Genomic DNA, 144179 nt, shown 5'->3' on the forward strand with positions numbered 1-144179 from the left:
GCTAAGTAGCCCCTAGAGAACAATCTTTCTTTCCTCACATACAGTAATGCAGAGGTAATGTGGATTTATTGTTGCCAGATGGTCAGAAAGATGCATCCATGATCTATACTGTTCCAGTTCACAAAACAATGTACAAATTATCTTTCTCTATGAGCTCACAGTTAGGACGGTGCTTTGAGATTTTTCATATAAACATTAAGCCAATACTCCCTCTGAAGATGCTGTGGTTTCTTAGAACTATAAATGTGAATCCAGGTGGTCTGGTTTCAAATTAAGTAGCTTTTTGAAGAATTAAATACAATTATTTATCTTTTGAAAGCCAAGTTCACTTTGCACTAATATATTTGAGGAAAAATGTATGACATTGAAATGATTGTTTGGAAGGCTGGTCAATGTTTTAAAGTTTTTGGAGTTGTTGAGACTACTGAGCACAAACAATATATTTTCTTTTATACCTGTTACAAAACCCTTATGCATGTCTTTGTAAGTTCTATATTTATTGTAATGCATTCCTGTTGGTCATCTATCCTCCAACCTCCTCAAGAATTTCAGTTTAAAACACTATTGAGCACAGCACATCATATCCCCAATCTTACCTACAGTAATTCCATCAAATAATATCTCGAATTTATCCACCCTGACAGTTAATTCCCTTCACAGCTCAACAGTGTTTCAAGGGCTTTTGTTCCTCTCACAAGCCTTCCATACACCCCCCTCTCTTCCCCTCCGCTGGCTTCCATAACTTCAACTTTCTAGCCCCTGCCCTCTAAAATTCAATCCCTTCACCACTCTAACACTTCCTCTCTTGCTATATGACCCTGCTAAAATTCCACTCCTTTCATCACAATTTTGCTGTGTAGATACCTCCATCTTTGGTTCCATGGCAGCACCAGAGACTGCCTTCCTGACGCAGGGTTTTGACCCGAAACTCCGGCAATTCCTTTCCCCCTTCTGATACTGTTTGACCTGTTGAGTTCCTCCAGCAGATTGTCTGTTGCTCCACCTTTGGTTCTCTGTAGATTTGCTTTTGATATTAGCTCCATGAAGCATTTTAAAATGTAGATATTATCATAGAGTCATAGAGTACCACAGCACAGAAACAGGCCCTTCGGCCCACCTAGTCCATACCGACCTGATCTTCTGCCTAGTCCCATCTGCCTGCACCCAGACCATATCCCTCCAAACCCCTCCCATCCATGCATCTATCCAAACCTCTCTTAAATGTTACATTTCAACCTGCATCTACCACTTCCACTGGCAGCTCATTCCACACTCGCACCACCCTCTGAGTGAAGAAGTTTCTGCTGAGGTTACCCTTAAATATTTCACCTTTCATCATAAACCTATGCCCTCTAGTTTTAGTGTCACTCAACCTGAGGGGAAAAAGCCTGCATGCATTCACCCTATCTACACCCCTCATAATTTTGTATACTTCTATAAGATCTCGCCTCTTTCTCCTGCGCTCCAGGGAATAAAGTCCTAACCTATTCAACCTTTCCCTATAACTCAGGCCCTCAAGTCCCGGCAACATCCTTGTAAATTTTCTCTGCACTCTTTCAAGCTTATTGATATCTTTTCTGTAGGTAGGTGACCAGAACTGCACATGATACTCCAAATTCGGCCTCACCAACGTCTTGTACAAATTGAACATAACATCCCAACTCCTGTACTCAATGCCATGATTTATGAAGGCCAATGTACCAACAGCTCTCTTCACAACCTGATCTACCTGTGATGCCACTTTCAAGGAATTATGGATCTGTATTCCCAGGTCCCTTTGTTCTACCGCACACCTCAGAGCCCTACCATTCACTGTGTAAGTCTTACCCTGGTTTGTCCACCCAAAATGCAACACCTTACACTTGTCTGCATTAAGTTCCATCTGACATTTTTCAGTTCATTTTCCTAGCTGGTCAAAATCACACTGCAAGCTTTGATAGCCTTCCTCGCTGTCCACTACAATCCCAATCTTGGTGTCATTCGCAATTTGCTGATCCAGTTTACCACATTATCATCTAAATCATTAATATAGATGATAAACAACAACAGACTCAGCGCTGATCCCTGTGGCACACCACTAGTCACAGGCCTCCAGTCAGAGAGACAACTGCTCTCTGGTTTCTCCCGCTAAGCCAATGATGAATCCAATTGACTGCTTCATTCCTGAATGCCAAGTGACTTAACCTTCTGGACCAGCCTCCCATGTGGGACTTTGTCAAAGGCCTAAAGAGAGTGCAGAAAAGATTCATGAGAATAATTCAAGAGGTAAGGGATTTTAATTATATGTTTAGACTGTGGTTATCTATACTTTATTTATGTTGATGCAGCACGGTAACAGGGCCTTCCGGCCCAACAAGCCCGTGCTGCCCAATTACACCCATGTTAACCTACTAACTTGTACATCTTTGGAATGTGGGAGGAAACCGGAGCACCCAGAGGAAACCCACGTAGTCACAGGGAGAACGTACAAACTCCTTACAGACAGTGGCATGAATTGATACCCGATCGCTGGCACTGTAATAGTGTTACACTAACTGCTACACTACCGCGCCGTCCATTGTCCTCCATTTTGGAAAGATTGAATGGAGAGTTGATAGGGGTGTACAAGGTCATGACTGTTTTACTAAATAGAAGAAAGCTGTTCCTGTTAGCAGATGTTCAAGGACACAGAGCTAACATGATGGACAAAGATGCCTTTTTAACCCCAAGATTAATTCTGATCTGGAAATCATTTCCTGTAAGGATGTTGGAAACAGAATCAAACAGTGCTTTCAGAGGGGAATTGAATAGGCACGGGGGTAATTTAAATAATAGTGGAGAAAGGGTGAGAGAATGGGACAGCTCTTCAAAGAGTTGGCATAGATTCAATGGGCTAAGTGGCCTTGTGTGCTGTAATAATGCAACTTCCTCACTTTTATACTCTGTTCCTCTCTTTCAAAAGCCAATGATTCTATTAGCTGTTTTAACAACTTCAGCAACATGGCATGATCAAATGGAGATAACAATCATTCACAGAAGGGTTACCTGCAAGAAAGATAGCTGTCTATTTAAACCTTTCTACCAAATGGACTGGAAATGATTTTAAAGGATTTTTTTTAATGTATTTTGTTTAATGAACATGAAAATTAATGGGCATAGATTTATTGAACCGAGTTATGTTTGCATAATACCAGAAGATGACCAGGAAATGTGCCTGATGGCTGTAAAATCCTAACTGTTCATTAATGACCCACCATCTTTAATTACGTTGTCTATCCCTCATACAATTCCCAGTTTCACACTACACAATTGATTTTTAATGCCTCAATGCAACTGGGGACCTATAAAGCCTCATTTATTTGAAGTAATGGTTAATGAGAGCTTTTGAGTCTCTGGAATTACAAAATACATTTGGCAAAATACCACATAATATATTTGTTAGCAAAACTAAAGTACAGGTGACAGTGATGGTGCAGATACAAAATTGGCTAAGTTGTAGAAAGCAGTTCTTGAAACTGGATGGAATTATATGGTAGTGTACCCAGGGATTGTCATTTGGACTACTGCTTACCATTCTAGCTTACCTTTCATTATAAATAAATGATAATGTCTTAACAATTGCAATAAGGCACAAGATGTATACATTCAGAAAAGTGCTAATTTATTTGCAAGGTAGAACACTTAATATATACACACGTTAAGTCTTCAATCTTTTGCATATTCCTGTCAATGTCACTGTTAAATTGTTACAAAGCAGTCATCCACTCCTGCCCAACAGGATCATGGTATATCCCTGCATATAGATACATTATGCTGCTCCCTCTTCCTTCTTTTAAGAAAGGTATTCTTGTTTATACCCCTTTTATACTTTTGAAGGTGTGATGCAAATAGCTATCAACATGTATACTTAATGAACAACTATAAATCTTGTCCAATAACTGCTTTTCAGAGACTTCTTGATCTTCTTACAGCATATAATTTTAATCAACTCTTGAATTGATTGATTCTCGATTTGAACCCAAAGGAAGCTTTACTTTTTTGCCAGACCTGCTTGGATTTGATCTATCACCATGAAATTTCCACCTGGACACAACCTTGTGAGTGCATGGTTCAACGTCAATAATGACCTTTATCAGAGATCACTCAGGCTATGTGAACACTCTGAATTTTGTCACCACATGTCTCATGATTTTGCAAACCTCTACAATGGGCTCTACCTCCTCTTTGTGTGACCTCAGCTGGCTACGTGGGCTCTGAACTCAAACATGCTTGTCTTGCCTGAAACTGTGTTCCATCTGATCAGTGTTATAATAACTTTTTTGACTCAACTACTTTTTTCAACTCTAGGAACAATATTTGGATTAAACTTCTCTTCATCAAGATTTCTGCAGGTGCATGTCCTGTCGAAAAAACAACAAGATGCTGGAGGAACTCAGCAGGGCAGGCAGCATCTGTGGAGAAAAGCAGATGGTTAGTAGTTTGGGTCAGGACCCTTCAGGTCTGAAGATAGGAAAAGTGGAAGCCCAATATATAGGAGGGGAAAACAGCCCAGTGATAGGTGGACAAAAGAGGGGAGGCGGGGTGGGCACAAGGTGGTGATAGGTAGATGCCGGTAAGAGGCAGTGATAGGCAGGTGTGGGGGAGGAGGGGAGAGCAGATCCTACGAGGGATGGGTCAAAGGTATGGAGGCAGGTGTCCCATGGGGCAGGGGAGGAAAAAAATGGCGAGGATAAAAAAAAGAGATAGGCTAGGGAAGGGAAGGAAAGAAGAGGCAAGGTTGGGTAGGGGGGGTGTTGGTTTCCTTAAAGTGGGAGAATTCGATGTCCACAATGTTAGGCTGTAATGTCCCAAGATGGAAAATGAGGTGCTGTTCCTTCAGTTTGCATTTGGACTTCTGGCAGTGGAGGAGGCCGAGGACTGACATATCAGTGATGGAGCGGGAGGCGGAGTTGAAGTGACTGGCGACAGGGAGATGCAGATTGCGGTTATGGACGGAGCGTAGTTCCTCGACGAAATGGTCACCTAGTCTGCATTTGATCTCGCCAAGATAGAGGAGGCCACCGAGTGTAGCAGATGATATTAGGGGAGGTGCAGGTAAATCTCTATCTCACCTGAAAGGACTGTTTGGGTCCCTGGATGGAGGTGGTGTAGGGGCAGGTGTTACACCTATGGCAGGGGCAGTGGAAAGTCCCTGGGGTGGGAGCAGGATGGGTCGGGAGGGAGGAGTGAACTAGATAGTGGTGGAGAGAGCGGTCCCTGTGAAAGGCAGAAAGGGGTGGGGAGGGGAGGATGTACTTGGTGGTGGGGTCCCGTTGGAGATGGCAGAATTGGCGAAGAATGATGTGTTGGATAAGTAAGCTGGTGGGATGAAATGTGAGGACAAGGGGGACCCTATCCCTGTTGGGTCTGGGAGGGGTGGGGGTGAGAGCAGAGGTGCGGGAAATGGCAGAGATATGGGTGCGAGCTCTCTTGACCACAGTAGGGGGGAAGCCATGGTTGATAAAGAAGTTGGACATCTCAGATGTCCTGGAGTGGAAAGCCTCATCATGGGAGTGGGAGAAATTGAGAGAAAGGGATAGCGTCCTTGCAAGAGACAGGGTGAGAGGAGCTGTAATCGAGGTAGCTGTGGGTGTCAGTGGGTTTGTGGAAGATGTCGGTGGATAAAGCATCTCCTGAGATGGAGATGGAGAGATCGAGAAAGGAGAGAGATGTATCAGACATAGTCCACGTGAATTGGAGAGTTGGGTGAAATTTATGAAACTGTTGAGTTCCGCACAAGTACAAGAGGTGGCACCAAATGCAGTTGTCCATATAGCGGAGAAAGAATTGAGGAATGGGGCCAGGGTAGGCTTGGGTTGATGTTTTGGGTTGAGTCCCTTCACCTGGACATCTGACCTAATCCAGATGCAGGATCTCAACCTGAAATGCCAACTGTTCATTTCCCTCCATAGACGTTGCCTGACCCACTGAGTTCCTCCAGCTTTTTGAGTGTTGCTCCAGATTCGAGCATCTGCAGTCTCTTATGTCTCCATTACCTCTCCACGATCCCATTTGACGCAGCTCACATGACAACACATCGTCCCTCATCAGTACATTGTTCAAGTTTTGTTCATCCTTTTGCTGACTGTCCACGGACCCTTTGCAAAACTGGTTTTTTTTCTGTGATTTCAGATACAGTCTCTGGAAGTCTTCATCAGGCACATTTAATATTTTCACTTCTTTTTCTCAACTTCAAGTTTATTGTCACAGGCATAATACCCAGGGTATAAGGGCCATGAAAATTAGCTTTATGCAGCAACAGCACAGTACATTACAAATGTGACAAACATTAATTATATAAACCTAAATTGACATAAATTATCCATAACTTACATGACAAAACATAACATAAGTAAACATAACGTTTGTGCAAGTTGAGTGAAATATAGTCTGAGGTAGAATTAAGGTTTTTCAGGTGGGTTCAAGAAGCTGATGGCAGTGGAGATGAAGCTGTTGTTGAATCTTGAGGTATGGGTCTTCAGGCTCCTATACCTCTTGCCTGAGGGCAGCAATGAGAAGAGGGCATGGTCCAGATGGTGGGGGTCCTTAATGATGGATATCACCTTCCTGAGACATGGGCTCTTGTAGACGTCCTTGATGGTGGGGAGAGCTGTACCCATGATAGAATTGGCTGAGTCCACCACTCTCTGTAGCCTCTTGCGTTACTGTGCATTGGAGTTTCCAGACCAGGCCATAACCAGTCAGAATGCTTTCCACTGTTCTTCTGTAGAGGTTTGTCAGAGAGGGGGCAGGCACAGTAGTGTAGTGGTTAGCATAACACTATTACAGCGCCAGCGACCCAGGCTCAATTCCCGCCGCTTTCTGTAAGGAGTTTGTACGTTCTCCCCGTGTCTGTGTGGGTTTCCTCTGGGTGCTCCGGTTTCCTCCCACATTCCAAAGCCGTATGGGTTAGGAAGTTGTGGGCATGCTATGTTGGCGCCAGAAGCATGATGACACTTGCGGGCTGCCCCCAGAATACTCTATGCAAAAGATGCAATTCACTGTGTATTTCAATGTACATGTGACTAATAAAGAAATCTTATCTTATCTTCGCACCTTCTTCATGGCCCACTTCCAGCAATCGATGCGACAGAAAATCTGTAACAGTGTTCTACTTGGAACTACTGTACTCAATTGTCTTGTCAGTTTTATTGTGATTTAAGGATTGCCCATCTTTGCATCTTAGATGCAGCCATGGTAGGAATCAATGATTTGGGACTTAATATCACTATTAGTGGTTTATGATCTGTTACCAGGGTGAAGGATCTACCAAGTTAAAATTAATGAAATTCTTGATTACACACACTATCCCAATTGCTTGTTCTTCAATTTTCTCAAATCTCTTTGCTAAAGTGTGAATAGTAAAGTCAATCATTTAGCATCTACACCATAATTTGATGCATATGTGCCAAATTCAACTCGTATGTATTCTTGTTATGAACAAGGTGAACTCCTCCTGCTAAGCCTTGCCTGTTTATCCATATGCACTTTGTTACTCTTTGCTCCATATCCAATTCACATTCTTTTTTCAACAGATGATGCATGGTCAAGGTACCATCACAAAATTTGAAAGGAATTGTGCATAATACTGCCCCATTACTAGGAAAAACTTCTGCTCTCTGCTATAATGTCAGACTTTCCCAAAGACGTACGGGTCAGGAAGTTGTGGGCATGCTATGTTGGCACCAGAAGAGTGGCGACACTTGCGGGCTGCCCCCAGAACACTCTATGCAAAGATGCATTTCATTGTGTGTTTTGATGTACATGTGACTAATAAAGATATCTTATCTCATCTCCACTCTTTCCTTCCCTGATTGCCGTGGGTGTCAATCTTCAAATCAAGGCATGCTGCTTCTCATTGTAGTAATAGACATTTGCATCACTTCAACCTTGAAAGTTTTTTCCCATTGAGGCCATTAAAATCTTAGGCGAAAATCCAACTTCTTGGTTAGCCTTGTCTATGAGTAGAGTCCTTTGTACGTGTTCTGACCAGGTACTGTGACTGCCTTTGTTGACACTGAATTCTACATAGGAATGGGAATGGTCCATTTTTGTGAAAACATTTTATTCTGCCAACTCTGCATACAGCTCTTGCAGGGTAGGTATATTTTAAGATCTACAGCTTGATTAATTGTGAGTTCATCGTTTTCACACAGTTGCATTGCTCTGTCAGCCTCAGGTACAACCACTCTTGATGTGCTCCACTCACTGAATCATTTCTCACAAGTGCACTGTTTTGCTCTGGTATATCCAGTTCGTTCACAAATTGCCTCTTTGGAGCTATGGGACTGGACTTGACTTGCAATAGACTAGTTTTGTCAGAGAGTCACAGTCATACAGCATAGTAGCAGTCCCTTCAGCCTTCCATGTCTCTGCTGACCATCAAGTACCAATCTAAACCAATCCCATTTACCAGTGTTTGGTCTGTAGACCACGTTGATGTTGGTGATTCAAATGCTTAGACACCTCCTGCCATGAGGAAAATTTTCTATCTACCCTGTCTATGCTTCTCGTAATTTTGTATGTGTTTGTCAGGTTTCCCTCTCACCCTCCTCTGCTCCAAAGAAAACAAACTCACCCAACCCAGTCTCTCCTCTTAACTGAAACTTTCCAAACCAGACAACTCTGATAACTTAAGCAATGTTAATCACTGTAGGCTCTTCTGTGTTGATGCTTGCAAAAAGCAAATAAAAAGAGGTAGAGCTATCAAGAGAACATCCTTTATTAACTGCAGTAACTCTTAATTGAAGCAGTGTCTAGAGCAAAGATGTATCAAAGTCATGACATGTGGTTTTTAAAAGTAGCATTCAAATGAGCTAGTTGTTTAGTACTGAACCCATGTGTAGTGTTAATGTCACTCATCTATGCTGGACTCAATTGATATTAGCATCCTTTTGAGAAGCAAAAAGAAGTCTTGTTTGTGGACTCTTGTGGTGACTCAACTGCTGTCATGAACGTTCGATAACTGGATCTCTCATACCATTCAAACAGATTACAGACTCTTCTGCTGAACTGCTTGCTGTTAGTGCTTGTGTTCTGAGATTGCTATATCATCATTTTGTTCTACTCAAAACAGATTTCAACCCAGGGTCACTATTGCCTTTCCCTGTAGGAATCCTTGTCCTGGTTGAATTCTCTGACCAGCTGCCACCTTCCAGTGCTGATATGTATCTTAACCACATGGTTACCTCTACAGGCTCTCCTGTAATCAGCAACTACTGCCCTAGTATTTTACTGTCATCATGATGGAATACCTGCTTCACTTATTGACTTGTGGTGAAGTAGACAAATGGCCTGCCCTTACTGGCAAACATTTAAGCAGCCAGCACTGGAATTTCCATAACTCTTGAAGCATGCCCTCATTATGTGTTCTGTACCTCTGAATGCATGTTTTATATCCACTGCAAACCCACTTCCAGAGATAACATATTACCATTCACTGCCTTGCTACTTCACCTCAGCTTTTTGACTCAATATCTGATGGATTTCCTTGGGTTTCATGCATACACAACATTTGCATGCTTCCACCAAACCACTGTCTTCTATCTTCCCAGGAATGTATTCACTTAACTGTTCAGTTCTCTTTCCAGGCCAAGTTTGACATTTTTGTCGGATGGACTGTCACCAACTTCCATCTGTAAAGGTACAGTTGAATTACTTTATCCATTAATAGGGAACTAGAGCTGGGTTTAAACCATCATGAGACAGGATCATTTTACCCTACTGACAACACGTTGTTGCAATAGTCATCTTGCTCAATGCGAGAGGAACCACAGGTTTAGATATTTGGTCCATGTGCTTGGCTAAGGAACCAATGGTGCAAAGTTACCATTTATGGGATTATGACTGAACACCTCTGTCACAATCCCACCTAAATATTATACCTTAAAAACTACCCCACCCCTGTATAAGTTGGTGCCAGTATTCACTGCACTCTCATCCTGGGTTGAACTCTCCTGAGTATCCCAGGGTAGTTGTTTTATGGCCATCAATCTACTGATTTCCACATCTGCAGTCTGTCCCCTTTGTCTACTAGCTGAAGACTTCTTGGTGCCTCCCAAGTCCACTTGAATAAATGGGGCAAGCACACCCTGAAGAGTGACCATGGATCTCCTCGCTGCCCAATGCACCATCCTTCCAGACAAATGATCCCTCATCCCGAGTGACTCGATCCAATCTATTCCCATGATTATTGTGCCCTCTCACATCCCACATCTATGAAAGGCGACTGCCCCAGGCTTCTCTTCTGGCACCACAGCAGTTCACCAGACACATAAATCAGAAGATTCTCCCTGCATATGTGCCCAAAACCATTTTGCTGGCATACAGTGGAAAATAGTTATTTCCATTACATATCTTGGCTGACTTCCCATAATATTGATGCTCATATTTATAATTTATTCCCCAATTGACAATGTTCTGTCCTTATCACTCTCTGTGGGTCTGCAATAATTACTATTTAGAATTGGTTTATTATTATTGTCACATGTACTGAGGTACAGTGAAAAACTTGTCTTGCATACCGTTCATACAGATCAATTCATTACACACTGCATTGAGGTACTACAAGGTAAAACAATAACAGAATGCAGAATAAAGTGTAACAGCTACAGAGAAAGTGCAGTGTAGGTAGACACTAAGCTGTAAGGTCATAACAAAGTAGATTGTAAGGTCAAGAGTTCATCTTATTGTACTAGGGAACTGTTCAATAGTCTTATAACAGTGGGATAGAAACTGTCCTTGAGCCTGGCAGTATGTGCTTTCAGGCTTTTGTATCTTCTGCCCTATTGGAGAGGGGAGAAGAGAGAATGTCTGGGGTGGGAGGGGTCTTTGATTATGCTGGCTGCTTTACCGAGGCAGCGAGATGTATAGAGAAAGTCCATGGAGGGGAGTCTGGTTTCCGTGATGCGCTGAGCTGTGTCCACAACTCTGTGCAGTTTCTTGCGGTCATGGGCAGAGCAGTTGCCATACCAAGCCCTGATGCATCCAGATAGGATGCTTTCTATGGTCCATCGATAAAAGTTGGTGAGGGTTGATGGGGACATGTCAAATTTCTTTAGCCTCCTGAGGAAGTAGAGGCGCTGATGAGCTTCCTTGGCCGTGGCATCTACGAGGTTGGACAAAGGACAGGCTATTGGTGATGTTTACTCCTAGGAACTTGAAGCTCTCAAACCTCTTGACCTCAGCACCATTGATATCGACAGGAGCATATGCACTTCCCCCCTTCCTCAAGTCAATGACCAGCTCTTTTGCTTTGACATTGAGGGAAAGGTTGTTGTCATGACACCATGTTACTAAGCTCTCTATCTCCTTCCTGTACGCTGACTCATCGTTATTTGAGATATGGCCCACTACAGTGGTATCATCTGCAAACTTGTGGATGGAGTTATTTAGCTTTCTCATTCACATCTCTTCACTGACAGATTCTACCACTTCTTTGGTAGCCCAATGGGACTATTCCATAACTTTGCCCCCTTCTTTCTGAGCCATGTGGAGACTACTATTTGTACTGGCATTTACCCTTTTCAGGACTTGGACCCCCATATGCCATACCTTAATAATTCTAGAGTTGGGCCACCCTGAACAGGCATTTTGAGAACGATGGCTGCCATAACATTCTGGTCAAGTCTCCCATCTGTTGCCTTTTGCACTTGTGTGATCTACTGGTTTTCAGCCGAACCCACTTATAGTATCCAGGTGAGTCACCGTGAAAGAATTCATGGTGCCATTACCATTTCTGTGGACTTGTTCCCTGCTCACACCTCAGGATCCTGCCCTGAGCAAAACTGCTTTACGTTTCAAGCATCACCTCCACACCAATTCTGCATGCTCCTTTGAAAATTAAATCCAGTTTATCAAATAGTTTCACCTGAATTGTGTCATTCATCAGTCCACACACCAAGCAATCATGTAACAATCAATATAAAATGGTCAGGAAATTAAATCCTTTTGCCAATGTCTTTAGCTTCACCATATATTTGATAACCATTTCCACTGGTCCCTGATTACACATGGCAAATGTGTTGCTCTTGAAAATCTTTGGCATCTCGGGATTAAAATGTCCCTCCAAGGTTTTCACTTCGTTCTCATCTGAGACCTGGTATGACGTTTGTGGAGCCTTTAAACTTCCTGGCATCTTATATGTCTCCATCCTATCACCAGTGACAATATCGCCATCCTCCTCACACGTAACTGTGCTTCTCTCTTCGTTGTCCTTCTCTGAGACCCCATTAATGTTGTTCACACTCAGGATCATTTCCACTCATACCACATAAGGAACAAATGGCTAGTCCCGAGCTCATTGACATATCTAAAGCACCCACTGCCTTCCATCCTCCCTAGAGAATACTATCCACCATTTTCTTCACACAAGGTCACTTTCCTTCTACTCCCTCAAGCAGCAATATCCCAAACTCAGCACTAATACACTGACTGCAAGTTCTTTCATGTTGCTACATATATCATCAATAAACACAGGCACCAATACCAACAGAGCATTTCTTTACTGAAGGCAGTAACTGTCAACCAATCCGCTGTTTGGTACAAAAATGTATCAATGTCATATCACATGATACACTCAGTTCTTAAAGGTATACTTACACTTGGATGCATTAACCACTCAAAGAGTAAATGGAATGAGACAGGCTGGAATTTGCTGTAATAAGTAATATGTTGGGGGAGTTGTATGAGATTGTAGAACTCAGATTAAACACAGCAATATTGTTTACATCAACTTTCATAATATTTTAACCAAAGGCTTCATGTGAATCTCATGAACAAGCTAAAGCTATCCTAGTGTGTGGGTGAAACTTTCCTTTTAACTCAAGTGTGACTTCCAGCTTTAGGATTCCTAAAAAGATAAATGTGTGATCCCATTAACTTATTGCTATTGATAAAATCATAAGGCAGACTGACACCCATTTTGTTTTATGTTTTTTCATTTTAAAATACTTTGAAAGGAATTGTGTCACTGTGCTTGTTCTGGGCTTTTCCAAATGATTTGTGATACTTTGAGTGCTTTGTGTGGTTGTACTCCACTCTCTTATTTTGAATTATTGGCTAACCAGTAGTACATGGTCTTTGCCCATTGATCTGCTGAAACCAAGCAGAAGATCAGTGGAAAATTATGAGAGGCATAGATAAGGTAGACTGCCAGAGTATTTTTCCCAGGGTAGAAATGTAAAATACTGGAGGACATGCATTTAAGGTGAGAGGGGAAAAGTTTAAAGGATGTGCGGGGGAACTTTTTTACACAGAGAGTGTTGGGTGCATGGAACATGTAGCTGGGGGTGGTGGTGGAAGCAGATATGATAGAGGTACTTAAGAGTCGTTTAGCTAGGCACATGAATACGCAGGGAATGGAGGGATATGGATCATGTCCAGGCAGAAGAGATTAGTTTAATTTGGCATCATGGTCAGCACAGACGTCGTGGGCTAAAGGGCCTGTTCTTGTGCTGTACTGTTCTATGTTGTACGTTGTATCTTCTATGTTCTGCAGAAAATATTGATATGACTTACCACACCAGGTGGAAGATTCCATTGGATAGAGGCCACTAAATTAGCCTGAAACTGGTAATGTGAGACTCATGGATTGAGAACTGGTGGTCACTTCCACTTTCATTAAATGCAGTATAAAAGCAGTTGAACACACCGATTAGAGGTCAGTCCAGAAATACTGTTGAATTTCGACAGACCATCTGTTAGCAAGTGTACAATGAATGATTGAATAGAATAAAGTACTGTGAACTTATTAAATTGTGAGACAATAGCTGATAGTTTAAGTCAGATAACTGCTATACATGTAAACATGACGTCAGATTCAGCTGTGGCTTGTTCCCCACCAATTACATTCCTCCTGATCCAGTCAGTTGCAACATTGAAAATATGAAATCTTTTACCACTGCTATCAACGCTGTCCTTACCCACATCTCTTCTATATCCCACACGTCTGCCCTCACCCCATTCCCCACCCAGATATCACAGGGATAAAGTCCCCCTTGTCCTCACCTACCACCCCACGACCCCACACATCCAACATATCATTCTCCGCAACATACACCATCTCCAATGGGATCCCATCACCAGGCACATCTTCCCCTCCTCTCCCCTCTCCACTTTCTGCAGGGATCGCTCTCTCTGTGACTCCCTTGTCCGCTTGTCCCTCCCCACTGATCCCCCTCCAGGCACTTATCTCTGCAACAGCACTAAGTTTTACACCTGCCCCTACACCTCCTCCCTTACCACCATTCAGGGCCCTAAGCAGTCTTTCCGGGTGAGGCAGCGCTTCACTTGTGAATCCATCGGTGTCACTTATTGCATCCGGTGCTCCCGTGCAGGCTCCTCTACATCGGTGAGACCCGACACAGATTGGGGGACCACTTTGCGGGGCACCTTCGCTCCGTCCGCCACAACAGTCAGGATCTCCTGGTGGCCATCCATTTTAATTCCTCTTCCCATTCCCACACTGATATGTCTGTCCACAGCCTCCACTGCTGCCACATGGAGGCTAGATGCAGATTAGAGGAACAGAACCTCATACTCTGCCTTTTACCAACCTGATGGCATCAACATCGATTTCTCTAACTTCCTGTAACCACTCCTCTCTTTCCCCTTTTTCCCCTTTACCTCACCGGCCCCCATCACCCCTTCTCTTTCCCCTCCCCTGCCCTCTCCATCCATCCATCACCCACACACTCCTCCCTCTGGTTTCCCTCCGCACCTCCTTCCCTTTATTCCATGGTCACTCTCTTCTCCTATCAGATTCTATCTTCTTCAGCCCTCGTCACTTCCACCTACTATCCCTCAGCTTCTTATATCATTCCGACTCTACCCCTCCCTCACCTGCCTATCAACCCCCTTCTCACCTGGATCCACCTATCACCCGCCAGCTCTTGCTCCACCCATTCCTCCCACCTTTTATACTGAGTCTCTCCCCTCTTTCTTTCCAGTCCTGATGAAGGGTCTCGACCCGAAACGTTGACTGTCCATTTCCCTCCATTGATACTGCCTGGCCCGCTGATTTCGTCCAGCATTTTGTGTGTTGCTGCAAAAGATCACATGAAATGTCCTATCTTTTCTACGTAAGGTGCACAATGAAATGTGTCTATCTCAGAAAAGCAAATCTATAACATGTTAAAAAACTCTTTCTTCTACATGCACTTCGTATCTGCATGCATTATCACTTGTGTCAACTTTTCACATTATAAGTTGCTATGTCAATATTTATATAGGAAACTTTCTAGGTACATCTGTTGACTGTAATTGCACACTCCTTTCAGCTCTGGCGCTATAACACATTCATCTGTTCCTCCATTTAAAAGTCCTGCATTTCAAGTGACTGATTCCCTATTCCTGGACCACAAGCTATGAATACTAAAATGAAATCAAGGTATATGAAGCAGGACTGAATACATGACTTTGAAAATCAGAAGTAAACTAGTCTACATACGTGCTCCAATTATCCCCTGCTGATTGATTTTGGTTGACCTGATGACCTCTTTTGAAATTGACATTTCTTGTTTAATACAGTAGAAGTTTAATTGACATATGAAACTTTAAATACTCTATGATGGTGTTTGGGATGTATGTGTGTGTTAGGGTGGTGGTGGTGGGGAGGGGAAGAGTGGTAGGGGCACTCCAGAGGGCTGTCAGTGGTTGGAGAATAGTGCGAACACTCTCCCATGGATGTTCCTTCAAAGAGATAAAGAGTTTTTCAACTTGAAAGTGAAAAATAATAGCATCGAATTGATGCATCCTGTTATTAATGTAGAAGTTGGATAGCATATAATACTGAGGAAGAGGTAGCCAGCTCATAAATTGTGAATTGTCAGAAAATGCTCTGCTGATACCATCATGAAAACTGCATTTTACCATGAGTCTCCATGAGCTTTACATGGTATGGCACATCAATTACCCATTAAGCACTATATGAAGTAAAATAATTAGATTTTAATCACAAGATAATTAACTGCCAATCAAATTATTTCCCAATAAGATAATCACATGATGTGGACATTACATATTGTCCCTGTACTAAGAAGACAGTTAAGAGTCAACCATGTTGGTGGGACTGGACATACTTAGCCAGATTGGTTAGGATGGTAGATTTTCACCCAAACTGTTCAGTATACTTTTTTATAAAATTCCAAGCATTAACATTATTACTTTATGACTTGACAGATGTCCCATAGATTGCAAAACAGGACTAAGGCATGATGTAAAATAGATACCGGGTTTACTATTGCCTTGCATGAAATATTGCTTAAGGGTTGGAACAGTGGTGCAGCTAGTAGAGTCACTGCCTTACACCGCCAGCAACCTTGGTTCAATTCTGACCTCCGGTGCTGTCAGTGTGGAGTTTGTACATTCTCTCTGTGAATGCTTGGGTTTCCTCAGGCACTCTGATTCCAAAAATGTGAGGGTTGGTAGGGTAATTTGCCACTGTAAATAGTCCCTAGTGTGTAAGTGAGAGGTAGAATCCATGAGGGAATGTGACAATCAAATGGGTTCAGGTCGGATTCATGTAAAGTGGGTGCTTGATGGCCAATGTGGACTCGATGGGCCGAAGGGCCTGTTTCCATTGCTGTATCTCTTTATAACTCATGGACTGATAGCCAATGTGTTAAATATAATTTAACACATGTTTTTTTCTTTAATTAATTTTTCAGGATGTGAATGTCATTGACAATGCTAGTATTTACTCCCATTCCTAACTGGTGATGAATCACTTACTTGAATTTCTTTAATTCCTTAGGTGAAAGTACTCCCAGAGCAGTGTTGGGGGCAGGGAGATCCAGGGTTTACACCCAGCAGATGAAGGAACAGTGATATATTTCCCACAACAGAATGCTGTACAAGTTGGAGGGAATGTGCAGGTGGTGGTGTCCCTGTGCCAGATACCCTTGCCCTTCTTGGTATCAGAGGTTGTGTATTTACGAGATACTATTAGAATGACTGTCCGCATTTTGTAGATGGAACACACGCTAAAGCTGGAGGTGAAGTAAATGGACCTTTGGGGTAATAGCAGGGGTACCAGTCAAGCAGGCTGCTTTTCCTGGATGGTGTCAGGCTTCTTGAGACTTGTTGGAACTGTAATCAGCCAGGCAATGGGGCAATATTCCATTATTTCTCATGTTGTTCTTTGTAAATGCTGGGAAGACCACTGCCCCATCCTTGATGTCTTCAAATCCCTCTCCTCCCAGCTGTTTGACTGGCCTTACAATGTAATGATGGAGAAACCTCTGAAGTCATTTTTCTAAAATTGCTTCAGGTTCATCATTTGTGCCAAGTGTCTGTCGGTTGAGCCATTTGGCCTTCAAAGTCTTAATCACGCCCTGGTCCGTAGGTTGGAAAATTGACATCATGTTGGGTGGCAGAAACACAACACAAATGTTGGCTTAATAAAGTATGGTGACTCATTGTTTAACACAAGACCAACCCTGAATGGGAGACACTTTCTCACAAGGAAGTTCACTTCTGGCACAAACAAATTCTGTAGCCAGTCCTCAAAAGCAACCTGTGGCCCAAGCTTTCTTATTGGAATGCCACACTACCACCAAACATTCTGTATCCCTTTGCGCCTGTGGGCTTTTGGCTCAACAGACTGGAAGAGGTTTGCACTTAAAGTCCCCTAGCCAATGCATATAGCAAAAAGGTTAATCTATATTTAAATACCTTGAATCCACAGGGTACATTTTGTTCTTTTGCTTAAATAAGTTCTGTTGCCCATTTCCTTGAAAAAACAAAGCCCATTTCACCAGTTAATAATTTGAGTGTGTTCATTGCTTTCATCTTTAGTAAAGTTGAGAAACTCTGGCATAACGTTATTGCCCCTTCCCACAGCAGCAGATCCACTTTGCAGAATGTAGCACTGACTAAATCTATACAGCCAACTATTTTCCAGGCTGAGGTTAATAGACTTGCACGTTCTTTACAGCTCAATGTCACAAACTTTCTTTGATGCCACTTTCATAAGTATGAAAGCTGAAAGCCAATTGACTGGGCTTCAGGTGCCAAATGAACAACTGCTATACTGTGTGCTGTGTAAATTTGAAGCAGAGTATCCAACAAGTTGAAATATTAATCTCATTATATAAAGCACCAACACGCGAGTAGCACAGTGGTAAAGCTTGTAGTGCTGCTGCCTCACAGCTCCAACAACTTGGGTTCGATCCTGACCTCCGCTGCTGTCTATGTGGAGTTTGCATGCTTTCTCCGTGTCGCTGGGGGTTTCCTCGGGATGCTCGTTTCCTCCCACATCCCAAAAACATATGGATTAGTAGGTTAATTGGCAAGTGTAAATTGCCCCCAATGTGCAGGTGAGTGGTAGAATTGTTGGGGGGTGGGACGAGGTAGAGGAGTCGATGAGAGTGAGGCGAGAATATAAGAAGGATTAGTGTTAATGGTGCTTTGTGGTCACTGTAGACAATAGAATGAAGGGCCTGCTTCCATGCTGTATAACTCTATGACTCTGTGAAATGAATTGGTGCAACTCAAAATGGTGTAATTTGGGGTCTGATTGCATTCCCACTTCTGGTCATGTGAGGTGAAAAGGGTCACTGCTGAGCAACAGAATATGGCTGCATCTGGGACACTGCCCTCAGGAACCCCAGAAGTGATGTTGGAATCGATGACCTGCAACAACCATGACCATCTTTCTTTGGGATAGGTATGACGACAACCACAGGGTTGTTTGCTCTCGCTACCCATTGACTTCAGTTTTACCAAGGTTCCTTGATGCACACTTGGTAAAATGCTGCCCTGATGCCAAGGGAGGTCATTTCATGGACCATTGATCCATGTTTCAGCCAAGGCTATGATGAGGTCTGCAGCTAGGTGTTCCTGGCAAGCCCAAGGACATTGGTGAGCATGTTATTGGAAAATACTTGATAGTGCTTGATAGATAGCAACATGCTTCATCACTTTGTTGATGATCTAGTGTGGATGTAATATTCATTGGACAGTAATTGGCCTGATTGCATCAATCTTTTTTTTCCAGTGATCTTGTTCTGAATATTATAGTTCAGATGAAAGGAATTGAAAGAAGTGGTGGAGGTAACCTTATACGCCAGTGTGTGTGTGTGTGTGTGTGTGTGTGTGTGTGTGTGTGTGTGTGTGTGTGTGTGTGTGTGTGTGTGTGTGTGTGTTGCTGTTATGAGGGGCAATATTAGCCTTAATATCCACTTGTTTAATATCCATTTGTTTGGACTTTAGAATAGCACAGGCACAACCAGAGGTTAGACATATGGGGTTGTGCTCCTTACAGTTAAGGGGAAATCAGATAGAGATGTTTAAAATCATGAAGTGCTCCTATATAGGAAATAAAGAGAAACCTTTCATTGCTTAACACCAGCGGACACCAGGGTAAGGTATTTGTAAAAAAAAACAGAAGCAGCATAAGGATTTTTTTTCATTCAGCAAGCTGCTATGACCTGGAGTGCAAGAAGGTTCAAAGATAATGCTCAAAAGGGAATTGGTTAACCACTTGAAGGGACAACATATGCAGGGCTACTGTGAAAGATGAAAGACACGATGATGCTGGAGGAACTCAGCAGGCCAGGCAACATTCATGGAGAAAAGCAGGCAGTCAATGTTTTGGGTCAGGACCCTTCAGGACTTCAGAAAAGCACTTTTCCTATCTTCAGTCCTGAAGAAGAGCCCTGACCCAAAAGGTTGACCATCTGCTTTTCTCCACAGATGCTGCCTGGCCTGCTGAGTTCCTCCAGCATCATAGTGTTCTTCATCTGGATTCCAGCATCTGCAGTCCTTTGTTTCTCTATCATGAAAGATTGTGCAGCAAGACTCATTGGATAACCCATTTGAAGAGCTATCACCAGACTGATGGGACGAATGGTATCCTTCTTAATTCTGTTATGATTCAATCCACGTCAGTGTAATTACACCACTGTTTGCTTCACATTCAATGTGATCACAGCCTAGGAATTAAATATTAGGTGTCTAATTTATTTTTGTTCAATTTTGATCAAGTCATAACATAAAAAAGCTGCTAGAGTGACGGGAGTTGTAAACTGCTTTGCGTTGCAAACAAATTGCAGGCTGGCTGTAGGTTAATCCACAGCATCACTTTCATGAAGGATTTTTTTTGTAACCGGGGGTAATATCTTAGAAAGAAGTTTTGCATATTTTGATCTTTCCTTAGATGCCAGACAGGATTCATGTGACTATTGTTCAGTTTACATTGACTATGTCCTCCGCCCATTTTCTTGCTAAATTACTGGTGGACCACAGTTTCACAGCGAAAGATCATTTTATGGAGACTGTTGCTCTGAAAAGGAAAGATTCAGAACAGTGAATTTGACGTCTTTTTGCAGTTTATACGATCTTATGCTTGTTAATCGATTCCGTCTGAAACACTTACAGTTGCGAGGTTGCAAGTGTGGTACCGGCTTCCAATGTATTGAAGTGTGAACCATGTAACCTATTCCTGTCAGACTCCCCGTGACTAAGGACCTGAAATGTTGCATCCAACTCGGACAGACAGAGATGGCGAGAGTGGATTTGAACAAACAATGGTGTGTAATTGAGCCGTAAGTTTTGATAATAATAGTTCCAACAAAAGGTAATGGATCCAAGCGTTCACTGTATTTCCCTCTCCACAGATATCGTGTAACCAGTACACTGCTTCCGGCACTTTATCATTTTCTTCAATTTTCCAGCATCCTGCTTTGTCTGGCGGCCCCAGTCACTGGTTTGCCGCGATCTGTGCAGCAGTGTCGGGGCAGAGCTCGTTGGAGCTCAGCACTTCCGAGTCCGATTAATGTTATTTTGGAAGTTGCATCCGGGTTTGCACCTGTTGAACTGAAGCCAACCCTCATTCTATATTCAGAACAATGTTAGGACTGTGCACGGCCCAGCGCCGGAGCGTGGTTTACACCCGCCTCAAACGAGTCCTTTAAACATTCACACGGTGTTGCTCTCTCTGCCGTCATGGCAACTCACTTGACCCAGTCTGAAAATTACTCCAAGTGTCTTTTTAAGGAACAGTGACTGCAGCCTCTGATTGAACGGTTCCCCGTGTGTGTGTGTGTCTACCATCCCCATTCCCTGTTTGTAGAGACGGGTGTGGCGCTGAGATGTACCGACTCTGCAAAAGGCAGCTGAGAACGACTGACACCACAGTGTTGTATGATCTCGGAGGCTTGAGAGAAGCAATCGCCCCACCCCTCAAGGAGCAACCACTTTGTTAGGCGCTGACTGACCCCCGACACAGACCGTGTGGCACATTTCAATGTCTGGTTGTCTGCCCTCGTTCCCCCTCCCTGACCTTGACCGCCATCTGCCTGGAGCTCAGCCGCGGGCAAACTGCAGGCAGCGTTATTGTTAACTGCAGGCAGTGACATTATTGAAACTCGCAGGTAAATGGAGCGAGCTCTCGGATGAAAAGCCGAGTTGGATTGCACTTGTGAATACTTACTGAATTCATATGCTTGGAGGAACCCGCCCCGGGTACCAGGCGGGGTCGGGACGCCAGCACAATAGGATTAATATTGTCCGAGAAGGGTACTTAATGACTTTATTTTGAAAACCTGCTGGCGGCTCCTTTGTAACACGAGCAGGGGAGGGGCAGGGGGCAGGCACGCTCCAGTCCGAGCTGCGGGCGAGTGCTGCCCGGTGTGTGGGGGCCGGCGGTGCTCACCGGATGCCGCGGCTGGGTCAGCCCTGGACTCCACGCCCCGGCTCGGACGCGGTGGGCGGAGTTTGGGCTTCAGGAAAGTGACTAGGGCGCTGGAATCCGGGGCCGAGCCAAGGATTTCACTCAGGATCCCCCGGCTGGACAGAGCGAACCTCTGGCCCTTCCCCACCCACCCCCTCCGGCTACCTGGACGGACAGGATCTGGGAAGTCGCTTTGGGGGACGGGGAGAAGACACCCGCACCCGGGCGCTCACCGAGCCCCCTCCAACCCCCCTGAGCATGTCCGATTCCGATGACATAAGTGAGTTTGGATTCATCGTTGACAGGATCTCCCGGGGCGAGGTAGGTGATTCCATATTGTAAGGGACAGACCCCCCAACACCCCCCCCCACCCGGAAAGCCCGGGGAGGGGGGTGGGGGGACAATGTCGGCCTTCTCTCTTTCATCTGAGGGGGGGGGGGCTGTGCGAGACGGCTGCCAGCAATTCTGCCGTCTGTCGATGGATCTGCCGGCTCGCCCCGTTTCCTTCAGACCGGCGCCGGGAGCCGTCCGCCGGGGCACCGAGTGGGTAACAGGTGCATGTGGGGGAGGCAGCACTCGCTCCTCGGATCCCCACCTGCTGCTGACCCGCCCACACTCTTCCTCTGGACGTTGGGTCTGTCGAGCTGAGGGGGTGGGGTGGTGGTGGTGTGGCTGAGCTGTCCTCGGGGGTCCAGGAGGGGTTGAGTATGTCATCCACTCAGACCCCCAGTAGCCAGGCAAGTGTGTCAGTAGGTCCCCATGCGTCGAATCCCAGCCCTGGGCAATGGGACGGCTGCACCCCCTGTGGCCTCTGCGGATGGGAACTTGCCTCTGTCCCAGCCCGCACCTTTCCCTGGTGGTACTCACTCGGAGAGCACGTTGTGCGCTAAAAAAAAACTTACAGCGTTGGTAGCGGGTTCCATGAAGACCCTTGCTCCAGCCCAGCATCTCTCGCGGTCAAGTTTGGTCCTCGGTCCCTCCTACTTGAAGCAGAGTGGCGGTCACAGCTTGGACATTTGCTGCCCCTGAACTCCGGTGCCGCTCCGCGTCTGCACGTCTCCCGGTCGGAGAGAATTTCCATGGGCGATCCCCGGTCAAAAGAAAACAAAAAGGCATGCGAAATGTGGGTGGTGAGGCTTTGCCGGCTCTTCGGAGCGGTCTGACGTGAGGTGCCTGCAGGACCGCGCTGGAGATCTGTGCTTCCCCACCATCCGCACCGCTCTCTTCACCTGGTGATTCTGGGCCGCTTTGCAGAAACACATGTGCGAGGGCCCCCCTGGACTTCCAGTCGCCTGTCACTTTAACTCTCCGTCCCAGTCCCATTCCGAACTCCCCCCTCCCCCTCTCTTAAATCTCCTTCATTGCTCCAGTGATGTCCAAATTAAGATCAGGGAATAACACCTCATCTTCCAATTGGTTCCGTGCAAGCCCTTTGGGACTTAATGTTGAATTCAGCAATTTCTAATCATCACTCTGTTACTCTCTCTCTCTATATAGATGTGGTTATATTTTTCTGTTTCAATTTATTTCTTTTTTCAGTCTCCAGTAATAATTGTCTGCATCCTACCACGGACATTCCCTCTGATCTCCCCACCCCGGTCCCTCTCTCCAACTTTACGCTTGTTTTCCCACTTTTCCACGGTTCGGGACCAGACTTATGTACCCTGTTTTCCTCCCCAGGGACACTGACTGACCCGCTGACTGCTGCCAGCATTTCTCTGGTTTTGTTTCAGATTTCCAGCATCTGCAGTTATTTGCTCCAATTACATTCTGCAAAGCTGGCAGATCACTTCTCAGGATGCCTTGAATATCATTGTCTGTGAGGATTAGTTGACATGCAGAAGGAACATCTTCTCACAGGGGGTGGTGAATCTCTGGAATTCTGTACCACAGCGGGTTGTGGAGTCTTGCTCACTGGAGGCATTCAAGAAGGAGGCAGATAAGTTTTTGAAAGATCAGGAAATTGGGGTGATTGGGGAACTGGCACAGATGAGGAGTGGGACAGATCAGCCATGATCATATTGAATGGCAGGGTAGGCTTGTGGGGCCAAGTGGCCTACTCCTGTTTTCTTCTGCTCTTCTATATTGTATATTATAGTTACACCAATAGGAGCACAATGTTACCCATTGTCTGTATTCTCAGAGTTTGCTGAGACAGTGATTTGCTCGCTGGTTCTCTGCTGCTCTATTCATGGGCGAACACCTCTCTCTCTTCTTTGCAGGTTCCCATTAAAAACATAGAGCGGGAGCTGATCTGCCCATCATGTAAGGAGCTCTTCACTCATCCCCTGATCCTGCCCTGCCAGCACAGTGTCTGTCACAAGTGCGCCAAGGAGCTGCTGCTATCCAGGGAGGATGCAAATACCGAGACGGACTCGGAGTTCTCGAACCCAGCCACCCCTGTCAGCAGTCCCAGAGCTCGCCGCCTCTCCTCGGCCAGTGTTGAGAGGCTCGACAGACTCTCCCGGACAGGTAGGCATCAGCCCCGCCACCACTGACAGAAACATCTTCCACAACTATAAAAATCATCAGGTCCAAGTTATACACTGGTGTTGCCTCTAGGTTATTGCATGTTTCATTTGGCATTGATATAGCAATAGCAGAGTCCTTATCCAAGTTCAGCATCAAGAAGAAGATACCGGACACTTTCCCTAGAATGAATTGGGGCTAAGTAGGTTAAGATGCACAGACAGGGCTTATATTCCCTTGAGTATCAGGGTAGATATATAAGGTAGGTAGATCTGGTGGGAGTGTCAAAAACAGAAGATCTAACTAAATGAGACCATTCAGAGGTGATGACAGGATGTTCTCTTCACCCAGAGACTAATGGGAATCTGGAGCTCTCCAAAGAACTGTTGAGATTTGGTCAATTGAAAATTTCAAAGCAAAGGTAGATAGATTTTTATAAGCACAGGTATTAAGGGCTACAGAACCAAACCAGATGGATGATCCCAGAGTTGTGCGGTGGGATCACCTGGGTAAGGTGGTCTTAGACAGCTGAGCTTCTCATAATATGGGCGTTCATCTCCAGGCAACTGTCAAGCCAGACTTAAGCAGCTGGTTGGACCACTGATCAATCTTACAAATTTGATCACAGACTCTCTTTGAAATTTTTATTGGAGAAGTCAACCCCATCAAGCACTCAAAATACTTCAAAAATGCCCATCTGAGACTGAAGCGTTGCACATACCTGTGATAACAACAGTGTCCCCTGCTCATGCCTCAGAGTCTGTTTCCCAGCCTGTAGCATATCTCTTGTGATGCAAGATGCAAATTGCAATCCAAAGCTATCAAAGTTCAGATCAGTAAGACAGTATAATCACTGGTGAAACAAAACAATACTGCTTGTGAAGGCCATTTTAGTAGTCTGAATTACAGCAAGTGTTTTGTGCATTAACGCATTAATGTTCTTAAAGGGGTGATGATGGCGAATAGCAAAAGTTTAACTGTTTTCACTGTCCAGTTTAATTTTAAGACATAGTTTGCTATGTATTCATGCAATTATGTGACGGTTTAATAGGAGAAATTATAACAAATTAATGCCTTGACATTGAAGTTTGCATGGTGTGAAGGCATATTGAGAATTTGGTCTGCCCAGTCAACCCTGCCAGACTTCTGGAGAACTCTGCCTAAACTATAAGTGTCTTCCCACAGTCTAGTCAAGCACTTGCCGGTTAGAGGCATCGTCACACAATTATACCTTGCAGTCAACACCAGAGTACTTTCATCATCCCCTATAATAGTAAAGTTGGAGGTAGTGATACAAAGTCTTCAACATTGACTGTGCACTCATGGGATCAGACCAAACATGGACAAGGAAATGTCCTGCTGATTACCACTTATCACCAGCCCTTCATGTCGAGTACTCTCACAACAGCAATAAAAGGACACTCTTCAGTTGACCTAAATGTCTATCAGCATGAGTGACTCAGTAGCACTAACAGTGACTGATATATCTGTACTGAAGGACATAGCTGCTGTACCTTATAGCAGGAGATGCAAGATCATGAGGAAAAATGTCTTTGTCCTTGTTTCATCAGCCTACCTCTCATTCATGGACCTGACCATAATAGTATTGTTGGGAGTGGCCATCGCACAGTCCCTGTGGAGATGGAGTCCCATTCTCACACTAAAGAGAGCCTTGTTAACGACTACCACTGTGCTAAAGAGTGATTTAGAACAGATCAAAACTGGACATCCACGATGTTCCACGGGACATTTGAAGCAGTAGTATTGCATTCTAACACAATCTGGAATCACATACCCTGGCGTATCCCTCGCCCTGCTGTTACCATCAAGCCAACCCTGCTTCAGTGAGGAGTGTGGAGAAGCATATCAGGAGCTAGAAGAGAAATACCTAAAAATGAGATGTAAGCTGGTAAAGTTGCCACATGCAAGCTGAGCGTGCGTGCTTAGGCAGAGGTAAGTGATCTCAGTACCAACAGATCAAATCAAAATTCTTCAGTCTTGTCCTAGCCAGTTGTGGGTAGTAGTTGATAATTAAAATGCTAACAGGGGGAGGAGGCTACAGGAATATTCCAGTCTGAATGATGATGACGCTTGGCAATAAATACAAAAGCCAAAGTTGAAGTGTTTGCATCCAATTTTATCCAGTAGCGGTGAAGTGGGTGATCCACCTCAGCTGCTTGCAGTCCCCTCCAGCATTCAGCACTTCCCTTGCTAGCTGTAATATCAAGAAATAGCTGAATACACACGATACAACAAAAACTATGGGCCCCAACAGCAATCTTGCCATGCTGTCGAAGACTTGTGCTCCAGAAGGAGTTGTACCTCTAGCTTCAATGCTGCTATCGATGTGGAAAAAGGTCCAGGTATTTTGTGTTAACCAAATCCAATCTAGGCAATGAATGCATTGCCAATCTACTCAATCTTCAGCAGGGTGATGAAGATGTTTGTGTTTCACCAGATCTATTCAACTCCAGACTTCTTTGCAGCCTCTGTCCAAACATGGACAAAAGCGCTGAATTCCAGAGGGCACCATTTGACGTGGGTGGCATCGTGGACCTGGGTGAAAATGAAGCCAATGGAAATAATGGGAAAACTGGCTGCAGTCATACCAATTATAAAGGAAGATGGTGGTGGGCTGCAGGAGGCTAATCATCTCACCCCCAAGAAATCATGGCAGGGACTGTCTTAGGCTCAAATATTCTCAGCTGTTTCCTCAGTGACCTCCCCTCCTACAGAAGGTGCAAAGTGGGGATGTTTGCTAGTGGATTGCAAAATATTCAATTCCATTTGTAACACCTCAGAAAATGAGGTAGTAGTCTATATGCTCACACTGCAAGACTTGGACAACCTTCGGACACAGTGGCAAAAAACAGTTGCCCCACACAAGACCTTAATAGAGAGAATCTGTTCACCTCCCACTGGCATTCAGTGGTATTACCATTAACAAATCACCCCCACCCCCTCCCCCACCAGTACTATTATGGGAGTCATTGCTCACAAGAAACACAACTCGGCCAATCAGAAAAAATTCTGTAGCTACTGTAGCAACAAGGGCAGGTCAGCGGATGGGTATTGTGGTTCTAGTGATTCATCTCCTAACTCCAGAAGGATCATCTGTTCAGCACTTCTGCCTGAACATGGTTGTGGATGTTGCAGCTTTTGCTTTAGGGCTCACATGTTGGATCCTGTCTTTGTTGAGAATGAAGATGTGTTTGGAGCCTCCCCTTTCTGTTTTCTGTTTCATCGTCCACCATTGTTTAGGACCAGATGTGGTAGAACTGCAGAGTTTCAATCTGACCTGTTGATTATGAATTTGCTTAGTTCTGTCTATTGTGTGTGGTTTCTGCCATTTACACAGCGCAGATCAGTACTGTGATGGATGGAATGCTCTCTGCTAGCTTGAATAAGTGAAGTTCCAAGAACCATTCAGGAAGCTTGGCATCACCCAGGAGAAAACAGCCTGTTTAATTAGCAGCTACTCCTCCATCCTAAACTCACATCCTTCAAGTCCAGTTGTCTATAGCTTCAAAGTGTGCTATCTACAAGAAACAGTGCAGAAACTCAGCAAGGCTTCATCAGCAGCACCTCCTCACCCTGCACCACCAAGGCAGAGAGGTCATGGGAAACCCACCGCCAGCAAATTCCTTCCAGTTATACCATTCTGACTTGGAAATTTGTCAGAGTTCCTTCATCCCGGAACTCCTTCCTAAAATGAGTTTGGGGTTACTTGCACTGCATGACGACAGTGTTTTAAAAAGGCAGCTTCCAACTTAGGTTGGGATCTAAAATTTGTCTTTGAATGGGGAAAAAAAAAGCAACGTGAATGAATATCTTAAAATGCCAATCTAATTGGTTTTCAATTTAGTATAAAAATCATGAAGTGGAAATGTGATCTCAATGAGAAAAGGCCCTGAAGCTATCTGATCATTTTAAAAATCAACGTATTTCACTGGCGTCCTTTCAGAATGGAAACATTCTGTCTAACTGCGATTTCAGTCCTGAAGCAGCTGAGCAAGTTTGAATGCAGTTAAACATTTTTTGCATAAGATAAAGAAAAATATTCAATATTACAAAAATCATGTTTTACTAGTTTCCTTGATTATGCATTTTATTCTAATCGGATAAAGGTCCCTCTACTTTGTCTAAGCAGTTAACTTCTGACCCTGCTTTCAAAGACCACACTGCATAAGTGTGACATTTTGCACCAACTATTCAATGGCTGGTTGGAATGAGATTTCCAAAACAATACCAATTAGTATCAATTAGGAGAAATTTTTTTTAGGCAATTATAATTAGGCTGTTCAAACTAATTTGGATAGCCAACAGCTAGAGATTTTTTAATAGAAACAAAAAGAATTATATCAATTTCTTCATGTCCTCTGGACTTTGTAAAGTACTTCACATTTGATTTGTCCCATTTGTCAGATGGTATGGTCTGTTAGAACCATGATGCATATTTTGCCTGTCTTGTTATACATGGCCATTCCCTAAACGTACATGGCCAAAGGCCGCCATGTGGTGTGCTGCCTTGCTGTTAATCTCATTGAAGCGTGTGCTGATTTTGTTCATAAAATTAGAAATACCGCATTCCTTCATCTTTTGCTTTAGGGTCCAGACAACACCCAAAAAAAATGCAAATGAAAATGTTGTTGACAACTGTTTTTACAGTTTGTCATTACATCTTCCATGGGTAAGGATATGTGCAGTTATGTCTGCAGTTCCAGTGAATTACTTCAAAATCAATTACTTTTAAGTCCAGCTACCAATGTGCATAAAGCAAAATCCCACGTGGCAACTAACGTGTGCAGAGCAAAACACCACATTGAAAAATGAGATGAATCTATTTTTTGGTGATATTGTTGAGATTACTGTCCCGATGTTGAGAAGCCCTATATTTCTTTGAATGATTCATAGAATTATGGAATCACTGATTGCTTACAGCACAGGAGGAAGCCATTCAGCCCATCTTTGCTGGCTCCCGACTGGAGAAAATCTCTCATTCCTCCTCCCACTCCCTTTACTACAGTCTTGCAAATTGTTCTCCACCATATATTTATCTAATTCCTCTTGTAGGCCCCAACATGCTTCCATTACAGCTGCAGACAGTGCATTCCAGGTTCCAACTGCACGATCTGTGTAAAAACTCTTCCTTATGTCACTCTTAATTCTCTTCCCCTTTATACCAATGAGCTGTAGTCTTTGGCATTTCCACCAAAGGGAGCAGGTGGAAGCCAAGAAGGATCATCTGTTCAGCACTTCTGCCTGAACATGGTTGTGAATGTTGCAGCTTTTGCTTTAGGATCCACACGCTGGATCCTGCCTTTGTTGAGAATCAGGATGTGCTTGGAGCCTCCCCTTTCTGTTTGCTGTTCCATTGTCCGGCATCATTCGGGATTAGATGTGGTAGAACTGCAGAGTTTTATTCTGATTTGTTGATTATGAGTTTGTTTAGCTCTGTCTGTCGTATGCTGTTTATGCTGTTTGGCATGTACATAATTGTAACCCTGTATTGCAGCTTCACTAAACTGGTACTGCATAATGTTTATGTACACCCAGTGCTTCTCACAGCATGCCCTCCTGCACTCTTCATTGAACTAGGGTTGATTCCCTGGCTTGACAGTAATAGTGAAGTGAGAGATATGCCAGGTTATGAGGTTACATATCATGGTGGTGTTCATATCTGCTGCAGCTGATGGTCCACAGTGTCTCATGCATGCCCATTTTCAAGCTGCTAGATATATTCTGAGTCTGTCACATTTAGCAGGTTTGAAGTTCTCCATAGAGAGTGTCCTCAGCATGAGAACAGCACTTTATCTCCACACGGATTCTGTAAGGGTTACCAATACTTCTACCAATGATATTGTGGATGGATGCCTTTGTCACAGGTAGATTGGTGAGGACGCCAAGTAGATTTATCCTTCGTGCTAGTCCTTCAGGAGTCGATTGGTGGGGCCTATGATGGTGCTACCAAGCCATTCTCGGTGGTTGACACTGAATTCCCCACTCAGACTACATTCTGTACCATTGTGACTTTCAGTGCTTCTTCCAAGTGTTGTTCAACATGGAGGAGCACTGATTCAGCAGCTGGAGGAGGACAGGAAGTGGTAATCAGGAGGTTTTCTTGCCCAGGGCTGAGTTGACGTCATGAGACAGGCGGGTCAGACTATTGTTGAAATTGAGGACTCCAGGTGCTACTCCCTCCAGTCTGTGCATCCACCTCTGATGGGCATGTCCTGCGGTGGGACTAGACCCATGCAGAGATTGTGATGAGGTGCCGGGCACATTATCTGTAGGGTATGATTCTGGGAGTTACATACATGTCAGCCTGTTGCTTGATTAGTCTCTGAGTCAGCTCTCCTACTTTAGAAACCACCCCCCTGATGTTTGTGGAGAGGACTTCACAAGGTTGAGGTATTGGTCCATGCAGTTCCATTCCTTCACTGTTTCATTGCAGTGCTAATGGAAAACTGCTCGACCACTTCAGAGGAATTTAGGAGTCAACTACATGGTCTGGAGCCACAGAAGTCCAGATAGGGTAAGGATGGCTAATTTCCTCTCCTAAAAGGCATTAATGAACCAGATGGGTTTTTAAAACAACCCTAGTAGGCTCAGTACTAAGACTAGTTGGTGTTTTTATTCCCCCAAACTCCACAGTATTAATTGGAATTTAAATTTCACAGCTGCTGTGATGGGATTTGAACTCTGGTCTCTGGATTGTAGGTCCACATCTTTGAATTACTCGTCTTCTAATTTAACCACTGCAACATTACATACTCTTATAGGCCACACCTGCTACTTTTGTGTTTTTATATCCTCAGTAGGTCCAAGAGCTGGAATATATTTACAATTTAAGTGATTGTTTTGTTTTGGACTTTATCATTCCAATGCTGGGGAGCATGATGAATGAGAAATGGACAGATATATTCAGCTGGATGTACTCTAGACCTTTAGCAGTGATAATGTTGCTTGTTGATCTTTGATACTCCAATTCTGCAGCCGTTTTAGAGAGCTTGGCACCGTTTCTCCAGAATGGGTAAATATATAGAACATAGAACAGTACAGCACAGGAACAGGCCCTGTGTCCCATGATGTTGTGCCGAACTAAGTAAATTAGTAATCAGATGCCTAATTTAGCTAATCCCTTCTGCCTGCACAATGTTCACGTCCTTCCATATCCTTCACATTCATGTGCCTATTTAAGAGCCTCTTGAATGCCCCTATTGTATTTGCCTCCACCACCACCCCAGGCAGTGCATTCCAGGCACCCGCCACTAAAAAAAACTTGCCCTGTACATCTCCATTGAACTTACCCCCTCTCACCTTAAATGCATGCCCTCTGGTATTAGACATTTCAACCTTGGGAGAAAGATCCTGGCTGTCTACTCTATGCCCCTCATAATCTTATGAACCTCCATAAGATCTCTCAGCCTCCACTGCTCCAGAGAAAACAATCCAAGTTTGTCCAACCTCTCCTTATAGCACATGCCCTCTAATCCAGGCAGCATCCTGGTAAACCTCTGCTGCACAATCTCCAAAGCCTCAACATCCTTCCTATAATTGGGTAACCAGAACTGAATGCAATACTCCAGATCCAGCCTAACTAGAGATTTATAAAGCTGCAACATAACTTCCTGACTCTTGAACTCAGTTCCTTGACTAATAAACGCAAGCATATCATATGCCTTCTTTACCACCCTACCAACCTGTGTAGCAACTTTCAGGGAGCTATGGACTTGAACCCCAAGATCTCTCTGCACCTCAACACTGTTAAGGGTCCTGCTGTTAACAGTGTACTGTGTTTTTACATTTGATATCCCAAAGTGCAACACTGCATTTGGCCGGGTTAAACTCCATCTACCATTTCTCTGCCCATATCTGCAACTGATCTATATCCTGCTGTATCCTTTGCCTGTCTTCTACACTATCCACAGTACCACCAATCTTTGTATCGTCTGCAAACTTACTAACCCACCCATCTACGTTTTCATCCAGGTCATTTACATACATATCATAAAGTGTTAGAGGTTATCAGATTTATGGTTATTTGGTAGGCTTTATGATTCAATCAGCTGGGCCTATGTGAGCTTTAAATACATCAGCCACGTAGCATTATTTCCATCTATAGGGTCAAACACTATATGATTGCAACTAAGGTGGAGCATCAATGTAAATGCTTCACGATGCTCACGTGTATGTTCCAGCAAGTGTAAGATAGCAGTTCTGGAGGAGGAATACTGGCTGCCTTTACTTTGCCGCACTGGTCCAGAAACCATTGTAGCCAATTATAAATTGTTCCCATTTTGTCACGTTAGCTTATTATAGGATAATTTGTACCACCAAAGCAATAACTGAAAACTTAAAAAAACTCTCAATGCCCAATTTGAATTATACATCATTGCCACTTTCCAAAGAAAGAAAAAGCAGCTGGTATGCAATCATTGCAGCCATCACTAAAGCCCCATGTAATCTAAGTTTATTTATAGTGATTCCGTACTGCATTGAAAATGTATAAAATAAAAGGTACTGTATGTGAAATTTTATTGAAGCATTACAAAGAAGATAAAATTGTCCATGAAAGCCAGCAAATGTCTTCAAACCTCTAAGGTAACGATGTTCAGAAAATCTTAACTCTTCTTCCTTCATCGTTTTACTGTAATTTGGACAATATAGATGTCTACAAATATATTTGTAACACTAAACTGCATGGGCCATTTGCTGTTTATCTTCTGTGAAGAAGCATTTACTGATCAGCTTATCTGTAATATCAAATTTATTTTTCTGCTTTGTTAATTAATTCTTCAATCTGGTGTTTAAGTTTATTTGGACTGTTCTTAGATGTGAATGTAAGATAAATTTAAAAATAATTCCAAGACCTTTGGAAGTGGTGGGGTGCCAAGAGTGTTTCAAGGTGTCCAGGGGCAGGGACGCTTCAGGCATAACTGTTGTCTGTAGCCCCACCCCCGCCATTTACAGAACAACTCTCCAACAGTCCGTTTCAATCAGGACTTGCACCGAGCATTTGTGTGCTCCACCACACCCTCACGCACTTGGCACATCTCACAGACTGCACACACTGCCAGCAATTCAACCCAGCAAACCACATCACCCAAACAGATTAGATGGTGCTCAGCAATTTTAGCCGAGCTGCAAACTCTCTCCACCTTTTGGACTCTGGCAGATGCGAGTTAAATTTAATTAGATGTCTTTGAGTAGACAATGGCAATGATCTTCCTTACACAACAATGGATAGCAAACTGCTAGATACTACAGATACCTTTAACTCCAGTATGGAAGCAGCCACAGCCATAAAAGTTCATGACAATGGTTATCTTGACAGCCACTGTAAATGCAGTCTCAAATTGCACTTGTGGCTGCAAAAATAGTTGCAAATGGTCCCATGTGTTTGAACAGTGCTGCATGAGGAGACAAGGAAAAGATGGATATTCCACAGGATGGTCAAAAGCTGATTGGTATTCTTAGAAGATAACACTTCTTGGTGCAGAAATATTGGTGTAGTGTAGAAAGATTGTGTCCCTTTCTCAAACCTTTGAAAGCCACTTCTTTAGTGGTTTTGGTTTTCCATAGACACTTAAAATATAACGTAGCCTTCAGTTATTTTATATAGAGATGTTATTCCATATCTGCTTGGTGGTTTGCCTGATCAATACTCCACACATTGTGGTTTCATACCAACCAGCAGAATGGCCTAAATCAGCTGTTCTTAAATATAGTGTTGCCAACAATGATAAAATTCCATTCAGTTCCTCAAGCCAAGGAGAGGATTAATATCCAAACCTCCCATTTCTGATCATTACCTGTTGATGCTGTTGAGAAGGATATATGGTGAGGGGATGAATAAGGATTGAGAGAAGCCACTTACACTGGTGATGCACTCATCAATCAAATAGCCATCCAGCATTCATTGTCTAGGCTCACATATGAAGAACGAGCTCTTGGATGAGGACTCAGAGATGACAGGAAAATGTGGAACTTGAACCAAAATTGCATTATGGAGTTAAATAACAGAAGGTGGAAATTGTACAGAATAATTCTGTGGAGCTTCCAAAGCTGCTAAATCAAAACTTTGTATTATCTTTATTAATTGTCATTCTATTGAAATGCAAGCTTATTCTGAATGTTTTAGTGGTTGAATATATTTCCATGCTTCATGTTTGAAATATAGTTTGCACTGTGCTTAGTGCATGTTAAATCAATGATGCCAAAATAACTTGTTATTAGATTCAGTTTATTCATTGCAGGCACTGCAGGCAACTATTTTAAATATATTAACAAGTAAAAGCCTGATAAGAGAAAGTGCACTTCTGAAAGCCTGCGATTCCATTTTGTTGGATTTCTTCTGATCCAAAAATGTAATAAACTAACCTTATATCAAATGTTAAATTCCCTTTAAAGAGTGTAATCTAATTTGTGTTGTGTTGTCTCTGAGATAATATGTTCATCTCACAATGAAATACACCACTAATGTGTTTACAACATTATAGCGTAGTGGGAACAACACTGAAAAATTATTCCTGACTCTTTGTTAATTGATTGCAGCCTCACTGCGAAGGTCATTCGGGAGAAAAGGTAGAACCATTCTGTGTTGATTCAGGTTTAATGAGTCTTAGCTGCAGCTCAATTATAATGACTGTTTATTCAGTTTTTGCAAGACAAGATTTGATTATATCTATTAAAAATCAAAAAGTGGTCACATTCTAAAGTTGACATCAGGTGGACATAAGACCATCACTAATAAAACAGCTGCAGCTTTTTAAATGAAACTAATTGACTGGCAATCTGTAATACAACATTTGCTTTGATAGTCATTGAGCCACCAGAATTCTTTTGGACAATGAATATAATAATCTAAAATTCATTTTTAAGCATATTTTTTTCTGAAAGTGATAAGATTATGACACAAATTTCAAGATAATTCTGGTTTAGACATTTGCCTCTTGAGCAAACTAGTTGTCATCTTGTGGTATGCATGATACTTGCGTAATAACCCATGCAATAAATTACATTGCATTACAGCACAGATGATAAAAATACCAAACCCATGTGAACTTTAGCTTAACCTGACCACTACAAAGTATTTGTTTCTGGCATTCATTTCATTATTGCTTGGTTCATTAGTCTGTGGCAACGGCATGTGTGTCCTATATTTGCTTGTGCTGCCTGTTGTTTTCTGGGTGCTGTGCTGTGTCTTCTAGTTTGTTTGCTTTTTGTGTGATTTTGTTGTTTGCCATGTTGTTTCTTTCTTACCACATCGTAGTACTCAGTATGCAAATCAAGAGTGCATACAGAATATCAACAGATTTATGAACATTGCATTCCCATTTATTCAAAGAAAAGTCAACCATTCAGGAAGTCTTTTAGGGGAAAGGCACACTAAATGTACAGTGCAGAGTGGGGCAATGCACAGTTTTTGTATGGACCTGCCACTGCAAGAGTCTGTTCAGCTTGAAGCCCATGGTATTGTGCATAACAGGATAGGCCTTGCTTGTTTAACAGGCATAAAGGCCTTTCCCCATCGTTGCATGTGAAGCAAGTGAAAGAAAATGGGTGGCCCATTGATCTGGACAGCTTATGGGATATGAGAGTGGGTAAAAGGGGCCAGGATAGGAAGAGATGGAGCTTCGGTCTTAGTGGGGGGGGGGGTGAAGGGGAGGGAGGAGGAAGGGGAAGGGGGAGAGGCAGTTGAGATCTTGAGTGCTGGGTTGAAGCAGTGATTGGAGAGTAGTTTGGAATCAGGATGGAGTGGGAGGGAGTCAAGGTTGAGATATGGTTGATGGGGATTGAAGACATAATTGGTTGGGGAGGTGATGGTGGAAGGCCTGGGAGAGAGCCACAATGAGGGGTAAGTCCTGAACTTAAAAAGAATATATCCAGTGCTGGTTCACAGCTCCAGTGGGATGTGCTGAGACAGATCCCCCTTTAGTTTAGTGGAGCAGGGCTCATGTTTGTTATGAAAGCCTAAGTGACCCGTGCTGAGTCGATTTGATGGAAGTGCAATCCCAGCATAAGTTCCATCCCATTAGCACATTTAGCCACAGGGGATCCGGAGGGAATTGAAAACTTTGAGAATGATGTGGTAAGTTCTGCCATCTGCTTTCTTATGAAATTATACAGTGTACAGTATGTGGTGCTACATTACCTGGGGTTAGGAAGTGAAGGGATTAACATTCATGGCCATTTGACATTCTGAGCCACAAAACCAAAAGGAGATGAATGAATTTAAAGTAACACATACACTGCTGGAAGAAATTAATGGATGAATCTTCCTGCAACACTTTCCCACAGCTGTCAACAGCTGACTTCACAATGATGTTGGGGCGGTCTGAAAGTGTTCTGTTCAGTCACTAAAAGGGAAGGTATTGTGTCTACAAATATCCAGAAGTGCACTTGTGGAGCACTAGATACTTGATCACATTTACTGATCAAGTCTTTGATACAATTGCATTAGCTGGTGCACAGAAATTGAGTTAAGTGATAGAATTTCTGCAGCGTACTGGCACCAACACAGGTGATTAATTAACAGTGTTATTATTATGTGAATGAGTGTTTTCATATCCATAATCTGCCAACAGTGTTATTGTGTAAATTACCAACAATGCTGTTATCTTGTGAACAATGAAAAATGTTACTATTCTCTGAATTACCAACAACATTACTTCCTGTCATATACTAGTACTATTACAATTCTCTGAATTATCATGTGTTGCTTTCATTTGAATTACTAATAATGTTATGACCCCATAAATTACCAAAAAATTTACTACGCCGTTAATTCTAACAAACTTGCTATCCTGTAAATTACTAATAACATTATTGTTCTCTAAATTTTTAATAAGTAGTTAAGATACTCAGGCATATAAAATAAAACAGTACTGTAAAGTGAACAGATGAAAGTGATTTCTCCATTTTAATTCATGTGAACCATGAATAGTATCAATATACGATGAAATGGCAACAGTTTGGATTTGCTGCACTTGATATTCATCATATATTCAATAACATTGTCTGACTCTCCCTCTCATCTTGCGTTTTCTTCTTTTATTCTTGTATATTCTCATGTTGACTTTGGAACATTAAAACTGAAAATTGGAAGGATTCAATATTTCACTTCTTTCTATTAGTATTCATTATGCCACTTTCTGATACTTTGCAGTAATGTGACAGATGGGCTGGGACAACATTGATTAAGGTGGTCAGGTAGCTTTTCTATACAGCGAGCATATAGCTCTGATATTAGATTACATCACAGAAAGCATTGAGGCAGTGAGGGCAGAAACTTAACCAATATCTGGTGGTGGTTTTACCCACCACCCCCCCCCCCCCCCCCCCACCTACCAGACTACTCTTCTTCGCTTTCCTGAGGGAAACTGGGTGGATGGACAATAAAGAAGAAACAGGTTACAGTATAGTCTATTGGGCAATAAATCCTTTCTCATATTTCTGATGTTATTGTCTGGAGAGGTACTGTGTAAAATTGGTAGATTGGTTTATTATTGTCACAGGTACTGAGGAACAGTGGGAAAAAATTGTTTTGCATGCCATCCATACAGATCATTTCATCACATCAGTGCATTGAGGTAGTACAAGGGAAACAATAACAGAATACAGAATAAAGTGTTACAGTTAAAGAGAAAGTGCAGTGTAGGTAGACAATAAGAAGCAAGGCCATAATGAGGTAGATTATGAGGTCAAGAGTCCACCTTATCCTACTAGGGGACCGTTCAATAGTCTTATAACAGCGCAATAGAAGCTGTCCCTGAGTCTGGTGGTATGTGCTCAAGGAGGTGGTCTCTTGAATTTAGGCAAATTAAAGCCCTGCTATGTCACTAGAACCTCAGCTATGCTTTAACCAGAGTCCAAGCAGGAAAGCTGCCACAGATTATCAGCTGGGCTGGAGCAGGTTGGCAGTTGTTGAGTATGCCATCCAGGTAAGTGTACAACTTGGCATCAGAATTGGCAGAAGGGCTCACCTGGGCACCACAACAAAAGTCACGGCCTACTTGTCCCAGATTCTCTTCCCTTGCTTCCTCAGAGAATCTCCAGTAACCTCATCACACCACCCCAGGCAGAAGTTGAATTGGGAACATTGAAACTAGACTGGGAGTTAATGTACCTTAAGCTTGAAACACTTGGGCTACTGAGTGTGTTTCTCAATCAACAAGCATCCCACAGCACCACTCCACCCTGCACCATCAAACACATGCTTGAAACACACTTGGGGTTAAAGTTGTGCCCATATTAATGTTGTTCTTTTTGTTCAATTTTCATACTTTTTTAATGCTGTCAGCAACTGATTCTCAACCATTAACCTTTGCTATAAGTGTACTGATAAATTATTTGCTGTAAAATTCCAGTTTGTCCAGAATACATCTAATTACTTTATAGCTACTTATGTTTGAAAATATACTCAAGGATGCTTACCTCTTCAAAGGCTTGATGCTGTTTCCACTCCCAAAGATACTTGCCTGCACTGGTACAGCTTCCAAAGGGGCTGAATCATATTGGGAGTTAAAATTCTGGCTGCATTGCCTGCATTTTAAGTTGCAAGAAACCATTATTTCAAGGCAGTATAAATGTTCCCATTTATTAAATTATTCTTCACATAAGATAGAATGTTTGTAGAGCTGAGAAGCTGTCATGGGAAGGGGAAGCACAACATAATTGGAGAGTGTGAATAAAAATATGGGATTGGAATGTAAACAATGGCTAAAAACTTATACAATGATACAATATATGGCAGTTCAGCTAGTCTATGTTCCGTTTTATGATTTCCCTGTGTTTTATTTTCAATAGTTTATGCTTATCTGTCTATATTTATGTGGATTTAATTGCTTTTTGTGTTGAGAGTTGTATCAATTCTGTTAATGTGACATGTGGTAGGAACTCAGTGGCACTCTTGTTTAAAATTAAGGCGAACAGCTGTTTAGTTCATAGTCAGTGTTCTTTAAGTATTTCAGGCATGCCAATTAGGCTTTCTTGCTCATCAATGTTCCTTTGCCTCAGGAACTGTAAATGACATTAATAAGTTCAACATGTTTGTACTAACACATTTTCTGGTGCCTTTTAGATTGTTGGGAATCAAATGGCAGTGATATATCTATTTTTATTAAAGAAAATAGTTCAGAATCAGTTTGCCAACTTGTCAATACAGGCCAGTTTAAAGTACTTGAATCAGTAAGTCATTAAATATTATGAAATAAAAAGCAATAACTTTTTATGCTGCCATTGACTCTATAACAGGACCTCTAAATTTATGGCATCTGTTGAATCATAGTTTTTACATGTAATGCATTTCATTCCACTTTGCTTTTGTTTGTGGAGCTCCATGCCCTTTGCCCCCTTTCCGCTGATAGCCTGTCATATTAAGGTACAGATTAACACTGCTAAATAACAACAGAGATATTATGGATTTAAAGGGGAATGGAACATGGTATTGTGCAGACTTTAACCATTTTCAACCTCTACTAGCATCTATCCCAAAGCAAAAATAGTGAAAGTGATTAACAAAACATACTGACATACCGTCATTGAAAAGATATAATAAAATTAAATGGTTATACTTAACATTCCCTATTTTTAGGAAAAACTGAACTTAAAAGAATCCTTATTGTGAGATATTTTCATAAATCTGAAATGACTTCTGATTCATATTAAGTAACTTGAGATAATTTGAAGTAATTAAGTACACCTCAAAAGTACTTAATTGCAGAAAAAGCATTTTGGATATCACAACCTTGTGAAAAATGTTATATAAATGCTGGTTTCTGTAACTAATTCCTTGTCCTTTTAAGAAAAGAATAAGAATCTAAAATGTTATGAGATGCTATTAATCTAATTCTCCAGAAGTTTCCCTCAGTGGCTAATGTGTCAACCAATGTAATAACAGCCATAGAGAAGCAGTGTTTCTGACCTTCCATCAACTAGCTCAATGTGTTGAGTTGACTGGCTTTGTCCATTTTTCCATGAAGTAGGAAGAGGAATGCTGGCCAAGCTTCCTTTCCTGATATGATATCCATTGATTCTAGATAAGTGCTAAATAAGGATTTTCCTATCTGTAAGGAAGGGTTGCATGCCCTGTGAAAATGGATAAAGATGTTTAAAATCATGAAGAATTGATATAGAAAGAATGGAGAAAAATGACTAAACGATCAGTATTTCGAGCATCAGTACAGCAAGTGACACAAGGAAAATATTTTCGCAGCAAGGATTAAGGTTTGAATCCATGTCTGTCAGAATGCTGGGTACAGATTCAAGAGCAGCCTTCAAAAGGATAAATACTTGAAGGAGAAAATAATTGCGGGAATAAGGAAATGAGTAGCAGAATGGTGCAAATGAGGTTGCTCTTCAAAGCAGCTTCCAAATGACCTTCTGTACTGTATTACTCTACCACTCTAATAACCTATATAACTTTACTGCTTTTTCAACTTTCTTCTTCTACTTTCCCTTGTCTATCCTTTCTCTGTCTTTTCCTTTATTCTTTCATGTATTGGTTGACTAAAAAAGGATCTGCTGCCCATCCAGGCTGGAAACGAACTATCCACAGTCAAGGAGTCACCACCTTCCCTTGTCCTAGCTGTAAGCGTGACATAGATCTTGGAGAACGAGGCATCAGTGGTCTGTTCCGAAACTTTACCTTGGAAACGATTGTAGAGAGATACAGGCAAGCTGCTCGAGCCGCTGTGGCTATCATGTGCAACCTCTGCAAAGCACCCCCCAGCGAGGCCACAAAGAGTTGCATGGACTGCAAAGCGAGTTACTGTAATGAGTGCTTCAAACTTCACCATCCCTGGGGCACTCCAAAGGCTCAGCATGAGTATGTAGGACCAACCACCAACTTCCGACCCAAGGTATGCAGCTTCTTTTACGGTCTTATTTATAAAACATATTCCAGATAGGCATTCCCAGAAACCCATTTATATCATCAGACTTTCTTTTACAGGGGCATAATATGATTAGAAAAATAGTTCCAGAACACTTACTCTTTCTTTCAAAAGAATTCTTGTGAAGATATAAACATATAGTCCAATAACTTCTAACATATACTTTTAAAAATCATAATAAGAAAACAAAAGACATTAGTACTTAATTAATAATTAATTTGATGAGAGTCCAACACCGCAAGTTCAGCTGAACCAAAGAAAGAGATTGAATTAATAATCCAACAGAATCTGCTTCTCTAACTTACAGATCATGTAAAATTTGCGTAAAGATACACCTATACTTATCATATGTATATATGAATACCTAAATCTAGTCACAGTACAGAACATATATTTTATTACATTAACAGAATATGTTTTGATAATTAAGCTAAAGAGAAAACCTGTTTGAGTTGGTTGCATGTTTGAATTAATTTTCTTGCTTATTCATTCTGACACATGAAAATAGATCAACCAAAAAGTTAGCATTTCCCTTGAGGATACTAATATGATTCATTAAGTGAAAGTAACTTAAATATTGAGAGGAAATTGACTTCAAAGATGTGCTTCTTAAATGTTGTTACTTAATTCAACTCTCTAAATTTAAGAACCCCAATTGGATGGTCCAATCATTAATTTTACATAAACAGAAGACTAAGTTGAGGAATTATCAATATATAGCCTCCAGCCTTTCCTTTCCTTAAAAGGACATGATCTCTAATCAGACAAAGCCACATTCTGTCTGTCTTACAAATATAACACAAGTTATGGCATGATTATCATATGCACTGATGTACATGCGACAGATGTTCCAGTCACTTTACCCGCACTCATATATAACAGCTGCGCATTCCCTTAAGATTGTGAGCATGTCTCATGGAATGGATGAAGCGACAGAAACAAAAAAAGACACACTAGTTGAAAATATCTGTGAATTTTATTTTGAAACATGTTGTTTTATGTTTTCTATTTCCTTACAAGTTGAATTTCCAGTCTTTAGACCTCTGAGGCACACGTCCAGACCAGTAAATATAATGTAGAAGGGAAAAGGAAGCAGTAGATGAAGCCACAGAGAAAATACTGGATGAGATGCAAGGAGAAGAGACAGCAAAAGGAAAAGATGGAAAGAAGAAAATCAGGGAAAATTGAAAAGATGGGCAGCGAAGTGAATGAGAAGGACAGTGATTTCTTTGAATGGAAACAGAAACAAAGGGAATGGAAAGAGAGAGAACGAAGATGAAATGAAATAATGAATAAGAACAAACAATAAAGCAAAAGAGGGTAAAAAAGGAGAAAATGGGACAGAGTTTCAGAAGAAATTAGAAAGATAGAGGAGGAGTGACTATTGACCGATGTTCTTAAATACCAAAATGCAAAAAAGGACAATCTGCTCAGCAATAAAGAACGAGCTGCATAAGAAATGGTTCACAGGTGTAGTTTTAAGTTCACTAGGATGTTAACTGAGTAAGTGGCTGAAGTTCTGGATCCAGCACAGGTGATTCAAACCTGGAGCAATACACAAAAAAGTGCTGGAGGAACTCAGCGGGTCAGGCAGCGTCCGTGGAAGGGAAATAAACAGTCGATGTTTTGGACTGAGACCCTTCATCAGGACTGGAAAGGAAGAGGGCAGAAGCCAGAATAAGAAGGTGGGGGGAGGGGGAGGAGCACACGCAGGCAGGTGAGTTCAGGTGATAAGCGAATCCAGGTGAGAGGGGGGAAGGTAGGTGGGTGGGGGAGGGGGGAGTAGATGCAATAAGCTGAGAGGTGATAGGTAGAAGAGGCAAAGGGCTGAAGAAGAAGGAATCCGGTAGGAAAGGGCAGGAGACCATGGAATAAGGGATGGAGGAGGGGAGGGGAGGAGAAGAGAGGAGATGGGCAGGTCATCAAGGTTGGGGAAGGGAGCCACAGGAATAAGGGAAGACAAAGGAGTTTGGGGGGGGGAAGAAGAAAAAGAAAGGTGGGGTTACTGGAAGTTGGAGAAATCGATGTTGAGGCAAATCTGGAGATTGTTTCTCAATAAGAATTTTTACTGACTGGTACAAACCCTAGGATTATTATAATTGTCCTTTGTACACTCTTTTAAATGGGAAGTTGAAAGTGCGGACTAATTAAATTATTTCTGGAGCAAAATGTGGAGTCAAAATTGACAATGACCCATGTTTGGGTGCACAGCCCACAATGCCCAGAACAACCAGAGGAAAGCTCACTCACCAGAAAAAATGGGCCCCTGTGCTCGTTTGCAGTGGATGTTGGCTCTGCCATGTTCCTAGAGGTAGCTCACTCACTTCAAGAGGATAAATTTCAATATGACCACCTTGCTGACTCTGGCCTTGAGGTCAGTGCTGGGAGGGATAAGGTGTAATATGACGTGGATGGGAGGGAGGTGGGAGTTGTGGGGTTGCTGGTGGGTGTGTGATTGCATCTGCCATTGGCTCTTGGAGAGCTGTACGTGTAGGAAGAGGACTCCTGCTCTACTTGGCCCCACATTTAACATGAAACAAATTTATTCAATGAAAGCTACCACCAAATATCTCTCCATGCAGTTCAATGGAGGAAGCCTAATGTGGGTTTAAGCCCTTTCATTTGATGCCCATTTTAGGGGTTTGCAAGAAAATAATTGGGTGGCCACCATGTGCTTGGAATGGGCTGGTAGGTGTTGGGTGTTAGGATTTTTTCACCAGTGACGTAGGGATGTGGTATCAAATATGAAGTACTTTCGTTCTGAATGATGGGTACTTTCATTCTGATGTCCAAGTTTTCCTGCTATGTGTTTAATTAGTGATTGAACACAAATTGGAAAATGATGGAAGCAGGGAATCTTCCAGCACACTGAATGACATTGACACTGGATTTTGGAACGTTCCCAGTCATGGGGGTTCTTGCTCTTTCAAAAGTGTTGTAGAGTACAGAAATATGTGTTGGCACTGTGTGAGTTATACAACATGAATTATCCTGTTGATTTTGGAATGAAAACAGTTTTAATGTCTTTTTATTCTTTCCCCCAATGTCCCCTTCCCCTCACAACTCCACCTTGACCCCTTTACCCACATCACCCCATACCTATCCCTGACCCTCCACACCCAACCCTCCAATCCCCTCCCAAATACCACTAGGTTTTGATGTGTCCTGAGCACGAAATGGAAAAAGTGACCATGTACTGTGAGGTATGCAGGAGGCCCGTGTGTCACCTCTGTAAGCTTGGTGGGTCACATGCCAACCACAAAGTCACTTCTATGAGCAGTGCCTACAAAGTCCTCAAGGTAGGTTATGTTAAAACATAAGAGCTAGTGACTACTTTCATTTTCAAAGACATTCATTATGTTCTCAAATATCAGGACATCAAAATACTCCAATATATTCCTCTCCCACAAGTCTTGTACACAGTTGAATCTTAAATTCTTAATGACATTAATGTATCAGTGACTTGCTTGTTTCCTGGCCTCATTCTTTCTCTGTTTACTCTTTTATGTATATTTGGTTTCATTAATTTTCAGATTTGTTCACTGCTTTGTTTATGTGTAAATTGAGATATTGAGGATCTGTTGACAGCTGGTGCGGTTTGAATGGTGTTCTCTGGTTTCATCCTGCAGTACGTTTTGTTGTCATGCCAACAGGAGAAGCTGTCTAAGAGTATTGGTTACCTCATCAGCAAAGAGGACCAAGTGAAAGCTCAGATCTTTCAACTGGAACACATGATTGACCAGACAGAGGTAGGAATGGCAGTTATTCATAGCCTGTCATTAGGTTTAACACAATGCAATGCAATATAAGAACAAGGAGGGTTTTTTTTCTTGGGAGTTATGCCAGTGAGAAAATGAATGTACCCAAACTGTTAACCAGAAGTTGTAATAGATTGGTGGGGCCCAACATGTTAAAGATGTGGCTGAAGCATTCACAATTGTTTTCATCCAGAAGTGGTGAACAGATGAGGACCCCACCATCACAGAAGCCCGTCTTCATCCAATTCAATTCCCTTGAAGTTATATCAAGAAGCAACAGAGATTATTGGATACGGCAATGGCGATGGGACCGGACCACATTCCAAGTGTGGTATCAAAAAGCTACACTCTGGAATAAGCTGTGCCTCTGGCCAAGTCGTTCTAGTACATTTGTTATAATACATCTACCCAATAATGTGGTATATTGCCCAGGTATTTCTTGTTCACAAAAAAGTAGGATAAATCTAATCTGGCTAATTAGCATCCAATCAGTTGACATTTAATTTTCAGCAAAGAGTCAGAAGTTATTGATCAACAACGTAATCAAATGGCACTTACTCACCAATAACCTCTCACCGATGCCCAGTTTGGGTTTTGCCAGGAACACTCAGCTCCAGACCTAAGAATTCAGCTCAAACATGAACCAAAGCTGAACTCCAGAGATGTGGTGAGAGTGACTGCACTTGACATCAAGGGAGCATTTGACCAGGTGAGGCGCCAAGGTGCCCTGGTAAAACTGGTCAATGTGTATCAAAGGGAAAACATCCCAATGGTTAGTGTCATACCTCTCCCAAATGAAGATGGCTGTGGTTGTCAGAGATGAATCAACCCAGCCCCAGGGCATCAGTGCAGGAGTCCATAGGGCAGTGTCCTTGGCCCAAACATCTACAATTGCTACATCAATGACCTTCCTTACATCTTAAGTTCAGAAGTGTGGAAGTTCATTGATGGTTGCACAATCATCAATTCCATTCGCAATTCCTCAGCTAATGAAGCAGTCTATGCCTGCATGCAACATGACGTAGACAACAATCAAGCATGGGCTGATAAGCGGCAAGTAACATTCATACCAAAGTACCAGCCAATGACCATTTCCAACAAGGGAGAGTCAAACTACCTACCCTTGACATCCGATAGCATTACCATTGCTGAATCTCCCACCATCAATATTCTAGGGGCTGGGGTCATCATTGACTAGAAACTTAGCTGGACCCCACATACATACGGTGTGCTACGTAGGCAGGTTAGAGGCTAGGTATCAAGTCAAGTCAAATGAATCACCTCCTGACATTCCCCCTCGCAAGTCCTTTCCATCGTCTAGAAGAGATGTTAACAATGTGATGGAATATTCTGCACTTGCCTGATGTGGTAAATCTCCAACAGCTCAACGTCATCCAGGATAAGACAGTCTATCCTATCACCCCCCCCCCCCCCCCCAAATGTTCATTCTTTCTATAAACTGATTCCCAGTGGTTGCAGTGTGCACATCTACAAAATATACTGCAATTATTCACTGAGGCTACTCCAACAGCACTTCCCAAATCCATGACCTCTACCACAGAGGTCAAAGGTAGGAGGTGCTTAGGAACATCACCTCCTGCACGTTCCATGACTAGGAACTATGTAGCCGCTCCTTCATCATCACTGGCTCCAAATCATAGATCCCCTTACCCTATAGCACTGGGATTAAATGTGAATGTAGGTGGTATTTGCAGACGGCGTGAAAGTTAGTGGTGTTGTTGGTAGGACAATATTGATCAGTTGGTAAGGTGGACAGACCACAAGCAGGTGGATTTTAATCCCAGTAAGTGTGAGGTGATGCAGTTTGGGAGGATTAATAAGGCGAGGACATATAGAATAAATGGTAGGGCCCTAGGGAGTATTGCAGAACAAAAGGCATTTTCGTGTACAAGTCCTACGATCCACAAAGGTGGCAGTGCAGCTAGGTAAAGTGCTTAAGAAGGCATAAAAGATACTGGACTTCTTTAGCTGGGTCAAAAACATAAGAGCCAAGAGATTATGATAAGACAGATAAGATATCTTTATTAGTCACATGTACACGAAACACACAGTGAAATGCAACTTTTTGTGTCAAGTGTTCTGGGGGCAGCCTGCAAGTGTCACCAAACTTCCTGCGCCAACATAGCATGCCCACAACTTCCTAACCCGTACGTCTTTGGAATGTGGGAGGAAACCAGAGCACTCAGAGGAAACCCATGCAGACACGGGGAGAACATACAATCTCCTTACAGACAGCAGCCGGAATTGAACCTGGGTCGCTGGCACTGTAATAGCGTTATGCTAATCGCTACACTACCGTGCCTGCCCCATATTATTCCACATTGGCTGGGCCACAGATGGAGGATTGTGTGCAGTTCTGGTCACCATGCTGCATATGATTGAACTGGAGACGGTGCAGAAGAGATTCACCAGGATAATGCCTGAGACAGAGTATCTTGGCTGTGAGGAGAGACTGGATGGGCTGTGTTTGTTTTTCTTGGAGAGAAGGAAGCCAAAGGGGCTTGACTGAGGTGTACAATGGCAAAAGTAGGGCAGAGAGTAGGAAACTTTTCCCCACAGCAGATGTGTCTAAAACTGTAGGGCATAGATTTAGGGTATGGGGCAAGAAATTTATAGTGGATCTGAGCAAGAATTATTTCATCCAGAGGGTGGTTGGAATCTGGAACGCACTGTCTGAGTGGGTGCTGGAGGTAGAGACTCTCGCAGCATTTATAAAGCATCTAGAAGTGCAAATGATTGCCAAGGCATGGAAGGCTATGGGCCAAGTGCTAGTTAATGGGATTAGTATAGATAGGTACTTGTTGGTTGGCTTGGAGACAGTGGGCTGAAGGGCCTGTTCTTGTGCTCTAGACTCTATGACTGCAGTGTTTTAAGGCATCTTACCACTATCTTCTCAAGGGTAGTTAGGGATCAGTAATATATGGTGGCTTTGCCAGCAATTCTCAGATCCAGGAAATGAATGAATAAAAAGAAATATTCATATCATTTCAATTCAAAATTTAAAATGGAAGTGAGGGAAAAAACGGAAAATCTCGATAAGACACAAATGAGACTGATGATGCTGGAAATCTGGAGCAACACACAAAATGCTGGAGGAACTCAGCAGGTCAGACATCATCTACGGAAGGAAATGAACAGTCAGCCTTTCGGGCCAAGACCCTTCACCAGGAATGGTGAAATCTTGATAAGAACTGCTTGCCAGAAATATATTGGGCCACCGTGTGTAATCACAGGGGGTTTGGGGGAGTGGAAAGAGTAAATTGGACAGAAAAATTTGCAACAGATTAGTAGCATGATAACAGACAAGAATATTTTTCCTTCATATGTTTCAGTAGCAAACTGGATACATAGCAAGTCATCTATTAAGTGGATTAATGTTTCGTATGACCTACTTGCTATTTGTAATGACTCCCTTATCAAACTAGACCCAATGAAGGGATATAGGCTCAGGAGAGGTTAATTAGCTCTTCAGATCTGTTCCACCATTCAAGGAGATCATGACTGAGCTGTGTCCCAACTCATTTACTTGCCTTTGTTCCGTACCCCTCTATAACTTCGGTTAACAAAAATTTTAGATTAAAAATCAATAGATGATGTTGCATCAATTTATAGAAGACAGTCCCAAATTTTCTTTGGGTTTTACATGTGGAAAACTTCACTCATGAAAGGTCTGCTTAGATTTTGCCTCCTTGTCCTAGATTCCTAAATCAATTGATATCTTTCAATTACCTTTCATGCCCTAGAAACTTCAGTAAAATAAGACATCTTTATTAGTCACATGTACATCGAAACACACAGTGAAATGCATCTTTTGCGTAGAGTGTTCTGGGGGCAGCCCGCAAGTGTCGCCACGCTTCTGGCACCAACATAGCATGCCCACAACTTCCTAACCCATACACCTTTGGAATTAGGGAGGAAACCGGAGCACCCGGAGGAAACCCATGCAGTCACGGGGAGAACGTACAAACTCCTTACAGACAGCGGCGGGAATTGAACCCAAGTCACTGACGCTGTAATAGCGTCGCGCTAACCACTACATTACTGTGCCTGTTGGAGCCAGAAGCGCGGCGACACTTGCGGGCGGCCCCCAGAACACTCTACTCAAAAGATGCATTTCACTGTGTGTTTCAATGTACATGTGACTAATAAAGAAATCTGGCCTTATTTTACTGAAATTTCTAGGGCCTGAAGGGTAATTGAAAAATTTCCATTGATTTGGGAACCTAGGACGAGGAGGCAAAATCTAAGCAAACCTTTCATGAGTGAAGTTCAGAAACACTTTCACTCTTAGTCTTCTAACTTATAGAGAAAGCAACCATAGTTTGTGTAAACTCTACTCGTCATTGAACTCTCAGAGACAAGGTAATATTTTAAATCTGTTACGTTCCTCCATGACCATCATATTTGTATTAAACTGCAGTGTCAGAACTGCACATATTACTCCAAGCATCTCTAACTATGGCTTTGTGTAGATGTTACATAATTTCTGCTTCCTTGTAATTGCTTACAGATGCTTTGGTGTCAATCTGCTATATGACCCTGAGTTCCTACATCAGACCCAACCTTAACTCATAAATTCACCTTATAAATTCTCCATAGTGCCCCGTTCTACTCTCCAGACCTGGCCTTCCAGTATTCATTTACTCTCTTTCCGACTGCAATTCCACCCACAGAATACTCAGTTGAAGCTGACCTGAAGTAACTAATGCGATTATCCCCCTGCCCCGGATCGATTTGGTTGAAGCTCTGTTGTCAATGTTGTTCCCTCATAAGTGGATTAATTCTAAATTTTCTTTTGCAAAAAAACACTAACAATTGTGTATTCTACACTGTAGGACTTGCTGGGCTCATATCGATAGTCTGTGGTTGGCTGTTTTGACTCCCAATCTTGAGATAACCATAAGATTAAACAGGAATTACAACCTGCAGTTAAGGCCCTTTAGCTCAACCAGTCATGCACAATTAGGCAGCCGCTGTGTTCCGGTTTCCTTTATTCACAACTGTTTCAATCACCAACCTGAAATGTTGGGAGTTAATTTTTCCTCCCTGGAGATACTGCAGCCTAAACAAGGGCCATCTTATGTGGGAGCCTCAGCTGAATTTGCAGCCAAGCCTCATTGCCGACTTGGTAGGTGAACGGTGCATCTGGGCCAGCTAGGCCTATGGAAACCTGCAAAGTATTAACCAATGTACACATCACCCTGATTCAAATCCCTACAGTTTAAGCCTAGAGGCCCAGTCACCAGTATCCTGCTTCCAGGAAAATGGCTAGTGGGCCGGTGATGTCATGAGGTTTGCATATTCAAAACTGTGCCTTACTCATTTCAGATAGCTGCAAGTCACAATTACCTTTGGCCAGGTTAGGGCGAGAACAAAGTGGGTTAGTTCCACTCTTCCATTGAGAATGGAAGATGAGGCTGCACCCATTTCTCCTTCAACTGCTAATTCTGGCAGTAGGCTTCACAATGTCACAGTGCTCTGCCCCGAGAAATAAAGTTTCATCCAAATGTAAATCTAAAGCTATATTTGAAGTTGTACCTCTCTCATTCATTCCAAACATTCTCTATATCCTTCCTGTGGTCTAGAGTACAAAATTGCATACAATTCACCAACTGTGTTCCTACTGAAATTTTTGGATACGTTCAGCATTACATTTTGACCATCATGGGTATTAGCTGGGAACTCAGTAGAAAAAAATACATACAAGTCTGCAGGAGCAGGAGGAGGGAGCAAGGAGAAATTCTAGAGACGTGGAACTGGGCCTTCATACATCGGATTCTGCCTGCATTAACTAGATGTGGGTGGAGGCTGCTGAGTGACGAAATACCATCTGGCGACTGAGTTATCTTTATAATTTTAAAAAACAGCAGGTTTTGAGGTAAAAAGCCGCTGAATGGAGTCACAAAATTAGTGACATTGTTTGTATTTTGATACATGCCATACTAAAATTAAATCCTAGAACAGTACCCAACTTCAATATGTTGAGTAATTGTAGTTCATTTAGAACTATTACTGTTTTGTTAAAGCAACACCAGGTTTCATGTTAGTAACTGAACAGATGAAAAACACGATGATGCTGGAGGAACTCAGCAGGCCAGGCAGCATCTGTGGAGAAAAGCAGGCGGTCAACGTTTCGGGTCAGGACCCTTAGAAGAAGCGTTCCTGACCTGAAACGTTGACTGCCTGCTTTTCTTCAAGGATGCTGCCAGGCCTGCTGAGTTCCTCCAGCATCATTGTGTTTTTCATCTAGATTCTAGCATCTGCAGTCCTTTGTTTCTCTAGGAACTGAACAGCTTTGTTACACATGAATAATCTTCATCACTTTCTTAGGCAGTCCCATAGGATCAAACATGACTTGCTTCCACTCCTGTCTGTGGGTTCTGAAGTGGCTAATGAAGTCAATGTGGGATCCACAGTCCTAACCGCAGATGGAGCAGATTGTGAAGGGGAGGAGGGTAGTTTGAGGGAGGTGCATTCCTTCTGTTGTTTTACATTAGGTTTCCATGTACTCCTGATGAATGGATTGGAGATTCTCATCCTGAATGCTCCTTCTCCATTATGAACAGTTATCAGCCGGGGGTTCTCAAGAGTCATTGGGGGTGTTCTACTATGTCAGGGAGCATTTGAGAATATCCTTGAATTATTTCCATTATTATTTCCTTTGTAATCTCCTGCTGCGATATAACTCAACGTAATGCGTCCGTTTTGGTAACCTGGTGTCAAGCACGTGAGTAGTGTGGCCTATCCACCGAAGCCAACTGAGTGTACTTGGAGCCTTGTTGCTGAGATGGTGGGCTGGGAGAGGACGCTGATGTTGGTTCACTTGTCTTGCCTGTGGATTTGTAGGATTTTTTAGTAGTTCCAGTGTTTTGAATTGCCTGGTGGTGGCTGCTAATGATGGAGGAGTTCATGAAGGCAGAGATCAGTGTTGCTCCATGGACTTTGTGACAATGTTATCCATTTTGATAGAAAAGAAACAGACATACTATTATATTTTAAAATGGTGAGAGTTTGGGAAATGTTGATACATTATCATTGGACCAAGGTTTCCTTCTACATGTAGGTGCAGAAGGCAATTAGAAAGGGAAATAATATATTTACTTTTACTACTATGGGATTCAAATTCAAGAATCTTAATACAATTACATAGGGCCTTTGTGAGAACAGGTCGAGAATATTACAAACAGTTTGAGTTTCTCTACCTAAAAAAGGTACAATTAATTTCGAGGAAGAGCAGTGAAGATTCACCGGACTGCTTCCGAGGATGGCAGTTCTATTATATGCAAAGAGATTGCGTAGGCTAGGAGTTTAGAAGAATAAGAGGTGACCTTATTGATACAATTATAAAGAAAATTCTTAGAAGGTTGGACAGAATAGATGTGTGGAGTCCAGAACTAGAGGTCTCAAAGTCAAGGGTAGGCCAGCTAGGACTGAAATGAGGAGACGTTTCTTCACTCAGAGGATGGATAACCTTTGAAATTTTCTACCCGAGAGGTTGGAGAGGCTTCAGCATTGATTGTATTCAAAACTGAGATTGATAGATTTCTGGAAGTTAGAGGAATCAAGAGATGCGACGAACAAGCAGGAAAATGGAAGTTGAAATAGAAGGTCAATCTTATTGAATGGTAGATCAGGCTCAGTGGCCCGAATGGTCTACTCCTGCTCTTATTTCTCATGTTTTCATTTCACTGGATATTTAATTATGCTTGGGGAATTCAAGACTAAAAATATTAATAAAACATACCGATTGAAATGTAATTTATTTATGAAAATTCCCTTTCCAACAACAGAACTCAAGAGGTGGAAGGAGTATCCAGTGAGCACCATGAGCCTGATCTGTCATTAAATGTCATGGCTAATCCCCATATATTCTGAATCCCTTTGTGTCCAAAAACGTATCAAATCTCAACATTGAGTATACTCAATTACTGTTGACTGTTTATTTCCCTCCATGGATGCTGCCTGACCTGCTGAGTTCCCCTAGCACTTTTTGTGTATTGCTCCAGATACATCCAGCATCTGCAGAATTTATTGTGTCTGAATTACTAAACATTCACAACCATCTGGGGTAGAACATTTCAAAGATTTGCAACATCAATAACTAAAGTTTCATTTATTCTTAAAGTTGACCCAACAGCACTGACCTGATTGTGGAAATTCTAAATCTGGTTTCTAAAGCACAGATGTAGATGGTTAAATTTACGAAATGTATGTTGCACACCATGCTTTTTGGAATTATTACTTTATACCCATTTTGAATGCTTTGCTAAAGTTCCGCAGAATTCCTTGCAGGATAACCAGGAGTATTTATGAAGTGAAAGGGATAAATGGGTCTGTTGTGCAATGTGTTTTTCTTCCACGTAATGGAGCCAACTGGAAAGTAAAGACAGGTCTGCTTGCCGGCTGGGATGGGGGAGTCTTCGTGGAGAGATCAACTCAGACACAAGTTTTCTTGTTAGATTCAGTAATAGATCCAAAAAGTTGGAAAGTGTGTTAATGTTTAATGGCTTGATACGGGTTTGGGGTTAATGCGAGTTAGCTGCACTCTTCATCATATCCTTATAGATTAGTGACTCAGAGAAGAAATGATCTTTTCTAATATTTTGCCCTGACATTCCTCCCTTCAGTTTGTGCTCATCTACAGCTGTATTTTTTCCATTTATTCTTTCTTGGGATGTGGATGTTGCTGACCACACAATATTTGTCCTCCGTTCCCACTCAGCCCTGAACGGAGGAGGCAGCCGAAAGTCAGCCGCATTGGTGGATCTGGCCAGGTCAAATACAGTCAATAGATTTTAATCCTCGAAGGACATTAGTGAACCAGATGCTTTTTTTAAAACAACTATTCAGTCCTTTCATGGTTATCATTACTGTTTACTTTCTATCGGTTAAACATAATTTTATTTTAAGAACTTTTTTGAAATAATTTTTATTTCATTTATTGAAATATGTTTCTGAATCAGAGATATCTGAAAACTTATAAGTGCCATTGACAGCAGCAAGCTGTCAGAAGCCAAAGGGCAGGGGATCAGTATCTGCCGGGTCACTAATCCACTTCATGGTGTCCAGAGAGCAATGAGGTCTGAGGACATTTAGATGCACAGAAGCACCTGAAGTAAGGGCACTCACGGGGACTGTGCAGGAGGTGAGAATGAAGAGGAAGCCAGACTGAGCAGAATCTGGCTCAATATCTCCAGATGCACCTTGGTGTCAGATGTTTAATGCTCCCGTACACATTTTAATGTACTAATTGTACCAGGCAAATACAAGTTGTTATTTGCTGTACGTTCTCCCTGTGTCTGTGTGGGTTTCCTCTGGGTGCTCCGATCTCCTCCCACATTCCAAAGACGTATGGGTTAGGAAGTTGTGGGCATGCTATGTTGGCGCCGGAAGCGTGGCAACATCTGAGGGCTGGCCCCAGAACACTACGTAAAAGATGCATTTCACTGTGTGTTTCGATATACATGTGACTAATAAAGGTATCTTATCTTATCTATTGTTTTTCAAACACTGAAAAATTTATGTTCTATAATGCCACTTCTACCAAAATGTATGTTTTCACATTTATATACATTATATTCCATTTCCCCTTTCATTTAGCAGTTCTATATCTCTTTAAAGCCTCTCTGCATCCACAGCCCACACTGCCACCAGGGTTGTATCATCAGCAAACTTGAACACATTACACTTGAGCACCTCATTCAAATCATCGATAAAGATTGTGAACAAATGAGGCACCAGTGCCAACACATGTGACACCACTGATCATAGCTTCCTAACACAAAAATGACTCTTTCATTTCTACTATCATTTTTCTATTCATTAACCATTTCTCAATCCACACCAGTATTACTCCCAATGTCATATTTTCTAACTTTGCTTAGTAATTTCTCATATGCACCTTTTTGAAGGCATCCAGAATGTCCAAATGCACTACATCAACTGGTTACCCTTATCTGCTTGTTGGATCCTCAAAAATCATTCCCCTTTCTATTATTATTTCCCTAGTGCCCTGTTGGCACTTCATTAATAATGGATTTCAGTATTTTCCCTTCTAATGTCACGCTAATTGCCTTTAGTTCTCTGTTCGTCTCAGCCTCCTTTCTTATACTGTCTGCTATCGTCCAATCTGTGGGAACTATTCTAGAATCTATGAGATTTTGGAAGATGACAGGCAATGTATCCTTTATTTCCATAGCCCTCTCCTTCAAAACTTAGATGTAGATTATCAGCTCCTGGGGATTTATCTGCTTTTCAGTCCTATTAATTTCTCCAGTGCTAGTTTTATTTCCACTAATGCTCTTTTTTTTTGTGTTCCTCATTTACTCTGAACCTGCAGTCTTCCATAATTTCCAGGAGGTTGTTTTTGCCTTCTTTTGACTTTTCTGCCATTTCTTTATTTACCAGTGGAATTTCTCTTTTCTCAATATTAAGCGACAAGTGCTAACTTTTGGTATCTCTTCATTTTCACGTTTCTCTAAAAGCTCAAACAATTTATTACTATGTTTCTCACTAGCTTACTTGGTATACTATTCTCCCTTTCCTTATCAATGTCTTGATCCCCCTTTTCCAAATTCTCAGGTTTACTGCTCTTTTGGCAAAGTTATAAGCCTTTTCCTTTGATGTAATACTAAGCCACGGCTGGATCAGTTTTCTTTTTGGCATTTTTTTGCCCCAATGTGATATATTACTTGTAAAGCATATTCTTTAAGTGTTAGTCACTGCTAGTTTACTATCATACCTTATAATCACTTTCCATTCTACTATAGTCAGTTGACACCGTATATCTTTGTGATGTACTGTTTTCACGTTTAAGACCCTGGTTTCAGATTGAACTAAGTAACTTTCATTCTTTATATAAAATTCTATGATATTATAATTACTGTTCTCTGAAGGCCCTGTAGCTATCAGATCATGAATTAATCATTTCTCATTACACAATACTAGATATAAAATAGCCAGTTTTTAGTTGGTTCGGAAACATACTGATCCAGAAAACCATCTCCTATGCACACTATAAATTCATTCTGTACATGATTATTCCTAATTTACATGTAATGAGCATAAATACTAACATGGACCTGTCGAGTCAAAAGGCCTGGTTTTGTATTTTATGTAAATACTATGCAATACTGTGTAAAAAATTTTCTTTCTTATAATCTTTCATTGTGCTGTACATAGGATTCTCAACAACTGTTTCTTGTACCTGCCCAAATTTCCAACTGACTCATTGAATAATTATGCAAATAGCTGACCTAAAACATTTGAGTACTTTTTGCATCTTATGTACCTACTACAATTTGCTGTATATGTTTTTAGAAGGGAAATGCATGATATTTTAGGAGTCGCCCTGTAGATCTTTTATACTAACTTTGCAAATAAATCAGTATTAAAAGTACCAACTTAATTCACCCACCTCCCCAATCCATAAGTGGGGTGCAAGGGAGCAACACCATTCTGCACATGACTGAGAAGGATGTGTGGTCTAATTTCCAGAATTATGTGAAATGAGCCACAAATATTGTTTACATATTTCATTCTGGGAAAGAAAACAGTTCAATTGAATTTGTAGGCATGTCACTTTTGGTTATTATTCTGATATAACTGGGGTTTAATTCCTTCTTTTAAGAAAACAAGTTAAACACTTCTTTGATCTGAAATGCACGGCATTTAATAATAGCATCATTTATTATTGAACTATGCAATTGTCAGAAAGGGCAGACATTATAATTTTCCTCATATTTGACAGGCAAATCAAGAATGTTGGTTTCCTATGTTCTTCCTGGCTGAGTTCTAGTCTCATTTATCATTCATTGTATTTGGCTGTTTCTTATTCCCCATTACTGATGTGCCACCATGTCAGGAACATGCAAGCTGCATAACGGTTTGGCAATGACAAAATGAACCTTCACAAAATGGTAAACTTTACAACAGTGGTGCACAACATTTTCTGAGAGAGGCCAGATTATCAACCCAAATCACTTCAGAGAGCCACTCACTTAAAACATACTTTAGTTTAACCAGGCAAGAATACATTAATGATTTTTGATTAAAAATGCAGGGAATTCTTCCTCATTGTCATATGTATTTAGTGACATAATCTATTGGACTCATTAGTAGTAATTACTAGTCCAGGAGGCTCAATAGTAGTGTGGGCCTGAATCTAGAAATTATCCCAACTATCTATTGCCTAACAAATTCAATTAAACTTCAATTATTAAAATAATGCAAAGTCCACCATTCTCTGTCACAGCCAAACCCCACATGAAATGTTAATTGTTTTTTTTTGGGCCACCAGACCCTCTGACCACAAAACACTCCATCACTGTGAGATATTTCCAACCAAGCTACTGAACTTCTAGAATTTCTGTTTGCTTAGTAAACAGTGGATATCATCTCCACCACACCACTGCATCCAAATGTTTGATTCTGTCAACTCACAGGTCATATATTTTTTTCCTGAACTTAGTACATCACGTTTATGATAAGGTTGCTAGAAGAGTGAGGGGCCTCCAAGTAAGTGTACAGGGTGCTACTGTTCAAACTAACTCAGTCCTACCATAGCGGAAAACTAGTAAACATTCAGATCAAAACAACAGGTTATGGTATTTACTTTGGAAACTGATGGAGTTCTTTTTCAATGAAACAGACTGGGAATTTCCATTGGACTCCTTGCTAGATCCTCTGTATAAATGGTGGGTCCGCAGACACTGCAGAATCCCTGGTAGCTGTTACCAGTCCAGGAGACAAAACTGAACCCAGAAAGCGCTTCCACCATCAGTTGCTTAATTCTTGGACTGTCTTCACTCCTCCTCCCCACCCCTTGTAAGTCCCACCAAAAACATCAAGAGCCATATTCTAGATTAGTATAGCAGACAGGACCCTCGCACATTACTAAGGATCGAATGCAATTGTCCAAGTTTAGGGTGTGCAGGAAGAGAGGCTGAAGGGAATTACTTTATCAATTTTAATTTCTCTCTCCTCACAATTACAAAATTTCAATGTGTGAGCTGTGGACCAGCCAATGGCCCTGTTCCATAAACAGCAGATTGGGTAGAAATCATCCCTCAGTCTCTCCTGGTGCCACTCTAAAAACAGTACCAGGTAGGTGTGTGCTGATATAACTACAGTCTTTCATTCCTTGCTGAAGCAATGTACTAGACCCCTGCTTGGCAATAAATGGAGTTTGTCGTAGAGCCACAAAGCACAGAAACAGACCCTTTGGCCCATCATGATCATGCCAACCATTAAGTACCCATCAATCTTATTCTATTTACCAGCATTTGTTATATAACCTTCGATGCCTCAGTGATTCAAGTACTCGTCTAGATATTTCTTAAACATTGTGAAAGTTTCTGCCTCCACCACACCCTCAAACAGTGCATTCTTCCTCAGATCCCCTCTAAACCTCCCACTCTCGAACTTAAACCTGTGTCCTCTAGTTTTAGATACTTATGCTATTTAAGCCCCTCTTAAGTACGTACATCTCATCTTCCCCCTTCTCTTTGGCCTTCTCCATTCCAAGGAAAACAAACCCAGCCAATCCAGTCTCTCCTCCAAACTGAAATCCCAAACATCCTGGTAAATCTTCTTTGCACCTTCATTGTTGCAATCACATCCTCCACTACAGTGAGGTGACTAGAACTGCACGCAGTACTCTGGCTGTGTCCCAAACAATATTTTATAAATTTGTACTAAAATCTCCCTGCTCTTATATTCTGTGCTCCACCCTAATGAAGGGAAGTAGCCCATATACCTTTCTCACCACCTTATCTACCTATGCGACCATCTTCAGGAATTTGAACACCAAGGTCCTTCTTCTCTTCAATAGTTCATAAAGGCCCTACCATTCATTGTGTATGTCCTAGCCTTATTAGCCCCTTCTTGCAATTAACAGGATTAAATTCTATCTGCTATTGCTCTGCACATCTTACCATTAATCAATATTATCCTGTAGCTTAAGGTCACCCTTCTCACAATTAACAGTAACACCAATTTTCATGTCTTTTGTGAACTTACTAATTGTACCTCTTACATTCACATCCAAATTGTTTGTATTTATATCAAACATTAAGGGTCCCTGCACTGATCCCTATGGTACACCAATACTCACGAAAGTAAACTTCAACCATCACCCTCTACCCCCTATTACCAAGCCAATTCTGAATCCAATTTGTCAACTTGCCTTGGATCCTATGGGCTCTAACCTTTTGGACCAGTATTCCATGGGGGACAATGATATCATTCGTCTATTGGTGGCAATTTCAGGTGATAAATTGGAGCCAAGAAATAAATATCACAGTTATTGGATCATTGAGATGCAATAGTCGTCGTCTTCCAACCAGCGCTGACAATATGATTATTGTAAGATGGTGACCAGGAGATTTTATTGGCAGATGTGTTTGATGTCAAATTTCATGAAAGAACAGTTGCAATTTAAATAGTTAACTTGGAGGGTTAACCATTCAACTTCCATGTGGAAGGAGCTCCTTCTTTGCAGAAACATCAGAGGACTAGGATGGCTGAAAATAGTTGTTGCACAACAGTTACACTCATTGTTCTGAAGTAATCTTGTTCTTGTATTTGTGGGTGGTCTTTAAGCAGAAAAAGAAATAATCACAAAAGCTGTAAAAAGTTTTTTTTTAATGGTTGGGAAACCAGTTGTGGTGGATAAGTTGTCCATTGCACTTATGCATGATTTTGCTTTCCAGCATGTCACACAATATATTGAATTTGTCCTCAGCTCCACATTTATAGGGTGTGGAGGTACAAGGCTGCCAGACATGCATAGTGAGATCAAATAGTGTAACAAGCAACTGTTGACGTCAGTTACAGGAAGTTCATTTCCATGTCCATTTGGAAGGGAGTGTGTAAAGGCCTTTGGCTCATTTTAAGAGCAGCAGTGGAGTTCATCAGAACCAAACAGATTAGTTAATAGGTAGGGATGGAGCCTATAAGAGTTGGTCAATGAGATGTAACCGCATCCACTATTGACTGCAGACAGACTTGAGGGAAAAAAGCCCTCAAATAAGCTGACTGTTTCTGCTGGTCATCATTACAGAGGAATTCAATATTTGAATCAAAAAGTGATGCAACAAACACAGCTCCATTCAAATTTTCAAAACTATTTTTCCTCCAGGGATGTTTTTGAGGATAGGTGTTTTTTTCTTGTGTGAGGGTATATTTTCTTCAATAGTGGTTGCAATTTTGCTTTTGAAATAATATGGTTGTTTACTGGTATCAATGTATCAGCTGCCTTTATTTCAGCAATCAACTCAGCTGAGAGTTTTCTTCTCTCACTGTGGACTTTAAGGACTTGGAAATAAAATAGCAAACATGGCTACAGTTGTAATGAATTTTGCTAAATTCAATTAAAAGCAAGACTTTTGTTTTTAGGATATTACTACATGTCAGTGATAAATGATATGGACCATTGAGGTACTGAATGTCGGGCTAAGTCTCTGATAATGAAAGTGGCTTCCATGTACTTGTAGTAGAAGTTATTTGTCACTGGAACCACACAGAAAGCAGGGAGAAACAATGCACTGCCCACATGAGAAAGGAAAATGTCAGAGAGCAAAAGTCGTGAATGATGTTAATCATCACCAAGTGTACAATAGACTACTAGGTCCAGATTGGAGGCAGACAGTCAGATCCACACAAAATTCATCTTCCTTATTCTGATCCTGAAGGACATGATTCCGTGCTTTTTGCTTTGAAGTATTTATTTCAAGTTTTTTATTTCAAATTCAAGAGAATAAGCAAGACTCACCAAGTTCAATGTGTTTGTATGCCATCCCTCTCTTTCTTAATTGATGATGGGATTAGCCCAGCAACAGAATTTTCTAATCTACATACATCAGAAAGCTTTACAAACATGAGAGCAGCTTGATCAACATCAGAAGGGATTATTGTTGGACCTTTAGCTGCCATCAATGCCATTGTTTACCCTGGAATTAAGAATAGTTTTTTCTTTCTGGCGAAGAACAATAATGAATGTTTCCAAGTTGTTTCACATTACCGCAAAAATTCATCACAGTGTTTCTGAGTGTGAGTCACCCCTGTACCTCAGTGCAAGATCTGCATTATGGTGCATGGGATGAGGTCATTCCCCATGCAACTATTCTGTTCACTTCATCTCAAAACACAAGTCCTAACCAGTCCAACCCCACCTCCCATACTCAGCATCAGACCACCCAATGGCACATTTTTGATACTGAAAATGTGCCACAACAGTTCAGGTGGCCCTTGCACAACTGAAGTTTGCATCATGATGCCCACAAATGCTGAGGTTCAATATGCCAGAAATTGTGCTGCTTGAAGTGTTCCTGTGAGGTTTCCACCTGCAATATTCCGAAGCTGTGTGTGCCGCCACTAGTGTTCAGATTGGTAGTGATGGGAGAGGGGATCAGCTCAAGTGGAAGAGCAGCCAGAATCTGAGCCAAAGGGGGACAAACACAGTGCCCGGCTGTTCATGGGGGAATGCAAGAAGCTCATTAATTTAGTGACTTCACCACTCAGTGTAAAAAATATAGGAATTTGCATCTGGTTAAAAGCAATTTTCTCAAATTTAGTAGAACAGAATCAGTTATTTTAATTTGCACAATGAGAGTATTGTGAATTGTAGAAAGTTCAGATTGAATGAATGGCCTGAACTGAAACAGAGCAATTTGTGTCTTTGCCTCTGACAGTGACTAGATTCCGTCTTTTGTTACTGAGGGACACGAATGCTTTGTCTTGCTCATAAATAGATTTTGTGTCATACTCTAATTTGATATAAATCTACCAGCTGATTCAGCAACACCTGTCAGTAATTGAATTATGGGACATGCAACCCACTGTGCACATCAATCTGGTTATGATCTCATTAAGGATTAAATATAAAGGAACATTACTGAGGGCATCGATGTAAACTTTGAACTGAAATAATAAGTGAGGCAGTATTTTTTCATTTATCACAACCTTGCAGTTTTTGGACAGCAGCACAGGATAACTCGGCCACCTCAATTGGCAGATAATAAACGCTGTTCATATGGACTTAACTGGTACTTCCTGCTTTACTCATTCTGGGATTAGAAACTGAGATAGAGACAGCATGGCGTAGAATAATCTAATGTGGAAAAAATAAGACTCATCTATTAAGCATATGAGCATCAGTTAAAGATAGTAACTCAGCTCTACCCCTCAATGTGGGAGTCCAAAGATGGAACTGGAATTTTCAAGATAGCCTGCAGTGTTGTACTGCTTTTTTAACATGTCCAGGGTATTGTACAATCTAGTAGAACATGTAGAACATAGAACACTACAGCACGGTACAGGCCCTTCGGCCCACAATATTGTGCCGACATTTTATCCTGCTCTCAGATCTATCTAACCCTTCCCTCCCACATAGCCAACTATTTTTCTATCATTCATGTTCCTATGTATGCCTATGGTTGTATATTGTCAACATTCATATATCTATGCAAGGGTTTCGGGCACTTCTGACGATTCAGATTACCTCCTACATTATAAATATGAGGAAAATGCAGCCATGATTGTGAAAGGAAGTTGTGAGCGGTGCATAGGAGCCTCAAACTAAGCAACTCAACCAGAGAGCCCCAGAACACAGAGACCCTGCCTATCTAATACTTTGGAGTCACTAAATAAAAGTTCCCTGCTTTCACCTTGGCAGATTTATTACTCATCTGCTGGTTGGGAGCAGGAATAGAGCAGCAAGACTTAGCGGCTGAGGATCCTTGGCAGTGAGTAGGTGTTCTGGGATCAGGTTGGGTGCCCAGTGTGACCAGGGGAAGGCCAGAGATTGGGATTTACAGGAATTTGTTAGTGACTGGTACGAGGGGAGGTCCAAGAACACTTCGCAGGGCCACTTCTGCTTCTGTTGGCCCACAACAACTAACAGACTCCGGTTAATGTTTAACTTACCTTAGCTTCTTTTAGCTAGTGCCCTTCTGCCATGGCTCTGCTGCCGGGCCGCAGATTGTACAGAACTCTCCCTTCCATGGTTAGTATTATGTTGCAGCATTGATAACATCACTGAAATATTAAGTAGGGCCCCATCTACTTTCAGCAGGAACTTTGGCAATTGCCTGATTCAATGCCATAAATACTACAAGAGGTGTTAAATTGCAGTCAGCCTGATTAGAACAGAGTGGATAAATCACCCATTCCATTTCAACTGCCCCTCCTGCCTCCTGTCAGTAATAAGGCAGGAAGAACGGTAATTTTATTTTCACTCAAAACTGACACACAGAAAAATGAAAACACAGCAGGTCAGGCTGCATCCATGAAGAGGGAACTGGACATTTTAAGTTTTAAATGTAGTCTTCCTGCATTAAATTGTGCAGGGTCACATTTTTTGTCTGATCCTGGTCTTTCTAATGTATTTATAATGTATTTAGATAAAATAATTTATTATGGATTCTAAGCCCTTGTGCACTAATCTTCCATGGTTAATGTGCCTGACACCTCCTAATTAGTGTAAGTTTTAACTTAACATCAATTAAGCACCAAAATATATTTTTAATTAGCAGTGCAAAGGTGTCATAGCAGAAAAAAGACTCAAATTATTTTCTGTAGATTTCCTTCTTAACTCTGTAAGGAATACAACGTCCAACAGACTCTGCCTGCAGTCTGCTTCTGTGTCCACTGTCATTTTCATTGCAAGCAACCCAGTGAATGTAGTATCCCTGTAGCATTTGTTTTACATTATGTTTTTGGCAAATTTAATATTCTTTGAAACAACAATAAGATAAAACTGATAATCCAGTTCAGTCTGGAACATGGGCAGAAGATATGTCAGTAACACCCAAATATAAGCCTGGATATAAGAATGGTAATGGAAACGAGATAGATGCTTATGTTCCTGTGAAATTCTTTTAATAGAAGTATTAACCTATTTATTTTAATTACTTAACATTCTCCTTGTGGTGTTTGTAGGCTCCTTAGAGTTGCTGGTCACTAAAGCTAATAACAGAGGTAGAGTTATCAACAGAACACCCATTATAGCAGGCAGTATTCTCTCAGCTAACAGCAGTGTCTGGTACAATGATGGTACACTATGTTCTTAAAGACACACTCACACATAATACATTACATTCTTTCCCTTTAAAAAATAATAAATGGAAAATACTTCCATATCATCATGCTTCTTGGGTGTGCAGTGTTCAGCATTCGCATTTCCATCTCTTTGGAGTCAATTGTATCATGTGTACCATACCCCTGTGGGACTGTTCCATAAACCTACTCCCCATCTATCTGCAGCAAGTAGCGACTATCCACATGTAGTTTGCCCTACCCTGCAATATTTGTAGCACTGGCCAAATTGACAGGACATTCTGAAGCTGGGTGACTCCCGTGACATTCATGTCAAGGTCTCCTGCCTTTCGTATGACTTGCTGCCTTCCAAAGGTATGTTTAACCTTGATACCTCTTAAATGAATAAAAGCCCTAATTACACTACGCCTCTTAAATTAAATACACTACACCCTTAAATAAAAGTACCTAGAAGAATGTCAGAAGATGATGATAAGCTTTGACCATAACACTGACCTCAGCAATTACAACATTGACATCGCCCATGTGTGATAAACTGAATCATAAAGTACTCTTTTGCCTAATATTAACCTTCATTTTGAATTGAGAGTCCAAACTCTGTACTACTTTGGAACTAAGTTAGTGTTGAACTCTACAAGAAAACCCTTGCTGTAGTGGGCAAATTATATTTCCCCAGTCAGTGTGACCACAGGACCTTTTCAGATTGAAAGTAGAAAGTGCCGGAAATGAACTGAGGAAGCATTTTCTGCTTTATTTCAAATTTTAAGCATCTGCAGTTTTCATTAACTGATGGTCATTGATCTGAAGGATCTTTGAACTGATCTGATGGGTCCTTAATGCTATGTCTCCTTCTCTCATCTGTCTGATCTGCAAAATATTTCCAGCACTTTCTGTTTTTTTATTTGAGATTTCTAGCATCTGCAGTTTTTGTTTTTGATTTTCATTTAGGCCAGAATGTTGTTTCTCACTCTGGACATTCATGCTAGACTGCTCTGAGGAGCAACGTAACTGGGTAGTCAAGTAGCGATGGAACAATTTCTAGCTTAGAAGCAGTGAAGCTTCTATTGGTTGTGTGTGACTATTACTATATAATGTGAGATGGGATGAGATTCATCCTAAGGCAGATGCTGATGTTTACAATTTCCCAGGAACAGAGTTTACAACAGAATTGCTCTGTAGTTGAAAGTGTTCTGAATCCCAGGATATACTTCAGCTAGTCTGGAAAAGTTCCACATTACATCATCCTGAGGAGGAAAAAGTAGGGACTGTAGCTTTTTCTTTGGTTCAGAGAAATAAAACTTTCAATTATGGCATGTTTTTCACAACTCAAGATATCCTAAAGCTGTTTACAGCAAATGAACTGCACTTACCATTGTCAGGAATTACAGTAGCCAATTTACACATTTGCAATGAAGTAAATGACTGAATTACGAACCAGAATTGCGGGGAATTGTTGGACTTTCCCTACATATGTGCCACCAAGTTTGGAGTTCTCATGGGAAAGCAGAAGTTCTAAAATTATTGGCTGTTCTTTGCTGATGATTGTGGTGAAACGCAAACTTGATGCAATATCCCAACAATTACTTAAATCGTTATAACATGTTCTTGTAATCTTAAGTTTTTTCCATTTTTATTTTCCTTCCTTTTTTATATTTTTAATCATATGATTTATTTTTGATAATGTTTATTGGTTTTGAATGTCAGAGACATTCACTTTTTGACCGGTTTGGCAGCTATCAAGTTTTTTAGCTATTTAAATGGTGGAGTGTGTTCAGACCCCTCCACATGACAGCATTACCTCACACAAGACCTTGCAGCTCTGCAGGTTCCTGAAAGTTCTCCTGGATTTCTCCTGGGCTCAGCCACAGGTGATCAGCATTCTGCGAGTGGCCCTGGGTGGCGGTGATGAGAATGCAGCCTCCCCCAGGAGAGAAGGAATGGCTGAATGGCTGCCAGCTGAAGATTAGGATGAAAGATGGCTGTACAAAATCTAGTGTGTATGTGTCGATACGTGTGTGTGTGTGTGTGTGTGTGTGTGTGTGTGTGTGTGTGTGTGTGTGTGCACGCGCACGCGTGTGTGTATATGTGTAAGTCTGTGTGCAAGTGTGTATGAAGTCAGAATCTGCATGGGCATGTGCGTTTCTGTATTTGTGTACATGTGTCTGTGCGTATGTCAATATCTGTGTGTAGTCAAAATGTGAATGTGTGTGTGTGTGCATGTATGTGTGCTTGTGCATGTGTGTGTGTAGTCAGAATGTGTATGCGTGTGTGTGTGTGTGCTCATTGGGTTAAATCCACACTCTGTGAAGCCCGTGTGGTAGCAATCACCTATCATTAAAAGAATTCATGCACAGATGTCTTCCAGAATGATTGTAGGTCATTCTTAGCCCTCAGGGGCTGACTAAGAAGTAAACAGCAGGGCCTCATTATTGAGGACCAAGCTGGTTTCAGTGCACAATGTCACCACTGTGTATCTACAAAGGTTAAGTTTGTTCTTACTATGTAGACCAGTGGCAAGTGTGGGCAGTTTGCAATTAGCAGCAAGTTCTGGCCCACTGCACTGATTTAGTACTGAAGTCTCATGGGCTTCAACATGATTCTGATCCCTCTGATTCAGAGCTGAAGGACACTATGAGTTCCACCTGAGGTTGCCACATGTGTATCATTCATCCACAGTAAAAAAAACAGCATGCTCAGGACTTTGGTGGTGCATTGCAGATTTTCTGGATTATTGAACATCCCAACACATTCAAATTCAGTATTTTTTAGATATTACACAGTGGCGTAATAAAAGTTCCACTGAACTCAGTAAGTTCAAAGGGAGTGCAGAAACAGGGCCCTGGTGAGTTTCATGGCAGTGCAGAACGTAGGGTGCTGGTGAGTTTAAAGGGTATGCAGGAAACACCCCCTGGTGAGCCAGGTGCTGAACCATCAGGATTTCCAGATAATGGGATAGAGGATTATTGGAGTTTTACTGAACTTTGTCCAGTTCTTCAGGGATTCAGCAGAAATTAGACAGCGAAAATCCAGCCTGTGTTTGTGCAGCCCAGTGTTGCATTCTGTGCTTTGTTCTGATTGGAGACTCTTCAGTCATTCAACTTATTTTCCTGGTGTTTCTGCATTCTCATTCAATGTGACTTAGAACTTCGACAAAAAGGGACAGGTAATTCTGAGAAGCCTTTCACAGAGCTTTGTCCTTGGATCTGGCAACAGCAAATGCCTCGCATTTAACCCATTTCTCATCCTTTCTGTTGGCATTAAGATAAGATATCTTTATTAGTCACATGTACATCGAAACACACAGTGAAATGCACCTTTTGCGTAGTGTTCTGGGGGCAGCCTGTAAGTGTCGCCACGCTTCCGGCCCTAACATAGCATGCCCACAACTTCCTAACCCGTACGTCTTTGGAATGTGGGAGGAAACCGGAGCACCCAGAGGAAACCCACACAGACACATGGAGAACATACAAACTCCTTACAGACAGCGGCGGGAATTGAACCTGGGTCGCTGGCGTTGAAATAGCGTTATGCTAACCACTACACTATCGTGGGTACGCAAAGCTGACAATCTTTGAAATCCTGCCTTACCAGCTGTTGTGACGTATCTGCAGCATTTATATTTCATTGCCACTTTCAATAAGACACCTGGTTGATTTTTCATTTTTTAAACTTCTCAATTTCCTTTCAGTTGTGCTTTTAATGGTAAATAGCTAAAGATAGGGGATAAAGTCCATTTCTCCCTTCCTAATTCATGTGATTCAGATTTGGAGAGTTCTTCGAAGAACAGTAAATAAAGATGGGCTGGGCTGCAATTGGCTTTATTCATGTTCAAATATGACAAGCAGTTTGAACCATTGATTTGACCTTAGTTAATCATATTGATAAATTACTCTGAGCTGGTTATTAACATAGATTGACTCATCCCTATCTCACTGACTGAAGCTAATAGTCCTATAAAAAAACAATAAGCCTTAAAAAATAAATGTGTCCAGGTTCTCATTATTGTGCTGCACCTGATGAGTAAACCAATAGGTGTGTGAGCACCTCAAGCCACACTCCTTCTCCACTCCCATCCATGGCTCAGCAATGTGAACACTAACCATTGCTAACAGGCTTGGCTGAGATTATGGTGCATCCAGCAATTTGTACTGATGCTATTTATGAAATAGGAATGATTGGCTACCCACTTCTCACCTGAAAAAGTCGAGGCCAGTGGTCACGTTCAACTGAGGAATGAGGAGAAGGAATGGTCACTTTCCTATTGACTTCCAAGGTTGACCCAGATGCATTATTCAGGAAGGCCTTTAGATGAATGCCTACCTGATTCCAGCTAAAGTGTGTAAACCATGCTTCATTGGGAGCTGCATGTTTCTGAGTCGGAGTTTCCAGGTTCAAATCCAATTCTGGAGACTTGAGTTCAGAAATCTACGTGGATGGTCCAGTACTGCACAGCTGAAGATGCAGTCTTTGGATAAGGGTTAAGTGGAGGACTCGTCTGCTTTCTCAGGTGAAACTATAAGGTCCTGTGGCACTATTTCAAATAAAAAAGAGCAAAGGATCTTTGCCTGGTGCCCTGGCCAATATTTATCCCTCACACAACTTTACTAAAAGAAAGTGATTATCTCACCGCACAGCGGTTTATGGAAGCTTGCTGAGTGCATATTGGCTGCTATAATTCTAATCTGCAAAAGTGGCTGCAGTTCAAAGCTACTTCACTGACTGCAAATTGAAAGGTGTGAAGTAAATAGGGAACCTTTTCCACTGTTGTAGCTCCTTCTCAGCTGAAGCTTTCTACTTGCAATTTTTAGGCACAAGAAGGCGTGTTCTAACTATATGCAGTGGTTTGGCCAGCAATCCCCAAATGGATGGATGTAAAGCATTCAAACAGGACTGAGGAAATCTGTGAAGTCAATGAGAAGGAAAACATGAAATAAAACAGAGAGTGCTAGAGTTACTCAGCAAACTGGGCAGCATCTGCAGAGAGAGAGGCAGAGTTAACATTTCAGCTTAATGACCTTCCATCTGAAGTAAAATGTTCTGTGTTTCTCACTCCACAAATGCTACTTGACGTATTGAGTTATTCCTGTACTTTGTGTCTGATTTCAGATTTCCTGCATCATCAGTATTTTGCTTCTGGAGAGAAAAGGTGTTATAATGGTTAGCTAATACAGTATGCCTGTCAGACACCAGCAGCAAAAGTTTAAACATTACCCTCATTCAGCACTAACAACAGGGAAATCTTTCTCAGAAAATGTTTAGATAAAGCAATTAATATGCTAATAAGAATGATAGCCTACTCCAATTGTTTTTAAAGTGAGCTGTATGTACGGAATGTAGTTTTGAAACAACAAGTTAACCTGTGGAGAGGGAGGGAAGTGTTAGTAAATTCCTCACTAACAAGAGCAACTAAATAATTCAGTTAATTGCTCAGGAAGGTATGCACCTGGTGCTGAGTCAGACCTGCCCAGCAGTGACACTGCAGGCACTCAAAGTAGACAAAAGCTATTGGCTAACTGAGTGTGGTTGGTGTGGAAAGCATGCCTTGTCAAGATTGATAGGCCAGAAGCACAAATCAGAAGAATGACATGACTCTTAAAGCTAATTTCAGATGGAACTAGGTTTTACTCTATGTTCTGATACCAATCAACAGAACACCAGACAAGTATAGAATGACTATGTTATACATATGGATAGGACAAATTAGATGAAATGTGATGTGAAGGTGCAAACCTTTCACTTGTAATTTTCTTGCAGAGGAATGGAGAAAGGTCGAGAAGAGAAGCAACTGATTTGATTGAAAGGCTGTGCAGCATCTTGGAACAGCGCAAAATGAAGCTTATCAAGTCAATTGAGGACAGCCGGACCTCAAAACTGGAGAGGTTGCGATACCAGATGGATGAATATCAGGGAATGCTGGAAAATAGTGGTCTGGTGGGCTATGCTCAGGAAGTTCTGAAGGAAACGGACCAATCCTGCTTTGTGCAGACAGCAAAGCAACTGCACACTAGGTAGGTTCAGAGAGGTTATGCTCCATAGTTTACAGAATGTGGCACTGCCAGAATGTGTTTCTTATATTTTCTGTGAACAGCAAATGAAACTGTACTTTCAACAAAACTGTAATACATGTAGGATGTAGGATAGTACTGAATCATCCCAGAGCACCCTTTTCATTAATATGTTCCTGGATATGGAGACTGAGGATTGAAGAGCTGTGCCTACTTCTATTGCACCAATTTCTGTCTAATTTTTCTTCCAAACTTTAAGTGAAAGTTACATAAAGTAAATACTAAATGCTTCTCACAATAAGTATAATACCTGCAAATACATAAAGAGAGTTCCACTAAGTTGGAAGAGGTGGATTGTACAGACAAGTGAACTTATGACAATGGAGGAAACCTTTTCAGGGATGAGTCTGTTAGGAAACTCCCAATACACAAAAGTAGATACATTTAGTCTTAAGACTTCCGAACACTGCCTTGACACAGGGCCAAAATTTGGAGATGGAGTTCAGTAGTTGTTTTTGACCAACTCTGAGTGGATATCTCACCAGCATGCGGGGGGTTACCAGAGACCCCACCCAGAATTCTGAAGAGCTGGGGGCTGTGCCCACTTTTGCACACGGACGTCACCTGCACAGTAAACAATGAGCCACTGCGCTGAACAGCTTGCTTCATCAGCTCACAGTTAACTGTAACATTGGCTGTAAAACTTTCAAATTGTCATATTTGATTCGATAAATTCTCAGTAAAACTGAAATCCAACTTATGAAAATGATTTCCTGCCAACTGAGTCCACTCCATCAGTGGAATTAATTTAAAATGCACCAGGGTGTTGGACAGTGGTATAGAGCACAATCATGGGTATGAATAACTGTATTCTAAATTAGCAATGAGAACAATCAAGCTGTTAACATTTAGAGCCAACAGTAGTATAACCTTGACCTTCTTCCTGCACCTACACATCACTATCCACCTCTGGATCCCTGCCATCGTCTTTCCCCATCCCACACACAAACACACACATCCACATAAGCACACACATGCACACACACAATGGAATGATCATATTAACACTGCAGTACAAGCTAAACTGCAATAAAGTTGCAGTGGAAAACTTCACAATCTATACACAGCGGATTTGGTTGGTTTAATAAAAATGTGAACACTAATTTGTTCATGGCTTTAATAACAATCTTGTTTCAGTCAGATGCTGGGGAATAGGAATGGTTCATTCAGTCCCTGGAGCCTGTTCCATTACTTATCGAGATCGTAGCTGAGTTACAAATGCATCTGCCTTCCTTAGCTCCATATATTTTTAAATTCTGTGTCAAGCAAAAATTAGCAACTCAAAAGCTTGCACACAATTTATTTTTATCTACATAGAGATTATTTTTAAGTGATCTTCAGTGAGTTGAAGCCTCCTTTTACTTTTTTTTATATTAAAGTCTAACATCTGAAGGTTAACAGTTAGTGCACAAAGGAGAGTCTTTTTCCCTTTCACTGCCTGGTCAGTAAGTATGGTCAGCAGATCACTGACTGATTATAAAGTGGCTGTTTTGAAGTGGGTATATTTAAAGTGGAGGTTGATAGGTTCATCATCAGTAAGGGCTTCAAGGGTTATGGGGAGAAGGCAGGAGAATGAGGTTGAGGGAAAAATAAATCAGCCATGATCGAATGGTGGAGCAGACTCAATGGGCCGAATGACCTAATTCTGCTCCTCTGTCTTATGGCTTTTCATTGCTGAAATCAATTCATAGTCTGAAAGATGCAAGTTACATCTGTGACCTAGAAATTGCCTTACTACCTCTCAGTGATACGAAAACAGAATTATGGGTCAATCTAAGGCTGTTTCTGAAAGTGGAATATAGAACAAGATCTTCAGTTGTAAGGTTTACTGAGCACTTAGGTGAGGACTTAAAGGAATATTTCTCATCTGTATTCACTAAGGAGAAGGACATTGTAGTTGGAGAATGCAAGGAGGGGAACTGTGAACTTCTCAAATAGGCTATCTTTAAAAAAGAGGAGTTATTAGATGTCATCATGGGCTTAATGATGGATAAATTTCCAAGGGCCCGATATAATATATCTCAGGCCACCCTGGGAGGTGAGGGAGATTGCTCGGGCCCTGACAGAGATTTTTAAATCTTCGCTGACTACAACTGAGGTGCCAAATGACTGGAGAGCAGCAAATACGGTACCTTTATTCAAGAGGTCAGCAGGGATGTGCCAGGTAACTACAGACACGTGAGTCCAACGTGAATGATATTGGAAAAATTTCTGAGGGACAGAATTAACCTATACTTGGAAAGGCAGGATCACCCTGGCACCCTCTGGGCAATTTGAAGATGCAACAGAATGTATTGGTGAGGGCAGTGTGGTGGATGAAGTCTGCATGGAATCAATGACAAGGTCCCACATGAGAAACTGGTCTAAAATGTTGGACCCCATGGGATCCAAGGCAAATTGAATCCAAAATTAGCTTGATACTAGGAGTGAGAAGGTGATGATGGAAGGTTGTTTTTGTGATTGGAAGCCAGTGACCACGGGGATTGGTACTGGGACCCTTACTGCTTGTATGTACATTAATGATAAAGATATAAATGTAGGAGGTATATCATTAGCAAGTTTGCACAAAAATTGCTGGTGGTGTTAACAGGAAGGAGGATATCGATCAGTTAATAAGATTGGCGGAGCAATCACAGATGGAATTTAATCCTGATAAGTGTGAAGTAATGCACTTTGGGAGGAATAATAAGGCTAGGAAATACCCAATGAAATGTAGGGCCCCAGGGAGTTCTGGAGAACAGAGGGATTTTGTTCTATAAGTCCAAGGATCCTTGAAAGTGAGGTAGATAAAGTAGTTAAGAAGGGATACAGGACACCTGTCTTCATTAGGCAGAACATAGAATGAGAGCAGGGAGGTTACGTACAGCAGCAAGCCATAGCTGGAGTACTGTGTGCAGTTCTGGATTGGATTGCATACTTTCAGAAGGATGTGATTGCACTGGAGACAGTGCAGAGAAGCTTCACCAGGATGCTGCCTGGGATGGAGCACTTCAGATACAAGGAGATAAAGGATAGGCTGGGTATGTTTTCCTTGGAATGGAGGAGGCTGAGAGAAGACCTAATAGAGGTATTCAAAATTATGACAGACATGATTGTAAGAAACTTTTACCAGTAACAGAAGTTCCAAAGCTAGTGGATGTGGGCTTATGGTAAGGGGTTAGAGGTTTAGAGGAGATCTGAGGAGGAACTTCTTTCACCCAGAGGGTGGTTGGAATCTGGAACACATAGCTTGATTTGGTGGTGAGACAGGGACTCTCTCAATATTTAAGCAGTATCTAGATAAGCATTTGCATTGCCAAAGCACAGAGGGCCATGCTGGTAAATGGGATTAGTATAGATGGGTATTTGTTGGACCGAAGGGCCTGTGTCTGTACTATCCAACTCTGTGACACTGTGTACCGCGGCACTGAAACTGACGTTGGTTTCAGCCCAGTGCTCCCTATTGATCTTTTGCAAATTCATGAAGCTGCCATAGTTAGCAGAGCAGGTGTGATCCCTACAGCCGGCTCTTAAAGAGGCATACAACAATAGAATCAGCACTGCTAGCTGCAGAGAAGTGTTGCTACTGGATGAATGGATATTACAACGATAGTGGGGGGACAGTGAGGTGGTGGGAGAGTGCGGCCAGTAATTCAGAAGGACATGGACACACTGGTGAAGAACAGTACCTGTAGGAAGTGTATTCTTTGGGCATGGGGACCGTGGACATCCTCCAGCAGGCACTTCTGGCAAGAGGCTTTCAGGGAGAATACAAGTGCAGTCTATGAAGTTTAACTTAATGGGAGCCAGGACATGAGAACATAAGAAATAGGAGCAGGAGGAGGCCATCTGGCCCGGCGAGCCTGCTCCGCCATTCAATAAGATCATGGCTGATCTGGCTGTGGACTCAGATCCACCTACCTGCCTTTTCCCCATAACCCTTAATTCCCCTACTATGCAGAAATCTATCCAACTGTGTCTTAAATATATTTAATGAGGTAGCCTCTACTGCTTCCCTGGGCAGAGAATTCCACAGATTCACTACTCTCTGGGAAAAGCAGTTCCACCTCATCTCTGTCCTAAATCTATTCCCTGAATCTTGAGGCCATGTCCCCTAGTTCTAATCTCACCTACCAGTGGAAGCAACCTTCCTGCCTCTATCTTATCTATCCCTTTCATAATTTTATGTTTCTATAAGATCCCCTCTCATTCTTCTGAATTCCAGCAAGTATAGTCCCAGGCGACTCAATCTCTCCTCAAAGGCTAACCCCCTCATCTCCAGAATCAACCTGGTGAACCTCCTCTGCACTGCCTCCAAAGCCAGTACATCTTTCCTCAAGTAAGGAGACCAGAACTGCACGCAGTACTCCAGGTGCAGCCTCACCAGTACCCTGTACAGTTGCGGCATAACCTCCCTGCTCTTAAATTCAATCCCTCTGGCAATGAAGGCCAACATTCCATTTGATAACCTGATAACCATTTCATAAGCCTTTGGGATAACCTGTTGCACCTGCAAACCAACCTTTTGCAATTCATGCCCAATGACTCCTATGTCCCTCTGCGCAACAGCATGCTGTGATCTTTCACTATTTAAATAATAATTTGATCTTCTACTTTTCCTTCCAAAGTGGGTGACCTCACATTTACCAACATTGTACTCCATCTGCCAGACCCTTGCCCACTCACTTAACCTATCTATAGCTCTCTGCAGACTCTCTGCATCTGCAAACTTAGATACACTACACTTGGTCCCCTCTTCCAAATCGTTAAAGCACATCGTGAACAGTTGTGGGCCCAGCACCAACCCCTGCAGCACCCCGCTCACCACTGGTTTCCAACCAGAGAAAAATCCATTTTTCCGAATGCTCTGCCTTCTACTGGTTAACCAATCTTCTATCCATGCTAATACCTACCCCCAACTCCATGCATCCTTATCTTATGGGTAAGTCTTTTATGTGGCATCTTATCAAACGCCTCTGGAAATCCAAGTATACAGCACCCATCTGTTCCCCTCTATCCACTGTGCTCATTATATCCTCAAAGAACTCCAGTAAGTTTATCAAACAGGACCTGTCCTTCCTGAATCCATGTTGTGTCTGCACTTCTATCCAGATGTATCGCTATTTTCTTCCTTAATGATAGCTTCAAGCATTTTCCCAACTGCAGGCGTTAAGCTAACTGGACTATAGTTACCTGCCTTTTGCCTACATCCTTTTTTTAAACAGTGGTGTGACATTCGCTGTCTTCCAATCCACCGGGACCTGCTCAGAGTCCAGAGAATTTTGGTAAATTATCACAAATTCCTCTACTATAACTTAAGCCATTTCTTTCAGTACCCTGGGATGCATCCCATCAGGACCAGGGGACTTGCCTACCTTTAGGCCCACTAGTTTGCTCATCACTACCTCTTTAGTGACAGCGATGTATCGTGGTCCTCACCTCCCATCGCATCCATAACATCTTTCTTTAGCATATTAGACGGGTCCTCCACCATGAAGACCGACATAAAATAGTTGTTCAAGGACTTGTCCATTTCCACATTACCCAATATTAATTCCCCCTTCTCATCTTCAAGGGACTTATGTTCACTTTAGCCACTATTTTCCACTTTATATAATTATAAAAACTTTTACTATCTGTTTTTATATTTTGTGCAAGTTTACTTTCATAACCTATCTTCCCCTTCTTTATTGCTTGCTTAGTGGTCCTTTGTTGCTTTTTAAAGTTTTTCCAATCTTCCAGTTTCTCACTACTCTTGGCAACTTTTTATGCATGAGCTTTTAGCTTGATGCCTTCCTTTATTTCCTTAGTTATCCAAGGCTGGCTCTCCCCACCCTTGCTTTTAACTGGAATATACTTTTATTGACCACAGTGAAAAATCTCTTTGAAAGTCTTCCACTGTTCCTCAACTATCCCACCATATAGCCTGTGCTTCCAGTCTACACTAGCCATCTCCTCCCTCATCCCATTGTAGTCTCTCTTGTTTATGCACAATACACTGGTTTTAAATCAAACTAATTCACCCTCCATTCAATCATACTGTAATCTCTCTTTTCAAGAGGACCTCTAACTACAAAGTTTATTTTACCTGTCTCATTGCACGGGACCAGATCTAAGATAGCATTTTCCCTTGTAGTGAGAGTTTAAAAGAGGTAGGTCTTGGGACTTGCTGGTGAGTTTCACTTAACAAGAGCCTAAAAGAGGCACATTTGCAATTAATAGTTAATTAGTTGATTAGCTAATAAGCTAATTAACAGCAGCCAATAAAAAGAAGTTAGGCTCAAGTGGAGTGGCTATTTTGAGGGAACTGCTGTCTATTCAAAGTGCTGCTGGTTGTCTCAGTGTGGGCTTTGGTGAGGAGGGTGAGCAACGCTAAGGTGAGGGTAAGTTCTTTCCTCAAATCTTTTTAGTCGTGGTAGGTGAGCTCAGATCTGTATCCTGCTCCTCCTGTTGTGCAATGTGGGAATTCAAGGAGGCTGCCAGAGTCCCTGATGACTATGTGTGTGGGAAGTGATGGATGTTAATGATTTGGAAGAGGGAACAGTGTGTAGTGTATCTTTGGAAGAAAAATGGAAGATCAAGTTATTTAAGTGGTGAAAGATTGCTGCATATGGTTGGGCAGAAGGACTTGGGAGTGCTTTGCATGAATTGCAAAAGGTTTGTTTGCAGGTGCAACAGCTTATCAAGAAGGCAAATGGCATATTGACCTTCATTGCCAGAGGGGTTGAATTTAAAAGCAGGGAGGTTATGCTGCAACTGTACAGGGTACTGGTGAGGCTGCACCTGGAGTACTACATGCAGTTCTGGTCTCCTTACTTGAAAAAAGATGTACTAGCTTTGACGGTGGAGTAGAGAAGGTTCACCAGGTTGATTCTGAAGATGAGGGGGTTAGTCTATGAGGAGAGATTGAGTTGCCTGGGACTATACTTGCTAGAATTCAGAAGAATGAGAGGGGATCTTATAGAAACATGTAAAATTATGAAAGGGACAAATAAGAGGCAGGAAAGTTGTTTCCACTGGTAGGTGAGACTAGAACTAGGGGATGTAGCCTCAAGATTTGGGGGAGTAGATTTAGGATGGCGATGAGGAGGAACTGATTTTCCCCAGAGTAGTGAATCTGTGGAATTCTCTGCCTAGGGAAGCAGTCGAGGCTACCTCATTAAATATATTTAAGACACAGTTGGATAGATTTTTACATAGTAGGGAATTGAGGCTTACGGGGAAAAGGCAGGTAGGTGGATCTGAGTCCATGGCCAGATCAGCCAGGATCTTATTGAATGGTGGAGCAGGCTCGACAGGCCAGATGGCCTCCTCCTGCTCCTATTTATGTTCTTGTGAATCCCTGCACTTTGGGAAAAGCTGCAATGTAGGCAAATGCCCATAACGATTCTGTTACTTCTGTGGGCTGCAGGGAAAGTAGATTGGATCTTTCCTCCATGAGTTGGGGTTTTGGTAACCTCCCAAGGATAGTCGTACAGCACAGAAACACCAGGGCCCACAGAGTTGGCACTAGCCACTCGGTACCCCTTTAGATGAATTCTACACTAATACCTTTCTGTTCTCACCACGTTTTCATCATCTTCCCCCCCAGATTCTATCAAACAAGGGGCAATTTAGTGGCCAATTAACCTACCAACCTTTGGGATATGGGAGGAAACCAGAGAAGTCTGTGAACTCCACAAAAGCAGCAACTGAGATCAGGAGCAAATATGGGTTGGTGAAGCTGTGATGCAGCTGTTATACTGTGCCAGCCAGAAGCTCAGAAACTGAAAATGACCATGGTCTCCATGGTAAAACTAGTAAACGTGCATATGTGACTTAATTTTTATTTAAGGCTGCTGGAAGCCACATCTCAGTCAGGATAAATTATGCCATGTTAAGAGGAGCTCCATGGTAAACACAGCCCAGTCCATCACAGGCTCATCAATTCCTTCCATTGACTCCCTCTTCACCATGCTTGGCTTCAGGAAGGCTGCTGCCACCCTGGCAATTCCCTTTCCTCTCCTCTGTCCTGGGAGAAGATATAGGAGCTTGAAAGCCTGGATGTCCAGGCTGAAGAACAGCTTCTTCCCACTGCTATCAGACTCCTTAACCAATCACCCCTTCCCAGTGGTGCTGCCACATTCTCATACTCTTAACTCTACCTCTCAGGTTTTTCCACTATTGTCACTTACATATTTTTTCACTACTTCAGATTACACTGCAATTTTTGCACCATTCTGCCGTTTAGCGCTTGTCATCATATCTCTTGTTGTACTTATTATTACCGTGTATACTCTTAACTCTGAGCTTCAAGCAAACAAGGGATTTCATTGCACCCTGGTGTATATGAAAATAAACTAATCTATCCAGTTTAAGTGTTGGCCCTTTAAATAGCATGGTCCTGAGGAAAGCAGGGTTACTTGGTTCATTATTGTCGCATATACTGTGATACAGTGAGAAACTGTCTTGCATGCTATCCATACAGGTCATTCCAAAGCACAATTACATTGAGGAAAAGCAATAATGGAATGCAGAATAAAGTGTTACACTTACTGAGAAAATACAGGCAGACAATAAGGTACAGGGCCCAAGATGAGGTAGATTGAGGTCAAGAATCCATCTTGTCATACAGAGGTCCATTCAAGAGCCTTTTAACATCGGGATAGAAGCTGTCCTTGCGCCTAATGGTGCATATTTTCAAGCTTTTGTCTTCTGCCTGATGGAAGGAGGAAGAAGAGAGAATGACTGGAGTGGGTGGGATCTTTTGATTATGTTGGCTGCTTTCCTGAGGCAGTGGGAAGTGTAGACAGTCAGCGGAGGGGAGGCTGGTTTTCGTGATGTGCTGAGCTGTGTCCACAACTCTGTAGTTTCTTGCTGTCTTGGGCTGAGCAGTTGCCATACCAAGCTGTGATGCAACCTGACGGGATGCTTTCTATGGTGCATCTATATATAAAAAAAAGAAATTGAAGGTCAACAGGGATGTGCTGAATTTCTTTAGCCTTCTGAGGAAGTGGAGATGTTAGTGAGCTTTCTTAGTTGTAGTGTCTATGTAGTTGGATCAGGACAAGCTATTGGTAATATTTACACCCAGGAACTTGAAGCTCTCAACCTTATCCACCTCAGCACAATTGATACATACATGGACGTGTACTCTACCTGCTTTCTGAAATCAAAGACTTTTGTTTTGCTGACATTGAGGGAAAGGTTAGTGAAAGTTGTTTGTTCTATGTGTAAATAACAAATCCTTTTATTCAAACTGGTTTCATTGGAAAAATACATTTGTATGTCACATTCCTGTTAACATCATTAGGCAGAGTTCTTTGATGGAATAGAGGCTCAAGGTAGAATGAACAGAAATCTGGTCCATCATCGCTGAATCCATCAGTGTCTTCTGTCATTGACTTCCCACAGTGCTGTAGGTAGTATCCTAGTTAACTGGACCTCATGACAGGACAAATATTTGTATCCTTGTTGTGCCACTGGCCATTTTATTTTGTCAACATATGCTAAGCAAAGAATTACTTGTATTTCATTAAAATAACTTCTAGCTGTCAAGGATTGAGTCTTAATGATAAGTTTTACTCAGTGGTGAAAGAAAACATAATTGTTCTATATTTGATACTAATGTGGCTTCCATGAAAAAAATACATGAGAAATAGCAGCAGGAGAAGGCCACCTGTCCCTTCAAGGCTGTTAGGCCATTTTTGAGCTTGTGGCTGATCTTCTAATTCAGTGCTACTTTCCATCACTATCTCTGTATCCCATGACTCTTAATTTTCAGAAATCTACCAATCTCAGTTTTAAATGAACTCAACTGAGCCTCTGGGGTGGAGAATTCCAAAGATTCATCTGCGTAAAGAAATTGCTCCCCATCGCAGTCCAAACAGCCCACCTCTTATTCTGTCACTATGACCTTGGTTCTAGATTTCTCAAACGGGCAATATCCTACCTGTTTCCAGACTGTCAAGCCTTTTCACAATTTTATAAGTTTATCTAACTTTTCAAAATCCTAGAGTACATTCCCAGTCTACTCCTTGTCCCTGAAACCAGTCTACTAAATATGGCAAGTAAATCCTTTCTTGGGTAAAGAAACCAGAACTCTACACAATACTCCAGGTGCAATCTCATTAAGACTTGCTGCAATTGTATAGGGCCTTAATTACTCCAGTATTCAAATCCCTTCATGGGTGGTATCAATGACACAGAAGGAAAAATGCATTGAATGTTTCACAAATCTGAGCCTACTTGCCTTTTGAGAAGAAGGAAAAACCCTTTGTTTCTTTGATTGTTTTTGTGGTACCACATATCTTTGAGATTGTTCGTTTATGTTTGTCTTTTGTTGTCTTTCACTGTATCGAGAAAAGACTCGATGACTGATACAGTATTTGTGTTTCAGGATCCGAATGGCCACCGAATCTTTGAAAACCTTCCAGCCAGCTGCAGAACCGTCCTTCACAGAGTTCACTCTGGATGTTTCTAGAGAGGAGGAGCTGCTAAAAGAATTGTCTTTCACAAATGGTGAGTGCCTCTGCAGCAAACTGTTCCTCATTTTGCCTTCAATCAGGATGAGCTCACTTGGTTATCGGTCAACAGGACAAATTATCTGGTCATTATTGCATTGCTGTTTGTAACACACTAGAAGGTATGAGAAAGGTTCCCTTTCATTGCAAGCTTTGGTCGTGTACCGAAACTGTGGCCTAGTCAACTTTTGCACTGGGTCAGGCAATAGTATATAACAGGTGTACAAGGAAAGACTGTTTTGTTTCTTTAAAAAATGTGTAATGGTTTTTCATGCCAAATAAGGAGAATGAGAGCCTTCACTTTTGCCATCCAGTGTCAGTCATGAAAGTATAATCCAACCAGATGAACAGTAAAGATCCTTCTCCTTATCTGCTACTCTACTTCAGGAATATGATTTGTCCCATTTCACTAAACTTGAGGCCAATGAGTCAGGTCACCTATTTATTTTAAACAGCAAACAGTTTCGAATTTTGGGCCATTAGCCAGACAAGATTGTGAACATTCGTCATAAAGGACTGCACAACCAGCAGACATGGGTGGAGGCAATGACATATAAAGTATTAGGGGAAATGCATAGACCATTCAGGTTTAGGAGTGGATAGAGATGTGATGTTTGCTTAGGAAAGTTGGGAAGATCCATAAAGGGGGGAACTATGGAAACAACCTTTGGTCTGAGCTAGGTTTAAACTCTGATGTTAATAAAATGGGAAGTGTTGGCTAATGTACCATCCGATATTCCTTGGAAACCCTCATTATTATAAACATTTGATCTGGATTAGTTGTGAATTAGTCTGATCTTTGTTACATGATTCCAGATGAGTAGATAATTTCACTTTAAAATAAATAGCAATGGAAAGAAGGCTGTGAACTGAGGAAGGTATCTCAAATGGAATATAATACTTCAATGTTTAATTTTATTTTTAAGAAACTGAATCATTGCTACCACACACAGTTAAAGTTCTAGACTGTTTCCATTGGCCTATGCTTCATGCTTCACTGTGCATTTCAAAAAAAATACATCAGAACAGGTTTATGACTTGCAACAAGTATGTGAAAGCATCTGAAAACAAGCTAACCTGGCTGGAGCAGGCAGTTTTCACAGGCATTACCAGAAGTGCAGTGTGTTTGGCTTCATGCTTCTAAAGGTCTATGCTTCATACATAAATGGATCTTAAATTCTGAGCAAAAAATACAAATTAAAGCTTCTGCATGAAACTTCTAAATCCCTCATAGTGGCTAGTATTTTCTCCTGTTACATTGGATAAGATGAAGCAAAGACTTTCTTCCCCTCACCAGACTGACTGCTGAAGATCAAGGCTACATTAAAAAGTAAAATGCAAAAATTGCAAAAGCTGAAAATGTGAAATAGAAAGAGAAATGCTGGAAATACTGAGTGGGTGAGGCAGCAAATAAGGAGAGAGAAACAAACTTTTCAAGTACAATGATCTTTCCTCAGATTGAGTTGTAACATTTGCTGTTTCTATTTAAGACTACATGAAGGCTACCAGTGATTGGGCATAGAGACTCCTCTGCCCTCTCAGTCACTCAGGAAAGCCACAGAGCCTTGGACCTATTAAGAACTACCCATGAATAACTTACTCCAGTTTCATATGATGTGGTGATCTAGTTTTTTCAGAACCTTGTGACTGCAAAGGACACTAGCTACAATTATTTTGTAATGGGGCCCATACTGGTTCTGGCTATCCAGCAATGTCTCACACAGTCACCTTCAATCTGAATGTCAAATTGCCATAATTTACCAAAGTCTGGGATAACCTGCTCTTACTGTGTCCACCTGGTTGCCAGTCTTGATGAATCCTGGGAAGTGTTTTTTTAATGCTGTTGGCAGCACAAGACCTGCATGTGGAAAGTGGGCATCAGTACAATCAAAGTAGTCTTTAGGAAGCTAGTGATCTGAAGTTGTTGGTACTACACTTAGTAACGTACAAAAAATGCTAGAGGAACTCAGCAGGTCAGGCAGCATCTATGGAGGGAAGTGAGCAGTTGACATTTCAGGCCAAGACCCTTCAGGACAGGCTTGATGAAGGGTCTTGGCCTGAAATGTCAACAGCTCATTTCCCTCCATAGATGCTCCCTGACCTGCTGAGTCCCTCCAGCATTTTGTTTCTCCAGATTTCCTGCATCAGCAGTCTCTCTTGTGACTACACTTAATAGTTGCCTTTCAGTGAATGGATTGTGAAGTGGAATAGCCCATAGGAGGTTTTAGTCCTTGGTGTATATTACAAGTTCCAGCCATAATATAACATGCAAACAATGTGGGTTGTACAACTTTGATCGACCAATCAGTGAGGCAGCTTTTTGGCCATTAATGTGGAAGAACACAATATTCATCTCTGTTCCACTTATTTCCATAGAATATAAATTCTACAATGAGTGGGTAATAAAATCTGGCAGATTACTGCCCATGTGGTAAAGATAAAACTACTGTGGCATGGTTTAATGAATACTTCAGATAATTGGTTTCAGTTAGAACCTACAAAAGCTGTCACCAATATCTGATTCAGTCCAAAAATGCTTCACTCAAAAGGCCTTGATTGACAGCAGTTGGGGTGAAAAAGCATATACTTTGCCTCCACTTTGAAGTAGCTATGGCTCCAACACTCCTTACCTCAGAATGGATTGAAAAACAAAAGTGATGCATGCTGGAAGAGGAAATCCCAAAAGCCAACAGCACAAAATTAGTGTGTTACTAGAACAGTTGGGAAAACAATTTTTATTACCTATTTGTTATTTTTCAAGTAATGCATTTTTATAGTTTAAGCTATGATAATATTTGAGGCCACAAATCCCCAACATTTAATGTCCCACATTCAAATTTTTCTTTCCCGTTTGCAACAACATTCTATTCCTTCTCTACCCATTTTTCAGAGACACTTCTACATCCAATTACACCTCTTCACGGAGACAGGCCTTGTTACTTTAATGAAAACAGAGAATGCTGGAAACACTCTGTGGAGAGAGAAATAAAATAACTTCTGGGTTGAAAACCCTTCATTGATATAAAACGGTAACTCTATCTCCTGTTCTATAAATGCTGCCTGACCCAAGTGTTTCAGCACTTTATTTTTATTTCAGACTTCCAGCATCTGCAGTTATTTTTATACTTCCTTTCAAACTCCCCTCAGTTCTGGTCCCCTTTGGTTGGATGACACTATTTCATGCAGTTCAATCCATGTGAATAGTGAGCCTGATTTTTAAATGCTTTGTTCAGGAACCTAACTGACACTTCTGACAACTTTTAGATATTTGCATTTAACTCTGCATCTGGCCTTGCCTGATGTCACTGTGTGAATTTCTCATAAATAATTAGCCATCAGCATCACTGTTGTTTTGACAGGAAATTCTGTGTCAGTGTTTTGGTCACAGATTGGGAGCAATTCTTCAGCTTTGTGCTTTAATCTACAATTTAGTCATGTGGGAGACCACACTAAATGATTTACCACCTGTGTATATCGTGTATACACCAGAGAGCAGATTCACTTCAATCCATTGATTCAAATAGAATCTGATCTCATTCAGGAGTAGCAAATCAGCTCATTAAGTGTCTGACCCACAATTATTGTTTAATGAGGACTTGATGTTGATGAAGATAGAAGTTTTCATTGCTGCAATCCAGATTATTTAAATTCCTAGTTGCTGCCAACAGTATTTTTCCTGTAGTAAACTTTGATCATCAACCAGTCATTGCTCTATTTAAGTTTGGAACTGTTCCAAATTTAGAACAAAAATCCAACGGCACTGGAAGTTGGCCAGCAATTGTGGAACTACAGTGGTTACTTGGTGGTGATTTGGAGACTGGAAATGTATCTGCTGGGACAGCCCCAAACACATTGATCCTGGGAGCAATTGATTGGGCTCTTCACTGTGCTGCACAGGACTAGCTTTCTCAACACCTTCCTAAGAGGGGTTCTGACCTCAGTCCTTTCCACTAGATTGGAAGCAGCAAATTAAAAAGATATCCTTTTAGTAAAATAGCCAGTGCATTGTGGAAATGACAGCTTTGGATCCTATGGTCTACACAAGGCAAGTCTCTGATCTTTATTTTGCCTTTTTGTGACTTCAGATCTCCCCAACACCTTTTGGAGTAGCTCAACAATTCTTATTTTTAGGGGTATACTTCATTGCAGAATGTACCACTGCACGTTGAACTGCTTTTGCCACCAAAGTGTTCATTCTAATAACTTGTGTCCACACTCCAGCCAACCCTACACTTGTCGTCCAACTGTGTCCTCTATTTGTCAGCAAACTCTAATACTATTAACTTTGTTCAAATATCCAAATGGCTTCTGTAAATGGAAAATAGATGATGTCCTATCACAGAACCCTGAATCCTTAGATCCACAGATCCAGATTCCTCCATTAAAGCCAGTACTTATTTATCTATCACTTTCCTTTCTATCCACCAGCATAATGTTCTGTTGGTTTCATCTGATGTTACACTCAAACACACAAGACTGGAGACAGGAGCCTATTGGATAGGAGGCTCTGCCATTTCTGCTGGCTTGTTGTTTTATTTCCATGCACAATAATGTAATCACAAATCATTTTTGACCTATTTGTATTAATTCATTAATCTCTTTGGCATTCCACACTGCAAATGAAGACTAAGCTTGACTCATGAAATGGAGGTTGAGTGGTAAATAATTGAAGCAAGCCATTCTGGGGTAACAGTTTCCTACTTACATCATAAATTTGTATTCCCCTGTTCATATGGGGAATTGTCAATGTAGACTTGTCATGTGTGATTATAGCCTCCCGGCAGCAGTGACGTAGTGCCACCACAAGATTGAGTGTGGAATTACAGCAGCGAGGCGCGGCACTTTTGCGGGGAGGGTCAGTTTCGCTTCTAAATCTCTTCTGAGGGCCACTCTCACCTCTTGAGAGCTCCTTGCTGATGTCATTGACTGTTTTGTCATTGGGCTCCTCATGGAGCCTGGAGATGAAGCACTAACATCCTGCCACTTCCCAGGGGATAACTGGGTGCTGAACCTGTCATGTTAGACCTGGCATGGGCTCAAAGACTCCATTCATCTCTCTGGGAGATTGGTAGGCTTCAGGTAATTTTTTTTGTTTGAAGTAATTGAGAGTTTAAATGTTTTCTAGCATTTTTTGTTTCTTTAACATAGTAGTGTTTAGGTCTTTTAAAATAGTTTGATTAATTTTTAATACCTGAATACTTTTCAATATTTGTGAATGCCAGAGATATTCACATGATTTCAAAGTTTTGATGGCTGGTAAGCTGAGCCAGCTGTTGAAGTGTTCTAGGGGACTAAATCTTAGTCAAAATAATGGGATCCTCAAAGGAGGGTCTTAAAGGTTTAACTGAAGTGGCATCACTAATTCTTCAGTGACATCTTCCCATCTACCTCCATGGTTCACACACCACCCAGTGCAGGTAGCTGGCTCCTAAGTTTGGTCTGAACTTGCCTCGGCAGGGCTAACAGTATAGCCTCAGACCTTTTTCTGTCAAATTTTATTGAAAGAAAATGCTACAAATAAGAACTTGTAAAATATTATAATGCACTACAGAACAACACTCGATTATATTACTTTTCCACTCCAGATTTGCCTTACACAGTGAATATCCCAAAAAAAGACTGCAGATGCCGGAAACCTAAAACAAAAATAGAAAATACTGGCAACATTTAACAGGTCAGGTCACATCTGAGAAATGAAAGCAAGTTAACCTGACAGGTCAAAGAGCTTTGCCAGAACTGGGAGATGAAAGAAGCTTTTTCAGCTTCATGGCTAATGGAGGAGGAGGAGGGATGTCTCTAATGGGGTAAACCTGGTATGACCATGGGGATAAGCTGTAAATAAGGTTATGCTGTCAATGAGTGAATGGGAGCAGGTAAAGAGTGAGATTATGGATGTAAAAACACAGATGCTAAAGAATATTGATGAACAGAGGGACCTTGGGGTTCAAGTCCTTAGTTCCCTGATAGTGGCAACATAGGTTGATAGAATAGTATAGAAGGCACATAGCGTACCTGTTTTCATTGGTTCAGACATAGAATATAAGAATTAGGATATTATGTTGCATTATTACAAAACAATGGTTAGGCTGCACTTAGAATATTGTGTGCAGTGTTGGTTGCCACTCCATAAGGAGAAATGTGATTTATGTTGGAGAGAGTGCAGAGGAGATTCACCAGAATGTTGCCTGGACTAGAGGACTTTAGTTATAGGGAGAGATTGAATAGGCTGGGCTTGTTTTCCATGGAGTGATGAAAGCTGGGGGGTGACCTGATAGAAGTATAAAAGATTGAGAGGCATAGGGAGGGCAGATGGTCAAAATCTTTTCTCTATGGTAGGAAAGGGATCTGAAGGGAAAGCTTTCCACACAGAATGGTTGATATCTGGGATGTGCTGCCAGAGGAGGCAGTGGAATTACTACATTAAGAGGAATTTGGTTAGGCACTTGAATAGGCAAAGCGTAGAAGGATGCAGAACTAATGTGGCCAAATGGGATTTGTGTAGATGGGTGAAAAGGTTGCCATAGACATGATGGACCAAAGGGCCTGTTTCTGTGCTGTACAATTGACTAATGTTTGGATGCTTGATGTGTACATGTATGGAGATGTATTTGTCAGAAATTTGAGATGGTGCCTGGAACTGACTTTGTAATTACTTGACTCTGCAGATAGCAAATCAGCAGATAATGATGAATGAGTGATCAATTTTCATAGAAAAGTTGACAGGGAAGAACTCAACAACTCACTCCTTCATTTAGAGAACATTTATTGGTGACTTGAAAATTTCCACAGGCAATTGTAACACAGAAGATGTGTAGCCAAAGAAGTAGAGTGTGCTATGTCCTTGAGTTGGTCTTGTTTGTCTCTGTTTGAACATTTCACAGATCATTCAGTTTCCAGTTGGTTTTAAAATCTTGAGGAAGATCTGTGCTTCCTCCTGGCATGTTGGGATAGGAAAGATTATGAAGTGGCTTTCACATGTAAATCCACTTTACATGTGAAGGCAACTCAGTACAGCCATAGATCTCCTTGATGCTGGCTTGCCTTGAGTTAAATTCATTCTTGCTACATGCTTAAAACAATAATACATCTGTGTGTGATACCAGTGGAATAAATATTATCATGTTAGCTCCATTGATGCTGGCAAAGACTCCAGCAGTCTCGAGCAGCTTAATGGCCAGCTTCACTTGTAATAGATCAATATCTGCATTAAGAGTGGTGATAAATGGGGCTTTTAGGCCAGATCAGTCTCCATGGAAATGGGTGCTGCTGAGGCAGGATGTTACTAAGCTGCACTTTGTGCCTTTGCAGCTGGAATTCAGGAACTGAAAGGCTCTCGTATAACATGTTATTGATCTTTTTTTAAAAGATAAAATATTAATGCTCTGGAATCATTCTCTTAAGATGCACTTAAAGTCCAATGGTAGTTTCTCATGCTACAATTTGATTAACAAATAAAACAATATCCTTTCTGTAGTAAAATTAAATTTCAGAGTCCAAATGCTTCACATGATTGATGCACCACATTTGTTGCAATGATGTGTGTAGTTGGAAGATGATATGAAATGTTAGCCTGTGAAGTGTTGCTGTCTGGCTAATATTTAGTCCTAAAGCAGAAGGTAATAAACCTGAAACATTGGAAATGTCAATAAAGATGAAAGATGCTCAGTGCTCAGTAGGTCAGGAGCCTCCGTGGGAGGAGAGAAAGAATTGTTGCTCCAGACCCACTGGATGTGGGGATTTCAATGAAAATGAAGTACACAAAATACTCACTGTATTTTGTATCACTGAAGTGGTTTGTTTGATCATCTCTTGCTGTTGATTGGAGCTGCTTGTGTGTAAATTCTGTTGTTACCAATGTTACAGGGGACACTATTGCAGGGACTTAACTCCAGCTGGCATTATGACCAAATGTAGCAGATGTGATGGAATAAACTGTGTTCCTGGTTTTTCCAAGACACGGGTGGTTAGGAATTCAACTCTTATTTACATCTTTTGAAAGAGTACTGGGTGAGTTTTCCACTCTGCATTTGATAGGGTCCACAACGTAAGCAGCATGGTGTCCAAAGAGTTGCACATGTTAGAGCCAACCATTCCAGATTTGCTTGCAAACTGCTTGGTTGACTTTGTATTTGTGATCACCCACTGTGGTGAAGGAGGAAGTGGTGTGGGGAAGATTGTAGGCTGGGCTTGGATGAGACTGTTGGGAAATGGTAAGGAAGATTGGAGTGGTGGGAGAAGAACGTGGGCGATTAGGTGGAGGCAAAGGTAGGTGGTGATCACATCGTGTGGGGGGAGGAGGTTAGGGTGCGATGGGAAAGGGATTGGCAAGTGAAAGAGTGAGGTGACTGGGCAACAGATGGCAGGTTTTCAGGGAAATAAGGTGATAAGGGATCAGTGAGATGACTGAGGGATTGGAGAGGAGATGATGGGGAAAGGGGAGAAGAGATGATTGCTGAAGTGGAGCCAGGTAAGGTGTGGTAGGGAGGTGGGCTGGTGTCAGATAATGGAGACTATTAGAAGGGCAGTGGAAGGGAGTGTTGGACTCCCTGGCAGTGGCTCAAGTAGAGACAGGCCCTTTTACATAAGTTGCTGCAAATAACCTTCTGGGGAGACTGGTCTTGATCTTCAAGTCTAATGATAAAGTGAAGCCCTGATTTTGCGGACAGCAGTGAGATTTCCATCATTTTAAACACTGCCTTAAGTCTGATTCTCTAGTTTGTGGTAAGTGCCACTTTCCCATTGTAGTTGTGCTTGCTCACAGCATTTCTCTGGATAGTTCTATTGCAATTTACCATTATTGGAGCAGTAGCCCCTGGAGTGGATCTGCATCCTGCATAAACTCACTGGCTGTACTACCCTTGCACTGCTTGGGTTAGTGTTTACCACTGGTGATTCTTATCTTAACCTTAGTTTTGTCTGGTACAGTGTGCACGTGCTGGGGAGGGGAAATGTAGGATGACCCAGCTTTACTGACTGGGCTAAAAACATTATCGGCAGAATGTGTGTAAAGTAAATGAATGACTATGCTCCTGCTCTCATTCAGCAGATGTATATCTTATCAGATGGTTATTAGACATGAGATTTTTTTTCTTCTTTCCCCAACCCATTAGAATCCATTCCACAGGAGACTCTGCAAACCAAGAATCAAAGCTGAGGCCTTCTGTGTCAGAATTGATTATTACTGCACCATTTAGTAAATGTGCCCACTGAAATATTGGCACAGACTAAAGGAAGCTTTGTATTCTATTTATTAACCTTGAGCACTAATTTATCTTCTAAAACTAGTTACATTTGTTCTGTCTGATGAATACTGATGTGCTTTTCCCAAGCTACTGATCTCTAATTGAATTTACTTTTATTTCTTTCATGTAATCCAGATTTTAAATCTTGCCATTCTGCAAATTGCTTTTCCAATCTAATATTGATGAAGCCAATAATACAGAATGCTATGCAGCTTTAGTTGTGTTTCAAAAAGTTTTAATCATCTTTGGTCAATTCATGGAATTACTATTTACATTCTTGTCTAACAAAATGTTCAAAGGCATTGCTAAGAAAAAGAATATTGATTTTTTTTAGAAACTATAAATAAATTGTATTTAAGTTTTTTGAGATGTGGTTACTGCTGTTAAGGTCAGCATTTCTCACCTGTGTCTAATTGCCCTTAGGAAGGTGGTGGAGATACTGTTGGGATAGGACAAGTGAGTCACTATCATGCAACTATTACATTGGTGGTGGAGACATGTGGAATAATGAAATGTGCCTAATGTTTCAGTTCCAGATGCACCAGTTATTGACCAGAAGCAAAGCCGGCTGTATGACGAAGGCATCATCTGTTGGCAGCAGCCTGGAGGCACCCCTCCTGCTGACTACTATAAACTTGAATACAGAAAACTTGATCAAGATGGAGACTGTGTCTGGCAGTCCACTGAGGATGTGAGCGGAACAAGTAAAATTGTCTCCAACCTCGACACCAATAGCAGTTACCTCTTCAGAGTGAAAGGGTGTAAGAATTCTAGTTACAGTGACTACAGCAAGGAAGTAGTTTTCTGTACACCACCTGCTCCAGGTAAGTCCTATGGAGAAGGGAGGGTTGTAATTATTGTTACCCTTTTAGACTATTAAATGATTTATAAAATTGATTTTCTTCTAAGTGGCTGGTAATTTTAAGGTGGAAGAATCAGTAAATGAACTACAACTAGTTTTGACTTTTTTTGACACTTGACAAATTTCTTGACATTTGAACCAAGAATTGTGCTTTGAATACTGCATCCAGTTTGAGCATTGCAGGTGTTTGGATGTTCCTTTAAATACACACCTATTTTTTAGGTTATTCTCTCACTGGAGGAGCAGGTTTTTAGAAAAGAACAATGAACAAGTGCCTTCATTAATATAGCACCAAATTATTCATATAAATATTTTTTTGAGGTATCTATGTGAGTTTTGGAATTAGAATTATAAACCTTGATCTGAGTTATCAGTTGGCTTGCTTAGGAAAGCTATCGCTATGGGATCCTGAAGCTTGGATGTCAGTCAGAAGGTGAGCCACATTTCTGTCAGCGGAAGTGGAAACTAGAATGAGCAAATATCTAGAGACATCTGTTCCAGTACTGAGCGAGCACCAGTTCGGTGGGTGTTCCTGTCTGTGTCAGAAGGGTGGATTCAGACCCCAGCTCTCTCAATCCTGGAGGGTGGTGTTGGTTCTGAACACTGCAGAGATCTTCTCATTCCATTGGTGCAGGAGTGTTGCCTTCCCCATGCCACACACTTGTGCAACTGTTTAGCCTTGAATGCAGTTCACGGCAGGGAAAAAAATAACTTTGAGAAAGGGAAGGTCAAAACACTCTAAAATGGCTTGTAAACCTAGTGTCTGGCATGAATAAGGCATATCCCCATCCAGAAATCAATCAACCTTTGTTAATAAAAACAAGCTGCTGGAAACACTCAGCAGGTCAGGCAGCATCTGTGAAAAGGGGAACAGAGTTAGTCTCAAATGTTTTAACTCTCCCTTTCCACAGATGTTGCCTGCCCTGATGAGTGTTTCCAGCAGCTTCAGATTTGCAGCAACTGAGTTCTTTCATGATCTTTCAACCTTAATGTTTTAATCCTGTATAGCCTATCACATCAAATGATTAGCCATTAGTTTACAATGAGATTAGAGCGCTCTTGGGTGACCATAACATTAACATCATGTTGCATTAGTGAATGATTACATTTAGTAAATATAGTTGGTTCATTTTCCCATTAGCCTTTGGATATTGTTTGTTGGATTATCAAAGAATCATTATCCTACAAATATACGTACCATAAGTACATCCCCACGTTATGGAGGTTGCACTCCTAGAAAACCTATAAAAAGATTGAAAAAGAAGAAACCACCATCCATATCATGAGTTTCTGTAATGGAAACTCTTGACAAAAATTGACAAAATGTATTGTTCTTTTGCATTTTTAGTTATTTTCTCTCAAATTCCATAACAGTGAATTCTTATTCAGTATCTCTCATTTTTTTGGTAGTAATTTGAAAATCCTGTAAGGATGAATTTTCATTACCCAAACTGTCATAATGTGAGGGTGCTCTGTAGATGTACATAACCCTTATTCCAAGATTCTTTATCAGGTTAGTTATGTGCAGTCAAAAGCAGATTGTGCATTTAAACAGAAACAAATATGCACAGGAGGAACTGTCCATGTGCAGAAATGGATTTCGATCACTTATCCAAAAATAATCTGGTTAATTATGTAAAATCTCCACTGTGCATGCATGAAGGCATGATTTCCTGATGTCTAATCTATTATAATAATCAGCCAAGAGGAGAGACCTCAAGGAGGTGTTGGTTGAGTGGGGGCCTCAGTATTTCAATGAGGCAGGAGATCCCTCATGCAGTATGGACTGAGGGATGCCAGGAACCTGTCACTAATGGTCTTTGGTTGACATGAGGAGGAACATTGGAGTGACATATAATGAGAGTCCTTGTAGTACTTGCCTACATCTGCTCCTTTATTCTTGTCTATCAGTTCTCCACAATTATTGCTCCAAATTATCACGAGAATGTAAATTTGGACTGGGATTATATTTCACATTATCCTTGGTAACTTCTCTTCATAGTCTGTAATTGACACTTTCACTGTCATTAAAACTTGTTCCTGATGAAAATAGATTTATTTACCCGTGAAACTAAACAGTGCATATTATCTGGTTGTAAATATGATTCATTGAAATTTCGTTATTGTCCCTAACACTATTCATTTCTAATAAACAGATTTATCATGATTAAATGAACTTGATTTGCACATTTGCTGCCTAAATTTTGAAGTGCATAAGAAATCCATTTGCTTCATTGTTATTGGCTAGGTCTTGGTTACAGAAATTCAGAACTGATCCTAGTATTTGGCCTTCTCCATTAACATACTTTCATCCTTTATTTCAAAAGTTTGTTCATTGTTTCCTTAAATGGCAAAATGTTCACCATTATGACCACTATCTGTAAGAAATCATCACTCTGCAATGGTGGGATTTCTTTTGGCCCCTTTCATCACTTCCTTAATATCAAATTTAAAATTAAAGAAAATTTGTATTAAATCTTTTCTTGGCTTTCTTTGGCCCCAGTCCTATTGATTGTCATAATATTTTCTTTCCTTGGAGAAAATAGTCACAACTTTCAATCAGATTTTCTACCTATCACAGTGAACCTTGATGCTGAATGTTCCCAGTAATGCTTGAATGAATTGCACAGTTTAATGAGCAGGAAGATTAGTAAGAAAGATTGAATCTTGGAGCACCAGAAGTCCATATCCACTTTTCCTCCCCTAACTTGAAGGGAATATTGTGGCCCTATCCTGTTAGTAGCCATTGCAGTAATGGTTGTCCCTTTCTAGGTGATGTTTCACAATGGGTCAGTGTCTGTTATACCATGAAACTAAATTGATTGTCACACTGAGATATAGTGGAAAAACCATCGTGCATGCCATCCATGCAGATCATTTCATTACATCAGTGCATTTAGTACAACAAGGGAAAACTATCACAGAATAAAGAATGAAGTGTTACAGTTAAAGAAAATGCAGTGCAGGCAGACAATATGGTGTAAGACTATAAGATTGCGAGGTCAAGAGTCCATCTTATGCTAGGGGGGCATTCAATAGTCTTGTAACAGCAGTAAAGTAATAAGTTTTATAACTCAACGTAATGGAGCTAGATTCTGTCCTTTCCTGATGCTCACAAATGTTATTTGATGAGATTTGTTGGTGTTGAGACATTGGGACCCTGGGCAACTTTTCCACTTCCTTGATCAAAGTTTATTTGTAGCACTTCAGCCATTGTTCTGAGGTTCCTGGTTTCCCTCGGTCTTTATTGCACTAGGGATTTCCTGCCCCACTGAAATACTGTGGCCACCACTTGCAGTCAATACCTCCTTGAGGTCCGTAGTATTGGGCTTAATTTTGAGGGGAAATACCAGTGGATCTATTGCATATGGATTTTGAGGAAAATGCTGTTTTTTCCATGGCAAGACCCTTAAGTATTGATGAGCAGAGAGATCTTGGGGTCCAAGTCCATAGCTCCCTGAAAGTAGCTGCACAGGTTGATAGGGTAGCAAAGAAGCTGTATGTTCTGGTCACCCTATTATAGGAAGGATGTTGAGACTGTGGAGAGGGTACAGAAGGTTTACCAGGATGCTGCCTGGATTAGTGGGCATGTGCTTGTAAGGAGAGGTTGGACAAACTTGGGTTGTTTTATCTGGAGCAGCTGAGGGGAGATCTGATAGAGGTTTATAGGATGGAGGGGCATAGATAAACAGTCAATGTCTTTTTCCCAAGGTTGAAATGCCTAATACCATCAGGCATACATTGAAGGTGAGAGGACACAAGTTCAAAGATGTGTGGGGCAAGTTTTTTTTAAGAATGGTGGGTGCCTGGAATGTGCTGGCGGAGGTGGCAAATACAATGGCAGTCAAGAGGCTTTTAGATGGGTGTAGGAAATGGAAGGATATGGACACTCTGTATGCAAAAGGGATTAGTTTAGTTAGGCAATTAATCACTAGTCTTATTAGTTAGGCACAACAGGCCACAGGGCCTGTTCCTGTGCTGTGCTGTTCTGTTAGCTGGTATTTGCCCCTCCTATTGCCAGTGTTGGGGATTTCCATGTATGCTCAAGAAAAGTAAGTCCCCAAACTTGCAGATAGTTGTTTACCAGCATTCCTTTGACCATATTCCTTGTGCTTCAGCAGAAGAGTGTGAAGTTGTTCCCCAGCACTTGCTGGAAATCCACTCTCTAGGTTACACCTAGCTAAAAGAGTTTTTGACCATTGATTTCAATGGAGGGAATGGTTACAAGAGATGAAGGTGTTTTAACTTGTATATAAATTGTTTGATTTTATTTAGAAGTTTTTACATTTTTTTTAAATAAGAGAATGTATTTTAATATTGATTAATTTTTGGATTTGAAATGTTTCAAATGTGTTTGAAAATCTTAAACATTTGAAGATTTTGATGGCCAGTTATAGCAGGTGTGAGATTTAATTGCCAAAGATTTTCCAGCTGTTTTGAGGGTGGTATGTTCTGCCCACTGACTGCCATTCCTAACTAGGGCAGGGCTTCATTGCTGAGGATCAGATTAGCTCACTTCAGTGAGCTCTTACTGGGTGGAAGTACACAGATGATTTTTTGTACCTCTGCAAGAATGGGCTTCTCCCCACTGACCAGCATTTCTGCAATTTAAAAGTAATGGAATAATGTTCCCAGTTTATTCCACAGCTACATCTAAGAGGTGCAACTATATTCAGTGGTCTATGATCTTTATTCTGTGATTGGAAGGAAACATCAGCCATTCATGCTATAATTAGCTGAATGCAAGAGCTAATGCAATATAGGTAGCTTTTTGAAGGTGTAAAAAAGAAACTTTCATGACTTGTTAGCAGCTGAATTCCGTCAATGGGAAATGATTACTGCTGACTGCAAGGTTTTATGTGTGGTATGCATTCTGAAATATTAATTGATTTGTCCCACAATGATTAGGTTGTGCACTTGGTTAAAATTGGCAGCAGGGTCAGTATAAATTTGTACTCTTAGTGCTGATGATTAGTATGGAAATGGTACTCTGTTGCAGACAGCAGTAACAGGGTGGATTTGTGCTTTAATTCCAGTTTAGTATGCAAGGCAAAGGAAATGTTTCCAGACTGTTAGTTGTTGCCACTAAGGAGGGTGGTGAGAGTGGGCTGGTGAGTAGGATGGTAGTATTGTAGGTATTTCTAATAAAAGGATAATGACTGCCCAATATAACTATTTCATGAGCATGGCATAAGACTATTTGAAAAGCACATTTTCTCAATTAAAATGTTAATATCCAGAATGTACTTGGCAAAGTCACCTACAGGTTCTTTATGGAAAGTGTTTAGACAGAAGCTGAAATGTCTGTTTAGTTCTTGAGGATTTCTTTTACTTTCACTAATCAATTACAAGAAGCAATAATGGACCAGAACATAGACCATCACAGCAGAAGTGGGTCACTTCATCTCCATGCTTATGAGTTAAAGGCCTCTGCATTCACTGAATAATTCTTACATAATCTGAATCCACTACCACTGATGGGTAACAGCCCAGGAATTACTTCCAGGGAACAATAGCCTGTTTGTTTTCAATTTATATAAAAAAAAAAAATCCATCTTAAAATCTGCAGGGTTTTTATGCAGATTTGTTTTTAATTGCATTATTTTAATGACATTTTTGTATTTATCAATTTCCTTTTTATGTAGTGCTCGTAAATCTGGTTTTCCTCACCTGCACTATCACCCCCAGCTTCTACATTAAATTTTCCTCACTAGTTACCATGACGTGTCGTTTACTGGATGACGACAATCTGCTGAGGCCTCAGATTATCTCGCTTGTAAATACTATCTTTCAGAAAGTAGAATTTAAACTTGTCATAGCTTAGCTTCTTGGAGTGCAGATCAGCTGACATCAATTTTATTATATTCTCTTTTTATTTAGTGTTTTTGGTTTTTAACTTCATATATCCCTTAGTTGTGCATTTTGAGGCACCAAAAAACAATTAGCTGGAGATATAGCTGTTTGTGGAGTCGTACTTAAAATAAGCTGACACAAATCTTTCCTCATTCTTGTTTATGCTTATTTTGCTGTGTGTCTTTGTTCCATTAAAATTAGCATTCACTTATAAGTGTCATTCTTTTTTGTACAATTGCTGAAAACATTGAAGTGAAATTTGCCAAGTAAGTGAATTGATACAATTTGGTGACTTTTTTTAAATAATTGGCTGCAATGTGATCTTTTCACAGAAGTATTGTGAAACTTTTCCACTGAATGATCAATCTGCACAATATTGTATTCTCCCTCTAGACAACAGTAAAGCATTTAAAGGGGCACTTCTCTTCATAAAATTTCTGATTAGTGTTCAAAGAATTAAAGGCATTGCATTTATGGCATCTTTTCTTCATGGAAATTCCACACTTCACAGCCCACGTGGTAGTTTGAAGTGTAGACACTGTTGTAGAAAACCTAACAGCCATTTTGGATGCTACCAGGTTCCGCAAGCAGCAATATGATAGCTGAACATTATCTGTTTATTCAGACTGCTCTCAACCTTGGTGTCATGTTTGACTCCCAGATGAACTTTGGTGATGGCACAGTTATCTGATCCAATTTCCATCCCCATAACATTGACTGATTCAACTCCTGCTACAGCAATCTGCTTCTGAAACCTTTGCCTTTTTTCCCTCCAGATTTGACTACTGTAGTGCACTGCTGTCCAGACTGCTTCATTCTCCTGCTCACAAATGAGCCCAACTGAAACTTTACAACTTGTGTCTGTACTTGCATTGAGTCTCATTCACCCATTACCCCTATGCTTGCTGGCTCACATTAGTTCCTGTTTAAACAATGTCATAATTTAAAAATTCTCACTACTGCTTTCACATCTCTTCGTGGTCTTGCTCCTTCACATCTGACTTTTTGATCATCCCCAATTTAAACCTTGCCTTGAGTTGCTAAGATCCCATGCTCTGACATTCCCTCAAGTCTGTCCTACTCCCTATCCCCTTCCTCCTTTTAGTCATCAGCCGTAATATCTCCTTTTGGCTCACTGTCATTTTTGATAATGCACACGTGATTGGAAAGGTGAGGACTGGTACAAACACCAGGGATAACTCCCACATTCTCCCTTGAATTAGATCCAGGGGATCTTTTGCATTCTGTTCAATGTTCCTTCCAAAAGACTGCATCTCTTCCAGTGCAGAACTGCACTGGAGCTCATGTACAGAATGACAGTGTAGCAACCTAAATCAAATTGATATGTTCCATGAAGTCTTTTGTAGATGAGATAATGCCAACTTTTTATTAAACATAATGGGATTCTTCTATCTTCCCTGGCTACTTTTGATGTACACTTGTACATGGTGACAAGTTTAATTTAATTAGCTTAACTGATGAAACATCCAACAACACCAAGCACCAGCCTCTTTAATGGACTCAGATTGTTTTAAAACATGTGTTAAACAAGCTTATTTTTTTTTAAAAAATGACTTCAGTGCTACATATTTATAAATGGTGTAAAGCACCAAGAGTGAAACAAATTAGGTGAGATTCTGAAATAAAACAGGAAATACTCAGCATCTGTGGAGAGACAAACAGTGAATATTTTGGGTCAATGACTTTCATCAGAATCTGCAAAGTATTTTTGTTTTTATTTCATATTTCCTGTATCTGAAGTTTTTAGTTTTCAACTTGTGCTCCTTTCCTAATCTTGGCTCTTGCTCCATGGAAGCAGTGAGTTGACCTATTTGGTGGAGAGGACAGGGCTCCTGATTTTTTAGTGATTTTTTTTATTTTATTTTAAATGCTCAAGGGCCAGTGATGGAAATTGGATGGGTCACCTCCACATTTAATCACTCAGTCACTGTCCCTGAAACTTTGTGCTGAGGTTTTTCTATTAGCTTGCACTTTGATGGAAAACATTTTGTTGCAAATATAAAGTAAAACCAACTGTTGGCAATGTGGTAATTCTGCCATCACTGTTAAATGTTTGTACTTGTTCACTTTGCTGCTAAGCAGAGGATAAAATGGCTTTCTCTGTAGCTCCCTTCACATGGCTCTTGTCATTGTGGTATTAGCTTGCAGGCAATGATTCTTTGTAGGGCGGGGTTGGTTTTGCTGCTTTCTTAAATGTGTGTATAAGAGTAAAGAAAAGCTTGGGGAATTTTTTGCTCAAAATACTTCCCTTTCATAAGTTGGGGAAAAAATGATACTCTCAGCAAAAAAAAAAGTTGATCTTAGGAAATGTATATGGGATGATTTTTATTGCCTTGGATACTCTCCAATGATTTATCCCTCCAAGCTAAACTGAAGTCATCTACAAAGAGTTCACTTCTGGAATCAAGCATTTTTCTTTTCACTAAATTGAAAATACTTTGGGCTTTCATTAGCTTTCAAATTTGGGGGGGGGGGGGGGGGGGGGGTGGGGGGGCAAGTAGTTTCTAAACTGTTTTGGATAGTAGAATTTAAGTAAACGAATTAAGTGAAGCTCTGCATTTGATGGTTAAGGATTCCCACATTTGCCAGGTTAAAGTGCTCTAAAGGAAGGTTGAAATGAGGTGGTTTCTGGTGTGGCGAATCACCAGTGTTAGCATTTCTCTCTCCTCTATCTCGCCAGTGCTTTTTTCTAAGAGTAAATGCCTGGGGACAATACTGGTCAGTGTTGGTTTAAAACCCTCACTTATCGTATATAGAATTACTATAAAATGTACCAAGCATTTGGGAGCAAAAAAGGGGCCTCCTTAACTCTTTAGATCTACAGATAATGTGGCATTTTGGTTTATAAACTCTTAATGGCCATTTGTAAACCATATGTCCACCAAATGTCTGATTCTTGACCCAGTAAACGTGATACAACTTTATTCATCCTGTCCATCGTAGAAAGAAGCCAGGATCCAAACTAGAGTTGCAGCCATTGCCCATTTTTTCAAAGACATAAGGTCTGCAGTTTTTGTACAAATCTGATAAGGGTGCTTTGCACTTGAATATTTTTTGGGCTAGAGTCACTGAAGTTAGTTTTATTAATGTGAGAAACTGTCCATCTTGTTTCCACAACACCTTGTCAAGCCAATGAATTTGTATCACCTGTCCCTTGATAGAGCATTATATTACAGAAGTGTACCAATGTTTTTAAGCTTATTGGTAATTAGATTTCAAGAAAGAATGTTAACATTTCACCACAAAACTGGTATTGGCATGTAAATTGTATGAAATTACTCAGTGTTGAAGTTGTAGCCAGCAATTCAGTAGTGCTTTTCTAAATGTACTTATGGGGAATTTTAATCCTAAAATAAAAACAAAGAATGTTGGAAATAGACCAGGTCACATTTCTGGGAAGAGAAACAGTTCTTGTTTCAGGTCGAGACCCTCTGTCATTATTTTCATGGACATCCTGCTGTAAATTGGATCTGATGCAGGGTCTGTTTCACTATTGATTTCAAGGCAAGGACATGACTGAAAGACCTGTAACTATTCATTGAGATTTTTTAAAAATTATTGCATTTTAATGATTTTGTATTTTTAAAGATTTAAATGTTTCAGGTTTTTAAATAACTTTTCTAATTTTCTGTTCATTTTAATTTTCAACACTTGAATGTTTCTACATGTTTTTGAATATCAGAAATATTCAGTGATTTTTAAAATATTTGACAGCATTGATAGTTGTGGCCAAACCAAGTTTAGCCAGCTGTAAAGCAATGTTCACCATTTTTGTTTGTGGCAGGATTTTTTTTCTTGCTTGCCCCCATGTAACTCTCAGGTTGTCTCGGTATAGGTCCTCACAGCCTCACCACAAGACATCAAGCTGGTTTCCAACTGTGGAGCACTGCACCTTGTAAATATGAGCTTAATCTAAAATAAAATTCTGGAGATTTGAAATAGAACAAAGTGTTGGTAAACCTCAGCAGTTTAAGCAGCATTGGCAGAGAGAGAACAGGTAATATTTCAGGTCAATGATTAATCTGACTTGACCTCACAATGTATGAAGAGGAAATCATTATGATGAAGCACACTTAATAAAACTGCAACCTGTAAGGGACTATGGGTATCCAATCTTTCTGTCCATTTACAACTATCTTCTAAAAGTTTTTGTGGCTGGTTTAATTTGAGGCAATCAGGTAATGAGTTTGAGAGGGTAGACACGTTTAGTTTGGAAAATTATAGCCAGCTTATGCACACTTCTCATGGCTGTCAACATGGGAAAAGTAGTATTGTTTCTTCAGATCATTAGGAGGGAATTCTTAATAGTTCAGATCAGTGCAAGCAGATATACAAACAAGCATGTGTTTTATTGATATTACTGTCTGGCTGAGAGAATTTCTATATACTTCCCTCAAAGTTATGGCAGTACACTGGTAGAGTCCCAGGTAATTCAGGGCTTTTGTCTTCTCTTGTTTTTCTTTTAAATATTTGAGTTTAAGTATTTTACAGAGCATGAATAATTTGAAGATTTCAGAATTGCTCAAATAACAAATATTACTGTTAAAGAATTACCACAGAATTGAAATAATACATTCACATTATTACAACATGGGAATTCTTGCCCTATTTTAGGCAAGGCATACTTGTGGATATGGAGAACTTGGATACCTGCCTGGCACAGTTAGACTGTAATACAATGTCACAGATGGTGAGCAGGGCAGGTTTAAGATGAGTGCTGCATTTGCCAATGGACTACAGTCAGTCACCTCCTTTCTCATCCCTTAGGAAGGCTGATGGTCTGGGCAAGAGCAAAGATTTGTAGGTGTGAACCTGAGCTTGATCTCAAGTACACCACATGCAAGCAGAAAAAAATGAGTTCATTTGGGCAGCTCTCTGAATCAGAGACAGATATTCAAGTCTACATTCAAATGAATGAAACAAAGGTTTTTAAAGTAAAAATGCTTAAGACAATAGAGAAACACCATTGTTTCATTTTGGCAATATTCTAGCATTGACACTTTCCAGTAAGTACTAAATATCCCCAAAACACTTGCATCTTCAGAAATACTCTAATTTGTCAAATACTTGCAGTAGTGGGATTATAGAAGTCAAAATCAGTCTTTCACAGCTTTAACAAACAAAATTCATAGCTGGGAGCTCTTCTGAAGGATCTTGGTCCTTTTGAGGGCCCCAGAGTTGCAGGCTACAAGTGATGTGTTAAGTGCCTGTTATCAGGTGCACACACAATAGCCAACATGTGCACCAGTGTAGTTCCTGGATATTGGGTACACACACTGGCTGAAGCTTGAGGCCTGCAGTTTGTAAGGCCCAAGTATGACCCTAGACATGCATTCTAGATGAACCAGAGTTTTTCACCGAAGTTTGTGGCATGGTGGTGCAACAGTTAGTGCTGCTGCCAGGGTTCAATCCTAACCTTGGGTGCTGAATATATCTGTTTCTGCCAAGTGCTCCTGTGTCCTCTCAAATACCAAACATGTGCTAGTAGGTTGACTGGTTTCTGTGGATCACTACTTGGTGTTAGAAGGTCGCAAAAGGACCAAAAGGGAGTTCATGGGCTTGAGGGAGAATGAGTAGGGGAAGAGGAAAGGAAAATGGGACTGATGGGATTGCTCTGGGAGCTGGTGTAGACTGAATGGCCTTGTCTGTACCTTAGTAAGTAATAATAAGTAAACCTGGTAAAGTTTGAAAATTATCAGAGACCCTGGATTAAAACTGGAGCATTTGAAGGTATCTCAAAATATAATATGAAGTCAAATAAGGAGATATTAGAGCAGATTGACCATAAGATATAGGAACAGAATTGGGCCTTTCATTCCAAGTCTGCTCTGCCATTCAATCATGGCTAATTTTTTTCAACCTCATTCTCCCACCTTCTCCCCTTAATCCCTTTACTGGTCAAGAACCTATCAATCTCTGAGGAGGCAATTGCAGGAAGAAGTCACTTAAGTGGAAAGACAACTAGGGAAGCAGAGACATTTAGGGAGAAGGAATCTCAGGGTCCTGAATCTTGACTGCTGAAGTCACTACTGCCACGGTGGAGTGATTACATTTTGATCAAGATGTCAGAAGTGAAGGAGTGCAGACAACCCTGGAAGAACTGGTGGCGACTATGGAGGTAGCTGGGGATAAGAGCACAGAGGATAATGAAACCTTGTTACACAAGGTCAGAAAACAAACCAAAGCTACCAGCTTTGTTCTGCTTGTCAATAACGATCAAAAATGACCTTGTGATTCTGACCACTTCTCTTTCTTCAATGTAGTTTTTAGGTTTTTATTTGATGAGAATTGCGGCTACAACAGTGATCACCTGGTTCTCAGCAAGCAGAGAGACTCTGTGGAGAGCGTGGCTGGGCTTCCTCTGTTGCTAGGTGCAGAGCGGATTATGGTTGGAAGTTACATCTCCCTGGATTTCATCACGGGAGACACAGGAATAACAAAAGGGAAGTACTACTGGGCCTTCCATGTGGATGCATCTTCCTACCTGGTTAAAGTAGGCGTGGTGTCTGATACAAAGCTGCAGGAGTGGTTTCACAGTCCACGTGATATCAACAGTCCCAGGTTTACTTCACATCACCTATTCACTCTGCTTGACTTTGCTTGTTTATTTGTTTGCATGCCTTAAATATTGGTTACAAATGTTTTCTGGAATGGTTTGTATAAGCAAATTGAATTTTGCACCAAATATACAGATGAAATTTCCCCAGGCCTTTATCTTCTCCATCACCCCAACTCTAAAAGTGAACAAGTAGCAAAGGTCATTCGACTATTCCTTTTGACATTCCTCTTTAATTCAGATGGGGGAATCAGGATGGGAATTGTCCAGTATGGCAACTTTTATTAAATGTTATTTGTAAGATTTGTTTTTTAAAAAAAACTTTCTGGAACTCTGTAGTCATAGTTGTGGGATTTTCAAATTAGGAAATTGAGCTTCCCATTTTGAAAGCTGAGTTTTAATATCAAGCATGCAGGTCAGAGAGATCATGGGCCAGATCCAGATTAAAATTGTCCTACTCTGCACCAAAATTTTCCTTCAGCTAAAATTTGAAGCAAACCAATTGTTGGTCCCTCCCTGTTGATGCATGTCATTGAGAACTGGGCAAAACTGCTGAATTCATTCTTTGTTTGCTCTGTGCTAAAATCCAGAATTAAGACAGGAAACAATTGATGGGGGCAAAGGGAGTGGGGAGGTGATATGGCAGGTAGGTGCATGCAGGTGAGCTGCATTGTGGAGCCTGGCAGAGTACACACTTTCCATCCAAGTCCACAAGCTACAATATTTCAGTATTTTTTTTCCCAACTGTTTCCAGCAGTCCACTCAAGTGAAGTGATGGCGAGCTCACATTAGGAAAGCAGTCTGATTGGGATATGTCCTAGGTTAGAGGGAGACAACAGACTCTGGCCTCAATCTTGGGAAGTGGGATATGGTGAGGTAATATAAACTAAGTAGTAATATTCGGAAGGTTCTTGCAGGACCAGGAAGACCTAAAAGTTCATGTACTTAAATCTTTGAAGATGACAGGACAGTTTAATAATATTGTAATCCAAAGTGTATGTGATGCTAAGTTTTGTGAGAAGAGGCATCAATTACAATAGGAAGTTATGCTAAACCCTGTAAGTTGTTGTTTAGTAATGGATTATATCCTCTAAATAGAATGTCAAGTCCCTGGCAGGGATGCAGAGAAAATTATCAGCATGTCACCAGGAATAAGGAAATATCATCATGTATCAAAAACAATGGATTATTCTTGTGCAGAAAAGGCTCAAGGAAAGTTTAAAAGAAGTGTTGAAATTATGAAAGATGATTAAAGGTCTTTTGAGCAGAATGGATTAGGGAGAGATACAGTTGACATGATCAAAATTGATAAGTTTTAACAAAATAAATGCAGCAAAGCTGCTGCTGGCAGGCCAGTTGGTAGCACAGATTTAAGGTGATTAGCAAAAGAAGCAGAGGGGAGGATGAGTACTATGCCTTTTGTGAACTGGAATGCTCTGCCTGAAAGAATGGTGGAAGCTGATTCATTGGTATCTTTCAAAGAGGAATTGGCTTTGTATGTGAGGAAAAACTGCGGTTGCAGAATAGGAGCCTGCCAGTGGAACACTTTGGGCAGATCCTTCCAGATGCTGGCAGAGGCTCTGACAGCCTCCTGTGCCATGGGACTCCATGCATCCTGTAGGGAGCCCTAGTCATCCATTTAAATTGCTAATTTCAGCCGAAAAGTACTGCCCACTATTCTGAGCTCCCAATAGTAAAGTTCACAAGTGTGACATGGTCTGACATTTAACCAAAGGTTTGTGAAATCATGTTCATGAAATTAATAGATGAGAATTTACTTTATGCAATATTCCCTTGTTGCTTGAACGTGATCATTAATTAGACACATCCATTGCACATTGTGGTTTCTGCAGTTTTTCATATTCATTTGTCTTGATTATGTGGAATCTGAGCTTCACCGAACATATCCTATGATTACATTAACCAGAGGAATAAAAATGATCTTTCATGTGAATGTGCAAACTCCAAGTTATAACCACTTTCTACCAATTGGAAATGGTTTCACTGTTTTGTTTCTTTAAATAATATTGCAGATAAAGTTGAACATTATGAAGTGTGAAACAATTGACAGTCAATTTCTGTCCAAATCACTTCAGTGCCCACACTAATTATGAGGGTAAACAAGGTGGGGTGTAATCAGGTTGGTATCACCTGTCTTATTGCAATATACAGATATAAACAGTGGGGTGCCTTGCATAGTTTGCTGACATAAGCAAGTATAGTGCATCTCCCTCAGACTGCTGATGGCATAGGAAGAGACCAGCAGTGATTTACACTGCCCATTTCTTGCCTGAGAAAATTAAGTGAAGCCATGAGGACCCTTGGAAGCTCTTGGCTTGAATGGTGCAGATTGCAGGTAGACCTGTCAAATGGGTCAAGTGATGGTCATCTATTTTGGAGGAGACGATGGTAACAATGACCAGCCTGTGATACTCAAAGCTGGATTTCAATTAGTTATTTTATTGGTTTGTTCTCCACTTTTCTTAAAATAAGTTCTTGTTTTACACAGGTACGACCATGACAGTGGACACGACAGTGGGAGCGAAGATATTGCTTTGGAACACTCCCAACCTTTCACTTTTGTCACTATAGGAATGAGGAAGTTCTTCATCCCAAGAAGTCCTTCCACTTCATGCACAGAATCTTGTGACCGCTTTCTATCTATGCCCAATCGGATTGGCATTTGTCTGGACTATGACAAAGGGAAAGTCAGTTTCCATGATGGAGACAACATGCAGTGTCTATATGAAAGGCGCGTGGAATGTTCTGGAACAATGTACCCAGCCTTTGGGCTAATGGGAGGAGGTTCAGTGCATCTGGAGGAATTGGTTGCAATGAAAGAGTTGATCTACAAGATTTAGTATCTTAATTCTTGATTGTTGGGAGGCTTCTTTCCATATATATGAGAAGAGCTTTTAGGAAAATATTTGCTTCCCCTGTTTGTAGCACTTTATGGCATGCATTGCTTGAAGAACCTTGGCATGTAATTCCACATGTGAATGGTTCTCAGTATAGTTTTGTGCAATACACATTCACTGATTAGATAAAATGTAGTGGGGCAGCTTAATGCTCTGAAATCTTTTCTTCCTCATTACCTCTGCTTTACTTTTTTTTTGGTGCAAATAGGATTGCTGGAAGTACCCCTCAAAGGAAATAATGCAGCTGAAGTGTGTTAATAACTTTGTTAATGTATATGTAGCAGCAACAAATTGCAGTTTGATATTTAAAGTTTTCAATGTAAAATTTTGGATCCAGCTGCACTGTTTTTTGAGATTCCCACATTACACTACAAAGCTACCAATCAAACATAGTCATGCTATCTATAAAAACTGACCAGTGTCATTTGGTGAAAAGAAACTTTGTGCAACTTTTAACATGTCAAAATACTAGATACATTCATGAATATTCATACTAATCCACACATGATTTCTAAATGCACATAGTGCAAGTTGGCACTGTGGGTGCTGAGTCCAGGACCAATAGAAAAGGGTGTCAAAGCAAGAGTGAGTAAAGGTATTGTGGATGTTTCCTGACACTTCCAGTTGCTCAATTAAGAGGGACTCCTGTGGGAATCAAAACCACAGCAATGTTGATCAACACCTGAGTTATGATTTATTGAAGGAACAGAATTTTTTAACTTATCAGTGATAGTAATATGTACTGATTTAAAAAAAAATACGCAATTCAAGTCTTGCTCTGCCATTTCTTTTCCTATTCATATTGCTACATTGGTTTCTAGATTTTTGCATTTTTTTTCTTCATGAAACTATTCACTGTCTTCCTCCTCTCCCTGACTCCTTCCCATTGTAGCATGATTTGCAAAGAAACTGATTTAATTGGCAAAAAGCAAATTGCAATGGATATTGTTTACCCATAACCACCAAGGACGATAGACAACACCAGGCCAATCTTGGATATGATGAGGTCTCTTGTGTATCAATGAATTTTGGAATCTTGTTTCACCTAAACAGATAAACCTCTTCATTGTACTGGAAGAATTAAATTAATGGTATATTTAATAGTTCAGATTTGTTTTTACTAATTTCTGAAGGATTCAGAACATTAACCTGAAACAATGAATGCACTCGTAGTCGTAATAAGGTGGGGGGGGGGGGGGGGAGCAACGGGAGTGAAATTAAGGAGAAATCGGCTGAAGATGGTGCTCCCTGTTACTGTCCAGTGACCCTTATTGGAAAGTTATGGGATTGACAAGTTCTGTGATATTGTCTTATTGTAATTACACCTGTCAATGGTAGCACTGTGATGCCCTAATTCTGCACTTCCCAGTTCCTTGGCTTGTAAGGAAGGGAAGCTTTAATGTTTGTTCTTTGCTATGTTTTTCAAATATTACACAGTAATAAATGAGGGCAGTATGATTAACCCTAAAGTGGAAACTGTTTCTTCTGGCAGCCCTTGTCCAACTGTTCCCTGCTCTTGAACCACATGCAATTTCCCCTTCACTAACTTATTGAGAGAAAACTTGATGGGAAAGGGGAAGATTTCAAGGTGGCTTTGTAGGAGAGGGAGCAACAGCAGGTAATCAAAGTGTGTGTGGCACTCTGCCAGGACCCTGTACAGTGAAGGGAGGGATCATGAGGAAAAAAGTAGGGGGTGGCAGGAAGTGGATGGGGAAGTGTTGGTTGAAGGCCAAGGTTAATTTTCTTCTATGCTGGTGAGGTAAAGTTACAATGGATATGTTTGCAGCTCAATGAGCTTGTGGTCTTGTAGCTGGCTATAATGGTGGAAGCTGGAGTATAAACCAGGAGCACAGGGAAATAGTTTGGATATATTGATGCAAACAATTTTAAATTTCTGTAGGCAAAACTATAATTTTTACCAGACCACAAATGTTACATTATTACCAGAGCAGTTGGAAGCTATAGGGATTTTAACTAAAGGATTTTGTTTAAATGTAGGCTGCCCATTACCTACCCAGAACTCCATCTTTCCCCACCCACTTCTAATATTAATCCGTAAGGTTTTTGCAGGCAGATGAGCCCCACCAAAATCAGGTGGGAGCCTTCTGAAGTTATACAAATCATTGTCCCCTGACATCAAGAATACTTCTGTGGTATTTTGACTGAGGTATGAGTGGAGAAGCGGCACTGCTTGTCAACAATCTAAAGCAGGCCAATACTTGGGAGTAAGGATAAAGAGAACTTCCCCAGATTAACCTACTCTTCCAATGCATGCGCAGGAAGTAGAGGAGAGTTCCTTGTAAAGAAAGCTGTAGCCTCCCTTTCTCTGATTCATTGTTCCCTAAACTTCTTTCCTGAAAGGCTTCCTCAAAAAGTATTCCTCCAACTATTTTCCTTGCAGCTCCCAAGTTTTCTCTTATAGCAGGCACATTTGTGCCTGAGTGCACTGCTGAATACTTAAAATGGAATAATGGGCCAGATTACGCTGACAGGGAGCTATAATGGCTTTGTCAAGAGCTGCTGGCAAGCTGCACACATTGATATGTTCGAGACTTCCATACTCTGGTATGCTGGAGGGTGGATCTGGCACATCGGACCTCTTGCAGCACCTTGGCTCCAAGGGTGATTCCGTAATGTTCTGAACCAATGGGAAAAGGCACTTCATATCCAGCTACTTAGCTTCACACTGGCACATCTAGCATAGCCCCATTCATTTGAGTGGGGTTACTGACCCTCACTAAAGGGGTAATAGAGCCTAAGTAATTTGTTTTCTTCAATTATTTTTAGTTGGCATATTGAGTGTATTTTAAATTGTATTTTAAAATACAATTTTATATTTTCACTTTAAATATTTTACATTTATCAGGTATAGAAAAGTGAAAAAGCTTTCTGACAATGTGAACTTTCATGGTCTATGGGCAGGGCCTAGGTTTCCATCAAGTGAGGCTTGGCCACTCTTATGGCCTGCTCTGCCACTCAAGGCCGGCAGGATGCTTAGACCAACAGGGCTGTGGAATCTTGGTGCAACCACAGGAATTCCATATGAAGTGAATGTGAGGTGTGGGCCTGGTTAAAAAGATTCAGCCCCTTAACACACAGTAGATACCTGTATTGAATTTGGAGTTGGTCTGTGAACCAGAATTGAAATGCTGGTAAATTCTGATAATAATCTCAGCTCAGGCCCTGGTCAAAATACATTTGAGGTATTACCGAAAATACTGGAAGCTTTAGGATAAGACTGCATACTTTATTACAAACTAACAACCAGCAGTGTCTGCTTATGTCACTTGCATGGACTTTCCAGTGTTTGGAAACTAATTTACTTGACTTTGGATTATGAGGATCAATGTTTGTTCAGTTTTAAAAAAACAATCTTTTGCTTTTCCATTCCTCAGCTAGGTTAGAGATGGTATTTTCATATCAACTAACTTCATTTGCTTGAAGAAAAATATGCCATACAGCCTGGGCAAAATCAAATGTCGCCAATATGAGAATCACATACAGTGCTTGAAATTGTCCCTCTAGGTTGGTGAATTTCCAGCATAGTTTTACCGTCCTTTATGAACCTCCCAAGAAATGTGTGCTTGCCACTGCTCAGTTTGGTTTCATCATGATCACTCAACTCCTGATCTCATTGCTACGTTGGCCCAAATATGGACAGAAGAGCTGGATTCCAGAGGTAAGGTGAGAGTGACTGTTCTAGATAACAAGGTCATATTTGATTAAGTGTGGCATCACAATTGAAGTCAATGGGCATGAGAAAGAACTCTCTGCTGTCTGGTGTTGTAGCTTGCATAAAAGAAGATGGGTGTAGTTGTTAAAGGTCAATCATCCCAGCCCCAGGACGACCTCAGGATTCCTTCTGGCATTGGCCCAACTGTGTTTGAGCAATGACTCATCCAGCAATGACTGGTCTTAAAAACAAAGCAAGATGTGAGGTACCGGAGTGTAAGTTAATATGATGAAGCGCACTCTGTGCTGTTAAATAATGACACACCCATGAGCTTGTCATTGCAAAACCCCTTTAACATGATTCTTGGCAGCAGCAGTAGGGCTTTGATTAAACAGGCTCACTTTAATCAGCAAGACAGATGTTTGATGTTGATGTTAGCATGAAGGTAATTATGAAAAGAACAAAATGTGACTTGAGAAAATGACATGAGTTGAGGCATGCAATGGCTGAAAAGTGGTCAAAGTGACTTAAACATTTTCAAAAGTGTACTGGATGAATACTGGAGAAGGAGAAAGTTGCAGGACAGTGAGGAGGGAGCTGGGGCAGAATTAAATGGATAGGTTTTACCAAAAAGTTAGCATAGGCACAATGGGCTGATAGTCATTCCATTTCCATCCCATACCATTGCAATTCCTGGAACCAAGCGGACTGGACACTAACAACCTCAACGGCTTTCTTTGGGCACCACTTAAAACAGATGGATGCAAAGAGGAATCTCTGAGCAGAGGAAGAGAGTAGATTTTTGGATCAATTGCAAAGCTGCTGAATAACTAAGTCAGGAAAATATGAGAAGCCAAAATTAGGCAGGTTTCATTCTGGTTCCTTTACCTGCAACTTTACATTCAGCTGTATGTTGCCCTGAATAGTTGTAAACATCTGCAGGCTGATATTAACTTTTGTCCACGGTGGGAAAACAAATGGTAGATTGGCTATACACAATTCTAATATCCACCAATGTCAAAATTAGCCTTTTTGTTCGAACGCCAAAGTCCCACAGCTTACACAAAGATGATTTCAATAATTATCTGGTGCTACTTTTATATCGAGATTGCACTTGTTTCCCCACAAATCCTATTTGGAAAATGTGTGTGAGCTTAAGGTAGATGTATGTGGTCAGTGTATGAGTGGGTTTTTTTTTGTGTGATCTACAGGGACTGCACTGAACCTTCACATGGTTCTGAGGCTAGCACAACTGGAATAATCTGGGAGCTGAAGCACAGACCTCATTCAAATTCCAAATGAGCATTCAAGGCTTATGAATTGGGTTGATACTGTTCAAGCAATGGTGCTGATCACCAAATACAAAACTTGTTGCTGCTGCTTTTCTCAGTCTGCCCCCAGTGGAAGCCCAAGATGCCATATCCCAGTACTGACACTTAGATCACAACATCAACTCAATACTCCAGCAAAGTTTGGAATGGAGGTCAATTTAGCTGGTGGAACAGGGCTGAGGACCAGTGGTCCTAGGAGGTTCATTGGCAACTATAAATCATCCCTTAGTGTAGAAAGTAGCAAAAGAATCAAAGGAGAGTTGAGAAAGAGAGAATATATTGCAGGGCTACAGGGAAATAAGGAGGGGGGGGGGGGGAAGTGATGGATTGCTCTGTTGGAAGCCAGCATAGGCCTGAAGTAAGAAAGAACTCTTAATTTTGAAAACTCTTGCTTACACGTACATATCTAGCCAACAATCATCTGCTAATAAGGAACAGATGTGATTATACTATTGCTTTGATGTTACATAATTCATGTATTAATGAGCTTTTTCATTTTTATCATGAATGCATGCACTTTAAAACACACATTGCTCCATCTTTTTAATGCCATCATCAGCTCTTGTTGAATAAAGCTGAGCATTCCTACTTTGTCTGATGAACCGTGCAAGGGTATACACCCTTAATGTAAAAGATGCACACATCTCTTTCAAAGCATTGTGAGAATTGAATCAAATTATGTTCAGCCCCTGTAATAAAAAAAAATGCACAAGTTAGCACAGAAGTTTTTGGTATCCGACTTTAAGCTGGCATTGATTTCAGTTTTGTGTAACTTCCAATAGATTCACCCTTTTGTTCCTGTCTGCATATTAAGCCCTACTAAAAATTTTTGTATTATAACCTGATGAAATAAGGATTTATGTTTTTTATCCCTGTCACGTGCTGTTAGAAATGATCAACAACATTTTTGACTTCATCTTACTTGTGCTAATTTGGTCAGTTAGGAATCATCTTTTTAAAGTTTTCTAAAATGCTACATGTAAATATTTTGAAGGTTTGAGTATGTAATTTACAATGCAAGTCATTGACTTTTGTGCATGCTTTGTGAAGAACAAACTTCTATGTCATGTAATAACGATGTATTTTTAACTCATTTAATTGAAGGTTTTGAATTTGAGTGAGTTTCTGTTGGTTAACATTGCATACAAGCTTCCTTTGGAGTAATGATATTAGGTATTAGCCTCAGAGATCTGATAGATGTATGTTTGTGATCAATGTATTTGCAATTACTCAAAGAAAGATAAGTTAATTACTACAGAATTATGGATTATAAGACAAAGGGAAAAACAGGAGAAAACTATTGAATATTTCAGCAGTCTTTGAAATTGTCTTTCGAATGAGAATAGAAACCTTGGGTAACTTGAAAAAAAATTACACAAAATACCTGAAAGAAATAAATCAGAATTATTGCATTCAGGAATTTAACAGACAAGGATGAACAACTCTGAAAATCTTCAAAGCTGTGGGGAAATATTCCTGAGACGCAGAGACTGTTCAGAGATTTAAACATATTTAGCAGATTTTTTCCCTTTTTTGTAAGTTTTACATGTTTTGTACATTTTAGCTTACTGATCACTAGTAATCAACACACGTTTCTTTAGCATTAAAATAATCATAACATGTAAAGCCGCTGCTAAACGTTAACTTTGAGTTCACTGATCCTGACTATTACTGCCACCTACCTTTCAAAGCAATTACAACTGTGCAAGAAAAGAGAAGCAGATGGTTAATTTTTAATAAATGATTAAACACGTTCTTCACAGGGTAATGCATGGCTGATTTTGTGTCAAGTCAGCAGCCCAGCCTAAGCTGGCTAGAGCAGTGTTTCGCCATGCCAAACTTCTTCTGAAGATGGTTGAATTTCTGTTTTCACATGTTGTTCCAGAGTTATTTGTGATTGGTAGGTTGGCCATTAATGGCCAGTGGGGTAACTACTAGCTGATGGAACTTAAGTCCAGAACACAGCAAAAAAAGTTGTCAGTGAGCATTTGTGACATTGACAGTGTTTCCCGGTTTACTCACTGAAGAGGGCTCGAAAATACTGTAAGATTCAGCAATAAAATGTAATTATGTAAGGTACAAAAGCTTTAGTCCTTTTACAAATCCTGGTTTCCTTTCTGGACAGTAGATTGACCGGACATGTGTTCAGAAGACCCACAGCAGTCATACGAAGATCCAGGTAAGGCTTGGGTGCTTTATGATGTCAGATGGCAGGCGAGGATTTTGCCTTTCACAGGACTAGTGAAAGGAGGGTCAGGACTGAAGGTTCATCAGCTTCCTCTACTGGAACCACAAAAACCCAATGTGTTGGCCATTACTGCTGCGGTTAAATCCCTGAAACCCTTAAAAGTAGGTTCAGATTAGATAAGGCAAAATGTAGTTCAGATATGTTGCCAAGATTGGGGTCCTCGTTACAGATCAAAGGAATATTGGAGACAATGGGGTAGAATTTTGTCCAGACAGTGTTTCGATTGTACAGTGTTCAGGGGTGAAAGTTAAAATGATAGTACATTCCTGAATGAGTCCATTCATTGGACTAAGAAAAACAGACTACTAAGTTATCTGCGTGGGATCTTTTCCCACCTGACTCTTCTCACTAGTGATTAGTGTAACGCTTTTACAGTGCCACCGACCCAGGTTCAATTCCTGCCGCTGTCTTAAGGAGTTTGTACTTTCTCCCTGTGTCTGTGTGGGTTTCCTCCCACATTCCAAAGATGTACGGGTTGGGAAGTCGTGGCCATGCTATGTTGGCGCTGGAAGTACAGTGACACTTGGCTGCCCCCAGAACACTCTACGCAAAGATGCATTTCACTGTGTGTTTTGATGTACATGTGACTAATATAGATATCTTAAAGTCCAAGCAATGAGGGATTAAGTGAAAAAATGCTGAAGTAGTATAATGATGTATTTGAAGCTTGTCATTCTAAAGTAAGTCTTTTTTAAAAAAAAACGATAGGTTGTTAACAATTATTCACAAGGCTGCTGCCATTTTTGGATCCTGCTGAGCCATCCATTGGTATTACCAAGGGGCACTGTTTGGGTGCTCTTGGTGATGTATTCTGTGACATTGCCTTAAGTTTTCTCAGCCAGTATTGGGAATGTCTACTACATTTTTTTTTGTCCAGTGTATTTTTTTTGTCCAGTATTTGTCCAGTGCATTGAGGAGCCTGCTGTAGGTAGATTAGGTCTCAGAAGTATATAGGAGGGTCGGGATCACTGCTGCTTAGTAGACCATGAGTTTGGTGCCAGGTCTGTGGTCATGGCCTTCAAGGACCCTTTCCCTCAATCGACTGAAAGCTATACTAACACATTGAGGGCAGTGGTGAATTTCATCATTGATGTTTACCTTCACTGAAGCTTAGCCCCCTAGATATGGGAAGTGGTCCACATTGTGCAGTGTTTTGTCATGAATCCTTATTGCAGAAAAGCAGTGTGGAGGAGCAGGGGCAATTGGCAGAAGGTCTTTGTCTTGTTGATGTTGAGTGTATGGCCATCATCTCATGTGCTTTAGTGACCAAGTTAATGGTGATTTGGAGCTTGGTCACCAAGCACACACAAACACAAGTGATGCCTGCATACTGCAGCTTGACTATTGAGGTTGAGGTGATCTTGGTGTTCAAGCCTCCTTAAAGAAATGCAACATCCCCACTGATGACAGGGAATCTCTGGACCATTACCATTCAAAATGGAGAAGGGACGTTCAGGGCAGCATTGAGATCCTTGAGGCCATGCATTGGGAGCACACAGGTCTTGCATTACTGATGGAAGGAGCGCACCACCTCACAAACTCCCCACTCGTCCACCCTATCGTGCACTCCTGCCAATCTGTGGAAGAGGCTAAAGTTCCCACATTTGTCTCTTTAACTACCTTGGAACCCACAAGGCTGGAGTGGAAGTAAATCACCTTTGATCCCAGGGGACAGCCTAAGTAGAAAACTACAGGTAATTACTCTCTGGCTTGATCTGATTTGGACTTTACATCTTAAGAAGAAACAAGTTGCAATATCTGCTCAAAACACCAAGGATCCTGCCACTGATGATTAGATATTTTACAAAATTACAAAAATACTCCAAGGATTCCTGGTGTAACATTTACTCTGGCATTTAAATTCTCAAACAATATTTTGCACTCCAAATCTGATGGTCTTGCTACTTTATCATCAACAGATTCACTATATAAAACTCAGACAAAATACCAGCAGGGAACACTGTTCTAGACCAGGTCTGTTTTTGACAGGGATATAGATGATCTCTGTTGCAGTTCAGAAGATACAGTTCATGTGTGTTTGACATGTTATGGCTGGATTGGAAGTTGAAAACCTTTATATAGTGAACATTGCAATGTACTTCTTTGAAGAAGTTTGCAACAAATGCTGTTCTGAAAATAAATTCAGAAAATGAATCGTAGAACATAGAACAGTACAGCACAGAACAGGCCCTTCGGCCCACAATGTTGTGCTGACAGCTATTCCCTCCTATCTACAGAATGCCCATATCCCTCCATTTTCCTCTCATTCAGTTCCCATCTAAGCCCTTCTTGAAAGCCCCCAATGAGTTTGCCTCCACCACCCTATCAGGCAATGCATTCCAAGCATCCACCACTCTCTCAGCAAAAAAGTACCCCTCACGTCTGTTCTGAACCTACCCCCTCTCACCTTAAATGCATGCATTTAAATCAAATGGGAAAGAAATGGATCCTTGTAGATACCACAAGAAATGTTGTGGACCTGCTCTTAGACTAAGGCATCTCAGCACATTCCAAGAATATCAATTCAAGTGAATATATTTCATACTTAGGTGCTTTGCATTTATATCAATGATTTAAGGCCAAGAATGAATTTTAACTCTGTCTGTTTGTTGGACGCTGGATAGATGCTGTTAAAATAGCTTGCACCAATTGTCAATCCCTCAGTTAATATGTGGGCTGTAAACGTAATCTGCAGGTGAGAATGTCGCCAGCAAGGTGTCAGTGGGATTCCTGAGAGTATGTTGCAGGGAGATGAGTAGAATTAGTACCTGATGGAGTACTCTAGGAGCCAGCATAGATTCAATGGGCTGAATGGCCTCCTGTGTTATAAAGAAATACGAAATATGAAAAGAGGGGAGTTTGGTGAGGGTAAAGGAATGTGCAATAGAGGTGGCGCTCAAGAGAATCCAGATGACATAAATGCTGTTTGCCATTTAAGAGAAGGTGGTAAAGGCTTGATAATCATACAGGAGGCATAGCTAGAGTGAGATGAGAGAAGGTATAAGAGAAGAACAAACAAATAGTATGGGAACTCTGAGATGCAGAACACAGCCGTTGCTGGAAATCTGAAAAGAGAATACTGAAAATGTTCATCAAATCAGATAACATCCATGGAGAGAGAAATAGTCAATATTACAGGCTGATGACCTTACTTGTTCTGACACAAACAGGAAAGGCTGGTTATCTGAAAGTGTTAAATTCAATATTGGATGCTGAGGGCTGTAAAGTGCCTAGACAGAAAATGTGGTGTAGTACCTCAAGCTTACCTCTGTTTTCTTTTGGAACAATGTAGGGGGCCAAAGATAGAGGTCAAAATGTGGGTGCCTGAGTCAGAAGCCATGAATATCCAATACGTCACTAACAAGTGTTCTTGAGTTAAAATCAGCATTCTTGTGTTGTACAAAACAATTAGATGACCATCTTCCCCATGCAATTATAAATATCATAGTTAAATTGTGTCTCAACACATGGGTGTTTTCTATAAAGTGTGAGAAGGTTTTTTCACAATTGTTGACATACTGATTCGTCTGATCTATATTGCTCAAGGATCTGCTTTCTAAAAGACCATTAAGAGCTCACTGATATTTATCATTGTCCCTTAATTACTTTAATGTGATCACTTAACACAGCAGATTCAAGTTGTCCATTATGTTGCAATCATTTTCTCATCAAGTGCTTATGTAGTATCAAGATTTGTAAATGTTCTCTCCAATAAATATTCCAGTTTCTTTTGGAAAAGGCCTTTCTATGAATCTGTGACACCTTAAGGAAAGAAAAACAATAAAAAAAATTGATGTGCAGGCACTTAATGATCATAATTCTTCACTGGTTTTAAAATACACATGCTTATTTGCGTCAACACAGTGCTGGAGGAACTCAGCAGGTCAGGCAGCATCTATGGAGGGAAATAAACAGTCGATGTTTTAGGTCGAGACCCTTCATCAGGACTGGAACAGAAGACAAGCCAGAATAAGGTGGTTAGGGGAGTGGGAGGAGTACATGCAGGCAGGTGAGAGGGGGATGGTAGGTAGGTGGGGGAGGGGAGGGAGAAGTAAGGAGCTGAGAGGTGATGGGTAGAAGAGGCAAAGGGTTGAAGGAGGAGGAATCTGGTAGGAGAGGGCAGTGGACAATGGAATAAAGGGAAGGAGGTGGGGAATAGATGGGCAGGTCATGAGGGCAGTGGAAAAGGAAAGAGAAGGGGGAAGGGGGCCTCGGGAATGAGGGGAGAAAAAGGAGACAAAAAGGGGGTAGAAGAGGGGAGGGATTACCGGAAGTTAGAGAAATCGATGATTTCTCAGGTCGTCAGGTTAAAGACTCCCAAGGCGAAATATGAGGTGTTGTTCCTTCAACCTACATCTGGCCTCAACATGGCAGTAGAGGAGGCCGTGGACAGACATGTTGGTATGGGAGTGGGATGTGGAATTGAAGTGGGTGGCCACCGGGAGATCCCTGCTTTTGTGGCGGACGGAACGAAAGTGCTCGATGAAGCAGTCACCCAATCTGCGTTGGGTCTCACCGATGTAGAGGGGGCCACACCGGATGCAGTCAGTGACACCCTTGGATTCACAGGTGAAGTATTGCCTCACCTGGAAGAACTGTCCAGGGCCCTGCATGGTGGTGAGGGAGGAGGTGTAGGGGCAGGTGCGGCACTTAGTGCAGTTGCAGGGATAAGTGCCCGGAGGGTCATCTGCAGGGAGGGACTAGTGCACAAAGGAGTCATGGAGAGAGCAATCCCTACGGAAAGTGGAGAGGGGGGGGAAGGGGAAGATGTGCCTGGTGGTGGGATCCCGTTGGAGGTGGCAGAAGTTGCGGAGAATGATGTGTTGGATGTGGAGGCTTGTGGGGTGGTAGGTGAGGACAAGGGGAACCCTGTCCCTGTTATATTGTGGGGGAGGGATGGGGGTGAGGGCAGACGTATGGGAAACGGAGGAGATGCGGGTGAGGGCAGCATTGGTGGTGGAAGGGAAACCCCATTTACTGAAAAAAAAGAGGACATCTTGGATGTCTTAGAATGATGAGCCTCATCATGGGAACAGATGCAGTGGAGACAAAGGAACTGGGAGAAGGGGATGGCATCCATGCAAGTGACTGGATGGGAAGAGGTGTAGTCAATGTAACTGGGGAGTCGGTGGGTTTGTAAAAGATGTCGGTGGTTAATCTGTCTCCGAAGATGGAGACAGAGATCCAGAAAGGGGAGAGAGGTGTCAGAGATGGACCATGCAGGGCGGACACGGTGGTGTAATGGTAGTGTAGCAGTTATCATAATGCTATTACAGTGACCTGGGTTCAATTCTGGCCACTAAGAAGTTTGTACGTTCTCCCTGTGTCTGTGTGGGTTTCCTCCAGGTGCTCTGGTTTCCTCCCACATTCCAAAGATGTACAGGTGAGGAAGTTGTGGGCATGCTATGTTGGTGCTGGAAGTGTGGCGACACTTGCGGGATGCCCCCCAAAACACTACACAAAAAGGTGCATTTCACTGTGTTTCAATGTACATGTGACTAATGAAGATATCTTATCTTAGATTTGAGGGCAGGGTGGAAGTTGGAGGCAAAGCTGAAGAAATTGATGAGCTCAGCACGGGTGTCAGAAGCAGCCCCAATGCAGTCATCAATGTAGTGGAGAAAGAGCTGGGGGGGGGGGGGGGGGGCGCGTTACTGGTGTAGGCTTGGACCATAGACTGTTCCACGTAGCCGACAAAAAGACAGGCATAGCTGGGGCCCATGCGAATGCCCATTGATCTCCTGGTGGTCAGCCACTTCAATTCCACATCCCACTCCCAAACCGACATGTCTATCCATGGCCTCCTCTACTGCCATGTTGAGGCCAGGTGCAGGTTGGAGGAACAACCCCTCATATTTTGCCTTGGGTGTCTCCAACCTGACGGCCTCGACATCGATTTTTCTAACTTCTGATAACCCCTCCCCTCGTCTTCCCTCATTCCTATGGCTGCCTTTCCCCTTCCTTACCCTCATTACCTACTCATCTATTCCCCACCTCCTTCCCTTTGTTCCATGGTCCATTACCCTTTCTTACTGGATTCCTTCTTCAGCCCTTTGCCTCTTCTACCTATCACTGCTCAGCTTTTTACTTCTCCCCCCTCCCCCACACCTACCTTCCTACCTTCCCTCCCCTCCCCCCGCCCCCCCCCCCCACTAGGACTCGCCTATCACCTGAATTTACCTATCACCTGCCTGCATGTACTCCTCCCCATCCCCCAACCTTATTCCAGCTTCTGCCCTCTTCCTTTTCAGTCCTGATGAAGGGTCTCAACCTGAAATGTTGACTGTTTGTTTATTTCTTTCCACAGATGCTGCCTGACCTGTTGAGTTCCTCCAGCGTTTTGTGTGTTGCTCCAGATTCCAGCATCTGCAGAATTTCTTGTGTTATGCTTATTTGCATGCAATTTGTATTTAAACATAGTAATATTTACTTTCTTTTTAACTTAGTAGCTGTCCATTTTTATTCAGAACAGGTATTAGTGGTCTATTCTTAACAGTCCTGTCTGTAAATACAGGACAACTTCTGACAGAATCCACAATCTCAAATGCACTTTCCAATACTGTACAGAGCTTCTTTAATGCATGGCCCAATGAAAATTATTTGAATCTTTTACTTAATGCAGCATATATTTCAATATCTCCTGATGTTTGTTGATCATTACAGAAAAAATATTTCCTCTGTTGTGAAAGGATATGGAAGTGACATCATCTATTATCTTTTGGAATCATGGCTTAAAATCAGAAGGTTCAAATGGTGCTTTCAGCTGTCAGTGATTTCAGTGGTTTGAGGAAGAATTAAGGGTCTCTTTGCTAATAGGACCCAACAGCATTGATTAAAATATATCACAGAGAAGTAACTATGATTTATCTCGAGAGATGAAGTCATGTGCTCTCTATGAATTACTTACTGTTTTTTTTTAAATCTAGCTTATGTATAGCATGGTAATATAGCAGTTAGCATAATGCTATTACAGCACCAGCGACCCAGGTTCAGTTCTGGCCGCTGTCTGTAAGGAGTTTGTACGTTCTCCCCGTGTCTGCATGGGTTTCCTCCAGGTGCTCCATTTTCCTCCCACAGTCCAAAAGACGTACAGGTTAGGAGCTGTGGGCATGCTATGTTGGTGCCGGAAGAGTGGCAACACTTGCGGGTTGCCCCCAGAACACTCTACACAAAAAGATGCATTTCACTGTGTGTTTTGATGTACATGCGACTAATAAATAAATATCTTAATGATTTGCATATGCTGCATTTTTCTAGTGAACATTACCTGAAGCTTCCAAAAATCCAGTATTTGAGTAACCAATATTCCTTACATTAACACCTCTTTCACTATTCTTCTTAATGAATTTTCACTGAAGTGGTCTTATGTGAAGCAGATATTAAATCAAAAAGAGTATTTATTTTGAATCCCTGTTACCTGGCATAAAACTGTCTGAACAGCTAATCCCTTTGTCCCAATATCAATCCAATTTCCACTTATTAGGAAACTTGCTCATTCAGCAACTGCTGTGTCAATTGCTTTCCTTAATCTATGCAAGGCTATTAAGAACACATTTTTATCCTATCTATTATGAATAATAGTACAGTTTCATAACTGGACATAACCATGGGACTTAACTTTAAATTTCCCTCTGTTCTGTCCTTCACTGTTTGATAATAAGTGAAATCTTTTGATTGTGGAAGAATCTTATCTCAGTTTGAGAGATGCAATGGGATGCACGTTTAAAAAGAGCTTGTCGATACTATTTTTATTTGTCCTTGGGATTCAGATCATACTTGCAAAGTTACAATTATCTCTCATTATTTCCCAGAGGAGACATCAATGTAGATTAAAACTCTGACAATCTGGCACACTCAGGACTTTGGTGGTACCAAACTAAAAGATTTTCCAGATTATTGGATGTTAATAAAACACCCACATGCCTTTAATTTGCCTTTTTTTTAAGATGCTATGCAGTATGATAAATTATCCAGGAAGTTTAATGGGGTCCTGGTCAGTTTAGAGAGTGCAGGAAGTGGAATCCTGCTGATTGCGAAGGGAGTGTGGGAAGTGGCGTCCATGTAAGTCAGAAGGAAACATGAAAAGTAGGGCCCAGGTGAGTAGAAGAGAGTGTGGGAGGTGGGGACCTGGTGAGTTGGAAGGGAGCAGGGGAGGTGGGGACCCGGTTAGTTGGAAGGGAGCGGGGGAGGTGGGGACCCGATGATTCAAAGGTCGTGCAGGTTGAAAGGGAACATGTCAAACTTCACCTGGTGAGCCAAGTGCTGAACCACTGGGACTTCTGAAAAGACAGACAAACGATGATTGGAGTTTTACTGTATTTCTCCAAACAACACAATGCTACTGTTGTTATCACATTAGGTAGGGAATTCAATGGTTAAGGAAAGATGGCATAGCCCAAGCCAGAGTTGGGAAGGGGAACTAACAGGTTCTGGTGTTTCAGTGATGGAGCTTACCTTCTCCTTGGTCACAGTAAGTTGGTGAGTTGCTGCAGCCACAGTTAGTTTTGGAGGAAGTAGATCTATAAGATATAAACAGAAAAATATGCCGAGACTCAGCAGATCAGCCAGCTTATATGGAGAAAGAATTGGAGTTAACTTTTCAGAAATGGGTATACAGTTCAGTGGCTCATCAATTACTTGACTTCCATTCACCTGGACCAGCTGGACCTTTCCTGCCCTTCAGAATTGACTGCTGGTATGTTGTGAATGGTGGTGATCTTCTTCAGTAATTACGACATCGAAACGAATGCTGGAAGAGCAATGAATGGATTGAGTGCATTGGAGTGACCTTAAGTCAGTGGGAGATTTCATGAGTTCGGGCAAAGAACGGAGCTCCAAGGATCTCTGGAAACTCTGCCCATTGGTCTCTGAAGGGAGACGTTGTGACTGTCTGGCTGCTGGCAATAACTTGCCTCATTGTCCAACTAAGGAAACTGATATTTCTTTCATTGGTCATTAGACTTATTGGCCCTGCTGACCCTTCCCAGCTTCCTGCAGACTCTTATAATTGGTCCTTCTCTGCTGGTTAAACTATGCAAGATGCAGTAGACTACACCAATCCTGGAGAGCGTGGGGAATGCTTCCTGATAGGTTAAGACAGTTGAAACAAGCATTGAGAATACCAGAGATATTGTCATGCACTCTATTGTACTTAAAGACCCTGGATTTCCTAGTGGGCTTAAATGCTGATGGTGTTGAAAGATGCTGTGAGTCCTAACTGTGCACAGATGAATGGATTGAAATAGTTCCCTGTGTCTCATGCTTTTACAAAACTTGCTTTTTAAGTAACAACAACTTCCTTTAATGTAGGAAAACTCCCCAAGGCATTTAACAAGAGTGCTGTCAACAAAAGCATATTTGATGTGGAATCATTGACAGAGATAGCAGAGCAGATGACTTAAAAGCTTGGTCAAAGAGGCAAATTTTAAAGAATGTTGTAAAGGAGAGAAAAAAAAATAGAGGTGGGGAGTTTTAGAGAGGGAATTCTGAAGCTTCGAACTGAGGCAGCTGGAGGTGTAACTACTGATTCTGGGGCAATTGAAATGATGACGTGCAAGGTGCCAGTACTGCAGTAACACAGGGATCTTAAAGGCTTGCAGAGATAGGAAGAAGGAAGACTATAGAAAACTTTGAAGATCAAGGTTTTAAAATAGGCATTTTCAGAGCATGAGCCAGGAAAGGTGAAGTACAGAGGACAAACAAGAGCTGATGTGACCAGCAAGTTTAAGTGACTCACCAGTCAGCCAAAAATCCAAGCTGTGTTTTGTTTGTAGCTTCAGAAGTTACGAATTTCAACTTTGCACAAAAGTGAAGTGCTGCTTGGATTAAGAATTTAATCTGAATCTCCAGACCAGTTGATCACTTGGAGGTTGGAACTCAACTTTATCAATGAGCTAAATTTTGTTGGCAGGTCTGCTCGCTGGTGACTTACGGGTGAAATTCAGATTCATCTCTCATTCATTCGCCTGCTGCAGAAGCCAACGGGGCCTCCCGTAACATGACTTACCAGGTGCACCGGGGTGGAACTCTGAACAATGCTGACTAATGCTGCCAAGCCTTGCTCCTGTTTGAGTGGTCTCCCCACTTTAAGTGGCTGGGAATTGTAACTTCACATTCCCTCTTGAGGAATCCACTATTGGAACGTAGTCAGCCTCTACTGTGAACACATACTGACCACGTTTTCAGTATTCCCTGGTAACTGCTGACATTTCCCCACAACATCCAGTTTGACCTCACAAATGCTCAAACCTTTTATTGCTTTGTTTAAAAATTTGCCTCAAATGCCAACTAGTATTAAAACCTTCTTTGTCCCTTTGCTAAATTAAGCAAAGATTTCTGAGCTTTTGGTTAATTGGCACTGCTGCTTGCTTTCTAAAACTGTCCAGTGATTGACACTGATAAGCTGTGAGGAGAACAGATTGAGGTCACTGAGTTTTATACAGTACTGGTCTTGGACAGGTTGGGGACATGCCAAGTGAATGAATGATCCTGACACTGTCGTCAGAGATCTTCATATGGTGTGGAGGCTGAGAAATTTATACATGATTAACCTTTAGCCATGCATGTGTGAGAAGTAAATTGTGGGTAAGTAATAACCAGAAGGTTTAATTTTCCCTGCTCATTGTAGCCAGTACATGCATGAATCATATGGTAGGGAATGCAGTTTTGTTAAGTGACATCAACAGAATAGCTAATAGGCTGGTCTGGAAGGTTAGGTCCCATGGAATCCAGGGAGAGCTAGTTAGGTGGATTCAAGATTGGCTCGGAGGTAGGAAGCAGAGGGTGGTGGTTGAAGATTCATTCTCAGAATGAAGGCAGGTGACTAGTGGTGTGCGCAGGGCTCAGTGCTGGGACCCTTGTTATTCGTTATTTATATAAATGATTTGGATGCAAATGCACAAGGCTTTGATCAGTAAGTTTGTGGATGACACTAAATTAGGTGTTGATAGTGAAGAAGGTTATCGTAGCTTACAGGGGGATTTTGATCAGTTAGGAAAGTGGGCCAAGGAGTGGCAAATGGATTTCAATACAGATAAGTGGGAGGTGATGCATTTTGGAAAGTGTGCAACCAGTGTAGGACTTATACTGTGAATGGTAGGGCACTAGAGAGTGTAATGGAAGAGAGGATCTAGGAGTACAAGTGCAGAGTTTGTTGAAAGTGGTGTCATGGGTAGATAGGGTGGTGAAAAAGGCATTTAGCACGCTGGCCTTCATCAGTCAGTACACTGAGTAAAGGAGTTGGGACATTATGTTGCAGTCGTATAAGTCATTGGTGAGGCTGCACTTGGAGTACTGTGTACAGTTTTGGACACCCTGTTATAGGAAAGACATGGTTAAACTGGAAAGTGTGCAGGAAATATTTAAAGAATGTTGCCAGGACTGGAGGGCCTGAGTTATCGGCAGAGGTTGGCCAGGCTAGGTCTTTATTCCTTGGAGCATAGAATGAGGGATGATCTTATGGAGTTTTATAAAATCATGAGGGGCATAAATAAGGTGGATGGTAGCAGTCTTTTCCCCAGGGTAGGGGAGTCCAGAACTAGGGAGCATAGGCTTAAGATGAGAGGGAAAAGACTTAAAAGGGACCTGGCGGGGCAACTTTTTCATGCAGAGGGTGGTGAGTATATGGAATGAGCTGCCAGAGGAAGTGGTTGAGGCAGGTACAATAGTATCATTTAAGAAGCACGTGTATAGGTACATGGAGGGGCGGGGCTTAGAGGGATACGGGCCGAACGCAGGAAATTGGGACTAGCTGAGTGGGCACCATGGTTGGCATGGACTGGTTGGGCTGAAGGGCCTGTATCTGTGCTGTATTGCTCTATGACACTAATAGCTATTAACTAATGTCTGGAGTTTGAAACTTGATCTCGGTGAGTTAATGATGGGATTTTCTTGCTCTGGTCAAACCCTGATTTTGGCAGAACTACCTTTGGAGCTGCACCATGGTACACTTGTGACTCCAGCCAATAGTCTAATATCAGACCCATTTGATTTTTCAGTGGGACCTCAGCCAGTTCCATGCCTCTACTGGGAGAAAATGACACTCTGGTGCAATGTGATTGACAGTAATTGACAAGGTGTCTCTTTAAGTTTTAATCTCCCTTCTCCTCCTCTTATATGAATGCCAGGAATGTACTGAGCATTACCCTGGTGCACATGACAGGATAGATGTTGCAGAACGGCAATGACAATAGTCCACAGATTCAACTACTTACCACATATCTTTATGGATTACATGACTCAATGCAAGATGGATCATGATACTCAAATGATTCTCCTCTCTGAGTACAGCACATAATGTGAAATGCATTCACTGGCTTCTGCATGCATGGTATGCCTACACATGGAAGCCACTTGTTGCCCAGTGGAGACATCAATTAGTGTGTGACATGTGCTTGGTATTGTTGCTGTAGAGAAAACAACATGGGTCTCAAATGGAAAACAGCAGGAGGAAGGCCGCCTCGGGTGCAAATTTAAAGGGCAGTTCCTCCCTAAGACGCTGTCTAGAAGTCCGCTGCAGAAGAGGACCGTGGAATCTTTCCTGATGGAATAGATGTTTCCAGTGTGTCAGGTAAAGTCTTTGCTTTCCTCATGGGAGGTTCTGTTGCTTTCCTAGCTATCCATCTCTGCTGACATGATGTCCAATTGCCCATTAAAGAAGCAGAGTTTCTACTTCTATGTCCATACCATGAGTCACAGCTCTAGATCACCTAATTCAGGATATTACTTGAAGCAATGATTTCCATGGAGAACCACCATTTTAGACAGCTCACACCATTACACATGTAATTTGATGGATATCATCCAACCCATGAATCTACCTACTGTAACACATCAGAAAACCTCTCCCCGTGGCCCTAGAGGGAATTTTTGTGGGCCATCTTTGTTTTAGAATTTAGAGCCCAATGTCTCTAATGTAGCTAAGTGTCTGAAAGGATTTCATTGAGGTGTGACCATGATAATTTTTGTAATGTTTAATTGAAAGATATTTTCGTTCATCTAGGACTGAATACATGGTGTTTTGTTTTTTGTACCTTGTTCCTTGTTACTGACGTTCCAATAGTTTCTTAAGATTGTGACCACCAATCTGATTTTTTAAATTCACTTCTTGTCAAAGAAGTGTTGAAGCAAATGGATCTTCAGTGAACCGTCTGTTTTACAGAATCTGCTCTCTGTTATCCCTTCCAATAGCAAACAATAAAGTGACCTGGTCTTATCATAGTTGGATACACTGGAAGTACTCACCCTATCCCCTGACTGCTCCCTTCCCTGACACCCCTCCTCCCTTCACACCACTTTACCATTCACATACATTAGTAATTGTTTGATTGACCTCTTCAGTGCTCTATGGACACTGGCATGGCATCCTCTCCCTATGTGGATGCCCTGTAGCAATCAGGAAGGAACTGCAGCCATGAAACTTTGATTTCTACCACCTTAAGTATCAATGGTCTCAACTGTGTGAATCTGAATACCTTTCTGATGAAGTTGACAGATATCAAATGACATCCATGGAGAGGCAGAGCCATTCAGTGCAAGTTTCCTCTCAGATACTTATAGGAGTGGTGTGGAATTCTAGTAGGTTAATGTTTTGCAGTGGTTGAATTACTGGATTAGTATTTGGAGCCCCTTGCTATTGATCTGGAGATGTGAGTTTGATTCCCTCTATGGCATTTGGGGAATTTAAATTCAAGTAATTAAATTCATTTCGAATGGAAAGTTAGTATCAATATTATAAACCACGAAACCACTATATCGTGGAAAACATTCTGGTTTACCAAAGCACTTCTGGGAAGGAGATCTGCCATCCTTACCTGCTCTGGCCTGTTTGCGATTCCAGATCCACAAGCATGTTTGACCCATAACTGCTGCCTGAAGTGGTCTAGCAAGCTATGTAATTCAGGCAATCAGTGGTTGGCAATAAATGCTGACCTTGGCAGTGCCATCCATGTGCCACAATCAAATAAATTGTAATTGCATGCAGAAGTCACTGAAGGTTTCTCCTCAGCTGTACTGCCCAATCCTCCTGGTTCTCCTGGGCTGGGCTCATTACTGGTGTAATTCCTCCTTCGTTATGAAGACATGAAGTGGAAAAGTCTCTCCTCCTGAAAGCTCAGTCTCTGTACAGGTTGGAGACCTCAGATTCCAAAGTAAATCTATAGGAAGCTCTGTGTCATCAGAACTCAGCAGTGGCTTATTCATATCAGTGTTGTCCTCATCATGAATTGCTTTCTCTAGGGGTTGGGTGGGGCGGGGAGAGTGTTGCTACTGTGGTCAGGTTTGAGATATCCATTTCATTGCAAAAAGATGTTTAATCTTTGGTCACCTACTAGAAATCCTTATCTTTTGTTATTTGTTGTCCTTTTCTGTGCCTACGAGCTCAGCAATACAATTACAATTTTGAGAAGCGGACGGATCATAATTTTTTTTTCAGGTTTATTATCACTGACTTATGTTGTGAAATTTATTGTTTTGTGGCAGCAATACAGTGCAGGACATAACGACATAAAAATTACTAAGTTACAAATAGAAATAGTGCAAAAGAGGAATAATGAGGTAGTATTAATCGTTTCATGGACCATTCAGAAGTCTGATGGTGGAGGGGAAGAAGCTGTTCCTGAAACATTGAGTGTGGGTCTTCAGGCTCCTGTACCACCTCCCCGATGTTGATGTGAAGAGGGCACGTCCCAGGTTGTGAGGGTCCTTAATGATGGATGCCGCCGCCTTGATCATTGTTAGAAAATTTGGAGCTGTGAGGAAAATATCCGCAACAAAATCCTCTAATCAGTTCTGTGTATTGCTGGTATTGAACTTTGTCTTGGAATGGTGTGTTAGACATGTACTGCAGGAAAGGCGGCAAACACCACTTAATACAAGAGGAACCAATATCCAGACACAGAACTAAAATCAATCACCCAATGTTTGCCAGCACCTCCTTTATACAATTGTACTAAATTTCTTGTGTCTTGAGCAGATTAACTTGTATTAAAATAAATCATTGCAGGTGAATCTAACCTCCCTATATTGTATTACTGGAGCATCAAATATGGTAAGCACAATAAAATGTTATGAATAAAGAACAATTAGGATACTTACATTGTGTGAATCAATTATCGGGTGATCTGAAATGAGGATAAAATTTCTACTTATAGATGAAATGTTCAAACGTAAGATTATTTGAGGGTTGACATAACTGTTAACAAAGAGCAGTAGAGGGCAATGTAGACCACTGTTTGTGCTACATTCAAAGCAACAGAGAATAAAGCACTAGCACGGTTATAGAAAACAATAGTCAACATTTATGATATCATTTGGGGAAGATAGAAAAAAAGACTAGTGATTTATATAATAAAAATGCACTTAAATAATTAACTTCTTCATTCATAAGTTGTGGACATGTCGAGCACTTATTGTTCATCCCTAATTTCTCCTCCGTTTAAGAGACATTGATAGCTCGGGAGGCACACAAGTCAGAGTGGGTAAGGATGGTAGATTTCCTTCCACAAAGATCATTAATGAAACAACTTTTTTTTTCTTGTAGCAATCCAGCATTTTCATTGTCACCATTACTGGTGCCAACTTTTGATTTGCATATTTTCCTAATTATTTGAGTTGTTGCTGCACTATTCATATGATTTTTTTGTCATGGATTTGTTTACCCTTGATTTCATCATTTAATTTCAAGTAAACAATATGCACGAAGACTTATTTAATCAATTGGTTATCTTGATAATAGAGTACACAAATACAATTCAAACAATTTGACTTAAGGAATGAGGCTCAAGGTTTTGAAAAGGTTTATATATTTAAAGTGATTGCTTGTAAAACGAGCATGTGGGAGAGGAAATCAAGGTCTCTATTTTCAAGGTTAAACTACATTGTGCAGATCTGTTTCCTTAGGTAATGGAAAATGGATCAGTGAGAGCTAGATTTCAAAGCCAGGGATGTACTGAATAATCTTACCTCCATTACTACAGAACTTATTTAACATGCTCCAAGTTATTAAAGAAAAACAAAGATTTGAAATTACATTTTGACTGGCACTGCTTTTTGAAGCAGGTCTGTGTCTGTGCAATCCAGAGGCATCAGAATCAGTTTTTGCAATCATTCACTTGAAGCACCATCTCCCCACTCATATAAACAACACAAATACAATGTTTTTTAAACAACTTATTTTAATAAGGAGGATTGCTTTCACCTTTTACTATAATGGGGCTGCATGATACAGGACTAATAGAGTTGTTGACTAATTCTGGCAATCAATCATAATCAATTAGTCTACACTGGATATTGGGTTAGGAAAGCCTCCAATTGTGCTGATCTCAAAATCAACCATTTGTTCCTCACTAATCTTGCACATTTACTGTTTATTATAACTCAGCTTATTCAGATTGTATTCCAAAATAATATTTTCTATTGTACGTCTATTAATTTGCATTTGTAAATATCACAATTTCACTTCTCTCTTGTTTTGGAACCTGCTCCCTTTATCGTCCTTTCTCTCTGAAATACTGTTTCTGGAGAACAGTTTTGAACTTAACCCCCATCGCATATGCTTTATCCTCTGGTTTTACAGTTTGGATAAAGTGAAAGTACTTGCTGAAGTCTGTTACATAGTGATTTTGAAACTCTAAAAGCAGCAAACATATCACCTCTCATCCTTTTCCAATGAGAACCTATCCAATTCGATGCTCAATCAATCCTCAAACTCAAATATGCAACCTCCTAATTACTCTTGTTGCCCTCCTCTTGTATCCTCTCAATGGTTCCATTAACCTGTGAGTATTGTCGTGTCCAGGATTCTGTAAAGTATTTTAAATGTGGCCCCTCCAATTTTCATAAAATCAGTTTCTACACTATTTTAATGCAAACCAACAACTGATTTTCTTTTCTGACAGCTAACAAGCATTATTGCGATAGTTTCAATTTATTGGGGTCATCAAGTCATAGAGTTGTACAGTACAGACACCCTTCAGCCCACCAGGTCTATGCCGGCCTTTTTGCCCATCTACACTAATGTCATTTGCCTGCTTTAGGACCATGTCCTTCTATGCTTTGCCTATTTAAATGCCTCTTAAATATAGTAATTGTATCTGATTTCACTACCTCTTCTGGCAACATGTTCCAGATATCAACCATTCTTTATGTCAAAAACTTACTCCTAAGATCCCATTTAAATCTCCTACCTCTCATCTTAAACCTATGCTTTCTTGTTTTTGATTCCCCTGCCATGGGAAAAAGATTTTGACTATCTATCCTATCTATGCCTCTTATAATTTTATATATTTCTGGTCAGTTCACCCCTCAGCCTCCTCCACTCCAGGGAAAACCAGCCCAGCCTGACCAATCTCTCCGCATAGCTAAAGTCCTCCAATCCAGGCAACGTCCTGGTGAATCTCCTCTGCACTCTCTGCAGAGCAATCACATCCTTCCTATAGTGTGGCAATTCACACAATACTCTAAGGATGACCTAATCAGTGTTTTGTAAAATTGCGCCATAAGGTCCCAACTTTTATTCTATGGTCTGACCTATGAAGGCAAGTGTGCCATATGCGTTCGTCACCACTTTACCCACCTGTGTTGCCACTTTCAGGGAAATATAGACTTGGTCTCCTAGGTGTCTCTGTTCATCAACATTCCTTAGTGCCTTGCCATTTATGGTACCCTATTGTCCTCAGTCATGATCTTAATTTATTTTGCTATAGCAGTTTACCTGTCATCTACCTGCCTAGTTCTCATTTATGCAAGTGCCCTTGTTTGTTTTTGTAATTGACACCTTTGATATCTTTGTCTGATCTGCAAATTCAGCTACTGTGCTAATGACTCCTGGATTCAAATCTTTTACTAAGATTTTTAAACAAAATTGAATCTCATGTTATAGATGAACGCAGCCTCACTTTCCTTTTCCCAAGTACTGGTTGTCCATCTAGGTAGTCAATTTAAGAGCTAGCCATCCAGATCTATCAAGTCTGGTTAAGCTACTTGACTTGATGCAAAATTAATCACTTGCTCTACAAATTGTTCTGTGCACAGAATGCATAATGGGTGCTTACTTTTCCATAAGAAAATACTCAAGACAGCTACTTGTAGTGGTAAATGTGAAATCATTGGAACTGATATTCAGAAGTGCGGTACAATATGCAACAGCTACTTCATCGTGTAGAGTGCAGGAGGACAAGGATATATTTACATCCCTTATTTCTTTAAAATAAAGAACTGGAATTCCTAACCATATGTGAGCCCAGAGCATGAATCACCTCTCCCTGGTTAGTCATAGCATGGAAACAAGCCCTATTGCCCACTAAATCTAGCATCTACCATCCAATTACAATAATCCCATTTTAATCTCCCCACATTCCCCTCAACTCCTGCCAGATTCTACCATTCACCTACACACAAGGTACAATTTAAAGGACAAATAATTGACCTTTGGTTCGTAAACAGCTGTATAATTCACCAGGGATAGAATCACTGTGAAAATGTTAGAATTTATCATTAAAGATGTTATAGCAGAGCATTTAGAAAAAAAATCATGGAAATCAGGCAAAATCAACATGTTTTTCTGAAAGGAAGATTGTGTTTGATCAATTTATTAGAATTTTTTGAAGAGGTACAGTGAACTCTGGATAGAGGATGCACTGTACTTAGATTTCCAGAAGGCATTTGATAAGGTGCAAAATCAAAAGCTCAGCAGCTTGAGCAAGTGAAAGAGGAGGAGGAGTGGGAGATTTAACAAAGGTCAGCTAGAGCTTGTTTGTGTCTTCAGTTTGAGCAAGTAAATGAGGAGATTTTAAAAAAAGGATGAAAGTGCTCAGGCAGATCAGCCAATAAAAAGAAGGTAATGTATAATTTAGGAAGGGCCAGTGCTCTGTGGACAAATGGGACTAGCTTGGTGGGCACCATGGTTGGGCCAAAGGGTCTGTTTCCATGCTATGTTACTCTACTCCAATCTACTCTCATGGTATAAAAGGTACCATATCGGTATGGATAGAAGGTTGGCTGACTAACAGAAAGCAGAGAGCAGGCATAAATGGGTCTTATTTTCCGGCTGGCAAAGTTAATGAATGATGTACTAAAGAAATTGGTGCCAGAACTTCAACTTTTTAGAATTCATATAAATTAATTGGATGAAGGTGCCACAAGTATGGTTGCTAAATTAACTAATGACACAGAGATAGGAAGGAAAGTAAGCTGTGAAGAAGATGTTAGGAGGCTGCAAAGGAATAAAGATAGTTGAAATGAGAAGGTAAAGATCTGCCAAATGTGAAGAAATGTGAATCTTCTGTTTTGACAGGGAGAATAAAATAGATGCTAATTACTCAGTGGTGAGAGATTGCAGTGCTCTGAGATGTAGAGGGATCTGAATGTCCTCATGCATGATTCGCAAAAGGTTTCTTTGCAGGTACAGCAAGTAATTAGGAAAGCTCACAGAATGTTATTACTTATTGCAGACACTCCAAACCCTTTTCACCAAACAGTCCCTTCTAAATGATTCATTTCCTTCCGGATAGTTAATGCGCTGGTTATATATTTTGCATATACCTTTGATGTTAATGTTCAATCATTCCAGGAACACACCTTATTTGTCAGACATCTTGATTTTAAAGCATGGACAGCTCCATTGTATTTCAGCTTTTTCACTTCTGTTATTAGCACATTTTCTTCCACCATTTGAATTGGACTCATTAAACACTAATTTGTGTTTTTTTTTGGTGATGGCACCTTTGGTCTTCCTGTACGTAGGGGTGTTCTATCTATTATAACCTCCCCTACATCTGGTTTATACACTTTCTAACTCTTCTAGTGACTTTTCTTTGCATAGTATTAATAGGAATCTAGGAGACTAGTACCTTGAATGTCCTTTGCTATAATAATTAGGAAGAGTTTGAAGTAGTCCCATGTAAGTGGCTGCTTGTATAAACTGCTGTAACTGGCTTTGTTAAATTGTCCAAGACAATTTTGCCTACAGTAAGGAACGTTAATGAAAATAAATGCCGTACCAATATGAAATGATACTTCACTGTACTTCTGTATTGTTCCCAGTAGTTACAGTGAATGCCAATTTACAAAGAGGAATAATAGTTGGATTTTATGTTAGGATGCAAATAATGAAACAAATAAATTTGATGCTACACAGCAGACATAAAAGGAAGAGGCATGCAAATCTTGTTAATGAATATGCTATATAATTAATATATCATACTGCTTTAAGACTTTTATGGAATCAAAGATGCTAAATGGAAATGCACTGAGGATTGAACTTGTGTTCTATTCAGTCTCGTGTACATAATCGGAAAATTATCGCTACAGCTTGCATTCACCCAACAATGTTACAGTTATAAATATATCTCAAATAAAATTGCTATGGTGTCAGGCTGAAGGTGTGTTTCTATTAAGTTCCTAAATCATCAATATTCTGCCAGAGATCTTCAGAATCAGGTTTATCATCACTAACATATGTCATGAACTTTGTTATTTTGTGGTAGCAGTACAGTGCAAGACACAAAAATTACCACAAGTTACAAAATATATAAATAGTGCAAAAAAGGAACAGCAAGGTAGTGTTCATGGGTTCATGGACAATTCAGAAATCTGATAGCAGAGGGGAAGAAGCCGTTCCTAAAATATTGAGTGTGGGTCTTCGCTCCTGTACCTCATCCCTAATGGTAGTAATGTGAAGAGGGCATATCCTGGATGGTGAAGGTACTTAATGATTGATGCTGCCTTCTTGAGGCACCGCCTCTTGAAGATATCCTTGATGGCGGGGAGGGTTGTGCCTGTGATGAAGCTGGCTGAGTCTACAAACCTCTGCAGCCTCTTTCAATCCTGCACATTGGAGCCTTCATACCAGGCAGTGATGCAACCAGTCAGAATGCTCTTCACCGCACATCTGTAGAAATTTGCAAGAGTCTTTGGTAACATAGCAACTTTCCTCAAACTCCTAAAGAAGTAGAGCTGCTGGCGTGCCTTCTTTGTGATTGCATCAATGTGTTGGGCCCAGGATAGATCCTCTGAGATGTTGATGCCCAGGAGCTTGAAGCTGCTCACCCTTTCCACCATTGACCCCCTCAATGAGGACTGGTGTGTGTTCTCCCAACTTCCCCTTCCTGAAGTCCACAATCAATTCCATGGTTTTGCTGACATTGAGTGTAAGGTTGTTGTTGCAACACCACTCAACCAGTCGATATATCTCAGTCCTGTAAGCTTCCTCATCGCCATCTGAGATTCTGCCAACAACAGTGGTGTCATCAGCGAATTTATAGATGGTGTTTGAGCTGTGCCCAGCCACACAGTCATGAGTGTAGAGAGAGTAGAACAGTGGGATAAGTACACATCCTTAAGGTGTGTCTGTATTGACTGTCAGTGAGGAGGAGATGTTACTACCAGTCTGCACTGACTCTGGACTCCCAATAAGGAAGTCGAGGATCCTGTTGCAGAGGGAGGTACAGGGGCCCAGGTTTTGAAGCTTGTTGATTGGAACTGAGGCGATCTTGTCTGAAAGGAATCATTTTCAATGACTATTATCGCATGCAGAATAAACTTTCTCGATAACTTTTGTTTTCTGAAGTTTCTGAGTAATGTGGAATGTAGGAGAAGAACTTGGGAGAAATATAGAATGTAGGAGGGAATAGTGCAGGTTAGTTGTTGTCAGTTGAGGGAAATGCATTTGGAGTATTGTTTGTTTTGATAAATATTAATGATTGAGTCTAGCAGCTGACACACATTCTGTTATAATTAAACAGTGTGTAGTTTAGAACAGATTTCAAGAGAACATAAATGCTGGTGTGACTCAATTTGGTAGGGATACAAGGTTATTTAAGAAGGGGATGCTGGAACAGAGAGATCAAGGATGTAAGTGCCTTTAAAGCTAGCAAGAATGTTGAAATGATTGTCAAAAAGCTATCCAGTTCCATAAAAAAAGGCATAGAAGAAAAATGAAAGCAAGTTATGACAAACATTTATGACTCAGTGAATAGACCTCAGCTAATGCATTGCACCGAACCTTGATCTACACAACTGAATAAGTGTCCAAGGTCTTGGAAAGTGTGCAGAGATTCTGGTTTTGGGGAGGTTAGGGCATCAGGGTGTTCTCCTTAGTGCAGAGAGGATTAAGAGATGATTTGAGAGAGAGGGATTCAAAAGCAGAGCTTTGCAGCAGCAGGAGTAATGTTAACCTGAAGCACAAAGGTGATATGAGAAACAATTTTCTAGGAAGTGCGTTGCTATGAACTGCAAAGCATTGTTGGAAATAGATTCAATGGTAACATTCAAATAAAAGAAAAACACTTGAGAAAGGAATATTTGCAGTCGATGGAGAAAGAGTAAAGGAAAGGGATTTGATTAGATGGCTCTTTCACAAAGCTGTCATAATAAGCCAATGGGCCTCATTCTGTGCCCCATCATTATGAAAATGGATCACCCTTTCCCTGTCCCCTCCACCTCTTCTATTAAAGCCATCTGTTTGGTGGGTAGAAGAACTGATCTCAGTCATAAGTGAGAATCTTGGAATTAATGTAAGCTGCTGTCCTACAAACCAGATAAAAATGCTATTACCTTTTAGCCAGAAGTATAAGAGGAAGTGGTGGGGCATTCCAACAAGATTGAAACATGTCTGCTGATTTCTAACCAGAATGTGACAGATCTCCAGCTTTCTAGCAAGTCTGGAACAGGTAGCCTCATAACCAAACTGAGAAAGATACGCAGACACAAGAGAATGGAGCAGTAAATTGGAGATCGGGAGCAACAAAAAAGATGCTGGAGGAATTCAGCGGGTCAGGCAGCATCTGTGGAGGGAAATGGACACCTGATGTTTCGGGTCGAGACCCCTCATCTGAATGAAGCAGTCTAGATGAAGGGTCTTGACCCGAAACGTCAACTGTCCATTTCCCTTCACAGGTGCTGCCAGACTCGCTGAGTTCCTCCAGCATCTTGTTTGATGCTTGAGAAAGGTACGTTATTTTCTAACGAGATGGAAATTAGGCTGCAGCGTTGTAACCAGACTAAAGCAAGTCCATTTCCTTCTAACTGAAGTGAAATTGATCTGTGGTTTTTGAATGAGTGTCACCATGGTCAACAGCTATCTAAACAGACTGAAACAGGTCTGCAGTTTTGTAACAAGAAGTAAAATGGGTCTCCAGCTTCATATTCAGGCTGAAACAGGTTTGCAGCTTTCTATCAAGACTGAAGTAGAACCTTAGTTTTCTAACCAGAGTGAAATATATCTTGAGTTTTCTAACTAGACTGAAACAGGCCTCCAGCTTTCCAAGGAGGATTTTGCTTATTTTTAAGCAGACTGAAACAGAATTGTGAATGAAAACAAAACTGTAAATGTTGGAAATCTGAAATCAGTAACTGCTAGAAACATGCAACGGGTTGGAGTGTATCTGTGGAAAGAGAAACAGAGTTAATATTTCAGGTCAAAAGCCTCACAAAGGGGCTTCGACCTGAAGCACTAACTCTGTTTTTCTGTCTACAGATAATTGTGAACTGCTCGGTGTTTACAGCATTTTCTATTTTTGAAACCAGTCTGTATATTTCGAACCAGGCCTTAGTTGTTGCCAGAGGGAAAACGTGTTCTTCTCCCTTTTATGTACTCTTTCACCACATGAAGCAATTCTAAAATCACTTCCTTGCCATGAACTTCCAAGGCATCCTTCGTGGTGATTGAATTTGTTGCATATAATTTATTAAACTGCCCCAAGATTGAATCTCTGTCTAGTGAGTGTGTTTTGCATTAAACCTTTAGGCTTCTAAGATTTGCCCCTGGTTGAAATCAACCCCTCTTAACAGGCATATGTAGGGAGATAAAAAGTGGCTCTTTTTCACTGCCTATTGTAAACCGAATGAAGGAGGCCTCAGGATTCAACATTAATTTTCTATGTTTCTTGTCAAGACTGAGTGGCATCTGCTTGGAACATTGGACAAACACCACTAAGTAAATTGTTCAGGTTATTTTGTCATTTGGACACTAGTGTAAGAAGATTTAGACTTGTGCTTCAAAATCACTGTCCTTCAGATTTTTCTCTCTTTCTCTGTTCATTGTTCTCCCTTTCATTATTTTCCTTTGTTTCCCTGCTCCCCTTGCCTCTTTACTCATGGTTTGTATCTTATCTTGACTGTCTGACAGAAATGTGTATGACAAAAATGTTCTGCTTCAATGAAACCATATTTGTCTTAATATTTTCTAACAGTCAGATGTTATGAATAATAATTTCTATTAATTACACCAACTTAAGAAGAAATATGTCTTTGTGCTTAAAATGTGTTGATAAAGTGAAAGGCATGTGAAAGCAAGCCTTCTGTTTCACTTTGCCTTGGAACAATGTGACCCCAGTGCACTGAACATGAATCCAGATCAGAGATACTGCAGTTTTATTTAAAATCAACAACAGACGGAAACTCAATTGTTCTTCCATTTTCTTGTCAGCTCAGTTTTGTTTAAACAAAGCTGTTATAAGGGAACCAAACAATACCAAATCTCAATATGCCAGTCCTATTTCAGCCAGACTTTACGTATTGCAGCCTCTAGCATTCATAACCAGATTATCTTTTCCTGGAACCATTTTCCCCCTGTAGTATAAAACAGCAATGTTTTACAGAGCTAACAGAAGGATTTTCACACCTGAAACAGGTATGATAATTTAAGATAATGACCTAGAAATTCATAGGTGCTTCAATGCATGCACTGAAATGGCTCTGCGAGGGGGTCCTGTGGTAGTCTGTTTGGTGCTACTGGCAAAAGGCTTTGTTAGCCCAGGTCAAGGAAGCCTTCATGCGCGATAGCAGCATGAGTTGTGATCCTTTGCTTGGTTGCACACGTTCACCAAGCACCATTATAGACAAACCTCTGCAACGTGACATGATGGCTGGACCTCTTAAAGCAGTAATGCTCCACTGCATTCACTGCTGTAAGTCATTGAACAGCTAGGGGTAAATTGGTTGGAAGAGTTGTGAGATGGGCACAGGAAACAGGCTGAAGACTTGCTCATGCTGGCAGGAGTGGACACCTGGAGTGAATGCATTTGTCAATGTGTTCCTGAGTAAAATGATCAATTCATATGCGCTAGCTCTTGGGAATCAAAAAGCATTTTAATCATTGTAGGCAGTCTTTATTATTTCAAAATTATTATGATTCAATATCCTAATTGCATGAGAATCCTAAATTAGATTCTCACCATAAGATTTTGTAAATATTTATCTAGGTGCTAGGAACAAGTCTAAGCATGTCATATCACAGGATAGGTAATGAAAGATAAATTCAAAGTCTGCCAAGCGTTTCAAAACTTGAATCGATGGAGATCCCTGAAAGGCTTCACATGCATTTAGTAAATATAAAATTGGAACAATTGCAATAAATCCTTGACTCAAATTACTAATGGCAGACACTTGAAAGACCAATCAGTAATTAGAATCATTAATTCCAGAATATAAGATCATTAGTTTATTTAATAGTTTACTCATATTTCTGCTCCTCTTCCTGCACCCAGTGAACTGTATAACTAATGATTCCATGAATTAAAGGAATGTCACTCAAGTTCTTAACTTTATGTATTAATGGTGTGTATTCACATTGCCTGAAGGAAATACTATGCAATGGTTTGGTTGGGGAGTTTGAGAAGTGAGGGGGCACAATGTGGATGGTGTTAGGTAAAGAGTGAAAGCTGTCTCGTGATTTCCATTGAGGTTAATTTGTTTTGCCAAGGAATGATAAAAAAAAACATGTTTGCCCCTGCCTCTTGTGCTTCCTGAATCTCAGACAATTGTTGTGGGTGGTGCCGAATGGAAACATCACTCAAGGAGCAAGAAACAATTGGAAGACTAATCATTCTGGGCTGCTCTCACATAATGTATAACTTCCAAATATTCTGTAGCATTGCTGAATGTGGGAAAACAGATTGGGAACATGATCTTGCTTAAGAAACTGAAGAAATCCCAATCAAGCAAAAAAAATTTTACAAATAAATCATAATGAAAGAAGAATTAAACTCAAATGAAAACCCAAATAAATTACAATGCAAGGACTCAGTAGTGATTGTACTGCGACGCTTCCTACCAAAGGATGACATTATGTTTCAAGAAGTCTCCAGAATTCTTAATTGTTGCAGCTATATAGGTCCCTGGTCAGACCCCACTTGGAGTATTGTGCTCAGTTCTGGTCGCCTCACTACAGGAAAGATGTGGAAGACATAGAGAGGGTGCAGAGGAGATTTACAAGGATGCTGCCTGGAATGCGGAGCATGCCTTATGAAAGTAGGTTAAGGGAACTTGGCCTTTTCTCCTTGGAAAGACGGAGGATGAGGGGGGACCTGATAGAGGTATATAAGATGATGAGAGGTATTGATAGGGTAGTTAGTCAGAGGCTTTTCCCCAGGGCAGAATTGGTGGCCACAAGAGGACATAGGTTTAAGGTGCTGGGGAGTAGATATAGAGGAGATGTCGGGGTAAGTTTTTTTACTCAGAGAGTGGTGAGTGCGTGGAATGGGCTGCTGGCAACGGTGGTGGAGGTGGATATGATAAGGTCTTTTAAGAGACTGTTAGATGGGTACATGGAGCTGAGAAAAATAGAGGGTTATGGGTAAGCCTAGTAATTTCTAGGGTAGGGACATGTTCAGCACAGCTTTGTGGGCCGAAGAGCCTGAATTGTGCTGTAGTTTTTCTACATTCTAGGACAGTTTGGGATAAATTCAGACCCTTGCTAAAGTTAGTACAACTTCATCTAGATCTATTCTGAGAGTCCTGTCTTTTAATAAGGTCATTTATTTGCCAAAACTGATGCTGTTTGGATAATGTTTAACTTCTCATTGTCATCACTCCCTTTTTCTTGCTGTACACTCCTGTGGATCTGCGGGGAAAGAGAATAAAGATGTGTTGATATAAATGCCTTGAGATTTAAGGGAACATTTTCTAATATTAGGGAGTGAAGACTTATGCCCTGGTTACCCAAGGTAGAAAGAAAAGACGGTGGGACATGTGCTAACTTTACTACCTTGGGCAGATTATTAAACAGGATGCTGCACTAATTTGTAGTTGACGTGAGAGCTGGCATTCCTCCTCCTTCCATGTCGTACTGAGAATAATTTATTGCAATTCCATTCTGTGGAAACTCTTAACAGTTTGCTTCCAAACTCCTTGAAGTTCTCACTTATTGAAATGGTTTACATTTCTTTTCTTTCTCTTTGCAGTGCCCTTGTCCATTTTTAGGTTATCTCGGAGCCTCCAGCTGAAGATGCCTTTTTTGAGAAATGGGACAAAATCACTCATGACCAATCTAGTGCAGCGAAGGTGACATTACTCCAAGTCAGCCAAGCATCATGAAGTTGCTGTTGCTAAGTTAGCTGGCTGCTGCTGGTTTCACCCAGGGTTGGGGCTGAATTGTCAGGCCACACCCAGTTGCAGATCCTATCTTCCCGCAGCCCAGTGAACTGGACTGCCTGATGCCTGCAGCTGAGGAGATGTAAGCAAAACTTAGAACACCAGGCAGTTGCCTTATTTCACTTTGAGGAGAAATTCACCACGGTTTTTTGAAAGGCTGCATCCTAATTTACAAACTTTAATCATGGTTTTCTGCTGGAGGGATATCATGTGACATTTGAATAAATCTCCTCAAGTTGTGGTGTTGCAGTTCTGGAGAACATTACAGGCTGGTGTTAATCTCACAGCTCTTTTTTTTGGGCAGTTTTGGCTTAATTTATTAGTATTATCAACGTCTTTTGTCATGGCACATGGGGTGACAAGAACAAGTGTGGTCTTTAATCACTTTTGCACATATCATTTATTTATTTCGTCGCAGAAGGAGATCATTCAGCCCATCGAGTCTTGGCTGGCTCTGAGTATAGCAATCAAAACAGATTTTAGTCCAGGCATATGATGAAATTCACTAGATGATATTTTAATCCCCGGAAGATGGATGACCGAGGTTGGTTGAAATGTTGGAATATTGGAAGTGTTAAAGGCAAATCTGCCCATTTTGGCTTTGCTGGATATGGGATAAGAGAGGTAAGGAGGAGCAAGCAATTCGTGTTTCCAGGAAATGGGCCATTCTTTTATCTTCTTTTTTGAGGCTGTGTGTTTCAGACGTTACCTCCATTTTAACTCTGGCTTGTCAGGTTTCTGGAGCATCAAGAAACCTGACAGCACTCCTTAGGGGTCAGGGTGAGAGGGGTTAATTGCCCCTGGACTATTAAGCTAACCTGTTTCTCATGTGACTGGGTGTTACTACTCCCAGGGCTGCCCCTCCTCCCTGTCAAAATGCTGCCACCCCACCAAATCTTGATCTTCCTCTAATGCAGACAAATACTTTCACTCACCCTTCCACCCACACCTTCTTTCCAATCTCTTCTTCCACGTTCATTAGCTCTGGTCTTCAATCTCCTGGCTAAGCTTTCCAAACCCTGCACCCCCACTGCTTTTTGATCCATGTCCTGCCCGTTCATATCTCCCCACTGATTATTCTGATCTCCTCCTCCCAACCCCTCACTCCCACTCACTGCAAGCTCTCCCCCCCCCCCCCCCCCCCCATCCATGCTACCCCTAAACTCAGCCATTACAATCCTCTTCTCTGCTAATTCCTGACTGTGTCCCGGTCTTGTGGGGCCCCTTGTCCAGCAACCAACCAGTCAGACTGGATGTAGTCAAGAAACTTTTCATTAAATTCAGCAGCATCTGGTTCCTGGATAATTGGGTAATATATGTTCAGGTTCGTGTTAATTATCTCAGTGGTAATGATCAGCAGAACTGATAATTTTAATATTGTTATATTTTGCCCAAAATTAAAGTAGTGGAGAGTTTAAACCAACAGTAAGAAATTTCTGAAGCATATTGTTAACCACAGTTTTTTCAACATGCAGCAGTGGAACAACTAAAGGAATAATTGTAATTTTCACTGCTACCGTCAAAATACAACATTGATCCCCTGAGGTTCTGCTGGAAGTGTGCACCTCTCTGACTGGGAGAGCAGACCATGAAATTAGATGCGTAGCCAATGCATCTATGTTTTGCTGAAGGAAAACGTCAGTCTACCCGAGGGAGTGTAAACAACCAATTCACGTCTTTTCTAGCTTGAAATTTAGGAATATTTTTGGATCTGGGAGTTTCTTTCTGGTTTAGTAGTGGATGCTTGGCTTAGCAGGAAGGAAAATTATTCTTTACAGATTCTGCGTACATTCACTTTGATGCTGTTTACATTTAATTTTGCATTGCAAAGTGTTTATTTCCGAATCCATTTTATCACATCCACCTTGCTTGCAATGACTGTTTTATATGCAGTATTCCAAAATGCAGGTGGGAAATCGTGTGGTGTGTCCAAATTTGGAAGGAGAGCAGTTTCAGAGGAGATAAGAAGGGGATATCAGGCTTTGTGCATGCAGCTGTTCTTCTCCAGGGAACTGCTATTAATGGACCTTGTAAATCTTATTTGGGTACATCAAAGGAAACCTCCTGCATCTCAATTGCATAAGCGTTGTCTAATGGCTGAGTCATTAGTCAGAGACTGAACTACATACAACTGAGACTGTTTTTCTCATGGGTTAGCTTGAGCTTTTACACCACTTTCATCCGAGGTCATGAATGCCAAATCAATCCATTGGTTATCTGTGAATGTAGCAAACCAGTGATAGAAGCATCAAAAAAGAAGGGACAAATGTGCATAAAAGGATTTGGCTCCATAATACGTAGAAAGTTTCCAACTATATAAGACTTTGACCTGCATGAAACAACACAAAGATTTAATGTGACTACTAATCTGGTTACAGTGACTTTATTGAATTAAAGCTGAGATCAATCTCGTACAAAATTGATCAAGCAGCAGTTAAGAACATCAAAGGTTGTGTGCAGGTTGCCGTCTCAAGATTGGACAGAAACGCTTGGTAGTTCTCAGATTCAGTGCTCCCTCAGCTAACACTGTGTCTGTCCCTGACCAATCTTTCTCAGTTCTACTCCTTTCTGCTGCCTGGTCTACTGTGCAGCCAGGATCCCTGCCCTACTGTTTGCCTTCCTATAAGTTTTTCTGGTTTTATACCTTATTCTAGGAACTAGTAAACCTTTGTGTTAGCCATGAAGTTAATTACATTCACTCTCCGTTATCCCTTTATCTGTTTACAGGGGGACATGTACATAGGCAGGCCAGTTCTTGCAGACTCCAAGACTGGGAAATCACCCCTTCCCCAATCTCCTAGACATTTATGTGTGTTGCATTATACAATGCAATCAAGTCCACAGCTCTCCCTCTGCAAAACTGTTTTTCTGTAGTTTAACCGTTAGGGTTCGTACTATTGGTTGAGGTTGAAGAAGTCATGTCTTGGGATTGGTGCTGTTCCCTCCATTTTTCTGTGGTGAGGATCACATCTACTGTGCCTCTAGATGGACTGTCATTTGAGGAACAGCCCTTTGGCCTCTGGGAGGGGGAGGTTGAGGAGGACTCTGGCAAGGTTTTGTACCCGAGGCGAGCAGTAGGTTAGCCCCTCTTGTAAATGAAGACCTGTGAAGAGTGAAAGAGATAATGTTTCAGGGTGAAGACACATAGAACTGTCCAACCTGGCGAGTGTTTGCAGCATGTTAATTTTAGACCCTTCTGTACTTACTGCAATTGGAAACTTAAAAATTCCTCGCTGCAGGGTTTTCAGACAAGATATTTTTGTGACTGTTACCAGTGCAGTTTCACAAGGCTCAATGCACAGTTCTCTTGTATTTTGCAATATATATTAATGATTTGGGCCTAAACGATAAAGGTATTTGCAGATGCTTAGCTGCATGTTGACAGTGAGGGGGAATGTTCTAGAATGTGGGAAGATATGGATGGTTTGGTCAGTATGGCAGAAAATTGAGAAGCGGAATTTAAACCAGAGAAGCACGAGGTAAAATGTTTGAAGTGGTGCAACAAAGCCAGGGAGCATTCAGTGACTGGGAGGGTTATGTGTGGTGTGGAGGAATAAAAAGATCTTGTACTTTATGTCTCCACAGATCCTTAAAAGTAGCAGGAAAGATCAATATAGCAGTTAAAAAGACTTGGAGGACACTGTCCTTTTATTGAATGAGGCATAGA

The 144179-nt window shown here is 41.2% G+C and overlaps 1 protein-coding gene across 4 annotated transcripts; it reads left to right on the plus strand.

Annotated features, from left to right (window-relative positions):
- Positions 1-21652: 21652 nt before the first annotated feature.
- On the plus strand, positions 21653-107685 carry trim36 (tripartite motif containing 36). 4 transcript variants are annotated; one of them, XM_052019455.1, is made up of 11 exons: positions 21847-22012; positions 23914-24163; positions 34718-34747; positions 40700-41025; positions 44211-44357; positions 44688-44807; positions 69648-69901; positions 80316-80437; positions 90212-90505; positions 102681-102978; positions 105483-107685. In XM_052019455.1, exons 1-11 carry the CDS (start codon positions 21950-21952, stop codon positions 105832-105834), a joined length of 2256 nt encoding a protein of 751 aa, XP_051875415.1. In that variant the 5' UTR covers positions 21847-21949; the 3' UTR covers positions 105835-107685. The 4 variants fall into 4 exon arrangements, with proteins under 4 accessions (XP_051875418.1, XP_051875415.1, XP_051875416.1 ...); XM_052019456.1 differs by having other exon boundaries at positions 44712-44807; XM_052019458.1 differs by lacking the exon at positions 34718-34747 and having other exon boundaries at positions 21653-22012; positions 44712-44807.
- Positions 107686-144179: the final 36494 nt, after the last annotated feature.

Source organism: Pristis pectinata, chromosome 7 (assembly GCF_009764475.1).
Source record: "Pristis pectinata isolate sPriPec2 chromosome 7, sPriPec2.1.pri, whole genome shotgun sequence".
Lineage (NCBI taxonomy): Eukaryota > Metazoa > Chordata > Chondrichthyes > Rhinopristiformes > Pristidae > Pristis > Pristis pectinata.

What these genes read in the sequence shown, in the direction of transcription:
- trim36 (XM_052019455.1), top strand. Translation starts at nt 21,950, where the DNA reads ATGTCCGATTCCGATGACATAAGTGAGTTTGGATTCATCGTTGACAGG. An exon ending in GCAAAGCAACTGCACACTAG is followed by an intron (nt 69,902 to 80,315) that starts GTAGGTTCAGAG and finishes TTTGTGTTTCAG; the next exon opens with GATCCGAATGGCCACCGAAT. An exon ending in CTGTACACCACCTGCTCCAG is followed by an intron (nt 90,506 to 102,680) that starts GTAAGTCCTATG and finishes TCTTCAATGTAG; the next exon opens with TTTTTAGGTTTTTATTTGAT.